Raw genomic sequence first — 129,302 nt, 5'->3', positions numbered from 1 at the left:
TGGCAGCTGTGTAATTCCAATTAGCGCCCGCGATATGATTCAGACTAATTTGTTTTCATGACTCGGACTTCACGCTAAGTGTGGGCTGTTATCGGATGAAGTTTATTTTGAGTTAATAATATTTAAAGGCACTGAGCAACGTCTTGTCAATAACGTTTAAAATTGACTAGCTCAATGATTTTCAAAACGTTTTAGGCACTCCACCGATCTGCCATATAATTGGGGTTCTTATCAACAGCTATCACGGTTTAAACTTTGACCTTTCGTTACCTGAATGATTAGATATTCCCTTTCGTGGATCAGCTTTTTTAAAATTTGAACATTACACTCGATAGCCGAAGCACAACCTAACTTTTTCAAAATAAACCGCCGACTAGTCTTACAGCTGTCAATCAAACGAGAAAAATACACATTCTTCCTTCTTATTAGGGGAACTATTCGGCATCATGCTTGATCGCGTTTTATTTTAAACGCGTTTGGAACTAATTTTGGAAATTTGGATCTTCATATTGTCCACATTTCCCAAACGTGTTAGGTGCCCTATAACTGAATGTTGCAATATTACAAATTACTCATGAAAACAAGTGAATAACTTAAAAAGAAAAAGCAGATGAGCTTACATTTGCAGATCAAACCGACATTCGACATTAGTCCACCGTCCAATTATCCAAAATTAGTTCCGATCATGTTTTGAGTAATTTCTAAAATGAGGAAAGGTCAAATCATTAGCTAGAGAATATTATTTAGCTCCGATGAGCGTAGGGCAAGACCTATTTCAACTTCACTACATGTATCTATATATATCATTACAGCTGATGGAGTCTGACTATTGACACAGTGTGCAACTTTTACGTAGTTTCACTCGGATGGGACGTTCTAGCCCGCTTGAAGAGAAATCAATCAAGTTATACAGATGCCTTTTAGATTAATGTGGCCAATACCTGGAGAAATTTTATACATCGATCTCTTATTATAATTGTCCCCTTCTCGCCACTATGTTATCTCAAATCTAATTAATCAACTATTGCATGCAGTTCCCAATGCACGCATAGTAGAAAAAAATGGAATCACTTACGCAGAGAGAATTTGTCTAGTGGAAGTATTGCTAAAGCAAATACGCTATCTTCAAAAGGTTGTTAATTTGTCAGGCGAACACCCAATGCGTGCTTTTGTTTTAGCCGAGTCATCTGTGATCATTTATTACCGACAAGATTGTGTCTTTCAAAGCGCGTTAGCGAGCGGCACGCGATCTGTAATGTGAGGTATGCACGCTATCCGAACTTCGTGCGGAATGGCGTCGAGAGATAATGTAAGACATTCTGTCAGACTACTCTACATTCAACGCGAAAACGCCAAAAAATTATCAAATATAAGACATGTATCAAGTAACGATTCCCACTGATTCTGCTAACGAAGCAGGAGCCGAAGTGGCGCGTAATTTCCACAAAATAAGGGAATGCGAGAAATGTAATGCGGTTTCATCTAATTAGGTCACCTCATCAAGATTCAGAGCGTCAGTAAAATCATGGACATAAATGTCTATCTAAACAACAGTCAGCTATCACGCGAATCAGGCGGTCGATAGTGCTTTTCAATCCAGAATCATACATACACTCAATACTCATGTTGATTATAAGAAACTGCGTATAGTTCTATGGTAGACAATATATTCATCTGTCACGCTGACTATTTCACAATCAGTTTTTAAATATCATTATTTCAAAAGTAAATGATCCTGAACGGATGGATGTTTAGCATAAATGTTTGGTATGTTACATAAGTCAGATTATCATCGTAAATTGTTAAGAATCAGTTTACTGTGTTTCGGTTAAACATACAAACTATCGTTATTCGCAGATCAGTTCATAAAATATGCTTTCTTGTCCGATTTACCTACGAGGCAATATCACAGAACCAAGTGCTATTGCTATAAACTCTGAAAATAGTGCTTTTGTAGCTAAAACAACTTCAGTCTGATGCAACATAGATATGTCACTGTCTCCTGAAACCTGTCCTTGCTGACATTTCGGACTGATGACGGATCGACGTGCGAGAAGACACTGTCTAGCGACTGTACTTTGTCTATCGAATCTAGATAATGTCGTCAACTTGTAAACGAGTTTTCTAGGATATGGACATCCTTAAACTAACAACACCCATCGCGCTGCTCAAAGGTCGGATAAATGATACCTTGCGGGTCGTAACCGATGTCTAAGATTTCATACTTTCTTCCCCGAGCCGGTCGTAATTAAAATTCAATGAATTCTCGTGGTGGTAACCCGAGAAGGACATCAGCTTACTGCAGGAGACGGTTATCCTACCTCCAAAGACTGCATCATTTTGTGTAGGTGGTCACAGCGGAAGATTCCCCTTTCTACAGTGGAGTGACAAACTATAGTCACACTGTCTGGTCATCGCTACATGCACTTCACATTCGATAATGTCTGACATGCGTCGTAACCGTCACTGACTCGTTCAAACGGATATCACAACGGCTAAGCGTTTCAGAGATAATATCCCTCAACATGTGAATAATATATTTTGAAATACACCAACTTTCCAGAACCAAAGTTTGCAGAAGAATTACGACTATTCTTAAAGACAGGGCACCCAATTTCTATGTAGGTCCTTGAATAGTTTTCATAGCACACTTAATATAACTTCTGAAACTTTTCTTTCGTCAGACGCGCATAAAAAGAGACATAAAACGATATCTACACAGTGTCTCGAAGCAAAGACAACAAAATACGCATTGTCACTTAAAATATAGCAGAGTACAAAGAGACACGCGAGGTTTTAGTTATAAAATCTACACTGAGTTGATAGGTATTGCATAAGTATACCCTGTAGTAGGTCCAGAGTAATGAACTCACTGTCGGAGGACGGTGAGTTCGCGACTCTAGCACAGTGTTGTGCCCCTGAGAAAGGCACTTTACTCCTTAGTGCTCAATTGGGGATATGGGTTATGCGTACCTTATCCTGTAATTAGGCTAAAGCCCGTCGGATGACGGACTGATAAAAATATCTTTTTGGATATTTTTACGACTTCAATCTAGTGTGAATTGGCTATATATTATGCCGAACTTCTCGACCCGCGACGTGACCTATATTGCCAGGCTGTTTGTCGCCTGTTTTATCTTGGACCTAAAGAAATCACAACGATGAAAAATCCACTGGACAACAGCCCGGAGCGAACACGATTTAGACAGGACTCTATCGAAGTTGAAAGGCTATACCCGGCTGAACAAGACAATTTCCCGGGGTCGTAACGAGGTTCTCGAAGCCTGCCAAGAATGACTTTCAACAACGATTGATAACGCTTCAAGATGTATGGCTTTCGAAGTCGACATTAAGTGGACTTTGAACACGTATGTCTTCCGATACAGCCTGAAAATGCCATTGTCAGTTCTTACGGGTCATCGGTGATAGCAGCCAGTGTCGAAATTGGCCTGTGACTACCACGGGACATAGAGGATTGATACATGGAATAGTCAAGATTTGAGTGAAACTGTCGACAGTCGCTTATGCCCTTTGGCCCTATGACTTCGCTCTGCATTGCCATGCCTCAAGCACACTGCCAACCTCATGCCTGCGTGTTTCCGGCACTCTGACCTCATGCCTGCGGTGCTCCTGTATGTGAGAATACATTACATACAACACATGCGTATTACAAAATGTTACATAGTCGACAAGTGCAATAACACATTATTCTCGCGTTATATGTATTATTACAAAAAGTATTCGCTTAGACACAAAACAGTTTTATTAACGGGGAAGCCAATAATACTGGTACCGACCCTTGCACGATTGTGTTGTTTGTAATCAGTCAGGAGCGGACAGGGTCGTCAAAAACAAGAAGTCCATCCGCCGAACTGCGAAGATCCAAAAATAAAAAACCAAACATGCATATTATGATGCAAGTTCAACGTACCGTAATCTCCTTTCCATGAAATAAAATTTTCGGCATTTCTTGAGAACACGCGCAACGGGTCGAAGAAATGTTGCTTGAAAATTCAAATGTTTTGGCTTTTAAGTGGTATCTGTAGCAGTACCATCTTGCAAGTCTAAAACAAATTTCATGTCAACTGCTGCCTTTATTCATAAATAGAACGCCCAAATAAGGCGACATAGTACCAATGACATGTATTGAGAAATAACATCATTTTAATGCACTCACCTTCGTTCGACATATAAGGCCGAGACAAAATGTGGTATATATTTCTGTATAAATGCAACGGTGTTTTCTCCAAAAGTGCCGGATAGGGAGAGACTGTAGGTATGAGATAATGAAGAATTTATTGTATTGACGCAGTGACTCTACCAAGGCAACACGCACCTTGAAATCTATTTTTTTTATAAATTTTTTATTCACATTTTTAATGGAAAATTTAAATTACTATCTCTAACGGTAACGATTTCATTTAATCTACACACTTCAAAATGAGTCTTCTTCACAAGTATCAGACCGGAAAAGCATTGTAACAATTTGAAAGCCTGAATTTCTGTCTCCCAGGCGTATGCCGACTAAACCACATGGATATGACACATGTGTACTTAGAGTAGGAATCTCTAGTCGAGTTAAACAATTTCAAAGCAAAGATATACACACGAGCATAATTATTTTTGCGCCTATCTGGGTGATATGGCAATTAAGCTTATTAAAGAGCTTGGTTCTCTTTGCGGAAATTTTAGGTGACCGAAAGAAGAGACTGCTTCGAAATATAAGACGTAACACATTATTTTTAAGAATAAATTGTAAATATGAAACCAAAACTGACTATAAATATCAATGTTTTCAGTGGATTTCTTCACAATCTTTTCGCTCAAAGCGAACATCAATACTGTTTCATTGTGTACCTATCTTTGTGTAAAATGGCTGACGCGGATTTATTTTGCAACGTTGTACAGTATTAGATGTATGGATAGTGTATCGCAAATGACTGTGTCCCGGCAACAACTTCGCCAGCCAAGGGTGATTGTAAATTCAAAACACTAAGCTATAGCCGCCGACCTAACCAGGCTGAGCGAACCGGACAATATGTCACAGTGTTGAAACACGGCGTTTCGCTTAACAACCAAATTTAACACTCAATCTGTTTGTCAGTGAGCGAGTCATTTGTCATGCAAACGTAGACGAGGGAGCTTCCAATACAGGTCCCATTTTTCCTCTAGTAGTAAACTCTTTACACCGTAACGTATGGCTTTTGACGTCACCGTTGACAATCGCCAGGCCTATCATACGTGGAGGTGCAATTTGGGACAATACTCCGATCATACGGGAATCCATTCTAGTATGTTTTCATACTATCCTACTAGCCAGATTTCAATGCAGCCGAGTACATATTATTTGGATATTTGAAAAACAATTATACTTGTCAAGAGGCCTATATATGAATGTTTTTGATGATGATGAACAATATGCTATTTCGAGTGGTGATGGAAATAATCTAAAATGGGTTTTCACAGTTTTTTTCTCAAAGTTGAATATCTTGACACGTAATTGTCCCGGGCAAGACTGAATGGTTTTGTTTTTAGAGGTATAGTGATTTTGCTGGTAACACTTCTCCCCATTAAGCAGGGGCCGCCATCCACAGAAAGACACAAGGTTTCTCACAATTTCAGTTTTATAAGTTGCAATGATGTATGTCTTCAGAATATTTTTCAAGTGGAAGTAATCCTTGCCTTACATCTACGCTACAGAAAAAGCTGTTCAAATTTTTTGTGACAAAAAATGTTACTTACTGAAACTGGTTCAGTATGCCTTCTGATTGTATTTATTTTGTAAGTTCGACTGATAAAAAGGTCAGTGATTGCGCTTATGTCATTGTGTCGCACAAACGAGAGTCCATAGAGAGCACACACCAAGATATGCGAGAAACTCCTGACGGTACACGTTAAAAATTGCCGTGAAAAGAAAAAGTAAGAGATCCAGGACATGAGGTTTTTGCAACATGCCAACATTGAAATATATTTTAAAGAACCAGTGCTGTTGTATAGGATGCGATAGCTTTATATTTGGTCATGGCTCCTGAGCGTGCCATTTAGCTGGAGCATTCGCTTTGCTGGAAAAAATAAGCTGTCAGAGGTTTCTGTGGTGACAAATCTCTTATTGTATCCAAGCATTCTGCCTCTAACAGCGCAAGCTGATTTATCGATTTTATTCTTCTTATTTCAACATATAATGGCAATATTCTATATGATATTAATTTTCATACTTTTGTAAGTTTAACCAATTATGGATGACTATACAAATGCTATTAAATGCCGTTCTCTGATTTATGAGAGCAATTAATTAAGTTCTGAAACCTTAAGCTGCTACGATATGAGTGCAATGGCCCTGGATACGCTCTCTAACCATATGGAAGGAAGTATCCTTGTGGTACGACCGTAATTAATAAGCCCTGACCGTGATTTGGTACGATTCTGTCGCCGAACAACATTTCTCCTATTATATTAGTATATGTGCTGAAGGCGTCGCATTCCGTAGAGTACGTGGAAACAATTTTAACCGTACAAATGTTGTCACTGAGTCAAACCCCCAGCGTAAAATAACATTGCAGTAGTTATTTCTAATTGGATCTGGAATGCAGCATCCTACCAGTGCGCGGATGAGATTAGGTACACACCACTGTGTATTCGAGTCTGTTTGCTCGGTAGCTTTTTAACGATAGCTAAGAGTTGCCGTCAAATACGATGTACGTGACAATCTCTGAACGGTTCATATAGGTTAATTTAAGTATAATAACATCTAGAAATAAGTAATCAATATGAAATGTGATAATATTCCCTGAAGGTGACCGCACTTTCCAATATTGCTTTGTTTATTGTAAACAACAGATTGATACAATTGACATTTGCTCTTGATATGGAGGGTACGTGCTGTAAACATGTTTATATTTTTCCTCTATTGTTGATACAGTCATACCGTGTCATTCTATCACAATCGTATCGACAATGCGTGTTTTTAGGTATTTATGTTTTCGTTCTATTTTATGAAACAGAGTTTCTTATGTCCAGCTCTGTCATAAGTTGTTTCAGCATAATCTTTCGTTCGATGACTTGCTGAGGCGCCCACTACATTATCATCTATTTCATTTCCCACGTTTTTGTGAAGCCAACGTTGTCGATTGTACTTCAGTTAACATATTCGCATTAATTCATGAGTTTTGCCATTACAAAAAGCCTAATTGGTTAAACATTGTTGCAGTTAAAGGTATACAGTCACCTATAATGTAAATATGCCCATATATGGTCCAAGGGGCGTTCCTTGGTATTAAAAATGCCAATACGAGGGCGCTGTTTTTAAAAAGCGGCCATCCGCTAAAAATGTGTGATTGGTTAGATTTTCTCTTTCCATGGTAACTGTGGCAAAATTGGAACAGGTGACAGTATACCTTTAATGCAGGTCATAGACGCGTTCAGTGCTAATCGCAGCAACGCTGTGTAGGAAGCAAAGGACCACTTTCACGCAGCATCTTGATTATTTTTACCATATGATCTATGTAGATCTTACACCCGAAAGTTAATGCAGTTATCGCGTCATGCTCTATGTTTCATGTATAATGTTTTACAATGATCTACACCTTAAAATCTGCCGTCATACTGTGCCCACGTTTAAAGCATCTCATTCTGGAGGCACTGTAACAGTTTCATCAGTATTTTCGTTGAGTCTAATACTCTCTATGTTTCCTCACACTACGCAGATTCAAAAAAATATCGAATAAAATAAAAACATGGAAGACGAAAGCGTCAAGCTAATCTCCAGGGCGACAGCGCATCCTTGGGTTACAGTTAAGAATACCGAACCGTCGACAGATAATTCGGTCTGTTTCGGGGCGTGGCCATATTCCCAAATCAAATCACTTGGAATATCAGAGCTCGTCCAGTAAACGATCAAGGATGATGGCTTTCCAAAAGTTGTGCACGGTTGTTGCCGTCAGTGTCCATTAAGAGGAAAAGACACTCCTTGTACGCAACCGCGAATTCAATTTACCTACCAAAAGCCTACAATCTGTTTGCATTCAATCTCGGAAATCTTTCAACGACGAGAAAAAAGGATTGCTCCTGACCTTCAGGGAGAATGCAGTTGAGGATGAAAAATTGCCCATGAGGGGGTTTTGGGTGTCATTAAACAGACAGGATAGAGACAGCAAAAGCAATCAATTAGCGACTGCGCTTTACTATTGGACGGGTTTTTGCTGAAGGCACCGCAAAAGCTTTATACACTCTCGGCAGTGGGATGAAGAGATGTAATGAATGTAGCCTTACCATCCCCACGGTGCAAAGTGGTTCATCCCGCATGTCAGCACCTGTAGATTTCCATCTCTCTGAACTCCTAATTGCTACATTCACCCGGCGCTGTGGTGAAACGAAGCGGTGATAGATTCAAGAGGAGCTGGAATTTCAGCGGTGAAAAAAAGACGTTCTTACCAAACGGGGATCGCCTGCTGGTAAGTTACGACGTTTAAATCAGCTATTAGCGTGAAGTAGACAAGAATTGGGAAGTGGGATAGCGAATCTGACTGCAGCAAATCGATATTTGCCGAGCAAAACCAACATTGTGTTACAAACTGTTGTAGCATGTAGGCATGCAGGAGAGAAAACACATCGTAGTTAGGAAATGATATTTTAATGGTAGGGAAAAATTCTCCTCTGGAATAAGTGGGAAAAGAGGAAAGACGATTGTCAACTTTACTCGCATAGTTGCTGTATTAACCGTGGAAGCGTTGAAACCAACAGACAAGAGTAACCACTGCACTCAAATAATACCAGGCGGCAAACGTCCTTCAGCGAAACGCCAAGTAGCATCTTACAGCACAGTTGGTAACTTACCTTTGACCGATCTCTTTCAATGCTATTGTATTACTTAAAGTTGGCAACAGATCACACAAACAGTGTGGAATTTACCCCAGTGACTTTCCCCGTGAATCTGCTATTGTGTTCTGGATGGGTCGATGTCTCCGCGATCACGATGCCGCAAATTGTTTTCCGCTCGTTTTTCCGCATCAATATCAGAAAAATAATCACAGATTGCCAAAAATAAGTCGAGATACTTGATACCATTGTTCATAATTAATGCTTGAATGTTTATAAGTGTCACTATTTTAAGAGCTGCAAACTTAATAGAAATAGATGAGCATATGTTGTGACGGTAATAAAAAAATTAATCTGAATTCCGGTCTTTTCAAAATTGTGTATCAAAATTTAATGCTACAATGTACACGGCATGCATCGTCATGTATTTTCAAAGGCGGATATTTATTTTAATAGTTAGTAGAAGGTTGAAATAAGAATAAATTTTGAATGCTCTTCGCCGTTCTGCTATTTATATTTTTACATTTAGCTTTGAAAAACCTGTACCCTAAACTAGTGATCAGGTTTCCTTTTCTTACACCTGTTAGAATATCAATACGTTTCTGTTTATCTTATCAGATACCTTTGGGTTTTTCATATTCACATCAACGGAGCTACTTTGTATATATTTTGTTTATCGTGCAAGTAAGACGGGCCTACTCTCCTGAACTTATCGGTTTTTTAGGGTCGTGAACAAGTTAGCGAACAAACTGTTCTTCTCAACATGGGATGTATACTCAGCCATTTCAAAGCAGTTGGAAAAAGATTGCATGCCAATCCTTTATAATGAGATCGCACCAAATCACAAATATTTCTAGTAAATTGCTATTTACTTCTTAAAATCAAGCCACAGACTGCTGTGTAAAGAGTGTTGTATTTGCGATTTTAATCATTACTCAGCGGTCACCGATTCTGAAACGTGCCACTGCATATCCTGTTTCTTTGAAATTACCTGCCTAAAAACTAATATTGACATTGTTCTGGAAATAGGGATAGCATAATAGTTGGCGACTTCAGACTTATGTCTAGAACCCCACTAGGGAAATTAGACGTACATTATGAAAACGACATGTTCTTATGGCAAATGTCAGTTGAACTTGAACCAAACCAAATCAATGTCACATTTAAATCCAGGCTCATCGACGAAAGATGATGAAATCTCTCAAAAGTGGCAATACAACGAAGTTTTTGTGCTCTTTAGTTAAAGCCTCTCAAAGTATGGATAGATTTCCTTATAATCGCCACTCATTAAACATTTGGCACGAGTTCAGGAACTGTTAACATTCAATGTGTTGATTTCTCCATCATTGCAAGGTGTGTCAAGTGTTGCCGAAGGAAACAATTTCATACAGTCTGTTATAAATTGTCATTGTTTGGAAAGACATTTGGCAATTAGAATTCCTCATTATAGTATCAATAGGATGGAAAGTATGATAACAATACAATGTTAAATGACATAGAGTATATGATGCACTTGTTTACGATGAACATCGTAAAGTATCATCACCATCTGCAGGGCTCGTCACTGTAATTGTTATCCGATTTGGATTAATGGTGACATATAAATTTGGATCTAAACAGCGGCTGCCGTTCTTTCAATTTTACAGCTTCAAAACATACTATTGTTTCACAACAGAAGCTGATAATATGCAATTATCCTCACCTCTTTGAATCTTCTCCATTCCTCATCAGCCTCTCCGTGAGCAAAGGTTTTGTAGGTATCTACATTTGACTGTTTGTATGTCAGCGACACCTGTCTATTCTTCAACTATCTGCATGTATGTATGTATGTATGTATGTATGTATGTATGTATGTATGTATGTATGTATGTATGTATGTATGTATGTATGTATGTATGTATGTATGTATGTATGTATGTATGTATGTATGTATGTATGTATGTATGTATGTATGTATGTATGTATGTATGTATGTATGTATGTATGCATGCATGTATGTATGTATTTATGTATTTATGTAGTGCGTTCGTACTTATGTATGTATGTATGTATGTATGTATGTATGTATGTATGTATGTATGTATGTATGTATGTATGTATGTATGTATGTATGTATGTATGTATGTATGTATGTATGTATGTATGTATGTATGTATGTATGTATGTATGTATGTATGTATGTATGTATGCATGCATGTGCGTTCGTACTTAAGTACGTATATATGTGTGCGTGAATGCGTGTGAGTTATGTTCGTCTTTAAGCCTGCCTTCATTCCAGACAACATGGATGTCTTTTTAAACATTAAAACTGAGATAAGTATTACTGTTTGTTCTGATATCAGGCAGCTTAGATTTAGCAGTCTATTTCACATTTTACATGACGTTCATTTTCGACTGTTAGATACTGAAAAAGAGTGATTTTCAAGAAATAGTATTTGAAGAGGTAAACGAAACAGTTATAGCAGGATTAAAAAGCAACCATTTACCATATAGCTATATTAACCCCCGAAAGATTTATGAAATGTGTACAATATATGAGTTTCAATCAAGATTATTCTTTGACATATATATTTTGCACTTGTTTTTCAAGAAATATAAAATAGTAACAAAGAGCATATGTAAAGAACGACGAGATAAAAGTAGCCATACCTGCAAATTTGAAGGAAAATGTCCCGCTATTAGTTTTGTCGAAACCACAGCAATTTGAGCATTAGGAGGCGTTCACATGTAAAATGTTAATTTATGTGCTTAATTAAGAGAAAATGTTGCGCCATGATTATTGCGTTTTTATTGCCTGTAAAGTACGAGAATTGACGTATGAGACATTTCATTGTCCCACATTCGTCGATACCCCCGGCAGAACGACGCGACGTCTCATGACCAGATGGCAGTGGTTCCTTTATGATACCTTGGCTGCGGGGCAGTGCTGTCTCCAACATGTTAGAAAATTAATGCTTCTTCCAAGGTTTATTTTGCTAGTCTAGAGGGATATAAAATAGCATAAATTTCTGGAAAGTGGAGCTTGGTGAAATACCAGATTAAGCTGCTTTTTCGAGTGCACGGAAATGATGGGAAAACATTGGCATTTTAAATCGATTGAAGTGCAATTCTCAGTGAAACCTATCCTCATGACACCCGTTTGTGATGGATAATTCATTAATGTTCGGAATCTAGCGGAAAGCAAACACGAGTAAAAAGGTCAGATGCCGAACACAAAACACGAAAAACAAACAAGAACATATATAAAATATCGCGTTTTATGTTGTAGAGAAATAGTATCTTCGGATACTCTCTTGATCTTATCCTGGAAATAACATCAACATTGTTGATTAGAAAACCATGCACTGACATTCTACATTCTTGCGTTTGGCATTCGACAAATTGACAGCTATTTCAGATGGTGTGTATTTACACTAGCCGGATAAACTCGGGCGGTAAACTAGTGGGGATTCTGGCCTCCACTTTTAACACGGGAGTCGATGTTTAAATTTCATATTGAAAATAACAAGACAAGGGTGAAAATATTTATTTTAAATAAGCAATAATGGCTGTTTAGTACTCGATCAAGCTAAATACTATAAGTTTTACGGTCCTTTTCATTTTATTTTCCCTAGACGCACTGTAATTTAATTTGCAAGTCCCTGCTCTTACGCTTTTACAATCGGTAGCAAGTAGATGTACCGATCATGAACATGGGGCTTAATGCAATTTGCCTCGGAAATTAACATCGTTCACACAATTAAAACTTGAGGCCCGTTGGAGATCGCTGGCTGCGGCTCGGTCAGCAATGAATGAAGGCATTGACACAAATGAAACATTTTTATTGATTTTTATTTCGTCACATATTATTGGACAACGGTTTATGTTTCCAAAACAGGTTCAAACTACAACGTTTACCTATAAGACGATTTTCCAGATATTCATGGTCAGTTATAAGCCATACATGTAACACATGAAATACCAAAGTGTGCAAAGTATTCATAGCAAAGTCGTTGTTGTATTGCATGTTTATCTGTATGACTTTGCCAGATGCAAGCGCCGAATGGCAGTTCATCTCTCATTTAACTTGAGGCAATGATCACCTGAAGACACATCTTGAAGTCATGCCAGGAGAACTGAGCTCCGAGAAAATATTTTTGTCGCTATTTTGTGCCCAAGCTAGTTTCTATCACGGGCCATAATCTGTTGGGCGACATTGAACCTGATGAGATTCAGCATTTCTTTTAAATCAGAACATTTATCTTGGCGAACTACCAGAATATCTAGGATGATAAAACAGTTACAGTAGCAACTCTAAGGGGTCAGAGGTTAAACACTCAGCCTATAGGATGTTTAATAAATCATAAAACCTTTAACCCCGACCGCAGGATGTAGATTGAATGTGAACCGGCTCCCATTTACTTTAATTACTTGAGCAAATCGAGCGAAATTCTATACATCGAGACTTTGGCGTCAGAGAAAAATGTAGACTAGGTTGGGCTGCTTAAGTTAGCCAGCTTTTAAAGTTCAATAAATTTGATACCCATATTATTTGGCAAAGAAGGGTGCTCGTTGCTCCAAGGCGAAAGAATATGTACACTGTTCAGGTTTCAACATGGGCTATCCACGTAATACGGCAGTAAATACGCAAAAACATCATTGAAATTCAACATGAGCATATCTTCCGACGCCAACATTTTTCCAAGGGTACACCTTTGTATGTAGTGTTGATCTCAGATAGTAATGTATATCAGGCGAGTACTACGGTGATTACTGTGGACTAAATGATTGTCCTGACGGCCATCGTAATTTACCATGTGTGTCAGATATTTGTACATTTCCGCCTTGTTCACATTTTCCTTGGGAAGCTTTTATTTTGCCTTGGCGTCCGACTATCGCTGAGTAACAGTACTGCATGTAAGAATTTGGTTTGTCTACTGATAATTATAACATAAAATTAAAATAAATTGACATGTATAGCTGCGGTGAAATAATGTGGTAGGTTCTCTCTAATGGCATTGTCTTCAGTAAACCTGAACTTGGCAATCTCTCCGGCTTTGAAACTATTTTGCTTATAGTTATTTCACTTTTAAAGACATTTGAGTTATACTGAAATCTGTAATGCAGTTGGCTAACGTCTGAAAGAAGTTCGTTTGCATCTGAAGGCCCCCTGCCAACATAAAGATGATAATTTCAAACAATCAATTGTTAATAATAACTCAAATGTCTGTAGACTCAAGCCTTTCGGCGATTGTCCTCTGGGTCTCATGATCCTATCGACCCAAAAGTACAAGTTTTGTCAAGAAAATAAGAAATCAATCAATCAATTGAGGTAACCATTCACGGTCAGTTTAGCTGAAACTCATCCTAGCAAAATGATAGTGTATACAAGATGGCGTCGATGCGCGGCAGTGGAGGTGTTAGCAGCCAAAGCTAAATTGGGTTTAAAACTGTTAGAATGTAAACTATAGTTACTCGTTTTTACTTTCTTAATAAGCGATAGTACAATGAGCTCTATTTTAATTGTAAAACGATTCTGCAATGAGGATATTTCAGTTTTACTACATTTTCCTCAAGTCGATAAACCCATCTTTTACATCTAAAAATCAAGAGAAAATATTAAAGGAAAAAAAACCGCCTTTTTATCTACAAAAGTTTGTTTTATTATTTCATCCGGTCGTAGGTGGATGCCAGACTAATTTGACAGATGAGTTAATCAAAAGTAACAATTTCCGCGAGATTTTTATCAGAAAGCTGCATTTCAGCTCAGCAGCTAATTTTTGTTCTATTTTTGTCAAAAAATGAATTAATGGAATTCAGTGTCATAAGGATAGGAGTCTTTTCTGCTGATTAGGTGGAGGGGCAATGGAAAGAGGTTCGGTATATTCCACGACACTATTTATTGGTCGATTTCGTCTATTAATTGCCTCCCTTCAATTAGCGCTCTCTTCACATCTCCAGCTTTTCTTAAAGGTCGATCACCGAGGGTGCCTTTAATAGGTTGAGAGCACTTTCCGTTCAGTGTCGAATACAGTCATACGATGACGGCGACGGCTGGATGAGATATCCAGGACTTTTTACGTAGTTCTGCCATATGTAGCTGACAGCTATACAAAGAACTGGTACAAACTAGTCCCTTCCAAACGTTAATGGCTTTTCTCGCCGCTCATTTGTCTTTCCCGCGTAAGAAATTCATGACATCGCCAAATGGCTGACCTTTAGGCACCACAGTGGATTGGACATGTTCATCGGCTCCAGAGGGGATCGCAATAAATAAATGGAAACCCCAAAACAAATTTATCTCAAGTTGATTCCCATTATATTTTCAGTCGCGTTGGCTTGTATTAAAATTCCTTTGCAAGATTCATCTCTTTACATTCTCTACAGATAGCTTATAGTGTTAGCTTTTTTAATCTGAAACTACCAGCAGCAACACGTAAGATCGAGATCAAGCTAACGTTATAGCTTAGACTTTCGCAATCTTTTAGAACATTTTAGAGAGATAATCATATAATGAAACTGTTGCAATCAACCATAACGACCCTGTATCATGATACTTTAGAATGGTTTATTTACGTTTTCTTTAGAAATATATTGAAACTAATCAATATCGAAATATCTAAATTATCAACAAATGGAAGAATTACTTAATATTACAATCGATCAATTGTCTGATTCAATAACAGTGGATCAATCATATAATCTACAATGATCGATAACAATCGAGTTAATGCACTCAGAGGAAAACAAAAAAAGATCTTCCCCTTTGATTGAACTATCTTGAACTATCAGGACTCAGCGCTGTGACATATAACCTTAGCATCACCCTCGTAAAGATCAAAATATCATTTTTAAACGGCACTTGTTGCAGCAATTCACATAACCCCAAGAATTACCCTTTAATTCTAACGTCTGATGCACGCTTAAAATTGTGTAAATCATGGTTTGCGATGAATCCCCGACCCGTTCATAGTAATACCCAACCATCTGATCAGCCATAAAACGTTACGTATTTTAAACAAATGCCCTGTCACTAAGTTTATGATTCTAAATGTCGACGGATTACTGGTTGTCTTGTAAGGGTTGCATATCTCAATAACTCAGGATAAATATAACGTGTTGAACTCTCGATGCTGCTGTGCTGCTTTAGAATGATTACCACAGGAGTAATTATATTGAATGATATATTGAGGAAAGCCATTGCCTCGATTGAGTCTAAATATACGCCAAACCTCGGGCGTTTCTGTCGACATGGGAAAGTGAAGAGATCTAGCCAAAAAGTAAGAGTAAAATGCAAATTACGTGACAGACGGGAACGAGGGTTAAATACCAGATGCTTAGTGGCTGTAACCATCGATTCTTATCAAAGAATGCGTTATACTTTTGAATTGAAAGAGAATGATCATATTTCTAACTGGGAAGAAGCATTAGTATAAACCTATCCGTCCATGGTATAAACTACAATTCTGGCTCGCGTGATAATATATTTACCACCAACTCTAAGCAAGCAGACTAGTCGTCCCATTAAAAAGACGAGTACACCGATTTAAAATATTACCGATACCTGTGAATGTTGATAATACCAATAGATTTCCTACTTCTTTGCAGCCGTATGTTTAGATCCGAGGCGGCACTTACTGTAAGCTGTAAGGGACTGGACACAAATTACAGGGTGGGGCCGTTGTTTTTTGGGGGTGGGTCGCCATTTTTCGCACAAGCATTTTTGAACGGTCATAAAATTTTGTGCAAGCCTATGGGGGAGGGTCACCTTTGTATGCATCAAAGCTGAAATTGCATGTGCACGTATTGAAGAATATGGAATACTGAAAACAGAAAAAAACACCTCCTGGCACTTTCATTTTCTGTCATTTCCATTTTCGGCGCCCTTCGGGCGCAAGTTTAAGGGTATAATAAATAATGTATTGATGATCCAAGCAGCCACATTGCTTTAAGTTGTCATGATTTCTACTTATCCAACTCCTCTTTTGTGCATATAAACTGTCCCTTATAATGACGCTTTCAAAAACAATTTGGAAAGATCACTTATTTGATATCATTCTCCCTTGACAATACATTGGGTATAGGTCGGTGTCAAATGTTCAATTCGCTGTATGTACATTTTTTATTTTTTAAGGACATTGACAGAATACAAACTATTCAGAATAATGCAAAATATCATCAATAACAACTGGAAGCTTTAGGTCGAACAACTTTTGCATAACAATTTAGGATCAGATAACCTATGAGTTATTTGTCGTTTCCTCATAGCCTACAATGAAGAGTGAATCAACATTTTGGTGAAATTCCAAAATCAAATTTCTTGCACAACCATGGACTAGACACAACTCTAGTCTAATCATTAACATTGATACTAATAATTAGGTGTACATAAATGCACAGATTTACCTAGTTTTATATTGAAAAAATAATATTCAGCATGCGTGCGTGAGTGCTTCACGAACTCTACAACGTGTGGAGCGGTCTCAGTCAGAAAAATGTAACAAATTAGCCGGCTATTGAACCACTCTTTTTTGGGAGTGGAGATTTAGCAGAGCGGTTCTCTCTGTGGCCTCTCCGCTAGGCGCCTGATGCCGTATGTTGTGGGTTCGAACCCGATTGAAAACTAGCCGTATTTTCTACCCTGGGTTGGTAACTCTGCTGGTGGACAGAATTGTCCCCGATGTTATCGTTCGCCCAGTTAAAGCGATGAAATTCGTTTCTTCGCTTCGATAAAAGTTTGTATGTCCGATGTATGATAGTGAACATGCCTGCGCGAGTGCTTCACGAACTCTACAACGTGTGGAGCGGTCTCAGTCAGAAAAATGTAACAAATTAGCCGGCTATTGAACCACTCTTTTTTGGGAGTGGAGATTTAGCAGAGCGGTTCTCTCTGTGGCCTCTCCGCTAGGCGCCTGATGCCGCATGTTGTGGGTTCGAACCCGATTGAAAACCAGCCGTATTTTCTACCCTGGGTTGGTAACTCTGCTGGTGGACAGAATTGTCCCCGATGTTATCGTTCGCTCAGTTAAAGCGATGAAATTCGTTTCTTTGCTTCGATAAAAGTTTGTTTGTGCGATGTATGAGAGTGAGCATGCCTGCGTGAGTGCTTCACCAACTCTACAACTTGTGGAGCGGTCTCAGTCAGAAAAATGGATCAACATTTTATGCGAAATTCCAAAAACAAATTTCTTGTACACAGATGGACGTGTTACCACCCTCTTCTAATCAAGTACAATTATATCAATTATTCAGGGTCCATATATGCACAAATAGTGCATATTTTTAATTGTGAAATTTTTTTTACAGTTTTGTCATAGACTCCCATGTATAGTGGATCAACATTTTGAGCGAAATTCCAAAATCAAATATCTTGTTCACATGAGCACTTTGTAAACAACCCATGCTAATTAAGTATATTTATATAAGTTATTAAACATCTATAGATGAGCAGATATTGCTAGTTTTATATTGGAAAATACACGTTCATAGTTTTCTTATAGTCGACTGCCATGTATAGTGAATCAACATTATCGATGAAATCTAAAAATTACATTTTTGTACACGCATGCACTTTTTACCTGCCACTTCAAGCAAAGTACATTTACATGAATTATCACACACATATGATTTGATATTTTGTGGACAAAGCGTTATATCGGCCACATTTTGCCTTCCGTTTGGGAGGGGACTTCAAAAGTATAGCAAGTCAGAAGGAGGTCTTGAACATATTGCAGGTTTGTTAGGGGCGGGGTATTGAGTAACAGGGGAGGGTCACTTATTTTTATGCACCGATAAGGGGGAGGGTCACTAATTTTTGTGCATTAACTTTTGAAGGGTCACTATTTTTGATGCAGCGGTGTTTCGAAAACACCGCCCCTCCTGTAATTTTTGTCCAGTCCCTAACGAGCTATACCTACATTACGCACACACAAGAGTCTCTTTCTCAATTTGGTGTCCGTTCCACCATGCAAAAGCTGCACACGAAATAGACAGTGATTTAATTGAATGCAAAAAGGTGCAGGTACCATTCACTCCTTAACTATAATAACTAAACGAAACCTAATAATGTAAAGCTATATTCTTTAGACGACGCAGCCTCGCATGTGCTGAGCTTTAATCTTGTATTTACCTATTAGTTTTAGTGCTAGTGGCAAAAGCTTTTAAGATTACTCTGAAATAAAATAACGTGTCATCGTTCCCTTATATGCCATGTAATGTTATCCTGTAGAATTTTATCAATAATATGTTTAGTTGTGAACTTTTGATAAGACGGGGATGGTGACGTTTCATAACCTCTGTTGCAGTTGATTCCTGCTTTCCGTTTTGAGTACGACCTCCGTCGAACTGACACTGTTTTACAGATCACAGTAAGCCTGGCCCTAGTTATTAATACATTAACTAGAACCTAAAATTTACAACTGCGGTAAGTGTTGATACGATTTTACCCAACAGAATGCTTCTGATTTCGTTAACAGCTGGTTTACATATGACTGAATTCCATCGTTTGCTTAACAATCGGAACTCTATCGAAGGACATTACATCCGAAAACTCGATGCTTGTGCGATTGTTGCTCATAAAACAGACTTTAATAACTCTTTCAGGGAAAATTGCTTGTGTCTATCTCTCTTTCCCCATGATGACGGATATTCAGAATGTATGGTTGAAACATCTGTTTCGCGTTTGCAGTCATCTGGTTCTTTCATTGAATGCGTCACATCATTGACAGACAGTCGCAGGCAAAGAGGGTCGGTTGTTATGGATTTCGAGTCACTGTAGCATTGTAAGGGCTGATCTCTAAAAGTAGCTTATCCGTCTGTTTTAAAGACAACATTTAGGTGCTCTTTCATTATGTTCTCCACCTGTAGCATCAATGATACTACGAAAATACCCTGACGCACAAAGGTTGAAATATTATCTGACCGCTAGGGTTTGGAATAAATTCCTCTCAATATACATTTATTTCGAAGAACGGGCAACACTTGTATGTATTTTTGTTATAGTACAGAAAGCTAAACAAACTTAAAACTTGTTGCTTGTACATGTCTATGGCAATCATGTCAAAACGTTGAACTAATTCTCACTAAACGGCTTCCCTCAGGAAGTGACGCTTACATTTCTCCTCTGAAGACATTAAGAACCCTAGACAGTGATAACATTCCATTTAAATACTCCAATATTAGTCTAAAACACCAAAACAATAAAACAAATCAACGAGCAGGAGTCAAAACGTCACTGTTATTCTACTCACCGATTTCTTCACTTCTTCCGACAGGTGACCTAGACGAACATATGTTACATATTTGCAAAATAATACTGAAATAAATAATATTTTTGCATATCCTCTTCGTTTGAAAAGACGGGGAGATATGTTTTTTTGAATATGTTACACCCAGCCATGTGGCTCAATAATCTGTATTTAAACATCTCTCGGTGATGGATGAACATCTTTTATGTAAAAGAAAATGTCTCCTGTGGTTTCTAAGAAAATTGCTTCGAGCACAATACATAAAACGTAGATTATTACAGACACACTTGAAGAGTGTAAGCAAGTGGATTGTTCTTTGGGATTTAGGCGTTGAAATAAATAATAAAATGTTGTCTGTCCTTACCAATTGACTCTTTCTATGTCCGTAATGGTGAAAATGGCAATAACAGTCAACAACATAACAATCGGAGAAACTTGCTAGAAAATTACATTCGCATGGTGAGACTAGCAAAATGCTGATAATATTTAAAGTGTGTACGCTCAGATAAACTGAGTAATGCCTTGATAAATGCCTTTGATGATGTCGAGTTTGAAATACTTGAGTCTGAATGTTTTTCGTCGTTGAGTGGTTACCTACCAGTACCAGTCTTACAATTATCGTGTTGCTTGATGTAAAGGTGACTTCATTACGTCCTGCGTAGCTGAATCTACAATCAACTATTCCTTTTACAGTTCCTTAAGAACTTATCCCCTTTTTGCTAAAGATACTGTATCACACATCACTGGGTAATCGCTAAACCAAAATTTTCCCTTGAGCTGATCGTTATCCTGGAGATGACGCAATTGATGACGATAAGCTCGACATCTACCGACACGAGTGTCATCAATATCTTTCACATCTACTCCTAAACATGACGTCATCATGTTCGTGATTCTCTTCTTTTCTTCGCAAAATTCAAATATATACAAACCTTTCCGACTGGTTCTCAAGTGTACGGCTGAGAGTATTCTGAGCAGGAAGACAGAATTTACAATGGGTGGTTTGCGGTATCAAGAGAAGTTACTCCGTTACTGCACATTCCAGTTTAATAAAGTATTACAGATGTTAAACAAGGTTTTGTTAATGAAACTTCAATATACTGTTGCTACGACAATATCATAGTTTCCCAAGTATTCAAATATAAACATTGCTTAATAGATGCCATAAAATGTGCACTAGTGCCTGCGCATGCAACATCAAATCTCTTGTAATCGTTAATTTCAAATTAACGGTCATCATGGTAAGCTCAGATCAAACGTTCCCAACTTCTAAAATGCTCTTGGAAAAAGCTCTCGTAATCAGATTGTTGGATGGCAATTTTTTTATGAACAAAAATTGTGAATTTCCACTGTGCGAAATTCCTTTTTTCCTATCATTGACACCACTTCTATGTCAAACTGTACAATTCCGTGAGTCGACGAAACACAAACACGTGCAATTGATTGGATTTTTTTGAAATGTACGGCACCTTTTTTTGTAAAACTATAACCTGAATTTTGCACATAAACATGAGTGTGTTCCAAGAAAAGTCACATTTTCTTTAGTCCGGACGCCATGTGATGTCACTGACGACAATCTGTCAAAAGTTACTGGCCAAATCTCAATCGATCCGAATGTTTGATATCAATCGATATTTGGTCAATGGACACAGAGATATGGCTGTTATGATTCAGAGAGTATATATAATCAGTATGCATATCATACTCAATCGATGCCTATTTATATCCATAAAGATAAGATAATGAGCACGTGTTAGCTACTAAAAGAGAGCTAAAGTGGCCTTACATCAACATGATCTCGTTACCGACAATAAATGAAGATTTATTGGAAGTTCTCAAATTTGTTTACAGCAAGGTGGGTTTCACATTTCACTAGATCTTTTTTACTCACCTAAGGAAGTTAATACTATTCCACAGCTGATGCTAATATTCAAGAAAAATAGTCCACTAATAAAGATAATGTTACCACAACATCTGATAGTAAATAATGTTACAACTGTCTGTCAAATATTCATCTGATGTTATTATCTTTGTTTCGAAATTTTTAAATATGTTGTTATGAACATATGACACACAAGTGCGTTTCTCTGAATTAACTATACTAAAAAACCCGTTGGAGTGATTGCGGATTGTATGAAAGCTAGGGGCAAAACAAAAATAGAATACAGATCCAAAATGGCTGTCGTCGCGAGTGCTATTGAAGGGTTAGCTCATGGTCTTTCATTGAAACACTGAAGAGCAACAGTATCAGTCATTCGGGGCTGTCCCGGATGATTAATTCAATACATGCATGCTTGCAAACAAAAAAGCAAACAGACCGACAGAGAAAGTGACAGACAGATAAACAGACAGAAAACAGAATTAATTAATCAATCAAACAAACATTTGTGACCATTCCAACGGACCCAACAAGCAACCTGACACGTAACAATTTAAAACAAACAAAATATTAAATAAATTGAACATAGATAATTACTTAATGATTATTAATTATGCGTGAATATCACTGAAACACAATGACGAAACAGTAGACACGTTTTGTTACCAAGATATATTTTCGTCTCTTTTATAATGTAATAAGAATAGTATTTACGAGTCTTCCTATAGACATCGCTTGGAGCCGTTGTTGATTTAGGTAAGAATCTTTTTCACAGCATGTGATTCTGACGTATAACGGCGTTTGAAAGAAAATGTCTCCCAACCCTGTTCATGTTCTAGACGACTGTGGATGTTTTCCAAATTAATTCATCAGAAATCGACAGTCTTATGGGAGCCGTATGCGCATTATTAATTCCCACATGTCCTAGCGTTAATTTGACAAGAAATATCATGTCTTAGTAGTGGGTATTTGGTTGCTTGTCAGCAAGCATAGCAACGGGACTTCAGTGGACGGGAGGTTGATCCTTGTGAGGTTTTTGTGAGGGTCTCATAAAATGCATGCACTCGAATGTCGCTAAGTTATTGGATAATCCAGATTTTCGGTGGAAATGCGCCATGTCGTCGAGACAACGTCATTAGATTAAAAAACCATCTCAGAGATGGCATTGTGACTAGCAATCGGATGCAGTGACCTGCCACTTCACATGCAAAATGTTAGACTTTTCTTTGAAAGCTTACTTTCATCCCTGGTAACGATGATTTCATAGGACATATTAAACGTTGTTTCAAATTACAATCGGATATTAAAAGTATTGGACTACATAATCCTTATGTCATCATCGGTATCCGAGTGATAAAAATATTTTTGATTCAAAGTCTGAAACGAAAACGTCGGGGGAATCTCGGTAGTTATTATCAAAGATAACTGGATTAAATGTCACGGATACATTTCAAGTAGTCTTAAGTTTCATCATTTAGGACAGATTCCCGTTTAGTCTTAATCGAGGGTCTGCAAGACGTCATGCTAAGCGAGAATGCGGTACAAATTGCTTCGCCGCCGTCATTTAGGCTCGTACACGGACCCTAACGGAGGATATCAGCAATTGCACACGAAAAAGATCAAGTTGACTTTCTTCGCCCTCTCATAAGGGCTAAAGATACTTCTTTGTGACTTCCCGACAATTTGTCAAAGTCGTGCTCTAAAAGTAAAGCACAGTGGCACTTGAAAAGTCGAATTTAGTTTCCGCCACGGGACTCGAGCTTCCGTTTTCGATTCCGTTAGTAACGTTCGTCATGGAAATTAATGTCATTTCAAAGAAGTGCGCAAAGCATCGAAGGCAAGCTGCTAGCTAAATTCCTGTTTGGGGATACTATCGCGTTTACAAGTCAGAAGTCTTAATATTCCACGAATGTTTGCTTTATTCTTTGAAAACTGAGGTGAAATATTTCCTTTTACATGAGATTATCTGAAAAGTTTTAAAGATTCTGGACTGAAACTGAAAAGAACTTACCTAACAATGGGTTACAGTTAATCAACTGCTTGATAATACCGTAATCGATGACAAAAAGCATAGTGAATACACGAATCATTTACGGGGAATGGGTTACGTCATTACTGGGAAATATTGCCCACCTTTGCCCTTCAACGGTGTCATTACATTGCAATACCTGCGCGGCACTGTTCATGGAAAAATATCGAAGTTATCATTTCTACTCCCCCGAGTTCGTCATGGTGGTTTTCAATCATCGTTACGACAACTTAATGATATCGGTTACAAAAAAGTTAATTACTTTATTTGAAAGGGCAATGCATCTAATAATAAACAAGTGTATTTTAACATTTCACATGATAATACAGGAAATGTAATATATACTTCCCACTGAGTTCCTTCTTAAAGAATCATTTTCATCTATTGTCATCAACAAATGTGCTTCGGATGTGTATTACTTTGAGTTGATCGATTAATTACGTCGTACCTAAACTCTCGAGCCGATTCGGTAATCTTAATTAATACCACATTCTCTCCGATGCGAAACTCGAATTGTTTCTTAAATGCCGAAGTTAATTGTTTCTTAAATACCGAAGTTTGTTGCTACTGGAAAATAATTGCCTTGAATCTTTTGATGTATCCCTGGCTTATGAAAGCAAGCAGACATTTCTTTGTTTTTCTATCAAAGGCCAACAATGTGACACAATTTAATGACCGGTACTTACGTCATGTCGCTTGCATGAGAGTCGGTAATCAGGCTGTTTTGTGGGACCCTGGAGAGCAACATCTTTTGTCGGATTTGCGTGTTGCCATATCAAAAATATGATTTTTTTATTATCACCGAAAATCAAGGGTTGGATGTAAACTGTAGTTCTTAATGTTACTTTACAATTTAATTCACTTACAGAAAAGTAATACGCTCTTATATCATACTTAATCTGTAAAGCACTGTATTTCTAGCGAGTCCATTTACATAGTACACAATTCCATGCATACCCTTGCTGGCCAAGATAAATTCTACGCCCTCGAGATGTAGAATTCCGATGGCCAGTGTTGATCACATAGTGAATTGTGATGCATTCAAACGAGTTGCCGAAAATGCAACAAAAGTCTTGAAAGTGACAATAAAGGCAAGTGAACATTTGCATACCAAGGTGGCAACACCATTCCTATAAAACAATCTTACATCTGTGAACTGATTATGGCTAGCAACACATTTACGGAAGGTTCACAATTAAAAAAGAGAAGGAATGATTACAATTATTTCAGCTCGTAGTTCACTGCTTAACATACACCGCAACAGAATGTACTCAATATGATTATTGCCATCCATGAAAATGCAGAGAGAGAGAGAGAGAGAGAGAGAGAGAGAGAGAGAGAGAGAGAGAGAGAGAGAGAGAGAGAGAGAGAGAGAGAGAGAGAGAGAGAGAGAGAGAGAGAGAGAGACAGACAGACAGACAGACAGACAGACAGACAGACAGACAGAGACATAGAGACAGAGACAGAGAGACAGAGAGTGACACAGAGAGATGGACGGATGGACGGATAGATAGATGGATGGATTGATGGATATATATAGGTTTACGTTGATACGATAGGTAGATAGATAAATAGACATGCGCTGATACGCTCTTACGCATATTAACTAATAGCAAATTAAATTTCGTTGAAAAGTGCAAGCAACGTCTATATTGAGCAATCACGTCAATCATCTCAGTCGTTTACCTAAGATAGGCCATTTCCTCGTGTCAGAATTTATATTTTGTATTGAAAGGTAGACGGTTTACTTACAAAAACTACATGGAAAATGCATTTAAACCAATGAAGGAAAGACGCCTTGCGGATATTCCTGGAATCCAAGCGAGTTACTTGGATACGCACGGAGAGGGACTACGTCATTTCATTTTCGGCACTTTTCTGTACATTTCACATGTAGCTAGGGGCAACACAATATCTTTATTCCAGAACAAAATTGTAATACTTATGGCTTCTGTGTTTTGTTTTATCTTCTTCAATAAGGTTTCGATAAGCAAACAATTCACAGGTGCCATACAATATGCCCCCTCTTGCCCGCTGCATCGATTTCTTGTAATTTTCATTTGTTTGTGATATCATGGAATGTCGCCATTTCAAATACAGACTATAAATTAATGTAATATCAACTATGTTTCAATCTTATCCCAAAGTAACAATTTGTTAAAAATTAATCCCTGTACATACATACATACATACATACATACATACATACATACATACATACATACATACATACATACATACATACATACATACATACATACATATATGCTTCTTGATCTGAAACCGTGGTGAATTCGTGAATTTTATTTGTAATACCCTATTGACATCACGTATTAATATTTGTGCACCACTTAAGGATTAATGAAATGTTGTAATGCGGGCCTTTAAATATAGCGCCGACGCAAAAGTTGAGATGTTTGGGTTAGTGTATTCATAGAAGTGTGCATGCGTGAATGACATAGGATCAAATACTCTGCAGGCTCGAATTACGAGAATTTTCAGGCACTCTGATAATTGAACATTCTACTATACCAATATATCCGTTATTGGGGTCATTGCTTAGAATTGCTTTGGGAAATCGAAATAGACCTTAAGGTTGCCGCTGTTTGCTCGATAAACATCACTTACGTGCCAAGAAATTTCAACGCGCAGAAAAAAACCCCAAAAACAGCGCAATTGAAGAATTGACAAACAACTATATTCTTCCGCTGTTGAACACAGCTCACGCTTCAGAAACTGAGCATCCTATATTTCGACTGTCATTTCTGCGCTGCCAAACGATCTCCGGATTGTAAACTAAGCTATATATTATATGATTCTTAGCTTCCCTTACCTGAGTCATGCACAAGCCGTGGCGCCAAAACCGAGCCATACAGCAAACAAAAATTCTTTAAAAGCTAGTATATTTAAAACCTACATTGTATGCTCCTACAATGTATGTATACTTGCGATTGGTGAAGTTTAAACACACATTGTATCGGTCTCATTTATTCAAACGTAATAGTGTAAAACTACTGTGTTTGAGGAAAACATCTTTTGCAAGCATTCATCGCGATATTTGTAAAGAGACGGCAATGCACCGTTTCTCAACGGACAATATACAGGTAGCTATATGTCTCGAAGTCAGCCATATCCAAAGAAAATTATCATTGCAATGATTATCGTCCAGCTATGATAAAAAGACTTGGGATTATATTTAAAGGAGATAACCAGACCTATATAGTTGTGTGATGATTGCTCGCTGAGAATGTCTTGACGTCATCAACCAACGGAATGTCGATTGCTTAGTTTATCATTTGCAGTTGTGTCTCCCGTAAAGCCGACTTTATGGTTAGACAGTGATTGCTAATTCCATGCGCTGCACAGCGGCAATGCGCCATTTTAGAGGATGGGTCAGACTGTCGTATGCGTTCTCATCACTCGCCTAATTATCGAAATTCCGTCAACGTAAAGAAGTGACTGGTTTACTCGTTTTTGTCTCGATTAACCAGACGATGTAGAAATTAATGCTTTCATATACAGCTTGATCGAGGTCTCACCTTGATCATCAATGCAACAGTGTTTTAATTTCATGTTGAGTTGAAATTGTATAAGCATAAGGTAATGATGCTCAGGTAGTTTTCAGATAGACATCTACGCTTATGTATCTCTCCCCCTACCGCTAGGTGAATTTTTAAGCCTCAGTTGAAAACAATGCAGGTCTTCAATCTACACGTTTTTGACAGAACCTTACGTCTCGCAGTTAGGATTAGAACTACAAACTGCCATGCTGTTCACCTTAAAGGTCAACGATCTCATGATTTGGTCATTGCATTTCACTTTTGCGATACCATGCATGTTCTCTCCATTCCATATCCATCAACATACCTGTCATTGCGTTCCGAACCTTATGTTGAAAACGCATAAAAACATTTTTGACCTTTAGGTGATGACACGGTTCATGAAAGCCTAGCATTTTCAATTCATTTTGGTGGTCTGTTTTTTTTTACACAAATAACTGAAGTGGACAGATTTGGTTGTCCTGTCATCCCCTGCGAGTTATCAGACTCAAATAATAATATATTCGAACACGTTTAAGCTCAAGATGAATTTCTACCTTTGAATTGGTTTTGAGAGTTAAAGATTTTGCTGGTAGGAATCATATGAATGACGACTGTATCTCTTCATATGACTTGGAAGACTTCCATCGGCGATATAAAAAGTGTATATTTCCTCTAACATGCCTCCTAAGAATAAAGAACATCGATCCTTAGATCGGTATTGCCTATCTAATTACTCCTTGTAACAATGGCAAAACAGAAAAAAAATGGTCAATCGATGTCCTTTTTATCGTTAATTTTCGGTATAAATACTTGTTTGAGCTATGAAAATACAGTATGTCGGGTCGAGTCAGAAGAATACATAGTTGTTCCTTGCAAACGCCTAGTGAGGCTCTAGTTTCTGACTGACAATATTAACACTCGTATCATGTGTGTTACAGTACTATTTTCTAAGTTAAAAGATTTCTGGAGAAAATAGACGAAACGTGTATGAACTACATTTATTCGTGCAGACCGTGCTTTAGGTAATATAATGAAGGTCATTTTATCATTTGGAGAATATAGGGGCAAAAAAATTGAAGATGATGTAATTTGACCTGTGTGCCCAAGATTTTTACTTTATTCAATTATGTTGTGGTATTTATACATTTTTGGCCGTTTCACATTTTAACAGTAATATGAGAGTATAAATGGATTTTAGGAAATCAAAATTATTAGAGGCTTTACTGTTGAAGTAGCGTAAGTCGAAATCGACCAAGTAAAAACTCAAGGCGCAGAAAATTGGAGAGGTTTCCCTCAAGCGCCATATCCACTCACTGTGAGTCAAATAATTAATTCTATGTCACTGGGACTGCGCATCTCTTCTTGGCATCAGAACGAAGCAATCTCCAGCTCAAAGTTAGATTTTGTGTCATGACTTGCTGGTATTTGCGTTCTCAATATGATTCTAAGACGCGTTTTGGGGACTTTCATTCATCAAAAACATGGAAAATCTCATTCGAATTTCGCATATTGCGAATAGCGGTATAGAGGAGAGGAGCCACAGAGCAGATCAATTTCATCTGCAAATGCCTATAACAATACCATACGGATCAGTATTCGCTCATGTGCGTCATCCAATACACGCTGTCTTATCATAGAGTCGACTAAAATCTTTGAGAGCTTTTATGAACGTAACTTTTCACGCCAGAAGGAACACTTCATGAGATATCAACTTTCATAATTGATTTAAAAAATAATCGTCGAGTTCTTATCATTTACATTGATTTTTACTGCCGGAATCTAGTTAGGATTAATGTTTGAAAGATCCGTGACACTATAAAAAGACTTTCAAATCCCCGACAAGTACTAACGATGAAACATTGTATGATATCCTTATAGGTTGAGGATGTAATCTTAAGTCTTTCTTTCAGGAGATGCAGTTACGTATGTGTTTGCGTTTTCTATTCCACTGGATATACAGGGATAACGTTATACTGATTTCAAATTATTATTACCATCTATGGCTTGAGCGGCAAAGTGTAACCAAGTCCAAGAGCTATTTTCTGCAAAGTCAACTTGAGAAAATTAGGAGATTATGTGTACGGAAAATATGTTTGCACGTAAGCTTTGATTACAGTTCGGCTATAACTGCATGATAATAGTCGTATAACTAGCTCTTGTGAACAGTATTTTTAGAAATTCAAGGTTAAGTTAGCCGATATCCCGCTATCACCATGTAAGCAATAGCATTACTAATCGTTAGCCAGGTATTTTGACTTGACTATGATGCGTCGTGGCCGTTAAGATTTGTATGATATTCACGATTCAGTTCTGCCTATGGCAGCATGTTTTTCCTGTCAGAAGGGGATAACTGATGAAAAATGTATAACTTTGCATTGGGTGAGGCAAACGATAGCGTGGTTTCTTTCAAGAATGTGAAATCTCGGAACATAATATCAATATATGTCCCCCGGTTGGGTCAACTTGTTTGAAATCGTGTTGGTCGCGTACACAGACCAATTAAAGAAAATATTGGCGGTTTACTCTAGACTTGAAAGTTAGATATTTGATACACTGAACCGTGTCCCTCTGACCGATGAAAACACATTCTTCGACAATTTTCCAATATTGATGATTATTGGCAATGCCTTTTGACTATACCTATTGGTTGAAAGTCAAGAGATGTGGCTTCCCTTCGGTTATATTTTCTGGCAATGGCTATAATGACGTCTTTGTGAACTTTATCCACGCTGTCTTATGAGACTGAACAATTAAAGTACTTGGTATCATGGCGCGTTACATGAATTTTCACATCTGCAAATGATAATAGTCGTGTCTGAATGGCCCCCACGTGGCGGATAACCTATAGGCAAGCAGGGGAAATAATTTAATTGTAACAGTAAACTTTCCAGCACATCGAACTCACCAATTGCCGGGATTCTCAAACATTTGATAGAAACGTGAGTTGAAGTCGTATTAGTCGTGTTGATCAATTCGGATCTGCAATGTATGACGAACCAGGTTTTGATTACGTCACAGCCTACGTCAAAGTGTGGTTAAATTCCGAGTGTGACTGACACAAATGCTAAAATAAACAGAGGCTATTTGAAAACTTGTCCACGCCAATGAAGGGTACAATAATTCCCTGCAAGTGATGTAAGCTGAACATCTTAGTCGGATTCTTTTGAATATTTGTTTCAACCTTTTGGGAAATATGACCATTTTGACACGTCAGCAATTTGAGACCATGGGTTATTTCGCCACTCTGTAGACGTGCCCTTTACGAATATTGCTTTCTTTAAGGATATGAACACCTGTCAAAGAAGACATCGATCAAACCTTAAACAAGGCTTTAGACTTGCTCTTCTCAGTCGAATATAAGCATTTTGTTATGTGGTTAAGTCTTAGCAGCTAACAAATACTTGCATAGTTCTTGCTTACCGGTATATTTGTCAGTGAACAAGTCCAATATCGTATATTCTTCCAGTGTATATCCTTCTTTGATAATGAGTCATTTCATTTAATCTGAATGCTCAAACATTATTCATTAAAATATTTGCATATACGAATACATTTAGGTGGGAAATATGAGAATTATATGATGTTTTTGGCACGCTTACCTCGATGTCCTGGACATTGAGCAGAAGTCTGATTTTCTCTTGACGTTTCAATTTATGGTTCCAAGGCAATGCAGAACAGAACAGAACAAGTTCAACGATAAGTGTGTTAAAGATTGAACACATGATATGCACTTGTTGAACACATTAACTTTTGGCGTTCAGGGGGTGTTCAAGCCTGGAAATAACATAACGGACCACTGATATTCAGTAAAATTATTTTATTCTAAAAATACACAAAAATTAGTTGAGTAAAATACAATTATTTAGTGTAAAATGGGAAAATAAACATGGCCACTTTGTAGAGTTTGTCAGAGAAAACACCAACGATGTAAACACCTTCCTGTTAAAACATAAACAAAAGAAAATCTTTATAAACACTGCCGATCGTTTTCAAAATATATGAACAAAGTAATGACAAAACAGGTTTAACTTCAATATTGTGGATTACATTATATGTTCATACTTGTAAAAACGTACAAAATATCTATTTGAAAAAGCTCAAAATTTGTCTTATTTATTGCTTTGAAAACAGTATTCGTATGAAATGTTTACTCCGTTTTTGTAAGATAGTTTGAGACATTTCCTCTTGTATAGACAATTGCAAACTTGGAAAAAGGTTAGTCACGGCTTCTCTGACGCACATGGCACATAATTGTCCACACTAAAGTAAACATAACATAATGCACAACATGTCAAGTTGTCACAAAGTGTCACAGTAAGACACAACATGCAGAAAGTGGGTAAAGGGTCCTTGGAGGTGTAAAACCCATTTCCTTGTCCAACAGAGTCCTTCATGAACGAGAAAGATTTGATGGTTTTTAATACCTTTAAATAAACTCTGAAATAAATCAGTGACATTTCAAAACTCTACTTCTCAGAAATTAAAAACACATTAACTAATTTTGACTTCGTTTCATAAGTTTTGTCGTTATGTCAATAAGCATTTGCTGTTGAATCTGGAAATTTCAGTCCTTACTTAAATTCACTTGTAAAAGGAAACTGCAGTCTAAAACCAATGTCAAGAACCTAAATGTTACCCATTTCAACACCAATATAGCAATACAACAAGCGACTTAGACGTCGAAAGAGCTCGCAGTGTTATGTGAAGGATCTCTGACGGCTCACTTCGGGATGGCCTCACCAAAATGGGAAAAAGCTGCAAAAAATACACAATTGAAGATTTCACCATGATTTGGACATACCAAATTGAGATCATCCCAAAAACATGTGTAGCAAATATCAAAGCTATCAGACAGGTAATTTTTAAGATACAAATTTTTTGACCAAAAATGGTAAAAATTGACCCCAAAATAAAAATTTGCAGATTTCATCATAACTTGAATGTATCACAACCTGATAATTCCCTTTATCTAAAAATGTCTGAAATGTCTTTTATGTCTCAAAAATACAAATTTGCATATTTCTGCATAATTCGAACAATCTGAAAAGCTATACGAAGATACTTATGTCAAAAATATCAAAGCTGTTCATTAAGTAGTTTTGAAAAAGATTTTTAAAGATTTTTCGACCAAAAACGAAAAAATTGCCATGTAAAATAAAGATTTGAAAATTTCATCACAACTAGCACAAATTTTACGAAGGTCATTCTTAGGGACATGTTTACTAAATATTGAAGACTTCGAACCACCAGTAAGAGAGAAGAAGATTTTTGCCAAAAAATAGCAAAATTCGCCTCAAAAATACAAATTTGCGTATTTCACCATAACTTTAACATATGATTAGGGTAATCTCTGGGACCTGTACTCCAAATATTAAAGGAATCGTACTGGCCGTTTTGAAGAAAAGCTTGGGATGTAAAAATTTGAGGACAATGCCTCACATTCACCTATTAGATAAGCTCTGCGTCGCTGAAAGCAAAGCTAAAAAAAGTAACAAATCGAGAACAAAAGACGTGTTGATCTACAAAACAAAATAATCTAAGATTTGGTAGCAGGCTATGATCAATTAAATGTTACTGGAGCTTAAGCCTTCAAAGACGTGACGTCTCCTTCATCAGATGCAAGGGTGCAATGAAGAATTGAAGCAGAAAGCGACGGAAAATTCAGAGTGAAAATTTCAGAAATTCAGAGTGTACATTTTTCACTCTGAATTTTCTGTCGCATTCTGCTTTAATTCTTCATTCCATTCTTGCATCTGATAAGGGAGACTACACGTATTTGAAAACTTATTATCCACTAACATTTAGTTGATCATGGCGTTCTACCAAAGCTTAGATAAATTCAGAACAAAAATACAGAAACTTATCAAATTCAGTTACTGACACTCGGAAGTTTAAATCTACATTAGAGATGAACTGAGGTTCTCAAGCTTGTTTCCATACAGCTACCTCTACACTCATCTTCTTCAATTTCTGCACCATAACTCTTCGATTACCAGGTAAATCCAACTTTTCACATCCTGAAAATAATGCAACAATTATAGGTATTATGGCGACATGAGACTTTAAATGAAAGACAGGTGACCTTATTAGGTTAAGAAAAGGGGTGACTTTGGTATACAGTGCCTCTTTCGATACTGTTACAAAATATTGGCCTCTTCTTGCCATCAACTGATGAAAAGTAAAAGAAAGGCCAACTCTCATATGCTGAAACAATAGAGTGTACACTCTGCGATGTTTTATATGCGATTGTGATTACTAAAAGACATGTGTTTGCTGTGATTACGCAGCGGTTTGTGGCATATCGATCGCGCTCGGGTCAAGGGTCTCGCTACAGTTTTGCGGTGATGACCCTTGACCCGAGTGCGATCGATACGCCATGGCCCAAAACACCGCTGCGTATTTACAGCTAATGTATGGTATACAAGCCACTGAAAAAAAGGTTTCTTCACGTATTTTAGCTATTCCAAAGTGCTACACAAATAATTTCAAAGGATAATAATACAGATTCTTCAAAATTCAACATATTTCACTATTTTTGAGAGAAAACTTACCCTTTCTGGTCTTTCTTCCACACGATCACGACTTCAGCGTGCGTTTACAAGAAAAATGTCGCAACTTCCGTTTTGATGCATGACGGGAAAGAAGAGGCACCAAACTTGAACACCAAGTGTTAAGGAGTAGAACGCCTCTTGCACGCCGATGTTAAAATTAAAACGTTCATAGTGGTATTCTGATTTTCTTTTCCAAATTTCCAAATTTCAACCCGTAATAAACGTGTAAAATTATTTTGTATAGCTTTTTTTTTTTAGAAAAAACATGCTTTCAGTAATTTTAGACCGGAGATATTTTTCACTTAGTGGGATTTTCGTTACATCAAAATCCGTGTACGTTTGCCTAACAGCGATGCAGCAGTAAATTTAATATAGCCATAATAAAGTAAAAAACACTAAAGATTGTTAATTGTTTTACAGTATTGCAAAATTTCTGTCATGCTGAGTTTTTGAACACTTGAAGAAGATGGTTGTTAACACTACGTGTTCAGGTTTAGAACATCATTGTTAATAATATGAACACTAGTGTTAACAATATGAACACTAGCCGTTCAAATTTGAACACTGACATCTACATTTTGAACGCGTAAAGACGCGTCTGGCGTCCGCTATTTTTACAGTGTAGTTTACTAACGAGTCAGACAATACACGAATGCAATACTTTGCCGCTTGAAACATTTGGGCGGAAATGTTAAAGGATCTGTAGCACAAGAGTTACTACCTTTCGTCTTCAATGAAGATTGAACATACGCATGTTGAAAGACTGAATATTCCTGCATTGATTTGACCTTATCTCGTACTTAGGAGCTACTCCATCGCGGATGCTCCACCAATGATGGTTGAACGACCGTGGACTAAAGAAAGGTAAGATTATGCTGCGCTAAGTAAGAGCATCTTTTACGGCACATTAAGGACAAGGATAATTGAACCTTCTACCCTGTTGATGTGCAAGTACATGAATAATTCAAAAAATCTACTACCTTCTTTTTTCGAAGTGTGCTTCTTAGTGTGTGTTCGTTGATATTGTGAAATTTAAGCAAACTTTAAGGAAAGGCACGCTATGTCTAAGGTATGATCAATGAAAGTTAATCTGATTTCAATTAGGCATACTGACATAATGCCATAACTTTCTGCATTCAGCCTGGAAAACTATCAGCTCACATCGCATGATGACAGTTAAGATCATGTATCGCCGTAGGGGCAAATGGTTACAAGGGGAGTAAGTGCGATCATACACCAAGGTAATTGATGGACGGTACAGATTGATCAACGTTATATATATATATATATATATATATATATATATATATATATATATATATATATATATATATATATATATATATATATATATATATATATATATATATATATATATATATCTATAATGACGCCATGTAAGCTACTTCATACGCAAAGAATAGACGATGATTTCGTTGCTAACTTTTCAAGTCTCGGAAGTAAGGGATGCCTCTCGAACTAATTCTTACATTTAAATTGCAGTAATGCATTTCTTTTGTACTTTCCGTTTTCACGTCATTCTCTCTAGGCCAGAAAAAGAGACAAACCATTTCTCAGAATCCCTGCTTCTACTTTTACCTGTTTGTAAGTGTTCTTTGGGGAACTCCTCTCAATAGTCGCAAATACTTTTGCATAACAAGTACCAAGGCACTGCCGGTGATGGCGTCATTCATTCTGTCTTGATATTGCAAAATTTTCTTCTGAGTCTACTCATCGAGAGAATGGTCGCAGAAAGTTCAGCTTCGTTAAAGTGGCACCGCCCCTCTATGCCCGCAATAGCTACAAAGAGTTGTGTTTGCCATTACTTTCCAAATACAGGTTGCGCTTTCATTTTTCGGAAAGGACGCCTAAATCCATTTCACCTCGTTGCTTCAGCAAGAACAACAATATTAAGATTTTTGAAGGTACTATGACGTATGATTAGAAAAGTAGACTAATATGCTGTTTTGAAAACGGATGTCGATCTATGATGCATAGATTACTTGATAATTAGACCTTTCGAGTAATGTTAATAGCAATTTTTTTTTTTAACGATCCAATGAAAATATGTTTCACTTTGTGTTTTGTATGGGTTAACGTTCAAATTAAAATACATTAATTGCAAATGCAGTCGTACCAAGCGCGTATACCAACTTCCCATGCATTGAAAGAACACATACTTCCACTTAAAGGGTTTGTTGCTGTAACTCTTGTGAATGTTTTATGTTTTTACTATTTTTGTTTTGTATGTGAAATGCAAGTTCTAGCTCAATACAGAGTCATTAACACTGCTATAGTTTACATTTGAGTTCTACTCTGGACAACAATACTTGTCAAAAAAATAACAAGTTAAGGTACGTAGTATATACACGTGTACATTTAGTTAACGCAGGTAGTTGTCCTTAAAAATGCAAAACAATCGCAGATAACAATAGCACACCAGTAGTAAGTCGTGTATTTTTAATGACAGCTACGCAGAATGGAAAACCTTGCTTCCAGTCACGAACCAGAGTTGTTTTCAAACGCCCCTATAGACAGATAGCGAATTCTTTCGGAAAAAGCTGAGAAGCTGACATGACAGCATCATATATATATATATATATATATATATATATATATATATATATATATATATATATATATATATATATATATATATATATATATATATATATATATATATATAAATCTTTCAAAGTTAAGGGTTACCAGTGATACATGGCACTAGTTTCTTTGTCTTTCTCCTCGTAATTTATCGTTCATGATGACAGTGAGATATGTGAAATTGACAATATGTTCTATGGAGTCTTTGAATGGATTTTAATTGAATATATTTCCATAGAGCAATGACGTCAATGAATTTCCTGTGACTAGTTCACAAAACATACGTCATATCAACCCCAATTTATATTGCTTGTTTGTTTTGAAATGCTATGAAGTGGATGTTCCACCGAGAATCTGTTCGATTATCTTTCATCAAGGGCTCGGGACTCAGAGGCGGGAAAATCATTGCCTTGTATAAAGGCAATAGGTAAGGGAATTAAACATGTTGGTCTCCTCAGCAAAATTTAATGCGCGGTTTGATGGGGCCTGTAAAAGTACGATGCTATACTGCTTGAATAAGTCGCGCGGGAGGTTTTATTGATATGTTATTTTCTTTATGAAACACAGATTTCATATAGTAAAAACGTTGGGGTTGGAACAAAGATAAGGTACAATCTTGTTGCAGTTCGTTAGAGTGAAATTATGTCAATTGCATGCAGCTATTATGTGTCATTATTCAGCACCTTTCGTATCAATTACTTGCTGTTAACGACATAAAGCGATCTCTGTCAGCGGGTGATTTTATTTCTTCGCATTACAGCGGAAGAAATGGATTTTGTTTAATTGAGAAAATTGGTGTAATAAATCACCAATGTATTCATTATCGGCACAATCACAATCCTTAATGACGACATCCTTACCTTGGCATCGGCAACGAATAGCTAGATGATGGGAAATGCATATCTCATTATTAGTACATACAACACTAAAGTATCTAAGTTCGGCGCGATAACAGTAGTATAGTGATGCTATTCTGGTAACACGTTACATGTGCATCTATTTTCTGCATTTTATATAAAGGCATCTGGAGGAAATTCGAACATTAATACTTCCTTCCAGCTGCCTTGAGTCATGACCCTTTCCAATTAGAGTAAAAAGCTCTTCTCATTATTGGCATGGAGTAACTTTAAGCCAGGCGTTGTCCTACTGGCGAAACTGTCTGCTGAAGGCGTTTAAAACTCGATGGACGTGAATGAAGCTTAGTTATGAATGTCTTCAAATTCATCATTTCATTATAGCTTTACCTTGATTTATCGGTGATTATAGGTTCATTATAAAATGATATCATGAATATATGATTTTCGAAAGGCATGGTAGCAAACGTTATTAATTAATTATTTGATATATTATGATTGATTGCCAATCTTTAAGACGACAAGATATCAAAGATATCGTGGGTCCTTAGTCTTTTCTAATACGACTTATAAGTACACATAAAAGATTATTGTGATCATCACATGCCGTCCACGTTCTCATTGGTAGTCGTGTAGGCAGGGGAGCCAGGGGATAGGTAGGTCGATAGATAAACAGATATCTAGGCATCAGATTTAAATAGGAAGGCACGTATACTACCTATAAGGTTTTCAAAGTTGTCAGTCTGTTAGCTTGTGTATTTTGCTATTGTCGAATTTCAAAAGTGTTTTCATTGGCTTATGGGCATACACTTTATATTGAATCAGCTTTTCAATGAGCAAGCTACTGAAATACACTTTCACTTTACAATGAAATACTTAGTCACTTTCAGAAAGATATGATAGTTTAACATTTTCGTACAATGGCAAAGTACGTCACAGCATATTTAACGAGTACAGAATAGATGGACCTGTCGCCAGTACTGTTCATTTAAAGTGACTTGCATTTTACAAATCACAGCGATTCCCTGGAATGAAATAGCTATTTGCCTTGACTTTGCGTTTAAACCGGTGTGCGGGGTATAAAAGACCCCTAACTCATCGAAAATTCATAATGGCCCTTGAGTGACAACTGGCAACAGCAAGGTAGACCGCTCCGTGAAAATCAGCCGAAGCGATTCTCAAACAAACATTATTGGCATACCATAAACATGTACTGTTTCATAAACACGTAGGCCATACAGGTATCCGCAAAGTTTCACAAAGCCTTTTAAAATTACGACGATTAGGGGAAAAATCGCTTTCGTAACGAAGTAAATGGCCCCAAGGGAACAGTCGTTCCGCGATTAAAACAATTGTCAATCATTCAGTGACGCGCAGAGGTGTAAACTGGTCAAACATTTGCTGTGCATACGAGAATAATTACGATGTAAACAAACCATGTGTACGCTTAGAGTTACATGGATATTGGCGTGCACACAGGATGAAAACTTCGTGGTCGGTCGTGACTTAGCAAGAGATGAGTCAGTACCGGTACGATGTATCCTTGCCAAAAGTGCGTACAGAACTGCAGGCAGAGTCCATAGTTTACAATGACATCGAAAACAGCTAAATACATGTATTAAAGCATGGCGGTAGCCTCCATGATCAATTTGATTACAGTCAGTCAAAGAGAGCCACTTTTTTTAAACAGCCCCCCCCCCCCCCCCCCCCCCCCATCTACGGCCGAAAGTACCGGTACGCTACAGTCGCTTTTGATATAAATGCTAGCCCTGGAAACGGCCGTATGGTTTGTACGTGTACACGTGTTCTCACACATGGCAATGACATGTCGTGTTCGGAGGGTTGGTAAGGTTTTGACATACCGGTTGCCCCAGTAAAGTTTGGACTTCTGTTATGAGAATGAAACAAAGCTTGTAAAGACATAACAACAGTATTTGTCAATGTCAGTTCAAGGTGAGCAAGTGAGCGTCGAAGTCGTCACCCGATCTTCTTCGAAAGGCTTAGGGCTATTGATACGTGTGTCCGAGATCGGCTCATTGAGTTGGCACTACATTGTATGATTTCGACAAAGGTTGGTCTTTAATTTCTTCAATAACGAAGATATCTTTGAACCCAGTCCGTGGTTCATCCCATTGCTCCGAAAATAAACATAACTCGTGATTAGTTGTCCGGGGTCACCCTCAAAGCAACCGAGCAACCGACCTCGATCGCTTACAGATATTATGGTACGCAAGATTCATGGAAATCTCGATCCTTCCGTGATGTAGTGAACTTATTTCTTTATTTTTAGCGATCGGCCATGACGTCGCGTCGTTCACCTATTTCCTATTATTTTCCAGACCGTGTTTCTCAGTCAATGTTTAGATCGGTAATTCGTGATTTCAACATACGAAATTGCCAGCTTCGGATTATTTTTAATGTTTATGTTTATTACTTTCTTGATGATTATTTCCACAGCGTACGGCGCCATTTCCGTATGTAGATATGGCAGTCAGCAGCCAAATCATTCTCGAACGATGACATGACCCCGAAACTTCAGTAAATCAACTCAGCAAAAACTTCAGTAGATCAACTCAGCACGCTCCTGTTTTTATGAAATTGATATTTTTTCCTTCTTTCTTTTTTCTTTCGCGTATTGCGAAGGCTGTACCTAAGATTATAGTCAGAGCATGAGTTGAGAGCAAACAGATTACCCAGATAATGCGAACGATAGCAACCGTTTCCAACAGACTCATTATGCAGAGCCATGCCCCAAAACGCCCACCCAAACTTGGCATTAATCCGGATCCCGGTCCATTTCGCCCCGGGCTAATATAATAAAGGTTGTTTGTAATCCAATGAGGTTGGATTGCGAATGGATCGAGCTTGGGTTTACTAATATCTTGGATTGTGGACTATCGAGTAAACAAAGAAAAGTCATTTGTGTATACATAATATATTTTGCTGTTTTCTACCGTGATAATATAATTATAGAACGTTAGTATTAATCTGCCTATGGAACAGTGCGACTCATTTTCCTTCAAAAGTCTGTGAAAAATTTTGAAACCTAAAAAGAACGATGATCAGTAGGTATGTCTACATATCTAAGTATTGCGTCTATACCAGTACCTTACCAAACTTCGTTTTTCGAAATAGGTAAAGATATTTAAATGACACTCCGGTCGGATCTACACGTAGTCAGGTAAATAGGCGACCTTAAATAACTGAACTGCTATTTAGACGTGAATAAAGAAAACATTTTGGGGGCACCCACGTATGTTTACTAACTGCAACGAAGAACCTTTACGGCATGATGTCATACTCCTTTCCGAACGTAACGGTTGCGAGACAATCTGTTCGACAACCTTATAAGATGTAGTAAGAATCATTGGAATATTCTAGGCCAGATCTTCTTGCTGTTAGGAAATATTATATTGTTACTATTTAGACGCAATGAAAATTTAAAAATTGAAACAAAAAAAAATAGCAAATTGAATTAACCAATGGTGCCATGGCATGTATGTGCGTGATATGTCAAAATATCTCTTCGAATTAATTGCATAGAATTACTTGCCTTTTTACAGGCAATATTCTCTACTGGCTCTTTTGAGTATGAGCAGAATATTGTGATTGCTGTCACGCAAGGATGGGTATGTTGATGCACAGGTTTAAAGAAACTTGAATGAACTGTGTTACAGGTGTGGCTGTAGCTTTCTTGCTCAACCAATTGCAAATGTTTGGTATGCTAACCATGAGTTTTGTGATGGGACCGTGCTATAACATACCCCAGCGTCGTCTTGCGGTCTGGTCTCCCTATAACTTTAAATCCCCTCCCCATTCACTGCCCTGAAGCTGCTTTTGGCAATGCTCAGTTTGCAAAATGCCTTTTAACAGACGGGGGTATACCACTTAACGAAGAGATGTTTTCTAATGCTTGACGAAATTCGGTTGTTAACTTGGATCCTGTCTGAGAAATGCTTGCTTATTGAGCATACAGTGGCGCGCTGCGTATGATACCTTTGCGTGCTTTAGGCTCACACTCACTTATATGAGTCTGTCGAAGTGCAATTTCTGACGACAACAATCCACTTGGGACGGCGACGTTAATTGATGCCGACATTGTTCACCTTCTTTATTCTATTGTAAGGTATACCGAGATTCTAGTCGGCACAAAGTCAGCAAAGTTGTGGCGGAGAACAATCACTGCGGTGTTTATATCTGGTGTGCAACTATTCAAGGTAGTACTCGCCTCGAAAGTGAAAAACTTAAACATTTGCTTTGACTTTTCGAACCATTCTCTTACCAAACCAACAATAAAAATTTGGGTCACCGTGCAAAGTTTTAAACTAGCGAAACAAATAACCGAACATTTTGCTGTTTGGAATTCAAAATGGCCGCCATCCCTGTCTTTACACTATTGGTGGAAATTAAATTTTGGATTTTCGAAAAACTAACGATAAAAGGTTTTTTTCTCCAAGAGCTTTAAAATGATTCTCTACAAGTTGTAGGTCAAAAAAGAAATATAGAAATTTGAGAGTCCGAATATCTGTCCCCGAGGCGAATAAGAAGTACTAGGTGCACATGTTTTCGAATGAGGGCATTCTTGGTGCTTTCCACGCGCTCAGAAAAATCTTACAATTCTTGGAAGGTTTTCTTTTAACTTCCTCATAAAATTATGGAATTGCTAAAGTAGGAGAGTAAGTTCGATAACTAATTATAAATAAATATAGATCCATACTTGAATGGCGTCACAACTAAGTAACAATACACGATAGAAACTTCTGGAATTTTTTAAAGTGAAGGGCCTAACAACTATATACCGAAAGACAGGATAGGTCTGCGTACTGAAGTTAGAGTAGGCTGATCCAAATCGTTTGGCTTTTCTCGCCAGCAGTAACTGGCTGGCCATGGCGTTCACCCCGCGATCTACGCGACAGTGTGTCAGAGTATATTGTTTCAGTTTACTATTTTTCTATTCATATTCCCACAGACTTGGGGCACGTCTAAAGTTAAACTTTGTATATAATTTTTCAAATTGACATGTCTCAGCTAGGTAAAACTCGATAGTTCCAATGAAACAGCATAATTATTTGGTAATCAGATGCCTTTCTCAGAAGACTTTCTAGTCAATGTACCTCTCAGAAGATATTTTCGTAAAAGTGAATTGCAATAGACTGTGTTGTCTAATGTGACACTTTCTCCTGTTTAATTTGTTCGCCCTGCGTTCGAGTTCACTTAAGTCATCTCGCACCCCGAGCTTTGAGTGAATCGATAAGCAGTAAGGACTTTATATGAGACTTTGATATGTAATTATCGACTTTTAATAGCCTATGCTTTAGACAGACGCGTAATATACCGTTTTACAACCAATCATCATCGCCTTTAATGGGCAGACTGGAGGGAATGCGAAAGCTTTCATTGCGAAAATACGGAATAGATCATGAAGTGAAAGTTAAGTCGTTTGGTTTTGATACGACATAAAACAGTGTCCCACACTATAGACGTTGGATCAATTATCGTGGATATCCTCTGTTTCAAATTTGTTTGCTTCAAACAAACATCACCAATTTCTTGTTTCAGATTCTGCAACGGTGATAGCATGGCACCGATTTTGATAACCAGTGGTGATGTTTGCGGAAACCTTTTATGAAATAGACATGTTTCGCAATGACGTGATGTTTTGTCCGTGCGGTGAGCATTGTGTATTTCTGGAGATATGACACCTTAAAGACAATTATTCTGGTCAACAACATGTTCCAGTGCAGACGTTAAATCGATCTCATGATGATTGATTGACTCAAAGCGGGGCGAAAACAAAGCAGAGCGCGTCATCACTGTCAAATCGTTCATGGATGTAAGTGATCGTTGTAAAAGCATCTATCATGATCGTGTGTTTTAGGTGATTTGCCTAAATCGCCTGAACCAACATTTCTGTATGTGGTGTGTTATTCCCGTTATTAACTTCATCTGGAAACTTCTTACCCTTATGGAATTGTCCATTTGTGGTCATGTCGAGGTGGTGAAGGGTGTTGGAAGCACGGCTTAGCATTGAGGTTGAACGAATAAAACAAATCGTTTGCAGGGAATCTTGCAATTAAGCAGGCAATCTAACATTGTATAATATTGTTTGATGTAAATTGCCATTAAATTCAAAAAACAATACCTTGATGATTGGCAGATATGTCTCAGGCTAGGACATCCTCAAATATGACCCTCTCCGCACATGCTGTGGTCCCCATTCGTAAAGTGGTCAGACCACTAATGCAAACGCTGAAACATGTTTGGATTCGGTTAGTTGGCTGGTTGTTCCGTTCGCTCGATTGATGCTATTTTGAGAGAAGGGCAAGCAGGACTAGCCACGGCAGGCTGAGACAGATGCTATCGTTATCATTCACCGCCCTTTCTGCATAGCACTGCCAACTTTCAGAGTTCCCTGTAAGTATGTTATTCTTTACATAGGAGTATTTGGAGGGACATTGTTGGATTTTCTTGGCAATAACCGTTTAAAGGATACAGGTGGAACGAGCGGTTGACTTCCACTCTCATGATTTATTTCAATTCACTGTTTGTGCATGATAATGGGCGATCTTGGTTTTTTTGCAGGAGAAAATGAGTGTGTAACAATTTTCCTGTCGAAAAGATCAAAGCTAACCGACATACGGGTTGCATCTACATAGCGTTATTCTAATTTGTGGGCATGTAGCTGAATTACGTCAATGATTCCAAGTGCAACAATAGTGATTGCAATGTTCGTCACACAAAGTTTTGTACAACCTACGAGATGATTAGACCGCAAGTTCCGATGGTATCAATGCTATCAGTATGTGGCTTACTTAATTAATTTGCGAACCATATTGGAAGCATAACCGTAACCTTGACGATCACGCGTACCTTATTTGTCCATATGTAACGACCATGAGGCATATTAGTACGAATTGTGAGCTGCAGTATTCAAATTTTATGCTCACAATTTACATTGCTCTTGACAACGATAACTGAGCATTCTGTATTATTTTTTTATGAGCATTATTAATTATTTTTTTCTCTTCGGTTGATGTTTGTCTCATTTGAACCGAGACCTACGGTCGATATAAAGACAGTAAAAAGCCCGCGGATGACTTAATTGTTTAAAATATGGAGAGGCCGCATGCTGCATACCATAAAATCAATTTTACATAATTACATGAATTCTTTCACAGTTTGTCTTGGGGCTTGTCGGGTATAACATGCGCACATGTGGTTATAATATTGCGTTGTCTGATAAATAAGATTCAACGGTTTTTTATATGGATAACTTTTGTTGTCACAAAAAATGACCGCTTGAACGTCGAAAGAAATCGACTTCACTTCACCTTAAAGCATTTCCAATCTGTGAACTACCTTCGCAATCCGTGAATTCCCAGCACCTTGCACTTAAGGAGCGTCAAAACTAAGCCGATCAGTTCAGGGAAGACACCTTACATTGTATCGAAAAGCGTACCCAAAAGACTCGATGGCTGTTGTCTCGGTGGCTGTTTCAACCAAGCCATCATCTTACAGGATGGATTAACAAGCCTGTGAGCAATGCAACACATGTGAACTACCTTCGCAATCCGTGAATATATATATATATATATATATATATATATATATATATATATATATATATATATATATATATATATATATATATATATATATATATATATATATATATATATATATATATATATATACGCATATATTATCTCCACGCATTGCGCAAGTATGTAACTGGTGTTTTGTTTATAGTACAACCTACGGATGTTTAGATCGCAGGTTCCGATGGTACATTGTGGCTAAAATAATTTGCGAACCATATTCGAACATAACTGTAACCTTGACGATCACGCGTAGGTCATATGTCTATCTTTAACAACCATGACGCATTGAAGTAGCATTTGTGAGATGCAGTATTCAAATTTTATGCTCACAATTTGAATCGCTCTTGAGAACGATAACTGAGTATTCTTAATACATTTTTGTTTATGAGCATTATTGATTACTTTTTCTCATTTCGGTTGATATTTTTCTCATTTTAAGTGAGACCAATGGTCGCTATAATGACAGTGTTTACTAAAAAGCCCGCGGGTGTAATTATTTGAAATGTAGAGAAGCGGCAATGCTCATGCAATAAAATCCATTTCACAGAATTACATTAAGGTGAAGTACTACGAATTACGTCAAAATTAAGTTGTGGTGTCATTTTCTTGAAACTTTGCACAAATATCCTTGGAAGTTGTGCAAGTGCAAAAATGAAATAAAAAATGGGGGTCACCATGCTCGTTTCCATGGAAACGGACGCTAAAATGCGTCGTTAGAAATAAATAAAATGATATAATTCACTTAAACTAAAGAAAGCAATTATAAAACGCTTAGCAAATGAGTTAATTTTAATAACTACCAAGACTTAAGATCCATATCTATCGAATGTACAGTTTTCATGATGTTTGTGAAGAAATTTTAACATAAGTATCGATTACAAAATAACGATATCGAAATTATATCACTACATAATTTTCGAACTTTCTTCCTGTCGCTTTGAATGGTGTCATTTTGACCAAACTTGGCGAATAAACTCCTGACATAATACCATTTAGTTTACACTTTTAATAAAGCGTGTCACCACGCTACTTTTACAATATCTCCAGGTGAATGGGTAATCTGCGCCATATAAATGGGAGAAAAATGTTAATTTTTCGCTCATATTAAATAAAAACCAGCTTCCTAGGGGTCAAAATATGACAAGGTTATAGGTCACATGTATGTCTAAGACACTGGGTCAAAAAAATTAGGTAAAAGCGCAATTTCAACAATGACAGGTGATGTTAAATACATGCGCTACAAAATAACCCATTTGCGGCAGGCTGGAGTTAAACCTGCGCAGAAACGTTCTAAACCGTGTGCGCGTCCGAATTCGTCGCCCTTTACATTAATTCTTTCACTGTTGGTCTGGGGACTTGGCACGTATACATGTAGTTCTTACATTACGACGTCTGATAAATAAAATTTAACGGTTTACTACATGGACTTTGTCGTCGCAATAAATGACCGCTCGAACGTCGAAAGACATCGACTTCATTTCAGCTCTGATTTGTGAATTACCTGGCAGTGTGCAATCCGTGAATTCTCAGAAACCCGCACTTCAGCAACGCGAAAACTCAAAAGCGTACCCAAAAGATTTGATGGCTGTTTTCTCAGTGACTGTTTCAACCAATCGATTATCTTATAGGACGGATAATCAAGTCTGTGCGACATCTGTGAAAAGGCGTGTTGCATCACGTTATATACTTTGGTGAGGTTATATGCATCGCAAGGCAGGGCCTTATCTAACTCCGTGCAGACATTTCATTTCCTTCGTCTCTTATTGTTAGAGGGGATGATATAGTACGTTACTCACGCCAGGTACGTAACTAGTGTTGTTACGTCATTTGTCTCAAAACAAATTTCCTGAACGATTTTAAAAACAAGCAATTTATTTAACGGATGGGTTAAAGCAGCCGGACAAAGTATATTTAAATTAGCACATCCTTCCAAATTAAACATTTGCGTATAGTAGGTCCATCAAATGTCGGCGACTCTGATCAGCAACAGGTCCTTTGTCAGTCTATAAATTCTCCTTATGCTGTCATTTACAGCGTTAGCTATCCGTGTCATCAAACACCAGTGAATGTGTTCACGTATTCACCTGTGGTGCTTATAAAACACTCAACGTGCAGATGAATGCAGATGAAGATATTCCTCCAGAGAACAAAATGCCTTGAAACTTGCAATGTGATTACTTCACACCTTACATATGGTAATGCTACTGAGGCAACAATAAGGGACGAGAGAATGCTTTCTCGTGAAATCTGCCTATGCATAATGTCCAGTTAAGGAAACTATCTGTCCAGAAAACTTCATTGTGCACATGTCACACACCTGTAGCTCGAGTGTTTAAGGTATCTTCTTTTAAACTTTGAATCAGCAAAGCTTCGTTGGTAAATTAGACAGAGCAAAGACTTAACGTACTCTTAATGAACGATACACCTTAAAATCGTTCTGTAAAAATAATGACCTTAAAACTTTTCGGTTTCGTATATGACAGATTTCTTAGGAAGGTAATTAATTCAAAGAAATGTATACAAAATAAACAAAATCATATAAAAATCGCAGGACAAGTAACTATTCACTTTAATTCCTATTTGTATAACAACACTGACAATGGTATCAACTGCCGGAAGAAATTAAGAAATTAAACTTCATTGCTGTTAAAGTATAGCATTGATTCATTGTAGTCAGAAATAAATAATTAATGTTTCATCTATTCTTGCTATTCCAATTTTTCCCACAGCGATAGCTAAGTCACTTCTCATGCTAAAGTTGCTTATGCTGGCATGTGGCACGCTGGAATGATTCCATGGAAAGTCAAGTTTTAAATAGTATCTGATTATCTACAGTGGAGTGTATCATCAAATGTGTCAAGTTAATGGATACTTAACTTATGAGTACTTTTATCCACCTGGGATACAGCCGAAGTCTTCGTATATTCGTTTTAAGTATTGACGGCGCGGAGACGACAGGCCTTCTTTTACAATGAAATGCACCCCGGGTACATGTATTCTCATTTTCAAGTTTTTCAATATTTTTCTATTCTACATCGTTTAGGGGCTCTCTTAAGCTCGTGGTTAGGAGTAAACAAGTTTTCACCGCTTCACTCTTTTGAAAATTAGTCCCCCGCCCCCGGCATAAACGCAGGAATAGTTCAAAGCTTTCCATTCCGAGGCGCTTACTACTTGAAGTAAGAGTGCAAAGCAACCAGGGATATGGGCGAGTAATGTATGCCTTTACAAAATAGAATACAAAGAAAAAAAGAAATCTTATTCATGACGACATTCACCAGACAGACTTTTACTACACACCCATAAACTAGGGTAATTTATTCATGAATTTTATAAAGTCTATTAAATTATCTGTAATTTAATAACAAGATATATGTATAGTAACGTCAGTAAGTGAAGGTCTACTTAAAAGGGAAGTATAAGGGGTGAGAAATTTACTAAAGAAACCCGTGTCTAAACCAACATGAATCAGAGCTATATAAGCTGATGATAACTGAGATATTTAACACATCGAAATTGAGTATGGCGCCAGTGAGCGTTTGAAATGGGATTTCCGACGAAATATCAAAGCGTCAGTGACAATATGTCCGTGATTAGCACTATTGGAAGTCTTTGAATCGGACTAATTCTATATGCTAATTCAAGACATTGTAGATAATAAGTTGTTTTTGTGACCAGTTTTATTATACCTTTACAAAAGCCATATCTTCCTGACGGACTACGTTATGTGATACATTATCGTGTCAATTTCCTGCCTGGATTCTCAGTAGATAGAATCGTAAAGACCAGACAATTACTGCGACTATCCTTTGAAGAAATTTAATCTACTATGTGAGCACGGGAAGAATTACACGGAGAGTGCGTTCTAAAGAGTGACTTAGTCAGAAAGTTACACATAGTGTACAAGAGCCGACTTATTCGAAATACTGCTGCTATGACGACGACCTTCATCTCTTGAAATGGCCGAGCCTTAAAAGGCTCGTTTAAGATTATCGGAACAATTTTATGAAGATACTGCATCATATAAGGGTTTTGATTCCTCCATTAAAGGTAACGCGTTCCCTCTTTTACAGCCTCTATCGATTCAAGTTGAAGACATTCACGTTGTAAGTCGACAGCACGTGCCTCTACAGCTACGGAAGGTTGCCTAATCGGCCGCTGGCGCTATTAATTGGCCCTATTGAGACCAAGCAAATCCCAACCGACTTTGTCAGATCTTTTATGGGTATTGGATGACTTACACTCAAATCGAGTAAAGCACATATTCAGTTAGCTTCAAGGAACTTTCATAGTCTGAAGTTTGTTACCCTCTAATTATCCCTTTGATGCTTAGTTGTTGACATCGGAGTATTTCAACGTCGCATATGCAACTGAATCATTGTGGATTGAGCACTGTCTTGTGTGCAATTACTCGAGAAGAAACCTATTTGTTCGGAAAATATTTGGATTTCATCATAGAGTACAACTTTAGATTGATGTAGCTTCGTGACCTTAGATTCCCCAGTACACGAGGAACGCATTATTACAAATCACGTTTTGCCAAAGGCGCTGTATGTTTCTTGTCCCAAATGAAAGCAAAGAACCGAAAACGAAAAAAATGATTGACCATGTCAGAACAATCAGGGTAGGAGTCTACAGAATACAAATTAAGTATGGCAATGTTCGTTGGTATCCGCTGGAAATGTGACGTTGCTATGTTATTTGCTCTGCTGTGTTGACAACACGGCATGGAGATACCATGTGCCTGGAAATGCTAGTGATCGGGAGTAACAAGCACATCAGCGAAAATAGCAAACCATTTTAAACAGATTCGCAATACTATGTGCAAAAATTGTTGAACATAAATACCATTTTAATAACCGAATTATATTTTATTGTACATTGTAAGTACTCAATATGGTTATGGTTATTGCTAGAGAAAGTAAGTATAGTCGATTTTCCCATTCAACTAAACATCGTATGTGTTTTCTCCAGTTCTATCTATTTCTTTTTCCTGGAACGATTTTTACCTCGTTCCCTTACACTGTATTTTAAAACATTGTGTTCTACAGATAAACAGTGGTTTAACCTAAAAAGCAAAACAAATCCAATGTAGGCTTGCCGATTCATCAACTCTGAAAGGCTAAATTGCCGATTCATCAACTCTGAAATACTAAATTGCCGATTCATCAACTCTGAAAGGCTTAATTGCGCCCCATATCGCTGATTTTTATTAAAAGAGACGCCTGTGTCACATGTGATTTAAATAAGAGGTTAAAATTAATGTTGTATGAAACCCCTCGAAACGTGTTAAATCAGTGCCATAGGCCAAACGGTTTGTAGTCCGGACTAAATGAAAAAAAACCCAAATATAACGGAGGGAAGAAAACCACTTTTCGGTAATTCGAGATTAAACGAGCAAAAGTAACCAAGAAGAAGTGCGTCGATGTCGTTACCCTTACAGTAGTGTTATATAAGTGTAGTTAACTTACCTCCAATAAACGTTACCTAATGTTTGAAAGTCGGACTGCAGGAGTATCGTTTTCAGGACAAATAATAGATGACAGGTAGATAGTACCGATCGACTGTTTGAATTTTCGTCAACTTTAGTAAAGAGGAATGATAGATTGCAGATAAGAAGTGACGATAATTTTCTAAGATGGAATTACTGTGGCGTTGACACATATTACGACGTGACGATATATTCGGTCTTTTTTAAATGCATCGGTGGCTTTAAACTTTTCCAAAATAATTATAAATTATTTTTTTTGTTTACATAAAGTAAACCTATGACCCTATCATAAAAGCAACTGCAAGACCCGAAATATCAACCATCGACATATAATAATACTAACGATATTTAACATTTCGATGATATCATTTTCTGCCTTCGCGATTGCTAAATTGGACAAACTATAACTGCATTATACACTCCCAGTCGTTACCATAAGGAGCTGTGGCTTGTTGACGGCATTAACAGCAGTTAATATCTGATGCTATGTGAGTGTTAGCCAACGATCATCAGATGTAGAGCTTTAATACATCCTTGTTTGGACGAAATTATCAAACCTCCCACGTCAATGGACCACGGTTCTTTTTGTGGAGGGACCATGAATGGACTGATATTGTGCACAGCGAGCCATTCAAATAAACCTCACTTGTGATTCTCAAGGCTTCAGGAAATCTCGCTATCCATGACAAAAGACAGATCACTAGAACTTATTAACGTTGTAGGAGACATTTCCTAATATTTGTATAACACTCAAATTACCCTATGGTAAACTGTGGAACACAATATCGAACTCATTTATATTATTGAGATGAGACAAAGTGGCGGCCTCAACTATCCGAAATTTCAAAGAACACGTCGCGTCAATAGCTTGTAAAGTTCCGACAATAACAGCTTCATGCCTCTGTCGTATGCGGCCATAAGTTAGACTGCCTCATTTAATGGGTCATTTTGGCGCATTCTGCCTTAACAAAGAAACCGAGATGTCGACGTTGTCTGAAGCAAGGTTGCCATTGACGTATGTACATACAGAATTTGCTTTTTTGAATGCGACAAAAAGGAATTAGCCATTGACGGATGTTTTCAACATAATATACCGCGTTATTCCTATTAGAATGCATTGTAACGACTTCAAGCGGAAGAACTATGGATTCATATTAGTTGCTATGATAATGACCCGTACTTGATATGGCATCCGATCATGAAAAACATGAGTTTAAAAACAGTATTGGCCTTATTATCATAAGGTGCCGAGTGCACACTGCTACAATCGACCGGTAGATGTTCTGACGAAAGTTTTTTTTTACCTTAAAGAAATGAAGCGTAGCAGACAAAACTAGCAAACATGTTTCAATTTTTCAGTGAAGTAACAAGTCCCATATTTATGTATTTCAAGGAGTTGTTGACTCGTATTCATATCGTCGACAGTATACGCCTCAGGGTAGATGTTCGGACTCTCAAACTTCTGATCTACCATTTGTGGGGTTGTCCTAGTTTTTTAAAAATCCAACATTGTATTTTTCTCCATAGAGCTGACACAGGGACGGCGGCCATATTTTGAATTACAAATATCGGTAAATCTATAGGGTAATTTGTTTCTCTTGTACCAACATTTGAACGGTAACCCAAATTTTTATTCTCGATTTTGAAGGAAAATATTTGAAATATTCTTTTAGAAAAGTTCGAGCAATAGTTTAAGTCTTTCACTTTCGAGGCGCATACTACCTTAATTCCAATTGAAATGATATAATATAGTTGTTGCAACAAATTTGTGTATTGATGAACGTAGTAATTGACGGGTACAACAGTATGGTATGCTTTTGAAAAGTTGTTATTCAACCGTTAGGAAAGTATGGTACCAGGCATTATTATGCATAAGCTTAGTTTTTAAGACTTCAAGCATTTCAGCGCCCCCCCCCCCACGGAGCAGAATCTCTTTATTAATGCAGTAACTCATTTTTGTAACCATCACGCGCACGTTTTTATTTTCCCGTCATATGTCCAACTTCTCTTCAAAGTAGATTTGCAGTTTGATGACTGTATAATCCATCAATCATATATCAGGAAATGTCAGATGGAAATGTCAGTGATACCTCCTGTCGATTTTAGAGTGCCACATAAAAGTGACATTAAATCTTGTGAAATTAGCTAAAACCTCACATTTTAGTTTAATATAGAAACCAAAGTTCAAAGCATGCGACAAGTGGGTCTCCCTCTGTATCACTTATCTGTTGGTGTTAATGATCTGTCTGTCTGTGTGTCTTTCTTGGCGCATAGTTTAATACATTTTTCGGCGATGAATTCAGCTATCTCTTCATACATGAAATGTCGATTCATATTTCTTGAAATGAATTCTCATACATTAGTGATATATCTTTGCGTTAACTGTAAAAAAGGTGGAATGTGAAACCGAAGCCTATATTAAGGATTCTGTTTTTGTCTCTTAGCGTATATCTGTGTTTGTATTCGTATGTCTGCATCTCCCTTTGCCATTCCATTTCTTACTAGCTCTCTTGTGTCTTTAACATGTTTGTGTACCCCTGTATCCCTTTGTCTTGGCATCGTTTTCAAGTGTGCCTCTGCTTGCCTGTCTGTATCTTTGTCTGTCTTTCTCTCTCGCGATTTCTCTTGCCACATTTCCTTGAAATTAACGGTAGAATAATTATCCGTCGCCTGGAGTGTACAAAAATCAGTGTAGGCATGCACTAGCTGCAGGTTGTGATTTCTTGTTATATACAACTGTTACCTACGATGCTCTCATCGCAATTCCGATGGCCCCCAATTACTTTTGCTGTTGGTCTATCATGAGGTCCATAGAGCATAACAAAGGCAACTTAGCCGTTAGCAATTGCTAATTGATACTGAGGTAATGTTGTCTCTGATGACAACATTACCTCAGTACCGAAGGAGAAATCGCCACTCTGGCGGACTGCTGAAATGTATTGATTGTTATCTGACTAGAATGTGATATAAGAGGTGTTTGATCTACAGTCGGTACAGCCAGTTCTTCATTCATAATCTTAGTGCAGTTACTTAAGAATGGAAACCGAGACGCCCTCTACAATAGCCTTGGGCTTAACCGAAATGGTATTCTTCGATTAAGACATGGCGAGTGACTGAAGATGGAATTGCATTCTCATTGACAAATAGAAGCTAAAATCAGTAAAAGTTTTATACACTGAGGGAGGTTAATGTCTACATAATAGAATGGATTAAAATATAGAGTTCATGAAAGCACACTCTCTTTTGAATTATTATTTCTGAATCCAGCAATCTGATGTGATCTGATCTGAACTGATAAAAATATGGAATTTATGCACACGATTGGATGCCCCACTAGTAAAACACTGTCGCCTGCATTACATCTTAACTCTTGTACGTTATGGTCACTTTTAATCTAGTTTACACGTGCAGTTCGATTAATCTTGCGACGGAGACTTTAGCTGAGCAGTGATGCACACACATATATATATATATATATATATATATATATATATATATATATATAATATATATATATATATATATATAATATATATATATATATATATATATATATATATATATATATATATATATATATATATATATATATATATATATATATATATATATATATATTATATATATATAATATATATATATATATATATATATATATATATATATATATATATATATATATATATATATATATATATATATATATATATATATATATATATATATATATCAGGTGTCACAACCCGCATTGATCGTAGCAATGTTTGCCAGAGCGCGCCGCATTGCAACTGGCATGTTCATAAAATAAAAAGGAGGTCACTGTACTTGCATATTACGTACATGTAGGCTATCCCTGTCCAAATATCTTATTTGAAATAATATCTGTATCCCTGTACCTCGCATATATTATATTTTGTCTTATTCATATAGAAAAAAATAGTATCTCAGGGCAGAAGATTCCAAGTGGATTATATAATTGATGTACGTAAATGATCATCTCGTATTTACCGCAAAATTTGATACGACCCACCCTTAGGGTCTTCTATTCGGCATCAAATACTACACCCTGGCTCGCTGTTGGTAATCTCTAAATACAAGCAAATGAAGGAACATACGTCACCAGACACGAAGGTGTGAATAAAACAGTCAAATGCCTATCGATTTGAGTGAATGTATCAGGGAGTCTAAGAAAGGTGTATTGCCCACACAGATGAAGTGAATCGCCTATATTAGATGACCTTTAGATAATTCACTCATGTGGCACATAGTTTCCGTCGAACGTATGCGGGGTAAGTGCTCAACAAAGCGCAGCATTAATGGCTCCACAGCGAAAATTGATGTCACTCACCTCCAGGATCCACCGGAAGTTTGTTAAAACTATGTCGACGCTGATGTTATTACTTAATGGGTTTCGAAAATAAATTGCTCGTGTGGGGTAAAGCTTGCAAGAGAAAGCAATCAGTTTCTTCCCCGACACGCATCCCCGCAAGTCTTTCATTTTGTGCTCAACAATTTACGAATTGAAACAGATGGTAGATTTTTGAAAACACAGATACAATAAAGCACTGCCTAAATCGTATAAATGAACTGCGCTCTTAAAGTGAAGACTGTGTTCGCCACTACTCATATAAATGATTGCCTTTCCCGCAATAAAAAGACTCCGCTTGACATCATCGGCTAGTCGGTACGCAGCAAGGTAATACGCCGATAAAGAAAGCTATACGTAAAGAAGGACATCGAAACATAGTGAACAAAATTTAAGCGTCGAAGGTTAAATCCTGACACCGATAGTCTCTCAAATTCCCATACGCTCATTATTTACGACCAAACCGACGGACTGTATTAGAACACCATAACTTATTCAAAATTCAATTTACAACGACGTTTATATTCTTCACACAGAAATTATAACGTGCAATGAACCATTAAGAGATTGACTGGTGTAGAGTAAGGAAGGTTTAATATCATATCTTAAGTGTTCCTTAATGCCATTACAGTTCACTTCTAAAATACTGGTCATGTATATGAAGAGACACAGACACGGAGTTAAGAATATCAGACATTATATATTGTATGCTTTAAAAGCGATGCTCTGTTAATATATTTCGTTATCTGATCCGTACCATATTTTTGTTTTTATCGTTAGAGATCTGGAGAACAGCAACATTCTTGCTCCGTTTTGAGGATAGCATGCGTTTTAGTTCATTTCATTTACCTAATGATTAAACATACTCAATGTCTGCCTTTCGAGAAAATTCCTCGATTGTCCTATTTCGCAGTGGTAGTGTGTCTTTAATGGTCTAGACATGCCAGTTACAGCTAATATTCCCCACATACTCCGTTGCAGTTAGGAATCTTGTCAAAATTTTGTGAGTCAATGGAAAGCACTTTGTTCAGTATCGAATGTCTGTCCCAGTACGTTAATGTCATGCCATCTGTCACACGACAAAAGAATTCCCCTTAGGGCATGTGTCGTGAGTGTCATAAGTATGTGTCATGGGAAGTCTCACCATTGTTCCGAGATTCGGATTGATTTTCCATAAATGCCAGTGGTGTGAACCCTCTCTTCTGCAGAATGTTTATTCAAGGTGTCTTGGCAACCTGACAGGCATACGTGAGAGAATATTCATCGACGGCGGTATAATCAATGCCATTTTGATATTTGGGTCAACACTCTCTTTTCCAGTCATGCGTTTTGTAGGTTTTCTGTGAATTAAGACCGGCCACTTGAATGTAGCTGTATTCAAGTGACTGCTATGCAAAACTAGTGCCCACTTAACTACATAGCTTACACCAGTTTTGTCCTGTCGATCACGCAAAAGCTGCGTATATAAATATAGATTAGTATCCCTTATGCAAATATTTCACCGTCATTACTGTCTAGCTGATCATCTGAGAACATTCCAAGAAACAAAACACTGGTATCGGTATTACTTTTCTACCTCCAGCATAGAGAGTAGAAAATCTACCAGCAGTTTTTCTAGTGTTTCCTGACACACCCTACTCGTATAAATAAATACAAAAACAAACATTGCAAATATTAGAATGAATTTCGAAGGCTTAAAAAAGAAAGAGGCGACCATGTACAATTGTACATTAAAACAAGTTTTGGCTCAATCGTCCAAATCTAATACCTAGTACAGAATAAGTGGAGCATAAATTTTGAAGTATATTATCTACGAAAAGTATCGTGATATTGTTGTTGTAATGGTAGTAGAACAATCCTATTTTTGATCAACTATACGACGGCGTTTCTTTATTCTTTGATGTTTTGTTCAGTTCTAGCACAATGTGAAATCATAAATATTCAATTTGAGAGAAATGATTGCGACCATTTTCGCTTTACTAAAAGACAATAAAAATTCCTTTAGATCGCTTGATTTTCCAAAGCACTCTTTTTTGAGCACCGACAAATTTATGAACACTGTAAAAATGAAATGTACTCAATAACATTCCGACGGTTTTGTACTCTTTGATTTAATGGTATGATATAGGTGCTGGGTGACATTCAACTAGCCGTTAATGCAGGGATCGTCACGTACAGATGTGAACGCCATTAGATTTATCACCACCATCAGAGAACAGAATGAACAAGGCTCTTTCAGGACAGTGGTTTGCTATAAAACATCTCACATCGTGTTGTAGAGTATATTGCAGTGAAGGAAAACGCTTCTGGCCATTGTAATTATTGTCTGCAGAGTCTATAATTATGTCTAGACTCCGATGCAGATAAATTTCAAATTTAGTTTGGTGAGAGACACAAACGAAACCTTTCAGACCGAAATGTCACGGTATGTCTGTTTAGCGAAAAAAGGTTTTCCATGATATGATGGTTTCCTCGGTTTGAGAAATATTATAAAAATGTTCGCACTTTTTATAGGCATTTTACGACTTCTTTATGAAAGTAAAATGTCTTTTTTCTTGCTTTTATTTGAGAAAGTACAACAACTCTTGTATGAACCAAAGAAGAAACTGTACAAGTGTAATTCATTTTTTATGCGGCGATAAGGGAATTTCACAAAATTGCAATTCATAGTATGAACTTTTTAACGTTTGAACGCTTTTCACCTTTCAATTGCTAGACCGCCATATAGACTTTCGAAGTTTGAGTTTTCTATGAAGCCGTCGAAAGGGTTTAAGTTGCAATGTATTCACATCACTCATTCTGTAGGGTAAACCCATTTTGATATGAAATTTAGTGTTTAGATACAAAGTCCTTAACCACTTGTGAATAAGAAAGTATTCCTTGGCATTAAATGATTCCATCGTAACAGTCGATCGAAAGACGAACTTCACATGCCTTAGATAAGGGACGACGGAAGAGTATACTTCTATCAATCAAAGTGAGACTCACATTAGCAAGGCTATCAACAGCTACTTAAGAACATTCCCCGTATTATCGTAGATTTTCCCCTCGGTCAAATGATGAAACCCCGGGGAGATTAATCAATAGTCCCCGGCTCAGCATAGCTTCCATTCCTTTCGAGAAATGACAATGTTATGGCGGTCCGATGATTTGTCTCGATCGAAGGGTGCTCACCTAAAGTAAAATGTAGTACCGAAACACTGGAGATTTTAACGGCCATTGCGTCGAGTGGAAGTGTAAAGCATCGAGGGAGAAGAAAACGCAAGCAAAACATATGCGAAATGAAAAGATTTGTGAAATGAGAGAGAGAGAGAGAGAGAGAGAGAGAGAGAGAGAGAGAGAGAGAGAGAGAGAGAGAGAGAGAGAGAGAGAGAGGAGGGGGGATTGCCCACCATGACCAAAGAAAAAGGAAAGGGGCGAACTGACAAAGGTAGGGGCTAAGACCTGAGAAAGACAGAATGCACTTGTGGAGAGATAGGCCAGTCGTAAAGAAGGCATACCGAGGACATATTATAAAGATGAAGATATAGGTAAAGAAAAAAGGCTAAGACGCCAGATCAACTAGGGACATAGAGGAAAGATAATGGATGTAGAAAATGTGATAGAAAAGGTTGTATAGTAATATGTCAAACACAAAAGGAAATAGACTAGTTGCGGTAATGACGGTCACAAACATTTTCACCATGAAGTGGTACTAATTAGCGTCGTCGTGTGACTCAGCACTTGTTAGTGCACCGCCACCCACAATGCTCAGTGCTTCCATCAAGGTACGTCGCAAATTCACCTGGTTAAGGAACCGTCTAGGGCACAGAGTACTACTTTTAATTCCTATTAGGGAATAAGATTTTCTCGTCATAACAACGGCGTCTCAAATTAGTACGTACGGACGGCATCCGGCTGTTATTGACCCGAGGGATGTCGCTCCATTACAGCACTCCTATACGAATAAGGGATGGCTCCGCCCAACAAGGTATGCTACGATCACTTCATAAATGGAGTGTATTCTTCTGTACATTTTATTATGCACCTGTTTTTACGACTGGTTTTTGTAGCGTGATTCTATGGAATGCCAATAAACTTGGTGGACCGTGTCAATCCTTTTAATACGTGGTATTATTGAGCAACGACAGATTTGTTGCTTGGCGGACTTCCTGATGCGCACAAATTGTTACATCCCTGGCAAAGAGTTCGGGAGACTTTCAGCGTTAGTTCATTAAAATGTTTGCTGCATGAACGGGTCATTATAAAATTTGTGCAGTTAACATGGTATTAAAATAGAGAATTATGTATTTAAAAAAAGTCACTTCACTTTGCACGATGCAAGAGTTGCTGCTTAATACGTAACACCCGCTCGTCTTTTTTTTCAGTTTCGCCCAATTAGTTTAGCTTCATCGTCTCCAGGGCAAAATTTGATTAAATGGTAAATATGGTACCTACGGGTACATCTGCGTCTCATTAAATTACTTACACTCTTTCAACGTTATTTTGCGTTGGTTTGATCTTTTTATCGAGCTTTAACGATAAACGCTTCTTCAAAGACTGAGGGAAACAAAATGCAGAGAAGCGGCTGTTAAGGTTTGTAACGAAGCACAACTAAAAAATATGAAACTCAAACTGCTTATGATCCCTTCACATTTCATAAATTCTTCGTGTCGAATTTCGCAGTTTCGACAACACCGAGCTTGCAATACTTTACGATATCTGTTTTTTGAAATTAGAAGCAATCCCCCTTTTCGCCCTGAGCAATTTTACGAAAAAGTTGTCATGCATGCAGAAAATACTATTATTGCCATAAACTTTTTCGTAATAATTAATATTTTACCACCAGTAAGTAATACATTTGGGAAACGTTCCCGTGTACGAGGTGTTAATCATTTATAGCAGAACTATATTATGTGGTTGGGTATCATGAGAAAGAAACGTCGAATAAAAATTCAAACCATTTTATTCTGATATACTGCAAACCATTCTACATATCTTAAAAATAGACGCAGAGCGTTGTTTTATTCAGCATGCACAGCTGTGACCGTTTCCCGTCCATTACTAAGTAGTTTCAAGGGTCTATCAGAATTGCTGGATATACTGTCGAATGAATGTTATGCCATGTTTTGTATCACACATTCATGGACACTCGAATCCAACAGACTATTGTGTAGGCATAGGGCTAGTTCATTAAATGTTACCATTTAAATTGTCATGTTTTTCTGTGTCAAATTATTGTACATGTTTGCCAGGTTTTTTTAGAACACGCCAAAGAACTTTTTTCATGCAATCGCTTTTCCCCTGTGTTCAATTCTAAGAATTGTCGCGGTGTGATATTTGAGTTAGACACATCTGGAATCAATCCCTGCCGAAGGAATCCACAGTTTCAACCACTCGGATTAAACTTCCGCTTTCTCGGTCGAAGAGGCAACTGATCATCACACTTGTGAAGGGCCTGATAGAAAACGTCATTGCTCACTCGCAAAACACTAATAAAAGCAGAAATTTTGTGTTTGTATAAAACTCTGCAACCGAGATGATGTAATTTCGATTACAGGCCGAATGTAAATTCCGTCAAAAATCTGACTCAGCGTTTATGTGAAAAGAGTGAAACGAGCGCTGTACCACCCTGTATGATGTCACTCAAAACGAATTTCCCTCAGCGTATAGAACTTTTGATGCACAATGCTCTCCTGTATAACTGATGATTGCATTGCATTATGATCGCATAAATGAATTAAAGTATTAATGATTGATACCGGCACAATGGCTTGTTAACATAAAATGCAATAACATTAAAATTGTTGATTCTATTTAACACTTCAAACAGCCCACGCCGAGTATCCGGGTATTAGTGTGCATCTATGAAGTACATACCCAATACCAATATAAGCGTTATCGTTCGTTATCATGTCAATAACAGTCAGATGGCCTACTGTACATGTCGGCATCGAAAAATTGCTTATTTATGTTCTATACTTGTTAGTGTATCGTATTACTATCTCTCATCACATAATGATGATAAGCGGCTTTCCCTTCCCGGAAAAAAATAAACGTCTGACTACGGGATACAAATACAATATTTTTGTATAGTGTTCACTATGGCTAAGATATACACAATGGCTGACGGATACCCTTCCACAAATTATCAAGTCGAAGAGCATTTTCCCCACCGAGGCTATGTCTTATAATTCGCCAATTAGTGCGTCTTGATCTGTTTGCATTATACAAATGTCGACAAAGCGCAGAATGCGCTGATGACAGTTTTTCGTTGTCTACTGTCGGAAACAATAATCACGAATGGTATGGGTAAAATACACGTCGGATACAAGTACAATAGTCTTTCATATTGTGTATACTGCAACCTTGGAAAAAAAGATACGTCACTTGATTGGTTTATTAAAATTTATTTGAGGACGTATTAATTGACCCTAATTATGTACTTAATGAAACAATCATACGCCATGAACTATTGCTTGAGTAACACGCAATGAAGTCAATAAACTATTCGATGGAATTCTATTATAATCTCATTTTTCACAAATATTCATATCAGACAAGTGTCTACTGTACCGCCGTATTGATCATCTCCTCTTAAAACATTCATAGCTGTAGTTAAATTATTTTCAACTTTCTTGTGATTTTAAACTTTTTGTTGCAATATATTCGTAGAAGGATTTAGGTACTATAAATATAAATTTTACTATAACCCAAACGGGATTCGAACCCCCACACACTCACGGCAACATCGCCTAGCTGATAGGCCTCACACAAAACCAGTCGGCCACTGCTTCCAACCCAAAAGAGTTGGTCACAGTAACCGACTTAGATGTTTCAATTCTGTGCGCGACCGAACAACACGGTATGCGTGGAGCAGACGACACACAGACACAGTACACACACAAAGTACACACAACACGATTGGAACTAAATTGGGATAATTGGATTGGCAGAATTTCTCAAGAATTTTAGAAATTTCTCTAATTTTACACCATATTTGCTTACCATCTTTAAAATTTTATACACAATTTACGATGCTGTTGAAATCTTATGAGTAAGAATCAGTGCATGATAGTATCTAATGCAATATTGTTCAAAACATATGAACAATATTCACATTTGAATGAAAATATGAGAGTTTGTCTGTAGTTTCTTCATTACTGAAACACTAGTAATAATGTCAGTTTGTCATTTTTCCTCGACCAAAATGAAGCTTTTCGATTGATTTACAGTAAAGTCAGTCAGGGTCTTTTAAAATGTGCCCTGACTCAATTTTATGTTTATGAAGCCTTAAATTCTTGAAAAAGTCAGGGGCATTTCAAAAGTGCCCTGACTCAAAATTCGTCAATTAGAGAAATTTTAAACATTTTCTCTCGTTTCTTCAGTACATTTACACAGAAATGAACTTATTTTTATAAAAATGAATCCGATGAAAGAGGTATGCAATAATCATTGTGTTTTCGTTGTTTTGTTCGATGAGAACAATATTTCAAATTTTACACTATTCTATCATTTTGTAAAATTTCAGCTGTAAAAATTTCGATTTCGTTACATTTTCCTAATAATTACTCTCATCCAATTTTCCCAAATTAGTTCCAATCGTGTTACACATATATAGTAATTGGAAAAGCACGAAGCTTTTTACTGAGCTATCAGACAGAGTCGGGGACAAGTAAATATCCACCAGCAGAACTGTCCACTCAGGTTAAAGAAATATACATTTTACTATAACCCAAACGGGATTCGAACCCCCACTCACTCATGGCAACATCGCCTAGCTGCTAGGCCTCACACAAAACCAGTCGGCCACTGCTTCAAACCCAAAAGAGTAAGTCGTTAGGACTAGGTATGATCAAGCAGTGATTTGCAGTGTCCTACGGACTCCGAAACAGGCAATTTTAGGCAATTTTGTCGTGTATTAAGGTTTCCAAATAACTGTGAATAATCAATATTGGGATAATTGATTATTTGATTCATTTCTTTGTTACATACATATCTATTTCGTTTTTACTTCTTATTATTAGTGAACCTGTCAAGTTCAAGTACCGCAGTCTCAGAGACACGCTCATAAAACCACTTCTCATATCTCGAAAATAATTCGACCGATGTAAATGGTTCACGTTTTAAATCGTGTTTTACAGCACCTGTAATTCTGGTCAATGTCAACTTCTCGATCATACATCCATTTGATCGACTGATGACACTCGACGGACTCGTGCAAAGGAATGCACGATTTTCGCAGTTTATAGGTTCAAGGACAGTGGGCATGAACAGAAATGAATTATTTTTTCTACTTTGAGGGACAAGGACGCGTGAGTGCCGTAATGATTAAAAGGCAGCATTATACATGTCGGCAGAAGGTGAAACATGTGAAATCACGAACAGCGCTAGCTCTCTGCAATTTGACCCTAAATTAAACGGTCCATGCGGAGAATTCCATTTCAGACGTACGTGTTCGAATACGAGATTTCACCACAACTATTATGAGGAAAAATAACTCAACGAACTAAGGATTAGCGCCCAGTGGCCCTGTGGATTCGATATTTTACATTGTGCAAACTGTCTTACTCGCTGGTGTTATAAAATTGAGATTTGGGTCATCAACTTTGGTCGCAATATTAAAGTTATTGTTATAAGCGTAATTGTATAGAGTTTTGCAGTAAAATAACTGTAAACAAAACTGCGAACACGACCGATAGAGAACTACGTGTGACAGTTATCGACACCAAGCTAGCAACGCTGGGTAAAAAGAACGACAATATCACGGTGATTGAAGGAGGAGCAAAATATTCATGTATTCAGAAAAGAAAAGTGCACCCGTGGCAACTAAACTGTTGATTAAGCCCACTAGATGCAGACCGAAATTATGCCCGTATGGAGGCAACAACGACCCTGCAAATGGTTGTAAATTTAAGTTTACTATGAGCACCCTGTGTTAAAGATTGAGAGACAAGATACCACCCAGATAGATTAAAGCCTGTTCTCAATAATTAGTCTTTGAAGCAGCCTTTTATTGGATCACGGCTGTTACTGTCATACAAACCTGTGCATCCATTGTAGAGAGTGTTAATGAGGAAGTGAAATCACCTACACTGATTTTCAAAAACCTAAATAGATACTGTGATAAAGAGAAATATGTAGACAAAAATCATTTTTGGTGGAGAAATAAGTCTGTAAGTTACAATGACACCAGTTTTTTTTCCTTTAGTTATTGTGTAAATAAGACAAATAATTTATCTGAAGTCAGTTGTATATGGACCAGTGTTATGCATAGTAATGATGTTATCTCAATATTGAATACAGGGTGCAAATCAAAAACTCTCAATTACAAACCTTGGCAGAGCTGGTTTTGCCCTGTACAAACAAATTAATTTCTGACTGCATCCGGTGGGCTTAATCACGTGGCTTAATCAACTGTTAAGTGGCCACGGGTGTACTTCTTGGCTCCGACTTTAAATCGTAATTCTTGCACCGTCTCGACAAACTAAATTGACGCACAATTTATTTTGTAATTCCATTTGAGGACATGTTTCAATTTTGAGAAACTCCCCTGTGAACGCTGACAAATTTTCGACTTTCCTCACGCATGTTACACCTCACTAGCCACTGGACGTGATCAGAACGTATACTCGTCGACTTGTGTATTCATCAGCATGAGTCGGTGGCGTAGAATGACATGCTTCGCACAACTTAGACATTAAGGCAAAATGTAGAATCATACACGTCACATAGTGTAATAGGGCCAGCACCTTTGGCACTTGATTTTGACCAGATTTTCACTCTTTTCAATTTTTCGAATACTTTGAGTCCCTTTCTAGTATAAAGATGCAAGGATATGACTAGTAGACATCATCAGCTACTGTGACATGTGACTAGTCACGTAAAGCAGGATAGTTTGTCGAAAACGTAAACAATGTCATTTAAAATGCCTACCTTCACGTCGGACGTCGTGCCTTTATATGGCCCTGTCAGAAACATCAAGACTATTGAATATACTGTTTTGTTATCAGTTCACGCGAAGAAAAGACATGCAACGCTAGGCACGATTATGACATTTTTTCTGGTATTGACGCACGATAAAGCCTTCAGAGAGAATCGTGGAAATTGTTTAATGTACCCTTTTGTATTAATCTGTCACAGGATTACCAATTTAACAATCAACATAGATACTAAAGTGTAAGTTTAATTTCCTGATGTTCACTCAAGTATGTAGATTCATCTAGCACTGGGAAAGCTTTCTTTCATATGAACACATAAATATGTGAATGTCGTCTGCCGTATTTTCAAAATACCCTATCTCAAATCCGTTGTTGATTTTATTACGACCACAGTGCACGTGTTACATTAAATTATATATATTATGACCATCATAGGTATGGCGTTCTACATTTATTCTCAATTTTTACTTCATGTATGATAACAATTTGTGAACGAATTCCATGCCTTTAGGCGCAAAGGACATTAAAATAGTTAAGTCAGTTCAGACTTAATATTACATATTAATATCCATCGGTGTAAGGGCATAGGCGAAAGAAGAATAATTTTGTGTGTCTAGAATTCGATACGGAAAAGTTAATGTGAACTTCGCTTTAATATCGTCACGAAATCTACTTAAACCTTGAGGGCAATTGCTAATCTTTGCTCATTTTACAGAAGTTCGTAAAAGGTGAACCAGCAACCCAATTTACTGATTTCATTCAGCAAAGAAAGAAGCAGATGAAGCAAGCGCCGAATGCATAGCTACATGCGTCGACGGAGACTGGTGGAAATCTTCTCAGTGTTTGATAAGATTACATCAATTTAGGCCAGTGGATTTCGCGATATTGAACTCCGTGGGTCGAACTTTTGTTATCTGTTTCACTCCCAGTGTCATTGTCGAGTACGCGTGCTATATATAATATCCCTCTTCATAAAAATGTTATATGCCGGTCAGTGAATTTTTCTTGTGACTAGGTTCAGTCGATGTCAAGATCATCTTTCTCATTTCTGTAGGGTCAAAAAATATGGGGAAACACAAATTTAAACAGAGTTGATGATAAAAATTATAGCAATAACCCCCTCCACGGTGAGTTATTGCTGTTGTACTATTCATAGTGTATAGCACTGCCCGTGTGACTCATCTCATAGATGTCGTGCACTGTGCCTAAATCTTGCGTAGACCGCCTACTGCCTGGGTCCGATTTAAATTAGCATATCAACTTAAAGATGCTATTTATAAATCATCGGAATGGATACAATATCATTTTTTCTAGATAAGAACGATACAATATAAGGAATAATCAATTGCAGTTGTTTGAACCTCTTCACATATATGTTGCAGTCTTGCAAGTGGCAAAACGTCACAGCAGTGTACGAGAACGTATCTGAAACGTACTCGAAGTAATACGTTAATATGAGCGCCGTAGAGCTTGCAGTTAAATGGCACTTATAACTTCGAACAATATTGCCACATCAACTCGCTGGTAGCCTATTAGAGTTTTATACATTCGCTCTCGCAATTGCAGGTCGTGGGGAATGATTGTCACTAATCTTTGCTAACGCTACTGGTTACAAACTTCAAGGTGTTTCTGTTTGATACTGAAAAGTTTGAAATGATATAGTGAAGCATAACAAACACAAGACTGTGAGTGTCACGCGATGGAAATTTTAGTACTAGAAAGCTAATAATTGAGAAAAAATTGCGCCATATACAGTGAAAAAGTGTTCAGTACATTCAAGTAGAGATTTCGGTTAATTTTGTATCCGCTTTGTGTTTTGATGAAGTGCGCACGTAAATCAATCTTATTAGTTTGCCCGTATCCTCGCCAGTTATTCAACAATGCAAAAGCATCATAAATACAATTGTATAAAGAAACGAGCGATATACGTACCACAGCAACGATGTATTTCAAACAGAAATCTATTGTGAAATGTTGAATAGATCACCAGTATAGGACTTAATAATACATTTGCCCTTGCACGTGATGTTGTAAATAAGCTATAAGATTGACGCTATGATAGTTAAATGCATGTTTGACTAAGATCCTTTTCAAAGTAAATAAAGATGGGTGGTGTCATTTGCGTTCAAATATTTTACAAGTTTCTGTGAATGAACGTTCACGCGAAAAAACTTCCGGCACCTGCAGTGTGTCTTACAGTGTCAAATGTGAAAATTCAAGAACTAAGGCATACTTAGCTATATAAGATTACTTAGATGTTATTAACAAATAAAATGCACTTCGAAGCAATTATTTTAGAGGAACGCACATCTTGGCATGCGCAAATACTCACTGCTTGTCCTTACCTTGATGATTTTGGAGGAAATTTTTAGGTATAAACGTTCAATGTTCAAAGCATAGACATTTGTCTAAAGCAGAGAGACATACCGTACCTCGATAGTCGGAAATTTACGGTGTTCATGATTTAGCTACTGAAATAAGAAACACGCAACCAGTGCGCATTATTTGAAGTTGCGTAAATGGGATTACATAAAGACCATTCGATCTCTTAAATGTGAACTGCATCTGCGAACTGAATGAATATACATTGAATTTCATTTATCCATAATCATCCGACACGGCTGCCCTATTCTACATAAAGAAAAGAACTCAATTAAAATACGCTTTTCTAGTTTCGACAAGAAATAACAAACCTCTATTAGACACGTGACATTTACGAAGAAAAGATGTATGTAAATGTTAAGTATGAAGTTCGTAGCTCGAAGCATTCATAGTCTTTGACCTCTTAGAAAGCTTATCACATCTTCGCAAGCCTTCTAAAATGTACTTCTGGTACCTGTAATTTGAAAACCGCTACTTCATACCCAGACGTAAATTAGTGTTACGAGAAGCTTTTAGCGGGTGTAGTTCATTATTGCATAAGTTAAAGTGAATCTAAGGTTTCTGTAATATCAAGAAATAACCTTCCATTACCATTAATTCGATAATTTTGTTTCGTTGAAAAGCAAATTCAATCCTAAGAACGCCTGAGACAATATTGCTTATTTTGATGTTGTATGACTAGTACATAGCCGCCATACTCAAATAGTAGACCTGGCTTCCATCGCACAAGCGTTTCAAGCACCATGGCATCTATTGAAAATGACGGCTTGATGATAGGTTTGTTATGAAATGCACTGTTAACTTTATATGGAAAATGCATGCGTTTATGTAAACATGCTAAGCTACACCTTAAGAATATAACATATTCCTATTTGCTCTATCGCTCGAACGAACCCTCTGGACAAATAAAATTTCCAGCCACGATGATTCTGTATTAATTTAACGTCCTATTATTTTGAATAAGTTAATGATTTCCTCCAAAGAAAGTTTATCTCAGATATCACAAAGGTTTTGTAGAAGGGTAAGTCTTGAACGGCTCTTTCGAAGTTGAAAGTAAATGAAAAAATCAGTTAATAGGGATTTTGAGACATAAGAATGATTTTGCGACATAAGAATGAATACACACATGCATGCATGTGTGTATCCATCCATCCATTTACCGACCTCCTTAGCTACCTAGCTACCTTCCTTCCTACCTACATACATTCATAATAGATTGTGTGTACTTTTCTCATAATGTAGAGATTCAACGAAAATAATATTATACAAGCAAACGGCAGACACATTTGCACTGAGGCAGGAATGTTTCGTCGAGCTCAGGAGAGTTGCGCAATGCCAGGGGACAAAATTCAATAAGCTCCTTCCGCTTGCGCAGAATAATTTCCATGCACTTTTTACAATTTAACCTTCCGCAGCCATTACAGGTTCAAAAGTGGGTTGATATTGAAATGAAAAAAAAAATTACTTAAGCAGTGAGTGCGTTGATACTAAGTCAACGTGCTGTTCATTTATTTGGCTAATTTTGTTAAAACGAAAATAATCTTGGTCGACGTATGATCTCCTGGCTCTATCCTCTCTCTAAGCAAAATGCCTCATTTTACGGAAAATATCTTGGATCTTTGACTTTGAATAAAGGCTACGATTCGGCACGGTTTAGAAAATTTAAATTTAATGAACAGCCTAGAGCAATTTACGAGACATGATTCAGTACGTTTACAAAATAAAGTTGTTTTACCCCGTAATACGTCATTGCCGACTTTTCTAAACTCTTTCGTCAACACATTCCTCACCTAATGCCTAGCATGGAGGATGTGAATTGCCTATTTTATGATTTGAGCAAACACGAAAGTTTAAAGCGTTCTTCTAACTGGTTCTACTAGTTTCTTTGTAACAAGGCCATAGTTTATGTGGTCACCTGACCGTACACTCTCGTTCTTGCTCAATACGACGTGATGCACATAACGTTACTGGATTACATTAAGTTGCTGACGTCATACCAAAATTGAAAAGCTAGCTCTGGTGGAGATGTTTCCAGCAGAAACCAAGCAATAGAAGCATACATGATTGACAGAGTTCTGATGGTAATCATACAGAAATCATCTTCGAGGGCTAGCAAAAGTAACTCTTGATCATTGTTTTCACTATTTTTTGTTGTTCTTATCAACTACAGTTTCTGATTCTACTCCTCAAAGTATGTTGAGATACGCAGTGATAAGATTGTTCCAGTGTGCCTGTGCATGTGTAGACTACAATGGCAATATAATCGTAAGGCTTTTTGTATGCTAGCTTTAAGGAAACAGGCCTCTAATATTGACACAGTCTTTTTGATACAGCCCATTCATAGAGCCACATTAATATGTTTCTGACAAAGCTTTGTTAAAAATTTACAGTTACCCTTCGTGATTTATTTTCAAAGTCCCGCTTACGAAATGCGGGTAACATAAATGCTTTTAGATTGCGCTTTCTGCTGTTAGTAGTCGCAATCTGTGAAAATATGAAACATTGAACGCCCTACACTATTTTATATATTGTGATCAATTTGTTATAACTTGAATGTAATGTCTTCTAATTCATCGGCAGCATGAAAAGTGTATAGGGGAGCGAGTGGAATTCTACCTTGTCGTGCAAACGTAGTTTATTCATTCATTCATTTCATTTATTGCCATAAAGAAATAATAATAACAACTACTATAAACGTTTTACATATTACTGAAAAAGGAAAGAAATGGCAATTTAGGAGCCAAAAATAGCTTTTCGCTAATCTGGTTTGGCCCCACCTCAAACTACATGTGCATCAATGTTAAAAGGGCTAGAAAGAAAAAAAATCCAGTAAATATAACAAGCTTAAAATGTAAGAATTTACATGACAGTGAGTACTTTACGATTCATCGATGAGGTGTTGTTTTAACGCTTTTCTAAACAGGTGTTGCGATGTGAGTGATTTCATATAAATTGTTAAACTATTCCACAGTTTAGCGCCTGAATAATTAATCGCAAATTTACCGGCATCTGTGTATATCTTCGGAATAGCAAAGTTTTGCTGAAGTTTAAACCTTGTATGTCGGCCATGGTCGACCATATTGAAATAGTCACTAATATGATGGGGAAGATTATAATTGTACAGATCAAAGATGAAATTTCCTTTACCAAGTTTATACAGTTTAAAGATATCAAGAAGACCTAGTTATTTGAATATTTATTTTAACTTGTACAAAGTCAAAACATAATATGTATCTTTGATTTCACAAATAAACATGTTATCGAAAGAGCTCAAGAGCCACTACTCATTTTCTGTTATCAAAAGGTGTATGTATGGTGTTCTTTTTTACAGTCTTCTGTAATCTTAATATACCCATATATGGTCAAAGGGGCGTTCCTTGGTATTCAAAATGCCAATGTGAGGGCGATGTTTTTAAAAAGCGGCCACCCGCTTAAAATCTGTGATTGGTTAGATTTTCTCTTTCCATGGTAACTGTGGCAAAATTGGAACAGGTGACAGTATACCTTTAAATGCACTCAGTCTGGTTTAATTTCCCTGTTCACGTCTTCTAAAGATCATGCTATTTGCACGAAAAAGTTTAATCGAAATGATATTGTTTACATTTTAGGCGAGTAGCAGGAATAGCAACGAAGACAAACAATTCTAAAGTAGAAGTAAGTACAACGTTTTTGTACTTGAATAGCATAAACAGCCTATACCTTTCTCGAATAAAAGGGCTTCGAGAGACTACTTTCCTCTTTCGGAAAAAACGGTTGATATTCTATCGCAGTCATTGTTTATATTCAATACTGCACTTTAAACAATCTGTTACCACAGAACGTGAAGCAAAAGTTTATTTTCGGAAACAAGCTGAACATTACTTTTAGGAATAAAATGGAAGGGCTATTGACATAAAAATATATCGTTTTAGAGTGGAAAATAACACTAAAATTCAAAAGACGCAAGTTTTTATTGACTTAATGCTAAATTAATTAGACAAGTAGTTTCCATGTTATCTGAGTCCTTGGTTCATTCCTTTGTGCATTTATGGTTGAAGGGAATATTGTTGATTACAGTCGAAGCAATGGTCTCACAGATGTTTTCTTTAGGTACCTTGTGTACGATACGGGTGTCTTCTCAACTACAACACAATTTTTGATCCATCTCCGGTTTAACGTGTTTTACAAGAAGTATGTTTTGATTTTAGTCAGAAGCTTAACTACCAGAGTAGACAATGTCGATTAAAAACGTAAAAGCCGTGCAAGGCTATCTGAAATGAAATATTATTAATTATTGACTAGTGTACATTTCTTTTGGTCAAACATACCATGTGCTTGATGTGGAAATAATTACGCAACAGAACACCGACTACTTACAATGTTACTAAGCTCGGCCATACACGCATGCCATCTTATCGCTAAAAAAAATCCAAAGCTGTCACACGGTATTTTGTGGTGGAAGGATATTTTGTAAAAAAGACTTCCTTATAAAACTAGTGAACAACACTGTTTGCTCTAAGTGTTGCGAATGACTTTGTCTAGTGAATTGAAGTGATCAATTGCTGAATGCACGGTGGTATAGTCTAAAAATAGATTTCTAATCTGCCTGGATTAAGGTCACAAAGGATAAGGATAAAATCCGATCAAGACGTGTTCAGAGTAATTGTGTTCACTTTACGGCCGGAAATTGAAGTCTCCCATACGCTACCGTGTAATACAATTAGACGCGTACCTTATGAGCTCTAGGAACAAAAACACAGCTCGCGCCTTGTATGTTATCAACGTAAACTCATACATTCGTTTTGTTGTCCATGTAAGTTAGATTATTCTACAGGCGTCCTATGACGCACAAAATTCCGGAAAGTCATCACAAATTCATTCAACTGTTGCCAGTAGTGGAACTGATTTGTCATTTTAATTGTGTATTGGTGTGAATTTAGATGTGTTTTTGTGCGCAATTTGTAAAATAATTGTGGCGCGACTGTATAAAATACAATGCTAGTTCATACTTTATTTGATTCTGCAACATAATTGTTACATTTGCCAGCGAAAACTCATCGACAGTCGACAGTTTACAAGGCATATGATGAGCGATGTGATATATTTCGAGATTTTAGAAGCCTATTCTAAAGATTTCCAAGATACGGCATTCACATTTCAAACGTGTACCCTATTAGAAAACTACTATCATTTACTACACTTAAAGCCCCAGTGCTGCTAACTTTTGATGATAATTTCACCATTTTTATTTTGAATGTGCACCAAAATTCCTTGTTCTTCTCCCCAAAGAATGTTGATATACACAGTATCCAGCTTGTCAACTTAGCCCCTATGGTTGTAAACTGCATCGTTATTGTTGAAAACTGACTTCTGATCCGCACTTGAATTCAAATGTAAACAATAACCATGCATTTTACACATATAGACGCTAAGTTGACAAGCTAAATGCTAGGTGTTGCAACATTCTTTGGGGAGTAGAATAAGAAGTTGAGATTGATTTATAAAATAAAAATAATGAAAAAAACATCAAAAGTTAGCAGCACTGGGGCTGTAAAGTCTTTATAATCATCATATGATGAAAAGATAAATTAGGCAAGACCTTGTTGGCAAATTTTTTAAGTTATCAAACAGAAATTTATGATGGAATAAGAGAAATAGGATTTCTCTCAGGAGATGAAGGGGCCGCTTCATGAATTTGCGTTTAATCCAATTCGAATGCTAGGTAATATATAGAACGAACTCATTGCTATCGGACACTGAACATGAAATGTCACTGGAAAAAATCTCGTCAGATGATTGTGATTCTGTTGTGTAAGTGGGCAGATGTTTACGTCTTATGTCTTAATCAGAGGCTCTTGGAGCTACATTAAAATAGACAATAGTCTAACTGTTGGAGATTGTACTATGATTTGCCAAACGTCATATCTGGCGTTCATCTTGACAATTGCATCAAAACAAACTTGCATTTCCCTCAGCTCTTCAACGTAAAGCTTCGACGGAAGTGTACTTAAAGGCGCCCAAGGTTATTAGTCGGTGGAGATAATGCAACTAGATAGTGCAACTAGGTAGCTAAACACTAATTGCAAACGGAAGTACCCTTGGGGCATTTTAAAAAAAAACTGCCAACAAACGAGAATTCAAAGAAGAAGAATGACGCACATATGGACAACGTCAACATATGAATACCCTCTCGCTTGTAACATTCGTTCGCCTTGACACTTTTATAAAGAAGCATGTGATGTTTAAAGCATATTGTTATGCCGAGAGGTTGTTTAAATGTGCATTTACCAATGTAATTGGTAGTGTCTCATAAAGTGACAATTAAGAGTGATGATGTAAAGTCCCTACGGATGTTGTAAGCTGTAAAAGGCGCCTCAGTGGGCGAGCAAACTATAGATAGAAACTTAAACGTCGAAATAGTTATACGATGAGCATACTCCATTTGTTTGTCAACTTGTTCAGCCGTAACTTGGGGTGATGAAACTTTCATTTTACTCATGTATTTAACACTCCCTCTGGTAATTGTAGACTCAGTGCTGAAAGTTTAAACCCATACTGTACTACATAAACAGTTAAATTTCACGGTACCAACCATTGACAACCAATTTTCATAATTTGTTCCAAGGAAGTAGGAAAGAAGCTTTTATTTAATGGCATAATTTAAGGAAGTTTGTAGGTTATTGCCAAATACCAGCTGCTTTTTAATTCAGGCATGGACGTTATTTGTATGGAGTCAGACGCGAGAGAAAGTCGAGTATCTAAGCCACTTTGATTGAACTTGTAGGAAAACAGCAATGCAAGACTCTACATACTATGATTGTATTAAGTCACAAAAATATATAGCTGTTCCTCAAATCAATTTAGAGTTCGATATCGCAACATTCTATTGGCGAGGAGAAATTACCATTAACCTTTCCTTTTTTACTCTGCATCGCAAGTTTAGATGTGATTTTTTGAAATATCAACACTGATATTTAACGTAAATTGCCAACGCCATGATCTATATGAGAACAGGGATATGATAAATTTGAAAAGGGTTTTCCGCTACATTGTGTTTTCTGTTTGACGATTTAAAAAGAAGTGACTTCTTGAATTAATTGACGCGAAGCGTACCATTCAAGTCTCAACGAAAACGCTGCCCAGGTTAGCAAGGTTTGGTATGATTTAGTAAACTTCAGTCCCGAATATATCCAGATTATGTCACTTGTACTACAACTAAACTAAACTCGTCGATGTCAAAACGATATTTGCAAGCACTCGTGACGTTCATATCCAGACGTTAACATTCGCGCAAACGAAGCGTCTGTGTTTCAGCTCATTATATTGTCATGATCGTGATCTTTTTGGTAAATGTTATTGTGCGGTCATGACTGATCTGACTGTAATTGGCAATAAAAAGTAACCTTGACCGATTGCATGAACTGTACGAGCCTTACTGTTTCCATGAAACCATTTCCGGTTTGTTGCCAACGTCACAAAATATTTCTCAGTAAAGTGCCGCTCAGCTAAGGTTAAGTGCCTCAGTAAATTAAAAGGTTAAATTAACCAACGGTGGTTGCTATGGAATAAAGTTACTACTTTAAATTCCTTTATGCTTGTTATCCTTAGCACATTCTAGATTATAACTCTCCGATTTTCATTTGATGCGAAGCGTTGAGAATAGTATGATCTACTTTCTACAAAACATCCGGTTTTCTAACATGAGTGAAACACGTACATGTAGATGGCGTTTTTACATTTCGTAGTAAAGGGTTTCGGTACCCTAAAATGTTATTAAACGGCAATGGTAATTTCCTTGATATTCTGCGACTGGAAATATATAGCAACATTTCGGTTACAGTAAAGTTTGTTTAAAAAAACCCTGGCTAAAAACTTAACTCTTCGTCTTAAAAATCGTTACTCTATACACTGCAAGATCCGAGATGCAAACTTTTTATAGACTTTCCTCTCGCTACGTATCAAACCGTAGCGAGCTTAGCGAAGACTAGGAAAAGAAGTCTAATTACAGAGAAATATATCAATGCGCAGTGTGTTCAAGTCGGGACTATTTTCACGTATAGTGTCTCTTGTGCAACCATGCGATTTTGACGCGTTACTGTTCCAAAAAGTCATTAGGCACTGCTCTTTGCTATTTGCGAGATTTTGAATCTTTTTCTCACTGTGCAGGATGCAGTGAACCTTTAAAGAAAGCTCTGCCTAATGTCGCTACTGCGAAGTAAAGAATTAAGAAAACGAACAAGCTCAAACGTAAAATACCCTTCAATGATTATCATCAATGACTGCATGGCTGTCATGCTAGTGACGACAAATTAGAATAATTTACATGTTTTTGCTCGAAATTGGCTTACCCGAAATTAAAAAAAGGATACATTGAATTAAACTTTTAGTTTTTTGTCTAGAAGTTGCCTGAAGCAGATTAAAATGCTACGTGGAACGATAATGATATTTTCAATGACGTCAAATTATCGATGCATCATTCGCTTGTTATATTTAATAACCGTAACGTAAATACAACTTCTTGGAAAAGGCTGCATGTACATTTAGCATAGACCAATTTCAGGCTCCAGTATCACGGTTTTTTCTTATAGATTTTTTTCGCTTGACAATAACTTCGTCATTTCCATTTGAAATTATAACCCCGGGGCTGAATTCAGCCATGTACTAAATTTTCCACTCATATGCAGAGACCAGAGGCGATATGCCACCACAAGTATCCTTGCTGGCGGGTTTATACGAATAATTTGATAGAATGTAAACTACATACTGCAAATTTGCAGTAGAAATTGACAGGCACAATATTAACTCTTAAGTCAACACAAATAAGCGTTCAGAAATTAGGTATTGCACAAACAACCTTCCTTGGTTATTATATTGATCAGTGAAATGTATCGTACTCTCCTATTGGTTTCATTAACGTGCAAAAAATTAAAGAGGTTCGATAAAGTAACGATAAACGTGAATACCGCGCATATAATTTAGGATAAACGTATTTAGATGCATCCTGGTGTAGGGTAGGTAAGAATTTTTATGCAAAAACTCATCGCTGCTTAGAAGTTATCGTTTTTGTTGTTCATTGAGAGACTCTGAGATAGTTTTCCTATTGGGCGAGTGACATCGCTCCCCAGCCCCGTCAACGTATACTAAGAAAATTTGAACCTGAAGAGTTAACAAGCCCTCCAACATCTTGTCATCCATTATCTCACATCGACAAATAGACATAAACTAAGGACTCAGGCCTTTGGTTTTCCTTTGCATATCCGCAAACAGGTGGTAATATGACACTAAAGGATAACTACCGTCCAACTTACTGGCAATGTGGACTGTTGTGCTGTCATTTTGCACAGAAAGTTTTGTTACTTTTTGTCTGTTTTGAAAACAAATTAAATCGGAATTCTTGGTGCGTTTCTAAGATATTAATGTGAACACATGCCGCAATACGATACGAGTTCAACTACCTGTAACTAAAAATACTTAAAGTTTGCAAGTATATCGATGACACTTGAACTCACGGGTTGATTGATAAATACAGAACCGAAAGCTTCTTTGGTATCCCTTGAAAGGCTGATGTCACAAAAACGAAGACCTGACGCAACTAATTACATCGACATGCATGTACAAATACCAAAACCAATACCCTGTTCGTAACTTTAACATCAGCTTAACTATCTTACATAACAGTAAACATATCGTGCAATATATAATACAATGAACATCAAGTTTACTTTCTAGTCGAGACGATCAAACCTCACATTTCACCCACTCATTTGGAAAAAAATCCCACTGACACATCGGAATGACCTTCACTTTGACGATGAGTGACCTTGTATCCCTGCGTCTCTCCCCTTTCTGATTGATGTGTCTGGCCCTTCTCGTCTGCTCATCTCGTCATCATTAGTGGCGAATCTATGGCCTTTGATTTATCACTGTCAACGTCCAGGCTGCCTACCGCTTACCGGGTGCCGGCTTTTTTTAATGAATTTTCTGACAAATTTGTTATCGTCACAAACTGAAATAGATCTACATTGATTTTGAACTTAGATGCAGAGAAAGGCTATTATTCAACCAAGAACACGCCGCTTATTACTCAGTGACAGGTCCGTCCGCTGTTTCCGATTCACACTGCTTTTCAATTCACCTCTGAAAGCGAGTTCACCGTTCCATACTGATTAAATAACTCGCCGCCTCCGACGTGATTATTTTGACTTCATTGAAAAAGTCATAAAAAACATGTATTCTCTGAAATGCAATTAGACGTTTCTGTTCGTTCTATTAACACCCCGACACATCAGTTCCTTTTGGTACAAATCCCTTTTTTAATCTGTTGATGGTATGGATGTATGAAATATATGAATGAAAACAGGTGCTCGTAAACACTTTCCAACACATAAATACAGACCTTTGCACCGTCAATATTCTTTCCCTTGCGTTGGAGTTTGATTTCATATAGTTAAACTCACATTGCGGTCCTCACCGAATGGCCTTCCGAAAAGAGATCAAACATTTGTCGCAGAAATGTATGTTCTTGATGAGAGAGAGAGAGAGAGAGAGAGAGAGAGAGAGAGAGAGAGAGAGAGAGAGAGAGAGAGAGAGAGAGAGAGAGACGCTGAACACCCATGAGCATAAAGAACAGTACTTAAAAGACACGATATGTAGCATTCCTCATAAGTCAAGTATAATCATATTACACGGTTACATGGTGAAGCTCAAGATAGTCGTACTTTAATTCACAACGAGAGTGAATAAATGAATGAATCACAGACAAATAGAGAAACAGACTAGCAACGCGGCATGCCATTTGTTCCATGGTCGTCTCGGTAGACTATGGCCTTTTCATATTAAAATGAGCTTCAAAAATGTTAACCTTTTTGGAGACTTTGTTTGTGGTTGATAATTGCACGAGATTATGCGAAAAATACGACAAGATGGCATCGTGCTGCCAGTCGCGTAGCAACCATAGTTGCTTTGTGAACTCTCAGGTCTGCAGAAACACTGCTTCACGCCAATCAAAACATAACACGCCAGCAGTTTCATAAACATGTCCTTCCGTAACGAACGTGTAAAAGACGGTATGACTGACCGTAAACCATTGAGTAAAATCAGGCATTATCGATAAAAGACTTTCAAATTTGGTTCAAACACACTCATTATATATTCATAAAAATGTGAGAGGAATTTTTAAAATGGTAAAACTCACTTTCCTGAAGCTCAAAACACTCCCGTTTTCGCCAGCACGCCAATTCTGCTCAGCACCACACGACAACAACAACACAAACTTTGCCGAACATACTTTCGCTTAACAATTGGCGAAAATCCGAAAATTACCGAAGGATGCATGGTCGGCACTCTTCGGAAAAGAGGCGAGAGCTACCTGAGGCGAGGCGAACATGGATGGGTTACGTAAACGCTTCATGCCTTGAACAATACCCGTTGCTAGTCTGTTTCTCTATTTGTCTGTGAATGAGTGTACTGAGTAATGTGAAACCAGTAACGAAAAGAAGATATCACGCGCCTTGATGTTACAGCCAATTACGAAGATAACGTTTGTAGATCATCCTTTTTTTAAAAATTTCACCTGAGTATGTTCTATACGTTGAATGCACTTTGCTACCCTCTAATTGCCATGAAATTACACTTAGATTAAACCTTAGCTTGTTTTTTCGCAACGTAGTGACATTTCTAGATATGTGGTCTTGGGGAGAAAAACCTGATTATCACCCTTTTCAATAAGCCCCAGCAATTTATCAGAGTCACGGGTTTACAAGTAGCTTTTGGCGCACATCAAGACTACCTGCATCATAGGAATTGACAGTGCTGATATCTGTAAGGTAAAAATAAGATAATTACTGCAATCAAAACTCCCCTTAACCTTTCAGAATTTTTTAGTCATTTAAAATCGAGTGCGTGAAACCATGGAGATGTCTTGACACCCGCTTCAATGTGATAAAGGTTAAAAAATCCCACTTTTGAGACCATTTTACCCACGGGAGTGAAAACCACGGAAATAAGTGAACCCTCTTTCCTCGTAATAATTTAGCTATTCAAATTCAACGATCGATAAGTGGTCCAACCGCTGGGTCATCATAAGGGATGTCACGGAAGAACCGTGTTCCAAGTCCATCACAGACATTCAAAGCTTTTTTACAAGATTTCAAAGAGTTGAAATGCAGACGGGTCTATACAAATCTTTGCATTAAAATTGCTAATGGTATCAGGGAGCACCGAGTCACATAACCCTTTCGAAATAAGATAACAGGACTTGAAAGCTCTATACCAAGACCCTGATTAGTACGACCTTATATATATATATATATATATATATATATATATATATATATATATATATATATATATATATAATATATATAATATATATAATTATATATATATAATATATATATATATATATATATATATATATATATATATATATATATATAATATATATATATATATATATATATAAAATTTCCCTATAAAGGTACACCTTTCTTCCATTACTTAATCAATGAGGCAAATGGATATCACTAACTACAGCCAGGCTTAATCAACAGTGTAGATCCTAATCATTAAATTCATTCAAAGTTCAACCGTTGCTAATGATATTGAAATGCATACTTCTGCTATTCAGTGATGCTGCTTTTAGATGAATTACTTTTGTTATCACGGTTGCAGATTTGAATAGCAAGGTGACCATACCTGGTTCCTGTTATCGTAGTCCTTGGGCCTTGCCTACAAAGTTGAAGTACTGTTAACCGTTATAGTTTTTAGCTAGGAATTTTAGTCTCTAACTCACTTATTTCATCGCAACAAAATTAATGTCTTCAAATGATTCTTCACCCACGCTTATCTGACATACTGTTTTCTGCGCCATTTACGCAATCGTTTTTATGTCGGCAGATCGATCGAGCCGTTCTTGTTTACCGAACATAGATAAAATTTGACTGCGGTTTGTAATTATATTACAAATGAAAATGCACATTGAAATGAATCTAGCAAACTGAACACTAATAATGAAATCATTACTCTTTTTATTAAGGGCTTTAGATGTTAACATGACTGACATATGATTCCGTGGTGTGTTACTGCTGGTGTACTAAGCACAATTATGTTTGATGACTTCACTCAGATTTTAATCTATCACCGACAATCACACCTGACATTGTCATCGGCAACCTCTGAAATCCTATGTGTATATTTGAAAAGAGAATATGACTAAGTAGACGAATGTCCCCGTACACTCTTCTCTAATGTCTCCTTTCTTCATTCAAACCTTGAAGAGAGAAAAAGGAGAACAAACTCCCGCAAAATCCCCAGGGATATACAGTAAGGAGACAAGAACCATGCCGAGATATAAACTTCGTAGTGCAAATCTCCTTTCTCTCCGTCAAAAAATAATCAGACAAAACTCATCAATCGACAAAAAGCCTCGATTGATGAACGACACTGATGAACTACAGACATTGTTGTAAACCACAAATGACGTCACATCACCGTATGAACTACTATGCGCCCTTTAGCACGTGCGACTAGTTTGGACAACTTCATAGTACTGGATAAAATAACGGTGAATCAGAAACTAGGTATTGTGAATACCAATACCTTATGCATGAAGCTTTAGTGATAATTGTCTCCAGCAACAGAATATATGCAAGCTCTTATCATAGTTGCGTATTGAGAACTATACTGCACTTATGTAATCAGTAGTATCAAAGCACTTGACTCCATGGCAACGAAGCTTCCGTAAGGGAACACGGTGCGCTGAATTCTGATTCAACTCTGCATGAATTGTCGACCTTTGGAAGTAATCTGATACACCGTGTTCATTTATATATAATGAATGTCAGAGATCTCCAGAAAATCTCCCTTCGCACTAATTTGTTTTTGTCGTCTGAATTTTAATATCAGATACCCACACGTACTTTGACAGATACAAGCACAAATACACCCAAAAGAGATAAACACCCACAATGTGATCATCCGTAGTCATATACATTTTCATATGTGTGACATAATGTGTGCTCGTATGCATGTTAAGATATGGAGAAAAGAAACAAAGACAACAATGAAATTATAAACACGCAGAAACACTGATAGATACATAGATAGAGAGATAGATAGATAGATAGATAAATAGATAGATAGATAGATAGATAGATAGATAGATAGATAGATAGATAGATAGATGTAGATAGATATTTTGGTAGGTACACAGTACTGTTTCATATTTAAATAATAAGACATGACAGTGAGGACAATTGCGGATCGGGCATCATCGATATTTCGGTCAGGATCGCCCTCCCTTGGGCAGGCCACAAATCGTCATATTGCCCGATCTTCTTGTGCTATTAATTATTATTTAACCGAACATTTGAAATTATCGCATCAAGTATTTGTACTACGAGCAGACAATTTTGAAATGATGAATCTACGTATCTCGTGCAAGAGTTCCTTACGCTTGTACACTACAATGCGTGTGCACAAATCGAACGGCTAGAGGGCGAAAGTCGATGCCAATTCTGATCTAATCAAATATTATATAACTTTTTTGGAATGTCTCGTTGCGGATTTTTAGCCAATCACGAGATCAGTACTATAGATGAGGCTGTTATGCTCAATATGTTGCTTTAAGGTTTGACACTTAGGGAAGCAACTTGGAATAATAACTGTACAATAAAGGGTAGCTAACACGAGTAAATATCCAAAATCTCTCGGTTTATTACATGCCTCTATGTGAGTGCAAATCAGTGCATTGATTTGAATAGGAACATCCGGGATGTTAGCGGGCCGGTGAATGATGTACTGACCGGTTTCCATGGTTACCCGGTCCAGTGAAGCCCTTCGACATTTTCGACGTCAAAGTAGACGCTTAACGCTAGATGTAAAATATCCATGCGCGCTGCTATTACGACTTTCGTTAAAATCTGTTTGATGCTGGTCAATAATGGTAAATTGTTTGAAAAGGCCCTGCATGTAACTAAATGTCATATAGCATTAACTGTGAAGAGGCATGTAATAATAATATTATTGCCTGAATACATGGGTTTATGTGCCCTCGCAGCAGGAGACAATTTGCCCTCCTGGCGTCGGGCAAATTGTCACCTGCTCTCGGGCACATAAACCCATGTATTCAGGCAATAATATATATTGGCCGGGTAACTATGGAAACCGGTCACTACATCGTTCACCGACCCGCTAACTCCCTGATGTTCCTATTAAAATCAATGCACTGATTTTGCACTCATATCGAGGCATGTAATAATATATAATATTACTTGAAACGGTAAAATTTGACATTCGAGCCATTGCACATTTGAACGTTCATGTTTTTGGCCGAGCAGTGTAGCGGTTTCAAGGCATTTTGCGCAATATTCTCTCAATCCACCCCTATGTTCAGCGTAGCAGGTGCTTATGGTTCAAACGCCTCGTTGTATGCATTATTTGATCACAATGAAGTTCACGAAGTTCACTCAGATATGCGTTTGCCTTTTGCTACATTCATTTTTGCAATGTTGCCGGTGAGGGAATTATTGAACAAACCGATGAAATAGTCATAGGAGTTTTCGTAGCTCTCTACTGTATACTGATATTAGTTAGCAATACAGTTCCTCGTACTGTAAAAGAGCATTTGTGATACACCATACAACCATTGTTAACATGACAAACATGACTTATGCCGTCTTTGTTCATGGCTGTTCCCTAATTTATGATTGAGGTATAAAACTTATTGAGAAACGTAAGGACACTTAACAATGTAAGTCGCCACTGAAATCAACGAGGAGACATTTTTCTAATCTCGCACTGGCTTTGTTTACGAATTGAACGTCTGCCGATAGCAACGCACGTAGTAACCGACCAGAATCAAGGTAGTTCAAAAAACCAGGTGCACGCGAATGTCAATAATTGGAACAAAGTGTGCTTGGGTGTGACACAATTAAGTATTGCACAAAAGTAAGGGCGTTTCTCACTTATGCAGGAACGTGGCTCGAGGTATAGGATAAGAGTCATAAGTTAATAAGTTGACATAATTATTGTTTCAAAAAGGTTTTATACTCTTAGACAAAAGCCAGTTTGTACAATTGAAAGCTGTAAACTATTGTGAAATTACCGTTCATTGTAAAATACACCACCTTGCATCAGTAACCATGACAACCCCTTTTCTTGAAGTACCAGCTTATGTCTTGCAATCATCGTAGTTGTTTTCAATGACATACCTAAAGGTCTGTGCTGGCCACAGGTTGTCTCATCAAAAAATGTAACCACCTGATTACAATTTCAATTGGAAACAAAAGGCTATCACACCTCCATTATACTCCTACATAGGCGATCCCAGGTATCGCTAACAATGCCATTAAATGCACAGAGAGCCGTTTGATTTACTCGTTTCCTAGGCCTCAATATCAAACGGAAATTGCCACAAGAGCAGTCTTAAGACTTTAAGGTAGCGGAAAGTCGAATTAGTAGAGGTTTAATCTTATCAGAGACTTCCAAAATCTGGTACTTGAAAGGGTTTTGTGTGAGATATTGGTAGTTAGGAAAAATGGTATAGAGACTGAGTAAAACTTAACAAACGTACCTTTGGTCTTTATTAATTCATAATCAAATCCAACTTGGTTTGAGTTACCGTCTGATCGACTGATTTTTTTGTCTTCAGATTTGAAAGCAATTTAAAATGAATTTCTTTGCTTTCTTTCTTATTAAAATAAGTTAAGGATGCTTTTTCTGCAGTGATTTAATAAGTCTAGTTTATTTAGTCTACTTGGCGCCTTTTTGGTACTAAACACCGTCTGATTTGTTTAAAAGTGAAATAAAGCAAATGCATGGCGTCGCAAATTCACTTTTCATAGAAATTCAATCTCTCAACATTATTCTTGAAGCCTCAAGTAAATTTACCGAATACCCACCGCCTTTTTACCGCATATTGCATTGGAATATATATTAGATTTGGCCGACGAAAGTTGCTAGGTCTATTGTCATTGGTATACACATCGAGATAATAATTTCATTTTGAGCAATCTCATCCAGACATCAGTGAAAAGTAGCAACTTCCCTTGATTAATCTTTCTCTGTTACAGTTTTCATGTCTTGGGACAATAATATTTGAGTGTATTACTAGGTCTGACCCTGACTCCCAAAATAAAAAGATTGCTTTCCAATTTACAACCATGAAAAAATAAGAATTGTAGAGCTCCTTGTTTACTTTGTCTTCTAGAATGATAACCTCTTCCATTCAAAAAAGTAAGTAATGCACACCGAAAGTTTGACTACTTCTTGAAGAATACACTACTGTGGAGGCGGAGGAGAGATACCTTTTTTCAATTATGTAACAGTTCGACAATGTGTTACGTTTGATGAGGAAGATGTACGACTGACTTACTTCAATGAACCGATCAAGAGGTCTGACGTCATTTTACTAATTCCCATTAATTCCTACAGTGGTCAAATCCAGGTCAGGCGACGACGGCACCGCTTACTCAGATTGAGAGGTAAATAATTGTGGGAGTCAAGAAAAGCCCCCGTTCGAATTCAGTTGAGACATAGGTATAGGTAAATTGTCCAAATTTTTCATGCCCGACTGGGTGCGCGTGATAATTACAAAAGCCAAGTCAAGAGCCAGTTACCGGCCACATTTTGTTTGAGCCTATAAATCAAATTCGTCACTATCAATAAGAATGTATGGCATAAACGTCAACAGTAACAGATTATCAGTCAGTGGCATGAGCAGATCTTTATGGGAAATTTTTTCACGTTGCTATTTGTTCTCCTGGCGACAGTGTTTATATATGAATGCCTTTTTTACGCTATATCCGGTGTTGATGCCAGTTCCGAAAACCGTTAAAATTTAAAGGCTGATACGTTTAAGAGAGTGAAAGAAGTCTTTATCATCGATGAAACGCTGATCTTCATTCCATTCAAATGGAAATAATCTTGTTATAGGTGTACTAAAGCTGCTAGATGTAGGTTTTAGGGTCCCACACGGAATAATATAATGAATATAGTTGGCGTCATTTCAGACATGTAATGGCCATTTTGTCTGGCAGCAACGACAACTCTTGTTGGGTTAGAGTAACATGATATTTATGTGAGTGAAAGTCTACCAGTAACATTATTTTCAAAGGTTCCGTTTTCTCAAGCTTAACTCCAGGGCGCCCATATTAATGTAACTTGGACTGTGTGCCTTACTGTCTGTCTGTTGTTTTCCAGCCTGTTATTTTGTTGAGAGAAAATGCACCGTGGCCATTTTAACCGTAAAATAATTATGAAAATAGATGAGAACGATAGAGAAAATCAGGTTATTATTGGCCAGAGTGTCACTAGGGATTAAGCAAGTTACACAGACATGTACTACAGTTCTCGAGATCGACGTGATCGACGTGCGATCGTGTGTGTTGCAGAGGCTATAGACCGCAATCTGCAAAATGTGCCGAGGATAAACATGTCAAATTATTTGTATTGGCATTGGGTTGAACGTTGTGAAATGATATTGGAAAATGTCAGCACTGCAGTTGGTTCGGTCAGGGTCAAATTAAGTCAACACGAACTTAGTTATTAGTCAAAAGGAATATGCGTTTCGGTAACATCAAAGATGACTAGTAACAAGATAAACGTTTTTCAAAGTCACTTTCGGTTCTTCAGCGCCGGGCCCCATAAAGGTAAAACGCGCCTCGGGGCAGATATTCCAACTCTTAAACTTTTCAATTCTTTTCTGATATACCACTTGTTGGGATTCATTTTAAAGCTCTTGGTGTAAGAAAACTTTTCACCGCCTTAGATTTTCGAACATCGAAATTTTATTATTTATCCATAGAGTTATAACATCAATTATATCGCATTTTTTATTATCTCTGGAGAAGGTCAAGAGATCAATGGATGTCATGACGATAAGTTATACAGTCAAATGCACGCAGAAACCCTAGAAATCCCTATTGGCCGTATAAGTCTTGATGGCCATGTCTATTATCTGATGACGTCTCGTATACTGCTTGATATTCATCTCTTAACCCTGCATACAGATAGTATGAAAGCAGATGTCGACAATAACCAAAACAATAGAATTTTCGGCGGCTTGAATTCTTCAGGCATTTTCAGAGTTTTTCAAGTCTTAAAAGGTATACAGGTACAATGTAAGTGAACCCTGTACGCTAATGGCCTGACTGGGGTGGGGGCAGGAAAAGTTTATACCTTGTTCTTATGAGAATGAATTGTAAAATGAAATTCTACCAACCCCGTATGGTATAGATTATTCCATTTAAGATTCCTCAAAATGCCCCATGGCGGGTTTAATTGTGAGCCGAGATTAGTTTGAGAATCCGCGCCACACCTGCTGTTTAATGGAACTTTCATTGAGAAATAACGGGCGTTCTCAACATGCAGCATAATTTCCGGTGACGAACACAAAATTCTAGAGGGGATAAAATAATAACAGTCTGCCCAACCCCTGCGTGGCAATTTAAGGGTTCCATCGAAAATGGCATTTCAATCGACTAATCCAGACTAGTCTTCCTGCAGTCTCTTTTGGGATTTTGGACAGTGTAAAAGTGGGGCTACGTAGCGTTCCATTCATACCACGAAGGTTGTCCTCTTTTGTATTGCAGAAATTGTGGCGCGTGGACTAAGTAAAAAAGTATCCGTTTTCCTTCAGTATTAAAGTGACAGTCAAGCACAATGTCTCAATTAAATCTTTCGGGCGTTCGTTCGTAACACACAAAACAGTGGCATACCGGTATATGTGTAACAGCACTCGGTGTTAAATTGGAAATGCCAGTTTTGCGTTGAATCCAGTAGTATGTTAGGGTTTGACTTCCGTAATGCTAAGCGATGGTTGTTTGTTTCAGCTCATTACGAAATCTAATTGGTAGATTGACAACACCGGTAAAATGTGAAGGCAAATTAACGAGGTTCGCCAAAACACAATTTGACGGTGATGAAGCGTGTATGCGAACTTTAAACTTCTGTTCATTGCACTCGGAAAACCTTTTCCCTATTTAATGACGTACACAAGCGTGTAACTTGATTAGATACAACTCATATCGTTTCATGTTACTGCATAAGCCGTACAATTGCAAAAACCAGTCTTTGCTCTTTACTCCAGACAAGGATAAGGGTTGTCTGCTTGTAGTTGGGACCATAGAAAGATTTGGTACACTCTGACTTAAATCTAAAATGACCGAAGATGTCGAAAATTTGTCGAAAATTTGATCTTAAACTCCCTTTGAAATTTTTTTTAATGCTACAAGGGCAAACGAAGTAGCGCTAAATTTATAACTCCAACAGCGTTACATCGAGGAGAAACTGTATGACCTGTTTTAGGTAGCTTCAGTATGGACGACTATTTATTGAAACACTGGAAATGAAAGATAACCAATGTATTAAAAAGATATTCGACTCGCATGTTATTTAAAAGTCCACGAACTTATTGGGAGAGTCACTCAGCTTGTTAAATGTGTAACATTCATGGTAGCGATCCACTACGGAATTCTCTACAAAAAGGAAACCCTCTAAAAATATTTCAATTATTCGTTTCTGACCTGAAAAAGACCGTCACTAAAAAATTGTCACTAAAAAACTCATATTTAAAATCCAAATCTTTGCCAGCACTTGATAAGTCATTGCAAATTTTTTGAGAAAAAAAACATGTTTACAGTGAAAAGTTTGTAAAAAGCAGACTGTTTACTGTAAATAATAGAAATAAATCACCGACAGTACGTCAGAGAAGCTTTACGCAAAGTAGAAAAAATATTACGCATATTCTCTTCATGACAAGGAACTGGATCAAATCGGAATAACATCAAAAGTTCCCCAAGACTGTTCATATTGATGAATTCTAGCTCTGTTTACTGACGTACCCTAGAGGCATCGAACAGACGATCATAAAACCATCCATTATCAGAGATTTACCTCAGTGACTTCGTGGATTCCTGAGATGCAGTTATGACATTAAATTGGTCGGTATTTTTTTCTGGCTGATCAAGTCTACGCGCCACTTCCCGCAGAGAAAGTGAAAAACAAGAGGATGGTGGCACAACAACTTCAATACATATAAAAGATAGAGCCATCTACTCTGTGCACGCAGTCGTTTGGTCGTTTCCTTGTCCTGTCGCATTCAAAGTCCACCGAGATGTTTTCAGTCTTAGGGATAGTGGAGCGAATCGAGTGTCTTCTTAATGTGTAGTGATTGTCATTCAAATGTTCATGATACATCGATACGGGCGAGATCGTTACTCGACGGATTGCAAATGTCAGTGTGTCCCCCGCGACGATGGAACTGCCTTTAGCCTTGAGCACGGGGTTTTCTTGTGATGGCGGTAAGCGACGTACCTTGAAAGGCATCATTCACACGCTGTCGTTGTTCAGACGTTGCTTAACTCCTCCGACGTTTACTTCTGTCGCCGAGCTCTTCAAGCGACTTCAGAGCGAATTATCGTCTGAAGCTTTCAGATTTCTAAAATCCAGTCCAAGTTTTCTCGGTATGTCATACTTTAATTTCTGTCTCTTAATTCAAAATGGGTCGGGAGTAATCCTCCTATTCAACGACGGCGAAGTGCTCTCAAGAACAGTGAATGTAAATTCACGTAATCAGTCTACAAGAAAATAGATGGAGTGTTATTCATGTAACGAGTTGCTTAGTCGTACAGCTTGAAGATTTTCTTTCTGCTTTCTAAATATCAACCACCCATTTAATTGTTTATTTCCTGTCTGTTGTCTGTAAATATTTCGTATGACGTCATATGATGAACTAATTAATCTTTGCGCCATACAATGCAAAACCTGCACGTCGAGCAGCGTCAATAAATTGAGTAGATAGAAACATGTTTATTAACATATTATGCTGTTCTTAAGGGATTGTTGACTGTATATATTTTTCAAAGAATATTTGTGGGTGAAACAGCCCTTTACGTGTTGAACAGTTTTACTTTTTATCCACAGAATTTGTTCATGAAAGTTACATTGCTATGGAGCAAATGGACAAGTATATTTAACCTTTTTCCCTGGCTAAGTAACGATAAGCCAGGTTTGTCATAACAAACTGTACTTCACATATTTCAAATGTCGTGATGATTGCCCTGCTCAATACTGACCTTGTCTGGACACAAGGTTGCTTAAGCTATGTCGATATGCTCTCTGGGAATATTCGGCGATTACATTTTGCCATAACAGTCCCATGTGATTTTGCTACATTCGTAAACAACATATTTAAATACCATAATTTAAAATATTACTGCCCAGCAAGGACTTCATTAAAGGATCTTCTTTCAGTTTGAAACACTGTTTGTTCACATCAGGTGGCATATCAATCAACAGCTGTTCACAGTAAATTGAATGCATTTGTCATCGATAATTATTAATTCAAGGGTCTTGTCGGTCTGATAAATATCGATTACAGAGAGGTTAACTCGCCAACGTGAGTACGTGTTGTTTTTCATTTCCCGTCGGGCGGTATGATGTATACGGTTCCTTTATGCCAGATGAAGTACTGAACGCGGTATTGTACCTATTACTCGGTTATCAATGTCATTAACTGATTATGCGTACTCGGGGACGAGCCCATCAGTTCGATAAAGCAAACGTTGATGCTCGTGATGTTCACGATGCCAACTTGTACAGAAGTCTGGATGGGCGCCTGATGCATAATACAGAGTAATTAGTTAGTGATGAATTAATATAACATCTTTGAATTTCTGGTCGGGAGCTTTACATCTGACATCGACTATTTTTTGAATATTTGTTTATTCTTAAACTCTGTGCTAGTCTATGTGATCAAGTCCTAAGAAGTAAGATAAGCTGAAATTATAGAGGTCTGTTCGACGTTCATAATTTCGTGCCAAAACCAAAGTATGGCTTTATCACACAGAGTACAGCTCGGCCTGTTTGCACGACTGTTATAAGTGTAGGCATAGTACCTCTAAGCTCAGATTTGATCCACTGTCCTAGATAGAAGCACTCAAGCATAACACAGCGAACAAGACAAACGTCGAGTACTGTGGAGTATTGTTGGACGTCTTTTCAAATTGTTTATCGCGAACGTAAGTTTGCTTTTTAATTAGACTGTATTTCCCCTAAGGAAAACTCTGTGCTTGTTTTGCGGTGTTGTACTGCAAGAAGTACGGGAATACATATTGGCACAAGCACGCGGTATAGCCGATCTATTATTCTCCAGAGGAAGTGAACTCTCGTCAAGTATCGCTGGCTGGTACCCTGGAGGGCATACACTCTTTCATATCGAGATACCAATCTTCGCTGAATTCTGAACAAGATACCTACCCTATTTCGTCAGAAAGCCAGGGGTAGAGATTAAAAGTTCCTGTAAGAACACAATCCCGATGATTTTTTTTATCTTTTTATCTGATAAATCAGATACCAGTGACCACAAGATACTAAAGAAACCTGGCCACTTAATAGTATTGCCAAAAAAGTTGTATGACTGCACACGTTTTTCTCTTGGTACCTCATGAAAACTGGTAATTTACGAAAGTAGGACAATGTTTAAGGTCATGCCTTCGCTTAAAGCGAAAGTTGAACGCTTTATCCATAACTATTTATGCAAGTCTATATAAAAATTAAGCGAACCTAAAATTGCTGCAAAACTTGCTACAAAACTAAAACGATATTATTGCTACATACGGGCCAATCATTTCCTTTGATATCTTCCACATTGTTAGTAACACGAACCTTTTTAAAGTACTTTTCTATGTTACCGTACGCGTGTTTTTTATTTGTTGGAAGTAATTGATAGTTAGCCCAATTATGCATATTGATCTTCAGTATACCATAGTTTCTCTCGCTGGCTTTAACGGAAACACGTGCGCAGCTGAAAAAGGTTTAAAACCCGCACTCTTGTGATTTTTGCGGAGTTTTCTAGAGTGGTGTTTGTTTGAATAATGTAACAATGTAAGGAAACCAGCTGTGCGCAAACAGATTCAAACGTCTACAGTCCACATCAAAATCATACATTGGGGTTGAAAGCCATTTGGTGATTTACGGCAATGTTCTGTTACAAATAATATGTACCATTGATTACGGGCACGTCTACGCAGACGAGTCGAGAAGATAATGGTCAATTGATATATCAAACGGGGTCGTGAGCAGAAAATAATTCGTAAAGATGAAGCAAAATGAGCCAGTCCCGTTCTCTCGGGAGTATATAACAAAAAACAGTTATGCAGTAGGTGTATTTCCTCTACACAGGCAATTGTTTCTCAATAGTACAATGCGGCACATCTGCTATCCGCATGACAAAATACTTATATAGCTCTGTTTACACTCTCAGTCATGTCGACCGTCTGTCTTTCGATTTCCCCTCTTATCTTAAACTAGTAATGTCATGGAGATCTAGTTTGAAATATAATAGTTGAGTTTTAAAGATAAATTTCCTAGCCGTTACCACATAACGTACTACATATAGGTGCGACAAATCTAGTTTATAATCAAGACGATTAGCATTATGTACTCTTCGAATAATTTTAGAGTTGTCACTTTTATTCTAATAAGCAAACAGTGTTTGATGCACACCGACATTTTGGGTACCGTAAGCAAAACGTTGTATTGACGTTCTGGGATTGTGGGATTTGGATCTCGTTAGGTAATGATTGGCGCCAACAAGAAATCGCTGGACCAAAAGCTCGCTAGTGCAGCTTTCCCCTAACTTGTCTGGATATATCTGTGTTTTTGTAGTGTCTCGCAAAAACTATTCAAAATTTCTCACGGTTTAGGATCCATAATTTTCCCTCGATCACAATTCTATGGCAATCAAACTGTTGACCTAAAGTGAAACCAAATGCTCAGAAAAATGTCAAAATGCAGTGGTAAATTCACGTGACCTGAGTATGACGTAACGAAGTTTGAAACATATCGTGAATGGGCCAACTGACGCCCTCTTACACGCTGTTGAACGTAGTTTGCGCAGAGAAGAAAAACACAGTCTTTACCCATGCGCATGTGGCGGTTCCGTATTGAAGGGCGATGTGCACACGATCGATGTTCACAGTTCGTCATTCACGTACACGTTTGCCTGCCATTCTAATCTCTGTTTTAATGAGCAATGGAGAAGGCAGAGAGTTGAAACGCATTTTATTACCTCCCGGCGGCAAAAAGACATTTCAATCTTAGGCATCGACGTCGAGCGAGATTCCGACAGTACCGCCGAGAATGAGAAATCAGTGATGTGACAATGTACAGCAACAGGCCCATACTCGGTCGAGCGTGTTTGATTTGCTGAAGGTAGGTGGAACATTGTGGTTACACGATATATGTAACCTTATCGTCGTAGAAAAGTTACATAATATATTACACTTTTATGTACTGCCTATGACACTTAACCCCAAGAAGCAACAGTTCGTGACAAAAAGCTATCATATATCATCGTTATGAACACAGTGTTATCTTCTGGGCTTCCGGAAAAGCATCACTTCGATCTATCGATAGGTCGTCGACACTAAGTATTTCACTGCTTTCTCGGTCATAGTATAATCACTTCTACTGATTCCAAGGAAATTGGTGTAGTGACTACGATAGCTTTTTATCACCAAACTCTTGTTGTTTTTTTACACAGTGATCCTTTGAGTACCGTGCCATAGTGATGCTTATTTAATACACACAATACAGGTTTTTCACCGAGATATTTCACGTCCTAAGTGAGGGACCAATGTCGGATAAAAAAGTTAATTCTTTTAGCTTTGAGGGCGTTTAACCCCCAAAAGTTTTCCATCCAACAAAAATGATACTTTACTTCGGGTTCACTAAGATTTCTGTGAGATAGTGTAACAATTACGTGTTTTCGCTCTCTTTGCGGCAAAGTCGACCGAGATGCGGAATAACTAGTAAACGAGGCAAGGAGCTCACAAAAGTGCGTACAATATGTTTTCTAGGTCGAGTATAGCATGTTGGTCGACAAGAGGTATGTTCACTCTTTGAATTCACTTTTACCCGTTTGTTTCTTCAAAATATTGCATGTCGCAAAAAATATACTTTTGCAACAAACAAACAACCAAGATTGAACTTGATGTGATGGACCGTGCATATTACACAGAACGTCTCGGGTTTTCTTCAACAATCACCTTGATTGAAGGAATCGCATGATTGGAAATTCCCGTAGAAAGACCCTGATACTTACAGCAAATTACGCAATGATTTTATGAGAAGATTCATCTTATTAAGTTGTTTTAAGTTGTCTCCTTCTCAACAAGTGAGTGGATCATAAAGGGATCAATCATTCTGCGCTTACTCAATATACCAGAGACGTCACCATGGCAACTCCAAAGTGAGATAGTTCATCGTTCGCCAAATAGCATCCTTTCAGAACTAGAAATTGTTGAAAAGGACAGACACATTGTAATAAACTTGACAAAAACAGAAATTCTTTATGATAACATTGAAAAAAGACGAACAAATTTTTTTCAACAATGGGCACTAACATCTCTATTAGTAAGGTTAAGATATCGAATTACGTTTGGACTATTTATTGACATAAGCTCGCGAAAGTCTTAATGCTACCCGTAGCAAATAAATTTATGATTAACTTGTCAAACAACTATGTTAGCAGGCAGGGCGTAGAATTATCCTGCAGATTGATAAAAGCAATATTTTCACAGGCCAATCTTGACTTGTATGCTTAAACGCAAGTTCTTCCAGTTCTTCTAGACAAGTTGTGTGTTTTAGCAAGCAAGGAAAATATTAGTTGCGTTTTAAAATCGATAGCTGCCGTTTCGTGGTGTTACAACGTGTTCGTCAGACAGCCACACTTGATAAAAGCTGAAAGTGCAAATTGGAATAGTGTGTACACTTTCACCTCATGTGCCATCCAGGTTCTGATTACTTTTAGTCTGTTGTAGCAACATATGATCCTTGAGCAGCCGCGGATATCAGATTTGTGGCTCCGTGTTGTCGAATGTTACGTAAGCGTTTAATAATCCTTGTACTAGGTGGCGTCAAAGAGTTTGATCAAGAATATCCGTAAAATTAAGTGCGTCCTCAGTTCCTCTGCTTACATATATCGAGGTATTTTAGCAGTCGAGTGACATCCCAAATATTTGACTTCGCATCTTTGTACAGCTTACTGAGCGAGGGGTGACACGTTGTGTAAAATGTGACCTTACGTTTTTCCCCCTTCTTTTTCGATTTACCGTTTTGTCTTGGGGTCCCCTCGCCGCTTTCTATATGCGACAAGCAGTCTCTCTTTTGGCTTAAAAATGCTCTTTCAATTTGCATGATAAGTGATGTTGCGACTCAAGACTACGTCTTTGAGTCCTCCCAAGTGGAATGTCTGCAAGCGTCTCTGTCGGGTCTTCTTTAATCTCCATCCCAGCCAAATGGCGAGAAACGTGTCATCGACGACGAATGGATATTGCTATGCGACAGCGATTGACAAGGCTTTATTTGATTCTCTTTTAACCACTTTGAGAAGATTATAACAGTATACAATGTATTTCAAATTGATATGATTAGGCTAACAATCGCATCACATTCTGGTTAATGCAGTATGCACAACGTCTGTACACTCGTCCGCATTAGAGAAGGTATATACAATCACCTTTAATGTCCTTTCTGTCGTAAGTTATTTACAAAAAACCTTTTCAATCTTCTCGTCGATTTTAATATCGGAAGAGAAGGTTTTCAGTTATCTATGGTCCACTAAGAAGTAGTTCCGTTCATACACAGTTGTTGTATTTAACGTCAGAGACAAGAAAGATATGTCTCTGTCAGCATTAATAGCAGACTATCGCAGCGTCAAAGTCGGGATAGTTATGATGTTGCTATGAATAAAGGGATGTTGGGTACCTGTCTCCAATAGTATAATGATGGACACATCAATGATTGGATGAATGTTTGGATACGCAAGTTTAGACCAACACTCTGAACATTCGCCGCTTTTGTCTCCTGATTTTAGAGCAATGCCCCATATTTTACAAATCGAACGTCATGAAGCCGGGCGCGATCAAGCAGTCTAATAGCTATACTTCTCTTTCTCACTCCGGGTGATAACACTAAAGATAGTGCTGTTTAATTTCAATCCCATTTCTCCTGCTGTCGATAATTCATTATAAGTCTAGGATTTTTCTAGGAGGAAAAATCGTTCTGAATTTCTTTTCGATTTGCAATGCCATCGAAAGCGAAATGCAGTAAGGCATGCATTTCGGCATCTTTTTTATCCGAATTTGTATGTTTGTGACGTATTGAACATCGGATGTTTCCTCTCAGGTCTTGATAGTCTGTCTTAACACCAAAACCAAAGCGTCGAAGTGTCGAATGAAAGGTTTTGATAGCTAATTCAACTTTGTGAGAGTGTGTGGGTGGATGAGGGTACTGTCTTTCATATTTGGCAATAACGGTGTTTTCCGGGAGAAATCACTGACATAAGCGACTCAAATACGATACTGTCACTGTATTTAACGCAAGATAGTTGATATTTGTGTGTTTAGTTTTCCGTCTCCACATACAACGCCCTCTAAGAATACGACTACCTTACGACCGTTAGACAGGTGAAAGTGTGATAAGTCCGTACCCATTTGATGTGCCGCCACATTGTCATTCCAACCTCATAATTTTGCGCATTATTTTTTCGTGCACTTTTTCGGGTTCAAACTGAAACGTGCCATCGGTCACTATTCGTGCCTATCCGGCGACCCTGACTCCCAGGACATTGTCTTGAAATCAAGAAAGGCAAATCCCTAGACTCTTCTCAAGTGTTTGCAACAATTGTCGAAAGCAACTCGGTGTTTTACTCCAGGGATGCACCTAGCCACTAAACCTGTGACCCTTAATGACTTTTCTCGTATCGAAAGACATTATCTCCTTTGACCATTTGCACCGCTCATCACTATGCATTAGCCCCCGAGCTACGGAATCGTCTGTCGTAAAATCCTATCCTGTTAGCACCTTGAAGTCACTGCATATTCTTTACTTCATTTCCATCTCCTAGTGGCCCTTGTATACGTTTATAGTGTCTCTCCATTATCCAGTAGAGCAAATCAGAAGGTGTTTAATGACTTTTAGCAAACATCTGCGTGAGTTTTACCAAGTTATCATGAGCAGGTGATATCATAAATAGATTGTCAAAATAATGCTGTCGAAAGCGTCCCACTTCGGACAGCAAGGATTGTACTCACGAGTTGTAGGACAGCAGACGAGAAGTTCAATAAAGCGAGACGTCGCAAAAGATTTTAAAGATTTTAAAAGGCATATGACAATGTGACTTTTGTTCTTGATATTATGCACTACCTAAGATATTTTTGTCATCAGAATTGTCATTTTCAATTCCAAAAATCCGACTGTGTGAGACCCATAACTAACTGTCTATAGCACCGTTTAAGAGAAGTGCAGTAGTTAAACGGAAATGATATTGGCTCCTATATCTGACAGTCAGATAAATATCTCATGAAAAGATAGCAAGATCTAGAAACATCATGGCGATGCAAATCAGCATTAATAGTTTTCTCTTATCAAAACGTTATCAGAAATCACTCTACCGTCAATATGCTACTGACCATTGAGATGACGTCATACCCTGAACATTCCAGCCTTTATCTGTTTCATCTCTGCTGCTTTCTCCACTTTATTAATTCGCAATATCTTTCATCAAGTGTTGAAATCCCCCGCCTATATGTTGCAACGAAGCTGATGTTTATTGCTTGGTGATAAGTAATGTATGAGCGAAGTCTGCTTCTCCCTTATACACTGAAGACAACCGATAAATGTAAGAAAACACTGGGAGCAAGTGAAATTTAAGCTATCGTGATAATTTTTGTGCAAGAAATACTGAGTTAATTTACAATACGTAACAGTAATGGCAAAGTAAGGAACCAACATTTAATCTCCTTTAGCGTTGAAATTTTTACTTCGTACCATTATTTGAACATCTCATGTTCTTTTCACACTCTTACTGTCAAAAATAATTCGTGTTTACACTCCTATAACTTTTATCAATTGTTAAGTAAAAAATATGTGTTTTTTCTTCAAGATCTATTTGGCCTTGTTACAATAGAAGTATTTCTTAGATTTGTAATGATTACACTTTGACGTACGAATGATAGATTTGGGTTGTTGTGTAAACAATATTTTTACATGTTTCTGCTTACAACCCCTTTGTTGCAAATGAATTGTCATTTTAGTTTGTCACCGAACAACATGACAGGTCAAACTTTGTCGACTGAATTCACTTATTGTCTTTCTATCGTTGGAACTTTGCATTTCATTTTATCTGAGCAAAACTAGCGGAATCGCACAATGTGGCGAAAAAAAACACATTTTTTCTCAGAAAATAGTTATTGAACAACAATCATTTTATTTGCATGAAACAGTTTTACACTCTGAAAATTGCAATATTTGTTCTGTTGTGTGTAATAATATTACATTTTTGGAATAAAATTCGGTCAATTCGGCATTACCTCCTTAAACTAACGAATTCATTTTTCTGCATTATTGTCAGTTATTTTTGGCGACAAAGCGTCGACGCTCTATACTGCTTAGGCATAAACTAAATGGATCATTTTCTATTCACTAATTCAAGAATACTGTTCAAGGTAGTTTTCGAACTGACTTGATGGATTCTTGACGCAGTCTTTTCGATTTATTGGCGTAATAATTATTTTAAAACTGTCATTATATCTGTAATAACATACAGTAAAACGTTTAACGGTCCATTAACAACGGTGCGTTTGCTCTCTGAATATCAAGAAGTCGAGATAAAAATAAATACAGTGGGCAACTGGTGTGTGGCAAATGAGAGTAGTACATGTATAAGCTGTTATGGCTGAATAAACGGCAAAAACGACTGTGACAGCGCACACTTATAACCATGGCAACGCGTCCAGGATCTTGCAGTCGAAAACGTCATAATTTAATTATCAGCCTTGTGGATTGGAAGGAGTTGATGTGCAGCAATCGGTGTTTCTTAAAATAACCACAATCCAAGAAAGGCTTTTGATAGAAGTGAAAATGGGAACTTTGCAAATTACGACTTGTGATGTCTTTTCAACCTGCAGCAACACCATTTGCTTGAAATTTAGATGTTGTAGGTAGAATCTTGATGAAATCTGTAGGAAATAAAACTCATAATCTGCGGGATATCAAACAAACAACTATGCTCTTGTCAATATTCTCAGAAAACCCAAACATGTGAAGCAAAGCAATCATCGTCAAAATACTACTATTCAGTAAGCGGTTTGTCTTCCTCAAGAAAATTCTATGTGCTTATATATATATATATATATATATATATATATATATATATATATATATATATATATATATATATATATATATATATATATATATATATATATATATATATATACAGATAGATAGATTGATAGATAGATAGATAGATAGATAGACAGATAGCTATAGATACATACATATAATGATCACATCAAAAAACAACACCAAATAAAGAGTTGGAGAAAACTTGAAGACAAATGTTCTATCTGCATGTGTACGTCTATTTATCGTTGTAGAATATGAGACTCGTCTAACAGACATTTGAATTATAGAAATGATTTACGTCACTGTAGAGCACTGTTTGCATCGAGCACGTCCCTCCCCCGATAAAAGGAAACTGCTTTCAGAAACTGATATTTTATAGGTGCGCGCCCCTTGTCTCACTAGAACACAACTTGTGTGTCGAAAAAGCGGGAAACTGATGATTTATGTGCAGAGTAACCTCTACGCTGTCCTGTGTAATATGTACAGTCCTGCGCATGAGCTCTTCAGGGCTTCAAAGTGGAAGGTAGGCAACGAGTTAGATTTCTCAAATGTACTCAAGTGATTTCACATTTCATGGCCGATAGTTACATTGGCTACTACTTAATGCCCCGAGGAAAAAAGAATTTGACTGTGCGCCTTTAACTTTCTATTGGTGGAATTCGTTGCAGTGGTCGACCGAAAGAGGCAGCTCGCTGGGAACAGAATGACTTAAACTTAAATGCATGTTTTTCAGATTCCACAGTTTTGGATTGTAACGTGAGACAAGCAAGTTTCTGGTCGTTTTTTAGCAGAAGTTCAACGTTTCCAGAAGCAGGCAGTAGCTTTTCTTGTCGATATGAGAGCAACTGTAAATTGATCTTGTTAAGGTAGTATGCGCTTCAAAAGTGAAAGCGACTTAACCCTCGCTCAATCTTACAACCATTCTTTTTCAAAATCAGAATAAAAATTGGGGTCATCTTGCAAATTTTGGTACTAGAGAAACAAAGAACCCAATTACGATATTTAAAATTCAAAATGGCCGCCATCCCTGTGTTAACTTTGTAGAGAAATATAATTTTGGAATTTCTAAGAACTAAGTCAGTGAAAAGTTTTCTACACCAAGGGCTTTAAAATAAACCCCTACAAGTGGTATATCAAAAAAGAATTGTAAAAAATTGAGATCCCGAATATCTGTCCCCGAGCAGTTTCCTGCCTTCAGTTACTTTTTAAAAACAACTACCATTTTCCTTGCGTCTGTGAATAATTTGGCTGGAAATAGATTTCAAAAAACATAATTCTTGACGACAATTCACGTCAACGGATAGATAAATTAGCACTGTCGTTTCTGTGTCTCACTTTGTCGTCGTAAAAATGCGTCATCACCTCAGAGATATGGAACTGTCTGTAAAACGAGATTTGGAAACTAGGGAACGTAGACAGAGAAACGGAGTAGATCTCCCATTAATTGACCACTTCACGTGAACCTCAATTGTACTCGTCGGCCTAATAACCCATTTATCAGAAGGAGAATCAGTGTGTTCAAATAGAAACGCTTCGAGGCCGGTCATTGGTTTCTATGAAGATAACGTCACGGGGAATTGAAGCAATGCAATTCGGTATATCATTTTCAGCCAAGATAAATAGAGTAAACAGAAAGGTGGCGCCTCTGAGACTAGTAAAATTTCATAATTTAAAGCGTGATGAGGTAATTGATTAATTCTTATTCAACCAGTGCAATCGAATGCTCAGGGCAGTATTTATGCGGAATTTTGGATCTATTTCAACATTAAATCAGTTGTATTTTATTGTATATCTCCTGTTACTCGCGACAACAAAATTGCAGATGGCACTTCTGAAAAGTTGAGGCACAACTGCATCTTCAGTGCCAAGCACCATGAAATTACAACCTGTTAGACGGAGGAGTAATCACCATAGCAACTAGAGAGTACATTTAGGATAATATTTCAAAGGGTCATATCATGATATTCACAAATGTCTTCACTCCTGCTCCTTTTTTGAGGACACCGAACCTTTTCTCGGTTCGAACTTGTGATTTAAAAGACACGACAGATAACCGAAATGTGGGAAAAGAATGAAGGGATATAAATATCAATAGACTGACATAGCTTTGTTGATTTGTGTAGTTGTAGGCATTATTTGACTCATATCATTGTAATACACAACTCGTCAGCCAAAATTCGTGTAACTTTATGTACAGTAATGATGTCATCTGTGAGCCAGAACTTGGTTTCTGTTCCAGTTGAAATCCATAACATTGATTCTACTATATACGGTGTCTTACGCATGCTTCCATTTCTGATAGGCAACTTCATTGCCTCCCTATAGGGCAATCACTATAAAGGAAATGGGCCGCTTTAGGCCGACGAGATTGGCAAAGATGGATTGATTTTGCTTGATCGGTTCCAATATATTACTCTTATTTTTATCTGTCTCTTTAAAATAAGGTACTTCTTGTCGTTCAGCTAGCAGCAAAAATTGGCAATGAGATTATTAGAAATCGTTATCAGTATTGGCTTTAAAATATTGTGCTGTGTTTATATAAATGACTGTGCGAGCAACCACCCCCTTCTAGGTTTTGATGATAACACATACATATGGGAGGCTTCGATCTATTCCAATCTCATGGTTTTAACCTGGTCGAACATAATGTAAATGTAGTATGGTAAAGAATGGGAACACTCAAAGTCAAGGCCTTGAATGATATAACAACAAAAATTGTCTTACTACAGTACAGTTATTCAAATCCTCGTTTTAAACCTTTATTATTGTTCTCCATAGACACTACAACCACAGCGGTGATCTTCCGCGAATTGCGCTCTCAGACAGATTCTATAAACTATGTTTCTTTCAACCGATTTACTGAGCTGTGATGTGGTCGTAAGGGACTCGAAGGATCTAAAGGCGTGAAGTTGTGATTATACCATTGTGGTTTCCGTCTCATCAATGTCTCGGATATAAGGGTCCGATTTCGACGTTGATTATGAAGGATCACGGAATTCGTTATTGAGTTAAGGAGTAGAGGCTATACAGCATATACTGGCATGGCAATTGTGTACATGTATAATTCGGGGGATAAAAAAGCCACTTCCGTCACGAGATTTTAATATGGAGGCAGAGACAGTCTTAGTGAAAACGTAGTCTCAGCTACTCCAACTTTTCAAGCTTTCGCTCTTTGAAAGTGTCATTTTCATTTTAATATTTGACCAACACTTGAATTTTGAAATTTAATCGTTCACACAAAAGAAAAATATTAAAAGGAAGAATTCTCACCACTAATGTGAAAGGAAGAAAATATCGAGAAAGTATCAATTTTGGACATTCTATATCAAATAATCATACTTGGCATTTTTAAATTTTTACTTCAGAAATGGTGATATGCTTTATGAAAAAAATTGATGGTTCAACAGTTGGTACGCGTTGCTATCAAAACAAATGGATCACATGGCTACCGAATGATTAGTTTTTTTTATTGATCAGCTTAAATTTGTTAACAATGCCCTAAATTTGAGAGTTGTTTTTGTTCTCTTAGGGTAGAACGCACTCCGGGGACAGATATTCAGACTCTCAAACTTTTACGATTCTTTTCTGATCTACCACTTGCTGGGGTTCATTTTAAAGCTCTTGTTGCAGGAAAACTTTTCACTGGCTTAGTTTTTTCGAAAATCGACTTTTTTACTCCATAGAGTTAACACAGGGATGGCGGCCAATATGATTTTCAACTTTCGATAGACCTTGGGTAATTAGTATCTCTAGTACCAAAATTTGCACGGTCACCCCGATTTTTACTCATGATTTTGAAACAGAATGATTAAAATATCCCTTGAGGAAATTTTGAGCAAAAGTTTAAGTCTTTCACTTTCGGGGTGCATACTACATGAAGATTATTTGAAACAGAAAATGCTATTGTAAATTTCACCAAACAAGATGGTAAACATAGACAACCTCAAAATTAACCTTATGCTTTTTTGCAACAATATCAACAATCTTTGTTAAATGATTTCGAGAAAATATGACACCAGGTTTATTTGTACCTACAAGAGATTACCGTTCATCGAAACAACTCTTTCGTAAAGTTGTTGACGGACTGCGAGTATGTAAAATGCTTTACACGAGTTTATATACTTTAATGTCCAAATTGTCAGGTAACAAGCTCGATTGAAGAATCATTCCAAGCCTAAGAATTGTAGACGATCGCGATCTGTCAAGTTGAATAATAGTGTTAAACACAATATATCGGTTGTCCCTCTTAAAGGATCATTTAATATCAACCAAGATAATGGCACTTCAAATGTGATGCCACTCGACCACAATCACGATAAAGTAGTTCTCTGGTGGATATTGATAACACAATGAGCCCCGGTGCTAGAAAGCCATCTGTCGTCCATTTTAGATTATACTCAAAGCTGTTGTTACAAAATACCAACTGCATGACAGGAGGTTACTCGAGGTATAGTATCCTTTTTGTGACATGCGTGCTGTCAATGAAGTGGTGTGTCAGGGTACTGCCATAGTTCTCCTATAATCGACTTAGTTACACTCAGTTCACAATTACCGAACGAGCTGTTGAAACTTGTCTTTTTAATGCATCCTCATGACACAGTCGAATGTCTAGAACCCTTACTCAGAGTACACAGGGAACATCGAACATATCGCCAAATCTGTCACTGCATCAAAACGCAATAATACAAAATATATTTACACTAATGAGTTGACTGTATTATAGAATAATACATATGAATCCACGTGAATATAGGCTTGCTGAATACAAGCAATGGATTCTTCACTGTATTCATCTGTATATACTCTCTTCAGCTAAAATATAGGCAATAATCCATGCAAATAAAGTAAGTATTATTGGGTTTTCATGCAGTGTGTCTTCCATGATCATCTTTGAACTCAATAATAAGCCAAAAAATTCCACACAGCTGTGGTAACAGTTACCATTTGAACCTGAATGTTGGTAGACTTGCTGTATTGAGCTACATTTGTCTTTTGAGGTGCATGCAAATAATCTGCTATTAATACCATGTATTATAACTTTCCGCTACGTTCCTAGTTTTTTGGTCATTTTGTTTTTTCTTGTCATAAGGGTAACTTGTATAATTTCAAAGTTTGACCGTTGTTTCTTAACAAAACTTAAGTCCTGCATGGGAAACACTAGGATTCCTTATCAATTCCTATCGATACAGAAGAAGCATTCCGATTTATTTTTATGCCTTTGACGTGATGATAAAATGAGATCTAAAGAGCCGGACATGAAAAACATCCCTAAAATGATACAATTCTACAACTAGTACAGAAAAATAACATTTAGAAGTCTTAGTGTAGCGTTTGATGTCTGGACTAAAAAGATGTTTCACGATACTGCTGGTCAACGGCATAATGCTAACTTGGCAAAACGTTCGTTAAAATAGTTGTTGAAAGCTTTGTTTACAAGTGAGTAATCTTCATGCATAAATCATTAGAAAATCTGAGCTCAACATTTGTTAGCCTTAAATCCTAAAAGTATTTCGCAAAGAAACCACTCATTTATTTCTGTTCCTCAACTCAAAGCGAGCACATTCATTCCAGCTCTTATTGAAATGACGAATTCGAATTATTTTAGCAAAAGCCTGAGCTGGGAACAATCAGAGAAAATAATATTTGGGAACTGTCGCCAATTAACGTTAACAAATGGCCAGTTTTATTACAAGCAAGGACATTATACACTTGTAGGTCTTGTTGCGCGTACAAAGGCTTGCAACACTGAAATGTGGCTCAAACTCTTCTGTTTTTATTGCACAGAATAAATAGAACAGTAATATATGGTCGTAGCAAATTATAAATCAAATGCATTATCTACCTTAACCGTTACAATGATGATTCATTTATTCCAGTAGGGTATCTGGGATTTTATGGTCGGTGGCTCGGTGTCGCAAAAGTAACGTTTTATTGGCTTATGGTCAATCAAGAACGAAATGTGTAATTATCGTGTAGTTGTAATCTATTTTTTGAGTGGTGTATACACTTATTTCCATGTGTTACATGATTGTGCTCGTTACTCGGTGGCTACATTTATGTCAGGATTTAAAGTAATCTCACGGATAAGCCGTTCATGCAATTAAGTTCCTTATATTAAAGTTCTAATAGAACAGGGGCACTTTTACTTGCAATCACTCAAATAATCCTTATAAACGTGTGCTCAGTATATAATGTCTGCTTAAGATAAAATCTTCCATTCTGGCCTAAGCCGACAAACTGACGGCCGTTATCTGAATCAACCATTTCTCCTTATCATGGGAAGATTCTTTTTTGAATTTATTTTCTCCATGCCTTGCGAGCAGTTGGCTCGGCATCTGAACTTGCATGCGATTAATGTAAAAGAGGTGTAACTTTGAGGAGGGAGACTATGTACAGTATATGCACGCTGCACACCGCTGTATACTGCTCGGCGTTTATTGTCACCCTCTCGGTCACCGACGTCCGTCACGTTTTATGAGTTAGATCTGAGCACGTATGAGCTGCATGAGCATTTGAAGACAAAGTCACTCGCTCACTAACTCGCTCACTCACTTAGTGCTACCCTGTTGGCCTGTGTTCGTGTTCGGTGCATGCATTATATTGATAGCCTGTATGTTTACGCCTTTTCTATTTGCTGTCAGTGCTGTTTTAAGATTCTGCCGGTCTTTGACACCAGAGCATTTTGTAAAGGATCTTTTTAAGGATACCCTTCAATCACGTAATTTTCATCTTCAAAAGCAGTAAAATATTTATCAACGTCTTGGAACAAGTCACATAAATTGAACAAATAAATGTTAGCTTCCATTTATTTGCTTCAAGCTCAACAAATACGCATCCGCAGTCGTTTATGGTTTAAACATTTTTCAGTTCACAAGTGAAGTGAATAGCCCGGGGATTGTTAAAGTTCAAGACTTCTTTTAGACCTTTGCTAACCTCCTTCCTCGAAAGGTTATTACGTAGCAAGAACTTTGGCCCGGATAACCACAATCGGGAAATAATCTATGACATGATAATCCGTGTTTGAAGACGTCGCGATTTCGACCGTGCAATACAAATCCGAGGCGTTTATCATCGTAATCCTCTGGAATGATAATCCTACCTCTATGGCCACTTTACACTGCAATATAGCCGCTGGGTCACTGTCGGAGCAGTCACATAGCAAACCATGTATGTGTAAACTTGCTGACTGATAACTTCATAGAGTTACAAAAGCTCCACAAAGGTTCAGCTGAATGTTTTGCTCATTACCAAAGGACGTCTTGTAAGCAATATGTGAATTTGAAACTGTTAGAAATGTATTGTAATGTTACATGTGTCAGTCGCTATCACTTTGATGATAAACCAAATGAAAGCCATTACTGATATTGGCCGTAAGCGTATAATGAGGCGTAATCTTATCATGACCTGGAAAGATCACAATAAAATAAAACATTTCTGTCATTAGCCTCCAGCTCAAAGGAATTACCAAGTGATTGTAACACATATTGACATTCGTATATATACACGTGGTAAAGGAATGTAGAAAGATCAATTTCGTAATTTTTCTCGCTTCTAAAGTCTTGCGGGATAACATCTGTTTTTTCGATAGAAGCTTGCAATTTTTACATATTTTCCCCGAACACACAGTGTCAAATATCATACCCCCTGAAGCTGGTACGATTGAGACTCTAGTGAATAAAGAAATGACACCACAGAAGAGCAAACAGCCGTCATGATATAAGGCAATGAAATATAACAATCTTTCGATTTGCTCCTTTCATAGGATGTGAAGAGACTGTTCATATTCAAAAGAATTTGATTCTGAATGAAAACTTGTGTTCATGTTACACACTAAACGCAACACTCTTGTCAGCGGCTGTCGACGACATCAAGTATCCACATTGTTTAAACACGGATCTAAATTGCTCGTATGTTAAGATCTAGATTTAGGCTGAAAGAAATACGCTTGCTATCGGAAAGCGGGAACGGTAGAGTTAGACGTAATCTCTCTCTCTCTCTCTCTCTCTCTCTCTCTCTCTCTCTCTCTCTCTCTCAGTCTGTGACTCGAAGGATGACGAAATAAAGAGCTATTTTTATTACAATGGACTTACATGATTGACGCACAAGGTAAATATTTGCATCGAAAAAGGTAACTTTAGTTTCAAGCCTATCAATTTGCAACGGAGGAATTCCATGCGGCTATTAGCAAATTAATGTGACAATAAATTCGAAAGTGTATTGAAGCAACATCCTCATTTACATCTGAGCGTGTTTCATTCTTGTAGTCCGCCCTATTGCAATCGTCTTCAATTCAGTCGGGAGATTACATACGAATGAAATAGCTTTTCCCTTTGCAGTCTCGGACAAGATACCAAGCTGCGATTGCCCTTTCCCGATGCCAGTGTTAAGAAACGTAAACTTCACGATGTGAAACAATCGCGCATCAGCTCTAATCAAACTTCTGATTGAAAACAAGTCACGCATTATGTCCAATAACCGTCCAATAAGATTGGACGCTGGCTTCCATCAATCAATACTAGATGCCTTGCTTTTAAATTAATTTTTGTACTTACACACGGCGTTGTTGATTAGTATGTTCGATGCAGACCTCTTAGTAGCATCATGTACACTTCAAGAGGTTGCAATCGATGAGTTTTTCTTATCGCCGGTACCCAATCTGAACAAATCAAAAATCTAATTTTTATTCGTTGAAATGGTTACGTAGTTATCAGCGACAGATTAAAGTGCGTTGCGTTATTTTTCGTTGCTATTAAACATTCGATAAACATCCAGGCGTGCGCTAACACATCCCTTACTGAATTTCAGTTTCTGATTTCAACTTGTTAGATACTGAAGTTGTTATCTCCCTCTGTGGCCGCCGTTAGTGACACTGGTATTTTAAACTGTCAATAGTAATTTAGAGACAATCCACGACGCAGAATTAATAAGTTAATGTCACATTGCTACAACTTGAGGGACATATGGCCTCAAACTTTTCAAGCATCCGGCAGTGAGCACATCCAGCAACTTCAAATGCAAACAGCGGTCTATCGCCCGCTATGATTGGCCAATAGACGGGCAAAGCACCAGGATGTGTAAGGGGAGACGAGGTTGGCCTGCTCGCAGTGGGGACACCTTGTACTTAATATTGTACATCCATCCATTGGAGCCAGATCTATTAAGTCCCAGAAAGGTGGACATTCGTTTTAATCCTTCGTCACCTAGGTGCTGCTTGTCAAACTCTGTTTGATTTTTCCGGTGTTCATCGCTTTTGTGGTGACGATTAGACCTATCAATAATCGGTAAGTGAGGGCATTTAACACTAAGCATTCAACGTATCGATCAACTTTCATCTCGGCAGTTATCGCTCAAGTTCGAAAGCACACATGACAATGTTCGTTGTCAGTCGGTAAAACATTCAACATGTCTGTGATCCTCATTTTTTCTAATTGCATTGCGTATCAACTGAAATATTTGCCTAATTTGTGAGGTCTGTTATGGTTCAAATCAAGTAACATCCGGTAAACATGAAATTCGTGGCAAACTTGCTGTAATTTTGAAAATCACCTGGCTCGAAAGGTTTACACAAGAGTGGCTACATAAGCGCGTCGATCTCAAATCTGGAGCTTTCTCAAATTGAGGACGAGAATAATCTATTGCATGGAAGTATTGATCCAGGTAACCCCGTAAATCGGCAACAGTGGAAGAAATTCCCTGTTTCGCATGTGCCAAAATTGACTGGATTAAACTATAAAAATCCCTGTGTCCCGGTCGTATATTTTTTAGAAAGTTGAAAGGACATCTTTGTCAGCCGTTTGGTAATGTCGACATTGAATTGATATCAGAGCATAGCTGTCAGCTGCCGTTTGTGAATGTAATTCTGATTTTTTGCAAAGAAATCTGGAAACATATGTTACACTGTTTCTTTTCCTGCACGTTTAGTTTGTTTTTTCGTACGTAATGTTTATTCTCGCACTTTTTGCGCATGCCAATTTCGTCTGATGCTACTTTTTATCAAAACTTTGAGGGCAAGAATAACGAACGTTAGCCTTTGTTTTTACAGTGATAGACAGTGGATGAAATTTACATATGCTATGGAGTCATTCATATACCTATCTATCTATTTATCTATCTATTTATTTATCTATGTATCTATCTATCTATCTATCTATCTATCTATCTATCTATCTATCTATCTATCTATCTATCTATCTATTTATTTATCTATGTATCTATCTATCTATCTATCTATCTATCTATCTATCTATCTATCTATCTATGTCTGTGTGTCTGTCTATCTGTCTCTGCCTGTCGGTCTCTGTCTGTCTGTCTGTCTGTCTGTCTGGTATCTGGTATCTGTCTGTATCTATCTATCTACCTCCCTACCTACTTACCTACCTATCTCTATCTGTCTATCTACCTACCTATCTATCTATCTATCTATCTATCTATCTATCTATCTATCTATCTATCTATCTATCTATCTATCTATCCACCAACCTGGGTGCACATAATCGTGTCTACTGAGCTTATTATTGTTTTCATTTTCGAAAGGAACCTCTTTAAGAACAAACATTGCCGACTTTTTTGTGAACTGACTGAACATTATGACCAGACGATTCGACAAAATGTTTGTCAACCTGCACAATCCTTACACCTAGAAAACGAGGATAACGTTTCTAGAATTCACTGTTTTGCACAGTTAGTAAAGTTTACCATATGGACCGATTGAGCTTTGCTTGGAGGATTAAAATTATTCATAAAGTAGTGGAGCAGCAGTTTGAAAAGAGATGAAAATGAAAGAAACGATGACCGGCCTAGTAAAGTCGACTAGTCAACAGTGGTGAAGTGTTAATCTCTGTTTGTATGTTTGTGTCGAGTACCGTTTAACGTGGCATAGAATCAAAGTTTTCCTATTTCATGATATAATCTACACATTATGAATTCTATTTTAACTTTTTTGGTCTATTGTACATGAACAATACTGTAACAACTTTCGATGACTTTCGATGTACATGACGTAAAAAAAGTGGTAAAAGAACCTCGCGACCAAATTCACAAATTAGGCAAATTATAATGTTCCCCCCCGTATGTTGTCGTCAGACAAAAGTTCAGACCCTCTGCATTTCTGTAACCACTGCATTACCTTTCGATAGCCACTACGAGAGCATTTCATATTTGACGGCGTAATAGAAAAATGAACATGGACATCTATAGATCAAAGGTTTGCTATTCTGCTATCGCCACGAAGTAAGATTACCTATATCGTTTTACTGGTAGCCTTGGAAACAATCCTCAAAAGTATGGAAAATTAAAGGCCCTTTCTCTATCCGAATCTCGGTCAGCTGTGAACGACAAGAAAAAATGGAATATAGGCTTTTCCATCCTTTACAAAGGATACCAGCTCTAAGGTCACGAAAGCTTCATGTGATAAGTTTTGTTTTTGTAAACCTAGTAGTGAATATTCATCACTTATTAATCATTTCGTTTATCACCATTTTGAATGTCATGCAGAAATACCCCATGGTATACGTATCCTTTATACTTCCGCTAAGGTATACCAAGAAGACATAGGTTTTGGAAATGAAAATAAAGACCAATTTTATCAACACCTTCCCTACATTAAATACCAAAAGAAAATGCTATGTCTTCGGATCTACGAAGTGTCCGCATTGACAAGTAAAATGTATCTCATCAATTGAGAGTTAACTGTCACATCCTTTGTAGGTGCATAAATATATTTCGAAGCAAAATCTGCGTTACCTCAGTTAAAATTCGGACGTTCCAAAGGAGGCATATTGAGTGTTTCAATGATTTCAGCGACTGGTCAATCAGCTGTCATTTTAAATCTCATCAATCTCTTAGCTCAAAGAGGTCCTAACTTTTATACCTTGTCAGTACTTGTAAATGTGCCATTTTAAGGTGAACACTAAGACTTGTCCGCCCATGGAGATATCGTTCTGAATTGTGTTTATTAAAAGCGTAAGTGTATATGGTCGGGAGTTGATGTCCACCCTGATGGAAATACTGGGACGGTGTTCTTGGCATTACGTGCGGTTAAAGATTTGATGCACAAGAAAACGATCTCGTTTTCCTGCTTTTTGAAGTAAAGCAAACTGATACCTTAAAAATGTCACGAATGGTTATATTGTAATTGACACAGCGGCTGTTCTTATATATTTTGAAAGCGTACTTGCCACGTTTACAACGTGCAACGCTCTGTTATTTTTATGAGTTACATTTCTATTTTTACATTTATAAACACAAGTTTGAACAAATATTTCATTTCATTTTCTCCGTGTCGCTAGGAGCAAATCAAAGAAACTGACACTGCGATTCTACCGTATTCATAGCCATATATTTACGCGTACGCGTTTATTTTTATGTTTGAATGTAATTTTCGAATTATCCGGCGTATACTTCTCTTTGCAATGACAAACCTTTATCATTTGTTTTCTTTTTTCTTTACAGCTCTTATAAAAGAGATTGTAAATTTGTGTCCTGCTATGAGCACTTGAGATACTTCCAGTTATCAAGACTTCGCGATCAATAGCTTGAGGTTGCTCGTTTGCTTTATTCTACTTGCCATTACAATGGAGGACTATATTGCTTTGGAAACGGCTAGTCTGTTTGGTGAAAACCAGCGTGATTACAGCGAACTGTTTGAAAACCAGACAGCCGTCATTTCCCCGTATGCTACCAGTACCAGCACGGAATGGCCTATATCTCTGTCTGACATAGCAGAAGACACGAATTCAACGGCGGTGAAAAAGATAACCCGAGATGAAAAGCTGGCAAAAATCGAGATCCTTGAACAGATAACTGTATTTGTTCTGGCACTCATTGGAAACCTGTGTGTTCTGGTGACTCTCTGGCGAAAGCGCAGGACGATGACACGTATGCATGTATTTATAATGCATCTCAGCATAGCTGACCTCATTAGCATTTTCTTTGGTGTGTTACCTCAGTTGATCTGGGACATCACCTTCGAGTTCATGGCACCGGATTTCGTCTGCCGCCTGATGAAGTATGTGCAAGTAGTCGGCATGTATTTACCGACGTACGTCTTGGTGATGACAGCTCTGGACAGATACATGGCAATTTGCCATCCCATGTCAGGAATGAAAGGAACACAGGCACGCGTGCGCATCATGATCGGAACGGCGTGGATGATGTCTCTCGTCTTCAGCATTCCCCAGATATTCATCTTTCACCTTGTCTATATAACTCCTGACTTCACATACTGCAAATCCCAATCTTGGTTCGTCAAGGGACAAGGCATTTATATCACTTGCGTCGCCGTCCTCGTGTACTTTCTCCCGACCATCATTCTAGCATGGGCCTACGGAATGATATGGAGAGAGGTGTGGAGAAACGCTCAGCTGAAATCGCAGTGGGAGAACAAAGCCCAAAGACCTACCTACGCAAACGGGCACGCGCATAGCTACTCAAACAGTCTAAGAAACGGGGACTTAAAGCCTAATGCTAGAGCAAACATCATGCCCAGGACACATTATGCGGGAAGGGGGATCACAAAAGCAAAGATCAAGATGGCCAAAATGACACTTGTTATTGTTATCGTATACTTCTTATGTTGGACTCCATTCTTTGCCGTCCAGCTTTGGATGGTATGGGATACCAATCCTAACATTGAAGGTACGTATTATGACAACACATCAAATGCTGTCCACACAGTTATTTAATAGCAATTTTTTTCCCAAAGCTTAATTGTTCTGATATTATCAAAGGTAGCTGTTTAAATGTCTGTTTACGTAAATTGCCCTTTAATCTCATTCCATCATCATTCAAAAATAATAACAATTAGATTAGCATGTATTCTTCAATTTCCAGTAAATGCATTACAGAATTACTCCAAAATAGAGACATTTTTGCCATTTCTAATGATATTATTATGTGCTTGAAAAGCTTGCTCTCATTGAAGGCAAACGTCAATATGCTCTTTGCTTTAGTTTATGGAAAAACTTCCTACTATGAAAGTAAAAAAAAAAATGAAACGGAACAATTTTGAATAAAACACATTTACGAGTAATTGGTTACTTTTTCATCTACTTTCTTCCAAAGCGCCTGTAGTGGTCACTCTACAAATAATGGCGACGTTGAATAGCTGTACAAACCCCTGGATCTACATGGCGTTTAGCGGAAACCTCCTCCATGAGCTGAAGAGATTGTGTTGTGGTCGCAGAATCAGCCTTTTTCTTCGGTCTGGCACCATGAATTCTAGCGACCGAGAGTATCGCTATGGCTCTGCACGGTTTTACAAGACGCCGGCGACAAGAACTGGGTCCTGCACGACGGCAGTGTCGCTCATGCACAGGACGGCGTGCGTAAATTTCACTGGCCCATACAACTACGACGGGGACGCGCATCCGGTCATGTCCACATCATCAGACTCCCAATCAAGGGCAAAGGATTCCTCGTCGCTGCCTACCACACCAACGACACCTGAACCAAAAGCATCACCAGCATATCGACTGAAGAAGGTAGTCGATGGTAAATGCGTGGAAATGTTCACGTCTGTGTGAAACACAAACATCAAATTTTAACATATTGAATTGGATGTAAATACACTTGTTTTCTTGCCTCATGAGAATTCAAGAGAAAGTCACATTAGGCTTGTATAAAATATCGGTTGCCTCCTGTATAATATCTGTAATTTATACATTACCACCTATTCTATCCGTCGGGGAATAATTAATGATGTTTGTTCAAAGCTGAAAGTTACATTTTAAATTAGTTGTTACAAATTTCATTTGAATAAAACTTCCAATAAACTTCGAAAATAGGTAATGAAACATTATTTACGCATAATGGACGTGAACTCTTAAGCATTCATATCAGCTTTTGTGACAGTGTATGTGCTTTGATTTATTTCAATATATTTAGGGATTTATCGATTTATTTGTATAGTGTCATTATACTGGTAACATATATCATTACATTTTCATCTGAGTCGAGTATTATTGTAGACTGATGATGTGTGCCGGTATCTACAGGCAAACATCTTTATGCCACACCTGTATAGCTTAATTTTAACAACGTCTTATATGTGAATCTTCATTTTCAACAACTCTTACTGTCATAACATTTTGACGCCTTTTACGGCCATGTATTTAACCCTTACATGTGATGATAAACAAAGACTTTTAACTTGACGTTTTTGTGACTGAATATTCAAGCGCAGTTATGGTTAAGGGTCCGCCCGGTATAAATATAAACCCATTTAAACAATGAATTCCCTTCACAAACAACTTGGCTATTCACTCTTATAAATCATATATTTTCTGAAAGCCTAAATATTGCTAAATGATGTTATTTCCTTTATGTTACCACTGTTTTACATGACTTATCAAGTGACAACAAATATGAATAACCTCTAAAATGATTTTTAGCATCCCTTGTACAAATATTGAAGTGTTTTTGCCGTCGAACCTGCGTTATCAATTTTGCAAAGTGTGTCTGTGACTTTTGCTGAAAGGGTATAGACCATTTTCTATGACACGACAATTTTCCGGATGGTGCTTTATCCTGTCTAACACTTTCAGATGTCTGTAACACAAAGGTAGGAGGCATAAAGTAAACCTTAGACACACATTTTGATTTCATTGTATTGTTAAAAGTTGGTGCAAAGTTCGATTAGAAGAACGGCGGCTTTTGTATAGGGGAAGGGCAAGGTAAGAAAACGGTTTTTAGAGGTTATTCAATTTTACTGTTACGTAAACATAATGTTTAGCTCATCACAATAAAAGATATAAAAGCATGCATCGTATCTATAGTAGTGCATCAGAAAGTCTCTTCTTGATTCATGTCTCACATTTGATATTAATAAAAAAATTGGTTCACTTCTGAGCAGCGTTTATATTTTTTGAACCTGTTCACCTTATTTGAAATCTTTGAAACTGATAAACTAATGGCCACAACAGTTTCAAGGCACCATCGTGATGCCTAATTAATGAGTAATGAAGTTGGTTCCCTTGGTATCTTTGGAATCTATCACTGATGTTGGTATGGTCACTAACAGGTTGTATTATGTCACCACCACCTTACAGCTTTAATACTTTAAATATTGTTTGACTTTGGTTCAGTTGTAGATATGCCAAAGTCACTTATTATGCTGCAATCTGCACATCGATTTCAAAACCTGAAAAAAGTAATAAATTATGCGAGCCATGCACGATGTGGTCTGATGGAATGTACACTCTGAAAATCTTACAGCATAAAAAGAACGCCACACAAGGACAGATTACACTCGCAAAGCAAAGCAAATTGCTTGATGAAGCACTTCCTACACGACCAATTTTTTCAATTAACTGAACATAGAACTACAAATAGTCGCACGTTTCTCGCGATTAAGGTGGCCTCGTTCCCCTAAAGTTTACGTACAAGACAAAAGACATCACCATATTACAAAGCTCTCTATATCGGTATTGCATGCGTGCAAAATTGTCTTACAGTACTATATTGTAAGTAGTAAATATCGTAGAATAATTACTCTCTTGGGGCAGTTCGCAGATGAATAAATGAAAGCAAACGGTTAATGTTCTAAAAATGGGTACCACCACAGTTTGCAAGAACTGATTTTGCATAATACAAATTAATGACCAGAACTGCAATTTTCGATGTACCAAGTCTGACCTTCAATGAACAGTAAGGCATACAGGGGAAATGACTTATGAAAAATGAAATAACTGTTCATCCCCGAAACTCCACGCGCTTCCTCAGTGCAGAACAGGAAAAAACAAACAAACAAACAAACAAACAAACAAACAAACAAACAAACAAACAAAAATACATAAATAAATAAATAAATAAATAAATAAATAAATAAATAAATAAATTAGAGCCCTTTATGCTTTCTTGAAAATGTATTGCTCTTAAATCTACCGAATGTTATTCTTTTACTAAAATTGCCAGAAGAGATGGTCGAGAAGTCTTTTCGAAATCATGAGCTGAAAGCTGGAATCAGAGGACTCCTCATACCTTTATCTGGAGTAGCTCAAGGGTAACTAAACATGCACGTGGAAAAGTTTCATCAGTTTCAGCGCATAGACGTTAAAGTTTATGACCCTTGTAATAAAGACTTTCAATTTAAAAGACGTGCTGTCCGATGCACCCGGTTTCTGTGAATCCACAGCTGAATATCCGTTACCTTGTCGAAGGCACATTAAAAGGTTAGGAATACATACGTCTTCGATATCAAATGAGTCATTAACTAATATCATTAAATGCTGGTTGCGATATGAATATTCGATGTCCGTTTTAGTCGGAAATTTTAAGTTGAAGCTGTAATGGAAGAAAGGTCTAAAATTGACGTGAGGAATGTAAACATAAGGAATTGGCGAGAGGAGATCTCTTTGACAATTGTAACCGAGTTGGCTATTTGGAAAACTCATCTGTGTTTGCCAGCACGGGTTTGAATATTAGCATCCGTCAATCAAGGGAGAATCAAATATATAAACACTTTGCTGAACCAGTTCAAGATTAAACAAAGAATAATTAACAAAGATAGGCTGCGACAATCGAATTGACTTTCACGTTAAAGTCCGGTGTGCACATTTACATTGACCAGGGTTCGTACAATGAAGGGTGTCGCCGAGGGGGTATTAAAAGAGAAGTAAACGGCTTTATTCCGCTTCTGGCGGTTCAAAGAGGAAAATCTCAATCTCAAATATATCAACTCAAAATCCTGGTCAGAAATCAGAGACATCGCGGGATTGAATGTCATACAAAAGGAGCCATGTGTTGATGTTGGTTGCAATTGTCCTGGTGTTTTTCGATGATGTAAAAACAACTAAACTCCCAGCTTGGCATTTGACGTCCGTGGAGAGCAACGTGAATTTCGGTAAACGGTAACCTAAAACATAGGTCTGAAAGTATTGTTATTTGAGAAAGATGATATTCCCCCAAATCTCCTTTGGTAAAGATATCAGCAAATATGATTTATAGATATTTCAGAAAACATCCAAAGATCTCACATAACCACAAAATATATTTGAGAGGCATTTTAATGAAGCAGTACATCTTGTACTCAGCATGATGGAATGTTACTAAACTTTTTACTTCAATTGTAGTGGGATTGAGTGATGAATGAAGCATATGTAGCTGAAAGGCCCACTTTGAAACTCGACATACTTAAAACCGTTTACTCAATGCGTGCGTAGTTAATAGTTCTGTAAAGTATATTAGTGTACTGATAGTGATAATGATTCATTATCAATAGCGCATATTAAAACACCAGTTTATCTTTCCTCGTCATCAATTTTGTTCATCATAGTAATAACGTAATAACGGTGGAATAGGCACCACCTATGGTATACGAATACATGCTGTATATAGAACAACATACAATCAATGTCATTGAACGTTATGATATATAGTTATATTATATTATATCATGCTACCATGCGCCATTCTGATTGGACGAGAGCTCATTCCACCGATGCTAAAATACTGTTTTAGCACTGATAGCGGTGGTAAAACGGGCCCCTAAACCAGCATTTTCGAAAATTGCCCGGTTGGTGCATTTTAACGTACCTATCTAAACCATAGACCCTCGAGAAAAACCGAAACAGTCCACTTTGTTTCAAAGACCGAAGACCGAATTTTGATACACAGATAAAGTGTGGGTCTGTATCTCACCTCTTGGGTGTAAATAAGTTGGGATACATGATGAAAGACATCTCTGAAGCAGCACATTCGGGGTGTGATGCACACGAATATTAGGGCGACATAGCGCAACATGAACTTTGCTTGATATTGCGGGAGTCGAGACGCGATATATCCTACCGCTCTTTAAAATGAAGATAGTATTCGTTCATACACCAATAAATTGAGACTTCCTCACAGTAACGGTATGTCAGATATTCTTTACCAAAGTTTGGGCTGTAACAGACCGGGGTGTCCTAACGATGTAGACCAAGAAGTTCAGAATAACAATAGGATGACTCCTGGCGACTGCGACGAAATTTGACATTAAATGCAACCAGCAGTGTCAGCGTCCAGCTCTCCCTGCATCGGGCAACACACTCTGCACAACTGTTCAATACAGTTGCAGTCATCGCAAGTCTGGATTATTTCAAAACTGCTTGTTTTCTGGTACAATTAACGTCCAAATTATCCATCAAAAATAGATCCCGTAACTTCACTGTGCCACCTCTGAATGTCGCGACGGTCGACGTATACCGTGTACGCGTATGCGGTACAGAATCAGACAAATCTATTTTTAGTATGCCAAAAAAGCCAGGACTATTGTTCCTATGTAAATTTACGAAAAAATGTTACTTTTTCTCTTTGGCTTGCGACCCATTTTCTGTGTGACTGCAGCAGGTATTTTTTGACAAGTAGAGTGTTCGTGTTGCATGCGAATAAAATGCAATGTCGATATGAACGTAATGCGTATTTATCGTAGGATAGTGTGTGCCTGTACGTAATCCCAACCTATAAAAATGCTCGGTCTCGGGTGCAGAATTTCTGACGTTCGATCTCTCAGACGTCCATTTTCCGAGTTTGGGGCTTAGAGTGATGAAAATACCCAAGTGAGACAACAAAGACGCGCAAGTTGATATAATATACAAGCAATAACCCCCTTCGTCTATCGGCTCGTGCTATATGTCGCGCATTGTACCAAAATCTCGTGTATACCCTCCTGCGACGGGGGTTATTGCTTAAATATATAATTAATATCAGTCACCGTTATTAAAACCGTATGTTTTCAAAACGTACAAACCTTGCCTTGAAAGTGCTAGTTTTGTCAGCGCAACATGGCTTCACCAGATTTTTAATTTTTCGATAATAAACACTAACCTTATCCTGTTTTCGTCTACACATTGCCGTCATTGGTAATCCAACCAGGGAATAATGAATTCCTCTGTGACCATGCTCCGTCGGAGGAAATCGATTTTACAGACTACTGGCTTTAATGAAAGCTGAAAGAGTTTCTGAGAACTCATGCGTAACCGAAGAAATAATCCCGAGGTAATCATGTTTGATAAGTCAAGTATGACGCAAGGAAAGAAGGAACCCTCGTTTGCATATTGTGTCATTCAACATGATATTTGAAAAAAAGTAGAACATCTTGTATGTTAATATTGAATGAAGACTACCAACAACGTTTATTGATGCAAATTAATGCACAATCTTGTTGAAATGTCACAGTTTGAAGGCAGGAAGGCGTCATATCATAGTTAGAAATGACAGTTTAAGCAAAATTATTACGTGACTAAACACATTTTCTAGGGCTGTTCCGAGCAATGCAATCAAGGTCGGGCAAGGGGGTCGAAATAAAGACAACAAGTCACATACTAATCCAATCCAATCCTATTAAATTGACAATTCGTTACACAAAAATGACGACCTTAAATAAGTATAAAATCTGAAAGAGAGTACTGTGATCGTACTGTCAGACCTCCCGTTTTCTGATTTGGCAGTTTTCATTTTGAGCCTTAACTAGTAACTTTCTAATTTTGTCGAGCTTTGATAGACAGAGTCACTTTCTCTTGCGGAAGATAGCCTTTTTGTCACGTTATGAAGCTTATGGGCTCGTAATGTGAGCGATCTCGACACCCGCAGGTTAGTGATACTTACTTGACATGATGCTGATCGTTGGGACATTAGACCGACAATTGTGTCGGTTTCCTTCAATGTTAATCAAAATGAATCCGTTACTGTCAGTACAGCTAAAGTGGCTTCATATTTTCGTTTTTAAAATTGCCAGCAAATTAAGCAGCAAAACACCATAAAATTGAAGAGTCTAAATACCTTGCCAAGGAGCACATTCTACGATAAAGCATGACAACATTACAAGGTTAGGAATATACTCCTAGCGACCTCTTCTGTGAGAACATACGTTCTCTCATATAATACAGAATAGTCATTCTGTACATATATTAATGCATAGATATCCAAATATCTCATTTTACAAAGAGAGAAAAGACCAGTCCCTATGAAAGAACGGTAACTGCTTGTAGAACACTGGTATCAATACTCAAAAGTAATAATGTCAGAATGTGATGAGTTTAAAAGTGACTTTTTAAAAGGAGGCGAGTAATTGTAATTAAATTCACAATCTAATGGAATGTTTTGCATTTAGCAAACGTCATATTTTTAAGTTCAAACTTGTTAGAGTAAGTTATCTTCAATGACTTCAGGAAAAGTGTGGTCTGTCATCGGACGAAGTTTATTTTGAATTAAAAGGCGCTGAGCAACTACTCAATGTGGTCGATTCTTAAAGATCTTTTCATGTTCTTCTTATAACCTTTTTTTGCCATGACGACCTCACATCAATTTCGTCAGCACTTTGAAGTGCTCGCCTTCCACAAGTTAGTGGAAAGCGACGGTAAAACTTACATCGTTTGGAGGCCCGGATTGCTAAAACAAATACATTCGGTATCTTTTGAGATTGCTAATTTGTCAGGCGATCACTGTCTTCAAAATGAAACGTGTGTGTTTATGCAAGTCATGTGTGATCATTCATTACTTAACTATAGTCACTGTCAAAAGCGTGTTAGCAAATGGCACGCGATCTACCATGGGAGTTATGCACGCGATCTCGTACGGAATGAGCTCGAGGGATACGATACGTAAATATATTCTCTAGGACAACTCTACCATCTACGTTAACACGTCAAGACCTTATTAAATGAAAGACTTGTTCAACAAAGTAGGTGCACACCAACAAGATAAGGTTTTTAATTTAGCATGGTCGCCGCGCTTGATTAAGATTCGTCAGTTAAACGACGACATCGATGTTTATGTAAATAGTATTGAGCTATCCGGCTAATCAGACTGTTGATGGTACCATTTCATCAATAATCATATACACTCATATATTACGACACGCATATGTGCAATTCTTTTTTTTTTTTTTGTTCGGCGCATGCTCGGCTGCGACGAACAGCTCTTTGGACGACCTCCCGTGTTTTATGTTCTACAGTCCTTCCTGTCTCATTTTTAGGCAGAAGCCCTTCTTGTTATTTTACTATAAGTGTATAATGTCGTCAATCGTTAGATGTCTGTGTGTTCTACTCATTGCTCTTTCGCTTGTGAGTGATTTATGTACTGGTCTTGACATCAGGGGTGACCAAAATGGTGGCCTGATGTACACACGTGAGCAGCTACTCCTGCTTCGTCCAGTTTCAACATCACACCTGTTGTCAACTGTCATCTCCTTTGATGGCCCGAAACAACGTAAAAGAGGTAGGCGTGGAGGTGTACGTACAAGACTGCGTAAGAGGCCTACCAAACCACCTCTACCAGCAATGGTATTTGCAAATGTGCAGTCTTTGAGAAACAAAATGGACGAACTTCATGCGAATAGTCGTTTCGATAATGTATACAGAGAGGCATGTGTTATGGCTTTTTGTGAGACTTGGCTAAATGATAACGTGACAGATGATGATATCAGTCTGGATGGATTCACCGTATTTCGTGGCGACAGGAACTCTCACTCTGGCAAAAGCAGAGGAGGGGCGTTTGTTTCTATATTAATTCTCGTTGGTGTACTAACATCAAAATGCACAAGAGGCTTTGTAACCCAGATTTCGAGATACTAACTTTGTCACTACGTCCTTTTTATCTGCCACGCGAGTTTTCAAACATTGTGCTATCCTGTGTCTATATTCCACCTCGTGCGGATGTACGTATAGCAGCTGATGCCATAGCCAATCACACCCAGAATATGCTGTCTCACTATCCTGACGCTCCGATGTTTATATTAGGTGATTTTAATAGCTGCAGATTAGAAGACATTTTGCCATCCTTCCATCAATATGTTGATGTTGCGACAAGGAAAGAAAAGACTATCGATCTTTGCTATGGGAATATTACCAACGCGTACACTGCCCGTTTGCGCGCACCTCTGGGTCGTGCCGACCACAACGTGATCCAGCTCATTCCAACTTATCGACAGGTGCTCAAAAGAATGAAACCAAATAAAATCCAGGTTCGTCATTGGTCGGAAGATTCCATCGCACAGCTGCAGGGCTGCTTTGCCAGTACTAACTGGGATGTTTTCACACCAGAGTCAGGAGATCTGAATGATCATGCATCTGATGTCACTGATAATATCAATTTTTGTACCGATTCCATAGTGTCTACAAAGTCTGTTTTAGTCTATCCCAATTCAAAACCATGGGTTACTTCAAATATTAAAACTTAAACAGAAACAATCAGCATTCCGATCAAGAGATAGTCAACAAATTCTAAGGGCAATAGATTACTACGTGCAGAAATCAAGGAAGCAAAACATAAATTCAGGAAGAAAGTTGAAAGTGAGTTTAGTAACATGAATTCAAGGAAAGCTTTTCAGTATTTGAAAAGATGTCCGGTCAAAGCGTCGTACAATCAACATCATCTTTATCTGATCCACAATCATTGGCTTCAGATCTTAATATGTTTTACACCAGGTTTGACAAAAAAGACTTTTCTGCGGAATGTAACAGAAGGCTGACCTCCTGTCCACTTCCACTTCAAAATGACATAGTCATTACTGCTTGTGATGTACGGCGCCAGCTGAAAGGTACGAAACCGCGCAAAGCCCCAGGCCCAGACGGTGTTACTGGTCGGATGCTGAGGGCGTGCGCTGATGATCTTGGTCCTGTGTTTCAAAATTTATTTCAGCGTTCCATTGACACTGGCACTATCCCTAAAATTTGGAAAACGTCGACAATCGTACCCGTTCCCAAAATTTCATCACTTTCTGAATTAAATCACTATAGACCAGTAGCCCTCACATCTCTCATTATGAAATGTTTTGAAAGGTTGATCCTGTCAAATCTCCTCCCCCACGTTCAATCAAAACTGGACCCAAATCAGTTTGCATATCAACGTAAAAGAGGTACAGATGACGCAATCGCTTGCCTTCTCCATAGATTGTTAGAACATCTTGATAAAGCTGGTAACTATGCCAAGATTCTATTCATTTCAGTTCTGCTTTTAACACTATTCAGCGACATATTATGATAGATAAATTAATGAAGTTCAATGTTCCATCTTCAATTATTCATTGGGTTTATAATTTCCTAACTGACAGACCACAGTGTGTAAGGGTTGGACAGTCCAAATCCACGATGATTACTACAAACACTGGTGCCCCACAAGGATGTGTTTTAAGTCCGTTCTTGTTTATTTTGTATACAAATGATTGCAAAGTAGTTCTCCAACTAGCCCATTTTTTAAATTTTCAGATGATGCAGCTGTACTTGCTCTCCTTAGTGACTTAAACTCGAAAATTGATTACATAAATTCTGTTAAATATTTTTCTGATTGGTGTAGCTCGAATTTCCTAGAGCTAAATGTATCAAAGACGAAAGAGCTTACAATCGACTTTCGTCAGGTTCCTGACCAAAATGACCCGATTTGTATTGATGGAGAACCTGTTGAACAAGTGACCTTTTTCAAGTACCTTGGCGTAATTCTCGACAGTAAACTTTCATTTAGTCATCATACAACAGCCCTTCTAAAGAAATGTCAGCAGAGGTTGCACGTGCTTAGGAGGCTGCGTTCCTTTGATGTGGATTCACATCTGTTACTCTTACTATATCGGAGTATTATTGAACCACTTCTGACTTATTGCAATATCTGCTACTTTTCGTTGCTCTCTACCGTAAATCGCAATAAGTTGTTAAAAATCTCGCAAACTGCTGCTAAGATAATTGGTAGACCCACTCCGTCCCTTTCAGTGCTCACGGATAGTGCAATACTGCGCAAAGCACGATCAATCACTGCTGACGTAAACCATCCTTTGTATTCCTCTTTTGAATTATTGCCTTCAGGAAGGAGATTTCGCTGCTTGAAGTGTAACAAATTAAGGTACAGAAAGAGCTTTGTCCCAACAGCCATTAAGAGACTCAATCTCTGAAGTGTATTTTTTTTCCGTGTGTTTTCTGACTTAGTTTGTGTTTTGTTTTGTTTTTGTTTTTTTTTTATGTCTGTCAGGTCGTTATTTTTATCCTCTGAGCTGTAAGGTGATTATCCTTTTTAGGACAATAAAGTATAATAATAATAATAATAATAATTCTGAGACGCATAGTATATATGTATATTAGACAGATTAATTAACCACACCGTTTACTGTATTTACCGCACATTATTTTTCCCCGAAATATCACAATCGCAAATGTAAATGCTTTTTAGCAGACGGAAGCTTAACATGAGTTACTGTACGTCTATTTAATGCTACAACAACGTTAAACTGATTGCAACATACACTGTTGGTCGTAGATATCTCACTCTCTTTTCAACTTTGTCGTTGTTGACATTTCGGATGAACTTTCGTTCTTGGTGATGGATTACCTTGTAAGAAGACACTTTCTGGCGACTGTGTTGATCGAATCTACATACGTTGTCGTCTCGCAATCGATTTTTCAGTGATATGGACATCCTTTAACTAACATTACCAAACCCGCTGCTCAAAGATGAGATAAATGATACCCCAAGGGCCGTTGCATGTGTCTAACATTCCCGTTTCCTTCCCCGGATAGGTCGTAATTAATATTCAACGAATTCTCGACACGGTAATCGAGTGGGACATCAACTTTCGTTGCGAGACGCCGATCCAAGCACCAAAGACTTCATCGTTTGATTAAGAGGGTCAATATTCCTCTTTCTGCACACTATAGTCACACAGTCTCATGCCGCCACTTTCAACTCATGTTAGAAATGTCGAATATACCATACATGTGTCATACATGTCACTGAAAGGCTCAAAATGATAAGTTAATACAAATATTGAACATTATCGTTCCGGATGCATATTTTGCTCATATGATCATCATATTATAAGCTTCAACCTTCGGTATACTATGTTTGTAGGATAACTACTACTGAACATTCTAGACTTGTAAAGAAGTTAAGATACCAAATGCATTTTCTAGGTAGAAATATTTTTGTTGACAGAGGCATATACAAAATGATACAAAATCGCAATCGCTCAGTGACGCGAACCACAATTAATAAGTAAGACGCATTGGGAGGTAAAACATGACGGAATATTAGAGAAACGAAATTTTAGTGTCTTTTACGTTGTCTGGGTATGTAACGGGTTTTTGCGGACTTTTAATAACATGAATACATTAAAGGTTACCAACATAGCAATCCAGACTAACAGATATAGTTTTATTGCGAAACACCGGACCCATAACCTACATTTGTGTTGCCAGGTTGCACGTTGCCTATTCCACCCCAGCCTGCAGACACGGTGAAAAATGCAACTTTACTGGATTAAGACCTGGAGCGTACACGATTTAGAAAGGACGCTACCACAAATAAAAGGCTATATCCAGCTGAGCAAGATAGTTTCCCGGGGTTTTATCTAGGTTCGCTAAAGACGAGTCTGTCAGGAATGATTTACAACTGCGGCGATTGATAACCCTTCGAGATGTATGCCTGTCGAAGTCGACATTAAGTAGACTTTGAAAACGTCTTTCTTCCGATACAGCCTGCTAATGCCATCTTCTCGTTTATGGGTCATCGGTGACAACAGCCGGTGTTGTAATTGGACTGTGACGACAGGGGACTTTGATACAAGGAAAGGTCAAGATCTGAACCAAACTGTCAAAAGTCTTGTACCCTTTAGCGTATCGACTAGGCCCAGTAACTGCATGATATACGAAAAGGGGCATGCAGAGTGCCTCCGGCACTCGAATTCCATGCCTACGTGCCTCTGGCACTTGGCCAGCATGCCTACAGGACCCTTTTATGCGATAATAAGTCGCATACAACACTCTCTTACCAATATTACAATAAATAGTAAGTTAAAAAACCTAATGATGTAACTAATGATGCTAACTAATGATGCACACTAATGATGTAACACCGTTACGGTAGTCTAGAGCATTGGTAAAAGTTCAAAGACGTAATTGGCGTCTTCAGAGGTTAACGTTGGTTTTTCACATAGAAGCCGCTAATAATACAAGGGCCAATATACTGTTTTATAATTCGAAATGCCATATTTTTATATATTTCGGAGAATGCACCTTGAAAGGTTTGCCGGAACAGATTTATACTGAAAAAAAATTGCAACCCCCCAAGATTCAATGGGTTTAGCCACATGTAAGCTCCATTATTCGTGAATAGCTATTGCTATAGCCTAGAACGCGAAACTTTTTATTTTGCCATAGCTCCATGGCGTTAAATAGGGCTATTAAAGGTTTCTGTGGTGACAAATCTTCCAGGCTGTCGTCTCCGAGCATTCTGACTTTTACAGCTCGAGGTGATTTATCTGCTCCATTTTCTTACGTCAAAATATAATAGCGACAATCAATACGATATTAATTTTCGTAATTTTTTGATGTTTAATTACTGATCACCTGAAGGAAACAATTAAATGCCGTTCTCTGATTTACGACAACAATTAACGAATTTCCAGACAACCTTCAGATTCTAATGACAGGATCTCAAGGCCCTAGATACACTCTTACCATATCGAAAGAAGAATCTCTCAGGTGCGACAACGATTACTAAATACTGACCATGGAGAAATATGATTCTTTTGCTGAACAATATTTCGGCTATTATATCTACAGATTAAATCATTAAATGTGTGTGCTCAAGGCGTCGCATTCTTCTGTGAATGTGCGAATAATGCTCACCATATATTTTCATTCAATTAAGGCAAAATATTGGAATAGTTATTTCTAATTAAATCTGAAATGCAGCAGCAGCCTACCCGTGCAGATGCGATTATGAATACAAAGCTTTGTCCGTTTGCTTGGTAATTTCTTACGATAGCAAAGTTTGCCGGCAAAGGCGAGGTACGTGACAACCTCTGATAATAAAGCCTAAAGGTAACACACATCTTCCACATTTGTTTTGTTTGTTGAAAACAGCTGGCTGATGCAATTGACCTTTGTTCGTCATGTGGATCACGGTACGTGATTTTAACATGTTCATTATGTTTTTTCTATATATTTAAAACAGTCCTGCCCTGTCATTTGTGAGGGGGATGGTCCAATCAACCATGCCTGGTATTTGAATATATACAGTTTTAGGCATACTTTATCGAACTGGATCTCTAATATGTCCAGCAATGCATTATGCAGTTTCAGCATAACCTTTTCTTCGATGAGTCACTGGAGAGTCGACCGCAAGGTTGACCGCTGTTCTACCAACACTTCTACTTCTTTTTACGTCCCCAGGCACTTGAACCAAAGGTTGTCAGTTGTACTTAAGTTAAGGTATTCACACTATATTTGCCATTAATCCTAGCATAACTGAATAACATTGTTACAGGTGTGGAAGTCATAGACATGATTCTCAATCACAGCAATGCTATTCAAGAATTCAAGAAGCAATAAATCATTTTATATAATGTCAAAGATTGAAGATTGCGGGATGCATGAAACAGATGAAAGAGATGTTATTACTTTGTACTGGAAGTTATCTGTGTGTGTATATATATATATATATATATATATATATATATATATATATATATATATATATATATATATATATATATATATATATATATATATATTTATATATATTCTATATTACACAAGGCAATGCACTTCCTTGTAAGATCATCCCCAATGTTTAATACATCTACGCGTTAAATCTTTGTCAGGTGTGTGTTTTGCATTTTGCTTACAAAACAAGGTCCATCAAATCTTCGCGTCGTATAGATGTTTTTGATTCCCATAATTAAGCCATTTTGTCTCGGAAATGGATTTAGTCGACTATTCACAGTGTATTTATACTCGCTTGCCAAGACAATATTCGACTGGCAAGTACACAGGAAATTAAAATATTTTAGTTTTAAAGTCTAAATTCTGCATACTTTGCCAATGTTTGAAAAAAAACTTCTATACTCACATTATCGAGTCGATTACTAAAATTAATTTTTCAAAGTAGGGCTGAGGCAGATTCAAAAAGTAAAAATTATTCAATACGAAAACCTTACCTGAAAATCGCATGCGCACCTCGGCATTAAAGCTAAGAATACCAAACAGCCTGCAGATAATTCAAGCAGGCTCTTTTGGAGAAGACCATCTTACCGAAGTGCATTATTTGGAATATTCAAGCTCGTCACGTAAAGGAGCAAAAATGATAGCTGTCTCTAAGTGAACACATTTGCAACCAGTAGTATCCATTAAGTCGAAAATATTCTTCTTGTACTCAACCGAGTATTTATCAGTCAAAGGCTGACAAACTGTTCGCATATATCTTCGAAATCGGTCAACAACGGGAGAACAAGGATTTCTCCAGACATTCAGGGAGATTGAATTTGAGAATGAAAAATTGCTCATGGAGATTTTGGTTGTCATTAAACAGCCAGGATAAGGACGATGGAGTTTTAAAAGCAATCAATTAGCGAGTATGCTGTACTCTTTGACAGGGATGGCACGGACTAGTAATCTAGGTAAGCACAATGAGGTTATATGTGCAGCGTCTCGAAAGCTTACAGTCTGTTGGATTGGTTAAACTTTTTCTTCTCTTGAATTATTTCCAAATAGCCAATCAGGTATACGACATCGCTAGTTTCAGACTCCTCAAGTATATAATCCACCGTAAATAATGACTATCTACGAATCAGATACCGAATCAGATACCGAACCGCTGCACACTGACAGGGGAGGTCAAGAAAAGAGATGTGGTTAATATAGCCCTACCATCCCCATGGTTTACAATGGTTCATCCCGCATGTCAGCACCTGTAAATTTCCATCGCAATGAACTCCTAATCGCTACATTCACCCGGCGCTATGCTTTAACAAGGGCTGGAATTTCAACGGTGAAAAAAGACGTTCAAGCTAACGGGGGATTACCCGTCGGTGAGTTACAATTTGTAAATTAGCATTCACCGTTTAGATAAATATTCAGATCTGGAAAAGCGAATTTCACTTCTCTTTGAAAACACATTGTGGAAATTTGAAGAACAGCTGGGCAAATCATCATTGAGTTACAAACTGCATCTTCCGGCACGCGTCAGTGAGAATGTTATTTTTACAACGTTTAGGGCTGTGAACTTCAAGTAAATTAGAATAGCAAGATGTGAAGTGAATATGCTCACCTGGTTTACAACGGGGTCATTACAAAGTAACATGCTTTACAGAATAATCAGATATCTGTCAGATCGATATCTGTAGCAGGTTTCATCAAATTTAATTAATGCTTTAAGGTCGGAATAGCATCACTAAAGCGAGTTAAATAAAATTCTTTGTTTACCGTGCGCGTGCCAGTAGGTTTTCAGAGAAAATTAAGAAAAAAGACAACGTTAACACCATTACAAATAAAAATATTATTTTTCCAAAGAAAACAAAATAAAAGTGGAGCTTATGTTAATACACTTAAGTTTTTTGCCTTTGTTTGTTTTTTTTTCCTGGCTGGCTGGTAGGTTTTTCAATAATCCAAGGATGATAAACAAAGACTTTTCTTTAAATGGCCTAACTACAAATTCATTAGATAGGAAATGAACCCTTAATTGACTTGACACTGCTCAGTGCTTCATGCGATAGTTAGATATTGATCAGATCAATATGTGTTAGCAGGTGTCACCAAATTTGGTGGCATAATTTCAGAGTTAAATCACTACGTACAAAATTCACTAAATATGAAAATGAACACTTTATTCACTTCATACCAGTAGTTACTTCACAAAACAGTCAGATATCTGTCGGATCAGAACCTTCAACAGGTTTCATCAAATTTGATGCAGTTATTTATGAGTTAAATGACTAATAACAAACTTCATTGAATATGCAAATGAGCTATGCTCATTGCCTCTCATTACAATTACATATCTATCACACCAATATTTGTAGTAGGTATCGTCAAATTGATGTAGGACGTTCGGAGTTATATCTTTGATTACAAAACTTCATTAAATACGCAACTCAGCAGAAAATCAATATGACACTCACAGTATTATCATAATATTC

The 129,302-nt window shown here is 37.5% G+C and overlaps 1 protein-coding gene across 3 annotated transcripts; it reads left to right on the top strand.

The window, feature by feature from the left end:
- Positions 1-8,342: 8,342 nt before the first annotated feature.
- LOC139143492 (oxytocin receptor-like) lies at positions 8,343-114,274 on the top strand. 3 transcript variants are annotated; one of them, XM_070713854.1, is made up of 3 exons: positions 8,343-8,450; positions 110,879-112,063; positions 112,490-114,274. In XM_070713854.1, the coding sequence occupies exons 2-3, from the start codon at positions 111,001-111,003 to the stop codon at positions 112,948-112,950; spliced, it is 1,524 nt and encodes a 507-aa protein (XP_070569955.1). In that variant the 5' UTR covers positions 8,343-8,450; positions 110,879-111,000; the 3' UTR covers positions 112,951-114,274. The 3 variants fall into 3 exon arrangements, with proteins under 3 accessions (XP_070569955.1, XP_070569956.1, XP_070569957.1); XM_070713855.1 differs by lacking the exon at positions 8,343-8,450 and adding an exon at positions 43,755-43,912; XM_070713856.1 differs by lacking the exon at positions 8,343-8,450 and adding an exon at positions 88,264-88,698.
- Positions 114,275-129,302: the final 15,028 nt, after the last annotated feature.

This window comes from Ptychodera flava, chromosome 11, assembly GCF_041260155.1.
Source record: "Ptychodera flava strain L36383 chromosome 11, AS_Pfla_20210202, whole genome shotgun sequence".
NCBI classification, from domain to species: domain Eukaryota; kingdom Metazoa; phylum Hemichordata; class Enteropneusta; family Ptychoderidae; genus Ptychodera; species Ptychodera flava.
The sequence above is the reverse complement of the archived record's forward strand: the minus strand, read 5'-3'. Positions and strand labels throughout refer to the sequence as shown.

Bases quoted from the DNA above. Each gene is read 5' to 3' on its own strand.
- LOC139143492 (XM_070713854.1), top strand. From the start codon at position 111,001: ATGGAGGACTATATTGCTTTGGAAACGGCTAGTCTGTTTGGTGAAAAC. The intron at 112,064-112,489 runs GTACGTATTATG...TTTCTTCCAAAG, and splicing joins TACCAATCCTAACATTGAAG to CGCCTGTAGTGGTCACTCTA.